The 136,303-nt window shown below is 47.5% G+C and overlaps 2 protein-coding genes across 2 annotated transcripts; both read left to right on the forward strand.

Moving 5' to 3' along the window:
• Positions 1–4,855: 4,855 nt before the first annotated feature.
• Positions 4,856–100,635, forward strand: LOC134985602 (phospholipid scramblase 1-like). Its single transcript, XM_063950418.1, has 8 exons — positions 4,856–4,953; positions 21,719–21,765; positions 22,275–22,525; positions 36,599–36,641; positions 72,649–72,869; positions 81,488–81,649; positions 94,326–94,487; positions 100,334–100,635. Exons 2-8 carry the CDS (start codon positions 21,753–21,755, stop codon positions 100,391–100,393), a joined length of 912 nt encoding a protein of 303 aa, XP_063806488.1. The 5' UTR covers positions 4,856–4,953; positions 21,719–21,752; the 3' UTR covers positions 100,394–100,635.
• LOC134985604 (uncharacterized) lies at positions 10,637–11,348 on the forward strand (the record flags this gene model as incomplete). Its single annotated transcript, XM_063950420.1, has 1 exon — positions 10,637–11,348. A coding segment is annotated over one exon (712 nt), but the record flags the coding sequence as incomplete, so codon positions are not given.
• Positions 100,636–136,303: the final 35,668 nt, after the last annotated feature.

Consider the following 136,303-nt stretch of genomic DNA (forward strand, 5'->3'; position numbering starts at 1 on the left):
CCAGCACGTCCCATGTTTTGCACATACCTTGAATTTGGTGGTGCAGAATTTTTAAAAAAACGACATGGGCGTGCAAGAGATGCTGTCGGTGGCCAGAAGAATTGCGGGACACTTTCGGCGTACAGGCACCACGTACAGAAGACTGGAGCACCACCAAAAACGCCTGAACCTGCCCTGCCATCATCTGAAGCAAGAAGTGGTAACGAGGTGGAATTCAACCCTCTATATGCTTCAGAGGTTGGAGGAGCAGCAAAAGGCCATTCAAGCCTATACAATTGAGCACGATATAGGAGGTGGAATGTACCTGTCTCAAGCGCAGTGGAGAATGATTTCAACGTTGTGCAAGGTTCTGCAACCTTTTGAACTTGCCACACGTGAAGTCAGTTCAGACACTGCCAGCCTGAGTCAGGTCATTCCCCTCATCAGGCTTTTGCAGAAGAAGCTGGAGGCATTGAAGGAGGAGCTAAAAGGGAGCGATTCCGCTAGGCATGTGGGACTTGTGGATGGAGCCCTTAATTCGCTTAACAAGGATTCACGGGTGGTCAATCTGTTGAAATCAGAGCACTACATTTTGGCCACCGTGCTCGATCCTAGATTTAAAACCTACGTTGTATCTCTCTTTCCGGCAGACACAAGTCTGCTGGGGTTCAAAGACCTGCTGGTGACAAAATTGTCAAGTCAAGCGGAACGCGACCTATCAACATCTCCTCCTTCACATTCTCCCGCAACTGGGGGTGCGAGGAAAAGGCTCAGAATTCCGAGCCCACCCGCTGGCTGTGATGCAGGGCAGTCTGGAGCGACTGCTGATGCTGACATCTGGTCCGGACTGAAGGACCTGACAACGATTACGGACATGTCGTCTACTGTCACTGCATATGATTCTCTCACCATTGAAAGAATGGTGGAGGATTATATGAGTGACCGCATCCAAGTAGGCACGTCACACAGTCCGTACTTATACTGGCAGGAAGAAGAGGCAATTTGGAGGCCCTTGCACAAACTGGCTTTATTCTACCTAAGTTGCCCTCCTACAAGTGTGTACTCCGAAAGAGTGTTTAGTGCCGCCGCTCACCTTGTCAGCAATCTGCGTACGAGGTTACTTCCAGAAAATGTGGAGAAGATGATGTTCATTAAAATGAATTATAATCTATTCCTCCGTGGAGACAATGACCAGCAGCAATTGCCTCCACAAAGTACACAGGGAGCTGAGATGGTGGATTCCAGTGGGGACGAATTGATAATCTGTGAGAAGCGGGATGTACACGGTGATATATCGGAGGATGATGATGAGGTGGACATCTTGCCTCTGTAGAGCCAGTTTGTGCAAGGAGAGATTAATTGCTTCTTTTTCGGTGGGGGTCCAAACCAACCCGTCATTTCAGTCACAGTCGTGTGGCAGACCCTGTCACTGAAATGATGGGTTGGTTAAAGTGTGCATGTCCTGTTTATACAACATAAGGGTGGGTGGGAGGGCCCAAGGACAATTCCATCTTGCACCTCTTTTTTCTTTCATTTTTATTTGCGTCATGTGCTGTTTGGGGAGTGTTTTTTGGAAGGGCCATCCTGCGTCACACTGCAGTGCCACTCCTAGATGGGCCAGGTGTTTGTGTCGGCCACTAGGGTCGCTTATCTTACTCACACAGTCAGCTACCTCATTGCGCCTCTTTTTTTCTTTGCGTCATGTGCTGTTTGGGGAGGGTTTTTTGGAAGGGACATCCTGCGTGACACTGCAGTGCCACTCCTAGATGGGCCCGGTGTTTGTGTCGGCCACTAGGGTCGCTTATCTTACTCACACAGCTACCTCATTGCGCCTCTTTTTTTCTTCTTTGCGTCATGTGCTGTTTGGGGAGTGTTTTTTGGAAGGGCCATCCTGCGTGACACTGCAGTGCCACTCCTAGATGGGCCAGGTGTTTGTGTCGGCCACTAGGGTCGCTTATCTTACTCACACAGCTACTTCATTGCGCCTCTTTTTTTCTTTGTGTCATGTGCTGTTTGGGGAGTGTTTTTTGGAAGGGCCATCCTGCGTGACACTGCAGTGCCACTCCTAGATGGGCCAGGTGTTTGTGTCGGCCACTAGGGTCGCTTATCTTACTCACACAGCTACCTCATTGCGCCTCTTTTTTTCTTCTTTGCGTCATGTGCTGTTTGGGGAGTGTTTTTTGGAAGGGCCATCCTGCGTGACACTGCAGTGCCACTCCTAGATGGGCCAGGTGTTTGTGTCGGCCACTAGGGTCGCTTAGCTTACTCACACAGCTACCTCATTGCGCCTCTTTTTTTCTTCTTTGCGTCATGTGCTGTTTGGGGAGTGTTTTTTGGAAGGGCCATCCTGCGTGACACTGCAGTGCCACTCCTAGATGGGCCAGGTGTTTGTGTCGGCCACTAGGGTCGCTTATCTTACTCACACAGCTACCTCATTGCGCCTCTTTTTTTCTTCTTTGCGTCATGTGCTGTTTGGGGAGTGTTTTTTGGAAGGGCCATCCTGCGTGACACTGCAGTGCCACTCATAGATGGGCCAGGTGTTTGTGTCGGCCACTAGGGTCGCTTAGCTTACTCACACAGCTACCTCATTGCGCCTCTTTTTTTCTTCTTTGCGTCATGTGCTGTTTGGGGAGTGTTTTTTGGAAGGGCCATCCTGCGTGACACTGCAGTGCCACTCCTAGATGGGCCAGGTGTTTGTGTCGGCCACTAGGGTCGCTTATCTTACTCACACAGCTACCTCATTGCGCCTCTTTTTTTCTTCTTTGCGTCATGTGCTGTTTGGGGAGTGTTTTTTGGAAGGGCCATCCTGCGTGACACTGCAGTGCCACTCCTAGATGGGCCAGGTGTTTGTGTCGGCCACTAGGGTCGCTTAGCTTACTCACACAGCTACCTCATTGCGCCTCTTTTTTTCTTTGCGTCATGTGCTGTTTGGGGAGTGTTTTTTGGAAGGGCCATCCTGCGTGACACTGCAGTGCCACACCTAGATGGGCCAGGTGTTTGTGTCGGCCACTAGGGTCGCTTAGCTTAGTCATTCAGCGACCTCGGTGCAAATTTTAGGACTAAAAATAATATTGTGAGGTGTGAGGTATTCAGAATAGACTGAAAATGAGTGGAAATTATGGTTTTTGAGGTTAATAATACTTTGGGATCAAAATGACCCCCACATTCTATGATTTAAGCTGTTTTTTAGGGTTTTTTAAAAAAAACACCCGAATCCAAAACACACCCGAATCCGACAAAAAAAATTCGGTGAGGTTTTGCCAAAACGCGGTCGAACCCAAAACACGGCCGCGGAACCGAACCCAAAACCAAAACCCAAAAAATTTCAAGTGCACATCCCTAGTATATACACATGACAATATAAGATAAGTACAGGGTATATACACATGACAATATAAGGTAAGTACAGGGTATATACACATGACAATATAAGATAAGTACAGGGTATATACACATGACAATATAAGATAAGTACAGGCTATATACACATGACAATATAAGATAAGTGCAGGGTATATACACATGACAATATAAGGTAAGTACAGGGTATATACACATGACAATATAAGGTAAGTACAGGGTATATACACATGACAATATAAGGTAAGTACAGGGTATATACACATGACAATATAAGGTAAGTGCAGGGTATATACACATGACAATATAAGGTAAGTACAGGGTATATACACATGACAATATAAGGTAAGTACAGGGTATATACACATGACAATATAAGGTAAGTACAGGGTATATACACATGACAATATAAGATAAGTACAGGGTATATACACATGACAGTATAAGATAAGTACAGGGTATATACACATGACAATATAAGATAAGTATAGGGTATATACACATGACAATATAAGATAAGTACAGGCTATATACACATGACAATATAAGATAAGTACAGGGTATATACACATGACAATATAAGATAAGTACAGGGTATATACACATGACAATATAAGGTAAGTACAGGTTATATACACATGACAATATAAGGTAAGTACAGGGTATATACACATAGTTACATCAGCAGATGACACTGATAGACGTACCGGGGCGGCAGAGGACTGCAGGGTTTGCTGCTGTTGAAGATTAATAAAGTAATATAAGGATAAGCACATGAGGGAAGAGGGCCCTGCTCGTGAGAGCTTACATTCTATATATGTATAGGTATAATGTTATTATACCAGTTTGTATAGAAAAGGGATTGTAGGGTGTTTCTGATTTTTCATTCCCAGGGTTCAATCTGATTGGCAGTGAAGGGTGAGATTTGTCGTTGCCGCGGCGTATCTAACTTACAGTCATTGCTATTACATGCAGCGCTTAGTTACCGGGGCACTCAGGGGTACACAACACCCACACTTTGGGGCAGATGTATTAAGCCTGGACAAGTGATAAAGCAGTGATAAATGGAAGGTGATAACGCACCAGCTAATCAGCTCCTGACTGTCATATTTCCCCGGTGTGTTATCACCTTCCAGTATCACTTCTCCAGGCTTCATACATCTGCCCCATTGTTCTTCCTCTCATTATTCATACTCATAACGAGTTCTGGTAACAGGAGGAAATGAGAGAGATGATATCAGCCACTAATATAATAAGTATCAGACACAGGAGTGCAGAATACAATGTAACAACTGATAATGGGAGATGTGGCTCTGTGACCACTGGAGGGCGCTCTGGTATTAGAAATCAGCAGCACTCACCTCCTCCTCCATGTCTCACCCTTAGTCAGCTGTCTCACCCTGTACCTAGCAGTCTCTCTCCCTCCCCTCCATGCTCACATTCCCTCTCCCCCAGGAGAGACCCCGCCCTGCACTCTCCTCCTCCCCCATCTCTCTGTCACCTCCTCCTAACAAGGGAAAAAATAGTCTCAGCACAAGAGAAACACAAGGAGAGAGAGAGAGGCTGCCAGAGGGGGGGCCCCCAACAACTACACTCTGGGGGGAGGGCAACAAGGTAGGAAACTGCCCCAGGATGCACCCCCTTATCTTTCAGCAGTCACGTCACATAGAGTGACCCCAACTTCTTCCCTGTCACCCCCTCTCTAACTTTCCTCTCACCCCTCTCTCTTTCCTTTCTCTGTACTTTACACCCCTAACTCGTTCCCATCCCCTCACTCCCTACGTGCCGCTCCCTTCTCCCATAACTCGCCCTACTTATACCCCTTTACCACCCCCTTACTCTAATGTACACTTCTACCCCACACTCTCACCCTCATGACTATATTTACCCCTCTGCGATCACCCTGTGTCACCCCTGCCCAATGCTCTAAATCTGCTTATCTCTTTCCTCCCCATACACCCCCCCCTCGCCCCCTCACCCCCCCCCTTCCTGTTCTCAACACTTCACTTTTGTCTCTACTTTTCCACTTTTCAGACTTTTCTCAGTCTCCCCATATTGTATTTTGTATCTCATCGTGTCCAAAGTATGTCTCTTTATTGCCCATAGTGAATCGGTATGTCTCTTTATTGCCCATAGTGAATCGGTATGTCTCTTTATTGCCCATAGTGAATCGGTATGTCTCTTTATTGCTCATGGTGAATTGGTATGTCTCTTTATTGTTCATAGTGTGTCTCTTTTTACTTATTGTTTAGGGTAGAATTATTCCTAGTTACTTCTCCATCTGTATTCCTCACTGATAGGTAGTATCTATTTCTCACTGTCTGCTCTCTCATTCCTCACTGTCTCTTAGTGTCTCTTTATTCCTCATTGTCTCTCAGTATGTCTCTTTATTTCTCATAGTGTCTCAGTATGTCTCTTTATTCCTCATTGTCTCTCAGTATGTCTCTTTATTCCTTGTGGTGTCAAGTATGTCTCTGTATTCCTCACTGCCTCTTAGTATATCTCTTTTGTTCTTTGTGGTGTCTCAGTAAACTACAGTATGTCTCTTTATTCCTCATTGTCTATCAGTATATCTCTTTATTCCTCGTGGTCTCTCAGTATGTCTCTTTATTCCTCATTGTCTCTCAGTATGTCTCTTTATTCCTAGTGGTGACTTGGTATGTCTCTTTATTCCACATAATCTCTTAGTAAGTCTCTTTATTTCTCTTGGTCTCTCTCTGTATGTCTCTTTATTCCTCGTGTCGCCTCAGTATGTCTCTTTTTTCCTAGTGGTGCCTCAGTATGCCTCTATTCCTCATGGACCGATAGACTGCTCATTGTCTGGCTTGGCTGAGCTGTTTCCATATCGCCTTTATTCTTCTCCTCTCCTGACCACCTCCGGCACCTCTCTCTCTCTGTACAGTATATGATGAATCAGACCTCAAATTCCTCAGATGGTTCTAAACAATAAGTTTTATGTAATATACAGACCGCACCCGATCAGCGTCTCCACCAGCCCAACCCAGCATCCTCGTCTCTACAGTCTCTCCGTCTATCCTGATATCAGCACAGCCACAAGATATTCATCCACTGGGGTAGACAGTCAGCTAGGCCCAACCTACCAACCCAGTATCTTCACCTCCACAGTCTCTCCACCTCTCCTGATATCACCCTTCATCCACTGGGGTGGTCAGTCAGCTAGGCCCAACCTACCAACCCAGTATCTTCACCTCCACAGTCTCTCCACCTCTCCTGATACCACCATTCATCCACCAGGGTGGTCAGTCAGCTAGACCCAATCTACCAACCCAGCATCCTCTCCTCTACACTCTCTCCACCTGTCCTGATATCACCCTTCATCCACTGGGGTGGTCAGTCAGCTAGGCCCAACCTGCCAACCCAGTATCTTCACCTCCACAGTCTCTCCACATGTCCTGATATCACCCTTCATCCACTGGGGTGGTCAGTCAGCTAGATCTAATCTACCAACCCAGCATCCTCGTCTCCACAGTCTCCCCTACTGTCCTGATATCACCATTCATCCATTGGAGTGGTCAGTCAACTAGACCCAACCTACCAACCCAGTATCCTCACCTCCACAGTCTCTCCACCTCTCCTGATACCACCATTCATCCATTGGGGTTGTCAGTCAGCTAGACCCAACCTACCAACCCAGCATCCTCACCTCCACAGTCTCTCCACCTCTCCTGATACCACCATTCATCCATTGGGGTTGTCAGTCAGCTAGACCCAACCTACCAACCCAGCATCCTCACCTCCACAGTCTCTCCACCTCTCCTGATACATAGTAACATAGTATCTGAGGTTGAAAAAAGACAATTGTCCATCAAGTTCAACCTATTTGTGGTCTCCCATGCACAATGATTTGTCTAAAATTATGACTGATGCTGATTTCAGCCGTTGCATTTTATCCCTTTTTATAATAACTATAGTACATGACTATGCACCATAACCCTGGATATCCTTATCCATGAGGAATTTATCTAACCCATTCTTAAAGGTGTTGACTGAGTCGGCCATTACAGCTCCCTCAGGCAGGGAATTCCAAACATGTATCGTCCTTACCGTGAAAAAGCCTTTACGCCGTATTGTGCGGAATCTCCTCTCTTCTAATCTGAGCGAGTGTCCACGAGTCCTATGTGTTGATCTGGCCAAAAACAGGTCCCGAGCTAGCTCTGTGTATTGTCCCCTTATATATTTGTAGATGTTGATCATATCCCCTCTTAGTCTCCTCTTTTCCAGTGTAAACATTCCTAGTCTTTCAAGCCTTTCATTGTATTCCAGTGTCTCCATGCCCTTAATTAGTTTGGTTGCCCTCCTCTGAACCTTTTCTAGCTCCAGGATAACCTTTTTGTAGTACGGTGCCCAGAATTGTACACAGTATTCAAGGTGTGGCCTCACTAGTGATTTATATAACGGGAGTATAATACTCTCGTCCCTTGCATCAATTCCCCGTTTTATGCATGCTAATATCTTATTAGCCTTCTTTGCTCCCATCCTACTTTGGGAACTGCTGCTTAGTTTGTTATCTATGAGAACACCTAAGTCTTTTTCCAGTACAGAATCCCCTAATTTTACCCCATTTAGTAGGTAGGTGTTATTTTTGTTCTTGCTACCACAGTGCATTACCTTACACTTGTCTGTGTTGAAGCGCATTCTCCATTTGGCTGCCCATGCTTCTAATTTAACTAAGTAATTCTGAAGAGACTCTGCATCCTCCTCTGTATTTATAGCCTTACACAATTTGGTATCATCTGCAAAAATTGACACCATGCTCTCTAGACCTTCTGTTAGGTCGTTAATGAAAATATTGAACAATAGCGGTCCTAATACCGAGCCTTGCGGCACACCACTTAGCACTTCAGTCCAAGTTGAAACAGATCCATTAACCACAACGCGCTGCTCTCTATTATCTAACCAATTCTTGACCCAAGTGCATATTGTGCTTCCTAGCCCTATTTCTTGTAGCTTGTAGATAAGTCGCATGTGTGGTACAGTATCGAAAGCTTTGGCAAAATCTAAAAAGATTACATCCACCTCTTTACCCTGATCGAGGTTTGCACTTACTGTTTCATAAAGTTGGTTTGACAGGATCTGTCCTTCACGAATCCATGCTGATTCCTTTTAATGATTTTATTGGCTTCAAGGAACTTCTGAATACTATCTCTTAGAATACCTTCCAATACTTTCCCCACTATAGATGTAAGACTAACTGGTCTATAATTACCTGGTTCAGCTTTACTTCCCTTTTTGAATATAGGCACTACTTCCGCTATACGCCAGTCTTTGGGAACCATACCTGATATTACTGAATCCTTAAAGATAGGTGAATACCATTGGGCCCTGGTGACTTATTCTTTAAATGTTTTAATCGGTCACAGACTACTTCCTCGCTTAAATAAGTACCTATCAGTGGGATATTCTCATTATTGAGATTATATGTTAGTCCCTGAATTGGGTCCTCTCTAGTGAATACTGTTGAAAAAAACTCATTTAGTGTGTCCGCTATGTCATTATCATTTTTGCATAAGACTCCCGACTTGTCTTTTAAAGGGCCTATACTCCCCTTCTTTAATCTCTTGCTATTAATGTATTTAAAGATATTTTTGGGATTCTCTTTGCTTTCCTTTGCTACTAGTTTTTCTGTTTCTACTTTAGCCGCTCTTATTTCCTTTTTGCTTATTTTGTTACAGTCCTTACAGTGCTGAAATTATTCTGCATTCCCTTCAGATTCGTATTTTTTAAATGCTCGCCTTTTCTTGCCCATAAGTTTCTTAATCTTTTTGTTAAGCCACATCGGTTTATTATTTTGAATCCTTTTTCTGCTGCTCATAGGAATACATTTTAGAGTATTTTTAGCTATGAATACCACCATTCATCCATTGGGATGGTCAGTCAGCTAGACTCAAACTAGCAACCCATCAACATTAGATCTCAATCTATCTCAATCAAATGCCTTCCTGAGTAACAGGGCAAACACGCTGCAACCCACCTACCAGACCATAAAACAACTACTAATCTTAGTCTTTCCTAGCAGTCCCAGTCTGTTCAATCTTATCCACCATTTCAGTAGTCGCCATCATCTTCATGTCAGCCAGTGACAATGCAAACAGCATGGCATGTACAGTACTTCCTCTGCCCAATCCTGCTTCGGCACCACTAATGGTCACACACTGAAAAATCTGTTGCATCTTTGCATCTTACCATTAGGGAGATGATAAATAACCATTTGCATTGTAAAACTCCAACACTAGGTCCACCATTACATAAATCATTATATAAAACTAATCTCCAATCTAACACCAACCATTGGCCGTTGTCTCTTACCCAACATCATATCCATCAGCTGCCATCACTTACCATTACTATGTCTCAGTTACCAGCAGCCACTTACTCATCATTGCTGGCCCAACCTTTTACAGATCCTTCCCAGGGGGAGGTATAAAACCGCGGAGAGAGATAAAGTACCAACCAATCAGCTTCTAACTGCCTTGTTACAGGATGCGTGAAAAATGTCAGCTAGGAGCTGATTGGTTGGCACCGTATGTCTCTCCAAGGTTTGTCACATACCCCCAGTCATTTGTTTATCCTGACCTCCTATCCAGACTCCCCAGTCTTTTACTCCGAGTCTCAACCTCCCAGTTTATTGGCCAACACACGTACTGTAACAACACACTCTGAATCAGCATGACAATGACTGGCCAAACAACGTAACTGATATTTGATCAAATCTATTTTCCCACCATGCTGATGCAGTGTGAGAGTAATGAGACAAGGGTTTATGAAATAAAGTATTTGCATACAGTACAACTTACTGTAGGTCTTAGGCACGCAAGGTATGGGCTGCAGTTGTGGCGGGAATTATAGGATGGAAAATGCAAGTGTAAGAAGAAAGGAGTAGAAGAAATGGTGGTAAGTGCAGAACACTAGGCCACCACCACCAGCTACCACCACTGACCTACCACCACCGGGCCATCACCACCACCAGCCTACCACCACCGGGTGACCACCACCAGCCCACCACCACCAGCCACCACCACTAGCCTACCACCATTGGGCCATCACCACCAGCCCACCACCACTGGGCCACCACCTTTGGCCCACCACCACTGGGCCACCACCACTGGCCCACCACCACCACCAGCCCACCACCACCAGCCACCACCACCAGCCTACCACCACTGGGCCACCACCACCAGCCCACCACCACTGGGCCACCACCACCGGCCCACCACCACCGGGCCACCACCACCATCCCACCACCACCAGCCTACCACCCCTGAGCGACCACCACCAGCCCACCACCACCAGCCTACCACCACCGAGCGACCACCACCAGCCCACCACCACCAGCCACCACCACTAGCCTACCACCACTGGGCCACCACCACCAGCCCACCACCACCGGGCCACCACCACCATCCCACCACCACTATCCCACCACCACCAGTCTACCACCACCAGCCTACCACCACCGGCCCACCACCACCGGCCCACCACCACCAGCCTACCACCACCCGCCCACCACCACCGGCCCACCACCACCGGGCCACCAACACCGGGCCACCACCACTGGCCCACCACCACCACCAGCCCACCACCACCAGCCACCACCACTAGCCTACCACCACCACCAGCCCACCACCACTGGGCCACCACCACCGGCCCACCACCACCGGGCCACCACCACCATCCCACCACCACCAGCCTACCACCACCGGGCGACCACCACCAGCCCACCACCACCAGCCACCACCACTAGCCTACCACCACTGGGCCACCACCACTGGGCCACCACCACCGGCCCACCACCACCGGGCCACCACCACCATCCCACCACTACTATCCCACCACCACCGGCCCACCACCACCAGTCTACCACCACCAGCCTACCACCACCGGCCCACCACCACCGGCCCACCACCACCAGCCTACCACCACCGGCCCACCACCACCGGCCCACCACCACCAGCCTACCACCACCGGCCCACCACCACCACTGCCTGTAGCACAATTATACCTGAAACTCACGTTATTATCAGGACAACACTTTCAGTTATTATATAAAGATCATTGCCCCTATGGTAAACATTTACTTGCACTGTTATTACTAGAGATGTGCGGCTGGCACTTTTCATGTTTTGGTTATGGTTCTAATTCCCCGTTCGAGTTTTGGTTTTGGATTGGTTTTGCCAAAACTACCCTTTCATGTTTTGGTTTTGTATCTGGATGATTTTTGAAAAAAACATAAAAACGGCTAAAATCACAGAATTTGGGGGTAATTTTGCTCCTACGTTATTATTAACCTCAATAACATTCATTTCCACTCATTTCCAGTCTATTCTGAACACCTCACACCTCACAATATTGTTTTTAGGCCAAAAGGTTGCACCGAGGTGGCTGGATGGCTAAGCTAAGCGACACAAGTGTGCGGCACAAATCCGCTCATCACTAACAAATACCCGGCCCATCTAGGAGTGGCACTGCAGTCCCACTGCACTAATGGCGGATACCGGACGCACAGCTAACACCAGCATAGTTGTTATGGCCTCAGTAATCCACTTTTCAACAGGGTATATATATATATATATATATATATATATATACTGTATATACGGCAGTATCACTGGAATTATATGGCAGTACTACTGGACATATATGGCAGGATCACTCGACTGGACTTATACACCAGTACCACTGGAATTATACGGCAGGATCACTGGACATACACAGCAGCACTGGACATATGGCAGCAGAGGACACCACCACTGAGGACGGAGACACGCCTTCTCTCAGCACACTCCAATGCCGGAGTGAAAATGGCGGCAACGCGCAGCTCCTTATATGGAATCCAAACCCTGCAAGACTCTGACAGCGGGATAATGACATTAGTATTGTAGTTATTACACACTGGAGGCACCAGATATAATACATGCGGTATCTCAGCTGCTTCCAGCTGCTTACTGAGTACAGAACAGGCGTTTACCGTGTCTCTGTATGGACAGGTATTCTAGCTGATTATTAGGCAATTATATTACTTATGTATCAACCTGTGAGTCTAAATCTCCTGTGGTCCCAAACTTCCTACTGATATTCAATGCCCTATAATCATTCAGCAGACGCCGACCACGGCTGACCGATACCACCCACATCAATGCGTAATAGTTTGGTGGGTGTGCAGGAGGCCATCCAAACTTTGCCATTTATTTAAAGGGGCAATCATGTACAAGGCATGGTTTAGCTTTGTACACGATTGCCCCTTTAAAAATAGTCACCATCCTGCATGACCGCCGAACGCGGACTTCATTACATTCCACCCAACGTGTGTGCTCTGAAATCTGCATTTATCAGGGGCACGTGGCAGCTGGGTCACCCTCTGTCAAATCTTCCTCACTGTTATGTGGTGGATGTTATCATTTCCCAAAACACCTGCCCCTGACTCAGGTTATTCATTCACTTATTTATGACTAGTTATTTATATAGCGCACACGTAAGGCCTGGCTTATGTGTGTACGCAGTGGGTGACTATCACGCAATGAGGCGATTATTATCAAACTGCGCATGTTCTGCGACCGCAGTGTGCATGTGAGAGGGTGACGTGTTCCCGCTCACATTGCGGACCTTGTCGCAGAGTGACTGACAGAAAGTGGCCGTTTGGCGGTGGTAACGGGGAGTATAACGGGAGGGGTTGGGAAAACGCCGGTGTGTCATGGCCGCTTACCGGGGCATGTATCTGCTGATGGCTGCGTGATCGTACGTGGAAACACATGCCGTCTGAGCCGCTACTGCTGTGTCCTGTCTGCATAGCCGTAGACCAACCCTTAGCACCGATGTTCTCCATAATTGTGTATAGTCCACTAATGTGTACGCAATTGCGATTGACACACCAGTATATTTTTGGATTGTGGGAGGAAACCGGAGAGCCAGATGGAAACCCACGCAAGTACAGGGAGAACATAAAACCCCCACACAGATATGGCTTGATGGGAATTGAACCCAAGACCTCAGTGCTGTGAGTCAGTAATGCTAACCATTACACCAACCGTGTCCAGTAACTGTGCATTATGTATTCTGCACCAAGAACCTAATTACTACCTAAATATATATTGTGTAATAATATTAAGGGCAGCGGCCATATTGTCTCTCTCTCTACCGATAGCCGCAATTAGCTCCTCACTGCGCCTGTATAAAGGGGGGTATTCAAGATTGTTACCAAACCAAAAAAGCACACTAATAGGTAACACCATGCTGCACTGCAGGTGGGGCAGATGTAACATGTGCAGAGTGACCTGGGTAACCCCATGCTAAACAGCAGGTGGGGCAGATGGAACATGTGCAGAGAGAGTTAGATTTGGGTGGGGTGTGAAATCTAAATTACAGTGTAAAAGTAAAGCAACCAGTATTTTACCCTGCACAGAAACAATATAACCCACCCAAATCTAACTATCTCTGCACATGTTACATCTGCCCCACCTGCAGTGCGGCCTGGTTTTACCCAATTGATAACTTTTTTGCTTTGCTGACAACTCTGAATAAGACCCAATGCACGCTCAGTCAGACACCTCCTAACCTACATAAGTCATCCCGACTGGTTTATCCGGGATTTCTAGTGACCATAACAAGCGGCTCCTCCTGTGAGAAGGTTTAAACAAATATTGTTCCTGTTCAAGTCAGAGGCGGATTCTGAGAGTGTGTCTTATTGCACCTGCAGGAGGCGTAGCGTTACCCTTATTGCACCTGCAGGAGGCGTAGTGTTACCCTTATTGCACCTGCAGTAGGTACAGCGTTACCCTTATTGCACCTGCAGGAGGCACAGCGTTACCCTTATTGCACCTGCAGGAGGTACAGCGTTACCCTTATTGCACCTGCAGGAGGCGTAGTGTTACCCATATCGCACCTGCAGGAGGCGTAGCGTTACCCTTATTGCACCTGCAGGAGGCACAGCGTTACCCTTATTGCACCTGCAGGAGGTACAGCGTTACCCTTATTGCACCTGCAGGAGGCATAATGTTACCCTTTTTGCACCTGCAGGAGGCGTAGTGTCAGGGGCTGACTGGCAACTTTTAGCCTTGGGGGCAAGTCCAGAGCACTGGCCCATAAGTAATGGCGCCATCTTAAATGGAGGTTTTTTTGTTTAAAGACATATTTATTAATAAAAAGAAATTAGGCCTGGTGTAAATTATACTTTAATATAAATGTATGAGTGCGGCCGTGGCTTCAGCAGCGATGTGTAGTGCAGGGGTGGCCAACCAGGCAGTGGCAAAGAGCCAGATAAGATCTATAGTCAAGGGTAACAGCCATATCATGCGCGCGTGCAAAAATGGGGGCGTGGCATAGTTGTCACAAAGCCACATCCCATTTTTATGCGCACACCATTCGGCTTGACGTTTGTAGGAGTATGACCTTGTGGCATAACCCCATTCTAAGTGCCACATACAACTAAAGCCCCAGTACAGTGCCACATACACACCAAACACCAAAACATGGGTGCCTACACAGTGCCAGATACATATATGCCTACACAGTGCCAGATACATATATGACCCCACAGTGCCAGATACATATATGACCCCACAGTGCCAGATACATATATGACCCCACAGTGCCAGATACATATATGACCCCACAGTGCCAGATACATATATGACCCCACAGTGCCAAATACATATATGACCCCACAGTGCCAGATACATATATGACCCCACAGTGCCAGATACATATATGCCCCACAGTGCCAGATACATATATGCCCCACAGTGCCAGATACATATATGACCCCACAGTGCCAGATACATATATGACCCCACAGTGCCAGATACATATATGACCCCACAGTGCCAGATACATATAGACCCCACAGTGCCAGATACATATATGACCCCACAGTGCCAGATACATATATGCCCCACAGTGCCAGATACATATATGACCCCACAGTGGAAGATACATATATGTCCCACAGTGCCAGATACATATATGCCTCACAGTGCCAGATACATATATGCCCCACTGTGCCAGATACATATATGCCTCACAGTGCCAGATACATATATGCCCCACTGTGCCAGATACATATATGCCTCACAGTGCCAGATACATATATGCCCCACTGTGCCAGATACATATATGTCCCACTGTGCGAGATACATATATGCCCCACAGTGCCAGATACATATATGCCCCCACAGTGCCAGATACATATATGTCCCACAGTGCCAGATACATATATGTCCCCACAGTGCCAGATACATATATGTCCCCACAGTGCCAGATACATATATGACCCCACAGTGCCAGATACATATATGCCCCACAGTGCCAGATACATATATGACCCCACAGTGCCAGATACATATATGACCCCCACAGTGCCAGATACATATATGACCCCATAGTGCCAGATACATATATGACCTCACAGTGCCAGATACATATATGCCCCACAGTGCCAGATACATATATGACCCCACAGTGCCAGATACATATATGCCCCACAGTGCCAGATACATATATGACCCCACAGTGGAAGATACATATGCCCCACAGTGCCAGATACATATATGCCCCACAGTGCCAGATACATATATGTCCCCACAGTGCCAGATACATATATTCCTCCACAGTGCCAGATACATGAATATCCCCACAGTGCCAGATACATATATGTCCCCACAGTGCCAGATACATATATGCCCCAACAGTGCCAGATACATATATGCCCCACAGTGCCAGATACATATATGTCCCAACAGTGCCAGATACATATATGTCCCCACAGTGCCAGATACATATATGTCCCCACAGTGCCAGATACATATATGCCCCACAGTGCCAGATACATATATGTCCCCACAGTGCCAGATACATATATTCCTCCACAGTGCCAGATACATGTATGTCCCCACAGTGCCAGATACATATATATCCCCACAGTGCCAAATACATATATGCCTCCACAGTGCCAAATACATATATGTCCCCACAGTGCCAGATACAAATATGTCCCCACAGTGCCAGATACATATATTTCCCCACAGTGCCAGATACATATATGTCCCCACAGTGCCAGATACATATATTCCTCCACAGCACCAGATACATATATGCCCCACAGTTCCAGATACATATATGTCCCCACAGTGCCAGATACATATATGCCTCCACAGTGCCAGATACATATATGTCCCCACAGTGCCAGACACATATATGTACCCACAGTACCAGATACATATATGTCCCCACAGTGCCAGATACATATATCTCCCCACAATACCAGATACATATATGTCCCCACAGTGCCAGATACATGTATGTCCACACAGTGCCAGATACATATATGTCCCCACAGTGCCAGATACATATATGCCCCCACAGTGTCAGACACATATATGCATCCACAGTGCCAGATACATATATGTCCACACAGTGCCAAATACATATATGCCTCCACAGTGCCAAATACATATATGTCCCCACAGTGCCAGATACATATATGCACCACAGTGCCAGATACATATATGCACCACAGTGCCAGATACATATATGTCCCCACAGTGCCAGATACATATATTCCTCCACAGTGCCAGATACATATATATCCACAAAGTGCCAGATACATATATGTCCCCACAGTGCCAAATACATATATGCCTCCACAGTGCCAAATACATATATGACCCCACAGTGCCAGATACATATATGTCCCCACAGTGCCAGATACATATATGTCCCAACAATGCCAGATACATATATGTCCACACAGTGCCAGACACATATATTCCTTCACAGTGCAAAATACATATATGCACCCACAGTGCCAGATACATATATTTCTCAACAGTGCCAGATACATATATGTCCCCACAGTGCCAGATACATATGTCCCCACAGTGCTAGATGCAAATATTCCTCCACAGTGCCAGATACATATATGTCCCCACAGTGCCTGATACATATATGTCCTTTACAGTGCCAGATACATATATGTTCCGCAGTGCCAGATACATATATTCCTCCACAGTGCCAGATACATATATGTTCCCCAGTGCCAGATACATATATGTCCCCACAGTGCCAGATACATATATGCCTCCGCAGTGCCAGATACATATATGTTTCCCAGTGCCAGATACATATATGTCCCCACAGTGCCAGATACATATATGTTCCCCAGTGCCAGATACATATATGTCCCCACAGTGCCAGATACATATATTCCTCCACAGTGCCAGATACATATATGTTCCCTAGTGACAGATACATATATTACTCCACAGTGCCAGATACATATATGTTCCCACAGTGCCAGATACATATATTCCTTCACAGTGCCAGATACATATATGTCCCCACAGTGCCAAATACATATATTCATCCACAGTGCCAGATACATATATGTTCCCCAGTGCCAGATACATATATGTCCCCACAGTGCCAGATACATATATTCCTCCGCAGTGCCAGATACATATATGTCCCCACAGTGCCAGATACATATATTCCTCCACAGTGCCAGATACATATATGTTCCCCAGTGCCAGATACATATATGTCCCCACATTGCCAGATACATATATGTTCCCCAGTGCCAGATACATATATTCCTCCACAGTGCCAGATACACATATGCCCCCACAGTGCCAGATACATATATTCCCCACAGTGCCAGATACATATATGCCCCCACAGTGCCAGATACATATATTCCTCCACAGTGCCAGATACATATATGTTCCCCAGTGACAGATACATATATTCCTCCACAGTGCCTGATACATATATGTTCCCCAGTGCCAGATACATATATGTCCCCACATTGCCAGATACATATATGTTCCCCAGTGCCAGATACATATATTCCTCCACAGTGCCAGATACACATATGCCCCCACAGTGCCAGATACATATATTCCCCACAGTGCCAGATACATATATGCCCCCACAGTGCCAGATACATATATTCCTCCACAGTGCCAGATACATATATGTTCCCCAGTGCCAGATACATATATTCCTCCACAGTGCAAGATACATATATGTTCCCCAGTGCCAGATACATATATGTCCCCACAGTGCCAGATACATATATTCCTCCACAGTGCCAGATACATATATGTTCCCCAGTGCCAGATACATATATGTCCCCACAGTGCCAGATACATATATGCCTCCGCAGTGCCAGATACATATATGTCCCCACAGTGCCAGATACATATATGTCCCCCAGTGACAGATACATATATGTCCCCCAGTGACAGATACATATATGTCCCCCAGTGACAGATACATATATGTTCCCCAGTGACAGATACATATATGTCCCCCAGCGACAGATACATATATGTCCCCCAGTGACAGATACATATATGTCCCCCAGTGACAGATACATATATGTCCCCCAGTGACAGATACATATATGTTCCCCAGTGACAGATACATATATGTCCCCCAGTGACAGATACATATATGTCCCCCAGTGACAGATACATATATGTTCCCCAGTGACAGATACATATATGTCCCCCAGTGACAGATACATATATGTCCCCCAGTGACAGATACATATATGTCCCCCAGTGACAGATACATATATGTCCCCCAGTGACAGATACATATATGTTCCCCAGTGCCAGATATGCCCCCACTGCTAGCTACACATCTCCCAAGTGCCAGATATGCCCCCAGTGCCAGATACACGTCCCCCAGTGCCAGATACACATGTGCCCCCAGTGCCAGATATGCCCCCAGTGCCAGATACACATGTCTCCACACTGCACCCCCCCAAGTGCTGCTCACCGCATCGCTGCTGCTCTGCTCAGTCTGCTGCTTGTGAGGGGAGGAGAGCGCAGCGTGCTCCTCTCCTGCTCCTCAGTCTCCACTCTCCGGCGGCGTTGATTCTCTCTAATTTGGCGCCGGTCCGTGAGCCAATCAGAGTTCGCGGACCGGCAGCTAAGACTCCTGATTGGCTGCCGAGCTCGGATTGGCTCACTAGGGCAGCGGGAGGCGCACCGGGAGATTATGAGCAGCATAGAAAGAGCCGCGGGTTGGCCATGGCTGGTGTAGTGGAAGGTAGAAGCCGGCCCGTGACCCTTGGCAGTAGCGTGGCCCGGGGGGCACATGGCACCATGACCCTTGGGCCAGCCCGCCTCTGCGTAGCGTTACCCTTATTGCACCTGCAGGAGGCGCAGCGTTATCCTTATCGCATATAACTGGCCAGAGCAATGAGGCTCCTCCTGCAGCGCTCAGAGAGTCACCTGGTGGTAGGGTGTTGTCGCTGGAGAAGATTTCCCAGCATGGGAGTTACATAGTAAAATGCTCTGATTGGTCGGTCAAACACGTCGCAAACCACAGCAACAGGCTAATCGCATATGTTTAATATATAATCACCCCAGGGAGGGGGAAGTGTGTCGGTAGAACCTTGTGCGTGTTACTGATAAATATCCCCCCGTCCTGTGTTATGTGACCTGTGTGTTCCTACTGGTGTCATGTGTATTATGTCTTAGGTTACATTTATATTGTAATACACAGTGGCACTGAATCCGTACCCTCATATCTGTCACCTGTGTGACTGACAGGGCGTACCTGTGTGACTGACAGGGCGTACCTGTGTGACTGACGGAGCGTACCTGTGTGACTGATGGAGCGTACCTGTGTGACTGACGGGCGTACGCTGTGTGACTGACGGGGTGTACCTGTGTGACTGACGGGGTGTACCTGTGTGGACGGGGCGTACCTGTGTGACTGACGGGGCGTACCTGTGTGACTGACGGGGCGTACGCTGTGTGACTGACGGGACGTACCTGTGTGACTGACCTGTGTGACTGACGGGGCGTACCTGTGTGACTGACGGGGCGTACCTGTGTGACTGATGGGGCGTACCTGTGTGACTGACGGGGCGTACGCTGTGTGACTGACGGAGCGTACCTGTGTGACTGACGGGGCGTACCTGTGTGACTGACGGGGCGTACCTGTGTGACTGACGGGGCGTACCTGTGTGACTGACGGGGCGTACCTGTGTGACTGACGGAGAGTACCTGTGTGACTGACGGAGAGTACCTGTGTGACTGACGGAGAGTACCTGTGTGACTGAGGGGGCGTACCTGTGTGACTGACGGGGTGTACCTGTGTGACTGACGGGGTGTACCTGTGTGACTGACGGGGCGTACCTGTGTGACTGACGGGGCGTACGCTGTGTGACTGATGGAGCGTACCTGTGTGACTGACGGGGCGTACCTGTGTGACTGACGGGGCGTACCTGTGTGACTGACGGGGCGTACCTGTGTGACTGACGGAGAGTACCTGTGTGACTGACGGAGAGTACCTGTGTGACTGAGGGGGCGTACCTGTGTGACTGAGGGGGCGTACCTGTGTGACTGAGGGGGCGTACCTGTGTGACTGACGGGGCGTACGCTGTGTGACTGACGGGGTGTACCTGTGTGACTGAGGGGGCGTACCTGTGTGACTGAGTTCTTATAGACACGAGTTCTCATGGGCAGATTCTGAGTTGCGAGTAGCGTTGGCCGTTGATGATTACAAGCTGTTGGCGGTCAACCATCAATGGTAGATGGTTTTTTCATCGATGTTGGAGAGCCCATGGTTCATAGGCGTTGGTCCACTCAAATCCATATTAGTGTATAGATACAGCTGCATAGCATGTGTGGGCTGCATGCAGAAGCAGACAGTATTTACCCTGCATGCAGACATAAGTAATATATGTGCCCCCCCCCCCCCCTTGTATTGCACCATGGTTTATTCCAGATAAAAAGTTACTTGCTTGATTTAATTCTTTGATAATGTGACCTCATTCACTATGATGGGTCCGATAAGGTCGCTTAATATTTAGCAAACTCCGAAAACTGCAAGTCTGAATGTCATGTGAAGATGGCGTTGGTTTTTGGAGCCCCATTCTACCTACGAGACTGAGGTCTGAGGTTGTGAAGACGGATCAGAGCATGTTGCCGCACATTGCGTCCTTTCGCTGTCACGCATGCGGACAAGCGCCTCTGTAACAGTGATTCTGAGCGCGGGAGCGTCTCTCCCCGCATCGGAGCAATAAGGAATTGCTTTGGTAATTATACATCCACTGCCACAACTCCCGGCACGGTGGATACTAAATCCTGGTGAATAGGCCCCATATGGTAAATTCCGCGCCTTAACGGGAGACAGCGGCTTTATAAATCCGCACAATAGTAGATGCCGGTGTAGTTTTATATGTAATGTTATTATATAATGACTGCGATTCACAGATCATTTGCTGAATGGTAGATGTAGAATGTGTGGCGCCTTCCAGCGGATTTCTCGCAGATCCACCCCCCAGTCACCTCTCTGCCCCCCCCCCCATCCGTAATGCCCCCTAACGTTCTCCTCTTGTGTGTTACAGGGCAGCGGATGTGTCAGACAGAAACGCACTGAACATGGCAGCTCCAGGTAACAGTGAACCGCGTCATGTACTGTATGTCCCTGGGGGGGGGGGGGCTGCGGCGCAATGGGCAGCGGTGATGGAGCGCTGGGTGTATGACTCCATCGGTAATGAATATTAGCAGCGCACCTGGAATGCTGCAGATGTGAGAGTATACAGCGACGCTTCATAACATTATATTAACTCTCTCAGCGCCGCGAGGGCCGCGACCAATCTCAGACGTACGGTTCCAGGTGAATCTTATATACACAGCGCTGCAAGGGTTAATCATTGATACTGGTTTACGACGTCCTGGCGATGGAATTAATGGAGCGATCGCCGGCTGTGAATAGTCGCCGTGTTGCGGCATGGCGCATCGCAGTAAGATGACCATGGCTACGTCTGTACAATCTGCAGAAACCCAGATGACAATTGTACAGCGCAGCGGCATATGCCGGCGCTATGTATATTATATATTGTATATAGAATAATCTCCCAGGACAGTCAGGTCGTGTTCTCTCTTCTTCTCTTCCCCCAGGTTACCCCTCACCTGCTGCCGGATACCAAAGCCCACCGTACCCTTCCCCGCCATATCCCGCCGGTCCGTCTGCTCCACCTGCGCCCCCATCTCCAGGTTTCCATGACTACCCCGGACCCGGCTGCAGCGTCCCCCCTCACCACCATTTACAGCCGGCGTTACACCCACAGCCAGAGCCGCCACCGGGGGGCGCACCGTATATGCCAGTCAGCAGCGGCACCACCCCTAGTGCACTGGAGTACCTCAGCCAGGTATGTGCCTACTTACCTCTCTGTACTCTCAGGGGCATGTGACAGGAAAACACCGCAGACGGCGAATCAGATTGGGAAGGGGGGGCGGTAAAAGTTTGTTTTATATTACGGAGTGTGCGCCCTCACTGTGCGCTCATACGGACAACGCCCGCGAGGATTCGCTTCATCTCTAAATGGGAAGCGGCAGAATTATAAATGAGCCTTACGGGGGGAAATTAACTAAATAGCAGCTTAGAGGCTGTGGGGTGTATTTACTAAGCCTTGGAGGGAGAGAGATAAACCAGCCAATCAGCTCCTACCTGTCATGTTACAGGTTGTGTTTACAAAATGACAGGAGCTGATTGGTTGGTGCCCAGGTAGATATATTATTATTCGATGAAGGATGTAAGAAGGAAACATAAGTTACAGGGTTATTCCGTGCACTGTGCCATATAAAGTATACGTGATATAAGCATTGATGTATGAAATAACGTTACGCCCATTACTTCATGGGTGTAACGTTGCGCGCTCGGCGGGCAGAGACGCTCAGGGTGCATTTGAGCCTTTCTTAAGGCTCCGGGTCTTGCATGTATTGCAGATGTATTGTTCCCGGCAGCTACCGCCATCTTTGGACTGTGGTAACCCCTTGTAGCCTGCGGTTTATACTTTGGTGGATGTAGATCTGGCAGAGTCCCCCCGGATCCCTCCGCCAGATTGACCCCGGTGCATATTGGACACGTGACCGCACATGTGCAGAGGCCCGGACACCGCACTCAGCGCATCGCAGGGACGAGCCCCGTTCAGAGCCCCTGCCTGTGCCGGGTGATAAATCCGCCGGATGGGATCGCATATTGCAGCGTGATCCCAGGTGGTACAATCACGCCCGTATTACATTCTAGATGCGATCCATGATAAATAGGCCCCCTGTACGTCTACTCCTGAGACGTCACAAGTCGGAGAGCAGGTGGCTGATCTGGTGAAGCAGTTGGTTAGGAGCGTAAAAGGGGCAAATGCAGGATTTCTGGAGGGGGGGGGGTTTCCAAATGTTTGGTTTGAGTGTGAATAATATGCATGTAACACGCTGTAGTCTGCTGCAAGCACAGTGCCATGTATGTAATACAGAACGTCAGACATACGCAGCCCAGTGATCACTGCAGATCACTTACCTGCTGCTCACCTCATACATTCATCTCTGGCACCCTACCCTATACATACCTCCCAACCTACCCCGCCAGTACAGGACAGAGCAGACCGCGGGTGACAAGGGGCCCCCAAACCTACCCCGCCACTACAGCACAGTGCAGCCTGCGGGTGACAGGGGGCCCCCAAACCTACCCCGCCACTACAGCACAGTGCAGACTGTGGGTGACAGGGGGCCTCCCAACCTACCCCACCACTACAGGACAGTGCAGCCTGCGGGTGACAAGGGGCCCCCAAACCTACCCCGCCAGTACAGGACAGTGCAGACTGTGGGTGACAGGGGGCCTCCCAACCTACCACGCCAGTACAGGACAGTGCAGACCGCGGGTGACAGGGGGCCTCCCAACCTACCCCACCACTACAGCACAGTGCAGCCTGCGGGTGACAGGGGGCCTCCCAACCTACCCCGCCAGTACAGCGCAGTGCAGACCGCGGGTGACAGGGGGCCTCCCAACCTACCCCACCACTACAGGACAGTGCAGACCGCGGGTGACAGGGGGCCTCCCAACCTACCCCACCACTACAGGACAGTGCAGACTGTGGGTGACAGGGGCCTCCCAACCTACCCCACCACTACAGGACAGTGCAGACCGCGGGTGACAGGGGGCCTCCCAACCTACCCCACCACTACAGCACAGTGCAGCCTGCGGGTTACAGAGGGCCCCCAAACCTACCCCGCCACTACAGCGCAGTGCAGACCGCGGGTGACAAGGGGCCCCCAAACCTACCCCACCACTACAGGACAGTGCAGCCTGCGGGTGACAGGGGGCCCCCAAACCTACCCCGCCAGTACAGGACAGTGCAGACTGTGGGTGACAGGGGGCCTCCCAACCTACCCCACCACTACAGCACAGTGCAGACTGTGGGTGACAGGGGGCCTCCCAACCTACCCCGCCACTACAGCACAGTGCAGCCTGCGGGTGACAGGGGGCCCCCAAACCTACCCCGCCACTACAGCACAGTGCAGACTGTGGGTGACAGGGGGCCTCCCAACCTACCCCACCACTACAGGACAGTGCAGCCTGCGGGTGACAAGGGGCCCCCAAACCTACCCCGCCAGTACAGGACAGTGCAGACTGTGGGTGACAGGGGGCCTCCCAACCTACCACGCCAGTACAGGACAGTGCAGACCGCGGGTGACAGGGGGCCTCCCAACCTACCCCACCACTACAGCACAGTGCAGACTGTGGGTGACAGGGGGCCTCCCAACCTACCCCACCACTACAGGACAGTGCAGCCTGCGGGTGACAAGGGGCCCCCAAACCTACCCCGCCAGTACAGGACAGTGCAGACTGTGGGTGACAGGGGGCCTCCCAACCTACCACGCCAGTACAGGACAGTGCAGACCGCGGGTGACAGGGGGCCTCCCAACCTACCCCACCACTACAGCACAGTGCAGCCTGCGGGTGACAGGGGCCCTCCCAACCTACCCCGCCAGTACAGCGCAGTGCAGACCGCGGGTGACAGGGGGCCTCCCAACCTACCCCACCACTACAGGACAGTGCAGACCGCGGGTGACAGGGGGCCTCCCAACCTACCCCACCACTACAGGACAGTGCAGACTGTGGGTGACAGGGGCCTCCCAACCTACCCCACCACTACAGGACAGTGCAGACCGCGGGTGACAGGGGGCCTCCCAACCTACCCCACCACTACAGCACAGTGCAGCCTGCGGGTTACAGAGGGCCCCCAAACCTACCCCGCCACTACAGCGCAGTGCAGACCGCGGGTGACAAGGGGCCCCCAAACCTACCCCACCACTACAGGACAGTGCAGCCTGCGGGTGACAGGGGGCCCCCAAACCTACCCCGCCAGTACAGGACAGTGCAGACTGTGGGTGACAGGGGGCCTCCCAACCTACCCCACCACTACAGCACAGTGCAGACTGTGGGTGACAGGGGGCCTCCCAACCTACCCCACCACTACAGTGCAGTGCAGACCGCGGGTGACAGGGGGCCCCCAACCTACCCCACCACTACAGGACAGTGCAGACCGCGGGTGACAGGGGGCCCCCAACCTACCCCACCACTACAGGACAGTGCAGCCTGCGGGTGACAGGGGGCCTTCCAACCTACCCCACCACTACAGCGCAGTGCAGACCGCGGGTGACAGGGGGCCTCCCAACCTACCCCACCACTACAGGACAGTGCAGACCGCGGGTGACAGGGGGCCTACCAACCTACCCCACCACTACAGGACAGTGCAGACCGCGGGTGACAGGGGGCCTCCCAACCTACCCCGCCACTACAGGACAGTGCAGCCTGCGGGTGACAGGGGGCCTCCCAACCTACCCCACCACTACAGGACAGTGCAGCCTGCGGGTGACAGGGGGCCTCCCAATCTACCCCACCACTATAGCACAGTGCAGCCTGCGGGTGACAGGGGGCCCCCAAACCTACCCCGCCACTACAGGACAGTGCAGACCGCGGGTGACAGGGGGCCCCCAAACCTACCCCGCAACTACAGCACAGTGCAGACTGTGGGTGACAGGGGGCCTCCCAACCTACCCCACCACTACAGGACAGTGCAGCCTGCGGGTGACAGGGGGCCTCCCAACCTACCCCACCACTACAGGACAGTGCAGCCTGCGGGTGACAGGGGGCCCCCAAACCTACCCCGCCAGTACAGTGCAGTGCAGACCGCGGGTGACAGGGGGCCTCCCAACCTACCCCACCAGTACAGGACAGTGCAGACCGCGGGTGACAGGGGGCCTCCGAACCTACCCCACCAGTACAGGACAGTGCAGACCGCGGGTGACAGGGGGCTCACAACCTACCCCGCCAGTACAGGACAGTGCAGACCGCGGGTGACAGGGGGCCTCCCAACCTACCCCACCACTACAGCACAGTGCAGACCGCGGGTGACAGGGGGCTCCCAACCAACCCCGCCAGTACAGGACAGTGCAGACCGCGGGTGACAGGGGGCCTCCCAACCTACCACGCCAGTACAAGACAGTGCAGACCGCGGGTGACAAGGGGGCCTCCCAACCTACCCCACCACTACAGCACAGTGCAGACCGCGGGTGACAGGGGGCCTCCAAACCTACCCCGCCACTACAGGACAGTGCAGACCGCGGGTGACAGGGGGCCTCCCAACCTACCCCGCCAGTACAGGACAGTGCAGACCGCGGGTGACAGGGGGCCTCCCAACCTACCCCGCCACTACAGCACAGTGCAGACCGCGGGTGACAGGGGGCCTCCAAACCTACCCCGCCAGTACAGGACAGTGCAGACCGCGGGTGACAGGGGGCCTCCCAACCTACCCCGCCACTACAGGACAGTGCAGACCGCGGGTGACAGGGGGCCTCCAAACCTACCCCGCCACTACAGCACAGTGCAGACCGCGGGTGGGACGGCTGTGTGAGGTATAGATAAAACATATTGCTGGATGTGAGTGCACAACTCTCCCTCTCTCTCTCTAATAATATATATATATATATATATATATATATACCCTGATTCTGATGTGCGAGTTTCCGGTGTAACAGGAAGCGTCCGGGCCCGTGTAATGGAAACTCCGCACATCCATCTTCTCCTATCAGTCCCTGGAGCTTTGGGTGACCTTTAGGACAATTGCGCTGTGTTGGGAAATGGGCGCTGGCTGCAAATCACTGGAGTCTGTCTCATCTCTGTCCTACAAAGCCCCCTCGTGTATTTCACTAGTGCCTAGAGTGCTGCGTGTCACAGGGCCGTCACCCCAACACTCCCAGGATTCAGAATTAAGGCCCAGATTTATCAAGCCTCGGAGAGTGATAAACAGCATGGTGATAAAGTACCGACCAACCAGCTCCTGACTGTCACGCTACAGGCTGGGTTTGTAAAATGACAGCTAGGAGCTGATTGCTTGGTACTACTGGGCCTAAATATGTTTAGTGGCGAATAAACAATACTACGCCACGGCTCATGCATGCACATATCGGCAGTGACGGGCCTGGTTGTTTAACCTTTACCCCTCCATACAGCTGGTATTATTATCTGGCGCCACAAGGGTTCAGCAGCGCCAGGTGCAGTACACAGTACAGGGGTCTGCAGACACACGAGCACAGCTTACAGATATACAGGAATAATTCCCAGAATGTACTAAGACACAACGACAGGGACACGGGCACTGCCAGGAGACCATCCCTGCGGGTGATAGACGTGACGGGATTACTATAGTGATCGCTTCTCCTCCAACAGCCGGGAGCCATTTTGTGTGTGCTGACCACACGGGCGCTAGCTGTTACTGTCAGGGAGGGACCCTGCAGATCCCTCTCCCAGTGCGGAAAGTAGCCCCTGGCCTATATCAGCTACAGTCGTGTCCTCATATATCTAGCCTCAATATGCCACGCGGCACGGGAAGCCTGGCGTGAGTGAGCCACGAGGTCTCGTACCGAGCGACACGTTATTGTCTGTCCTGCCTGAAGTGGCACCTTAGTCGCAGAGATACGCAGCAAAACGGCTTCACGAGACGGCGCTTATTCATGTGACATGTGACACTTGTATATGTGTGCGCGAGTCTCAGTCAGAGGGTAGACTGCGGGGCGGTGAGGGAGAAGACGGGTAGGCCGGGGAGGAGTAACCAGGGTGAGAGATGATAAGGGCACGGGCGAGGGGGAAAGTGGTGGATGCTGGGAATACGGAGGAGACGGGTAGGACAGGGAGGAGTATAGGTTACAGTAACCAGGGTGAGAGATGATAAGGGCACGGGCGAGGGGGAAAGTGATGTATGCTGGGAATACTGAGGAGACGGGTAGGACAGGGAGGAGTATAGGTTACAGTAACCAGGGTGAGAGATGATAAGGGCACGGCGAAGGGGAAAGTGGTGGATGCTGGGAATACGGAGGAGACGGGTAGGACAGGGAGGAGTATAGGTTACAGTAACCAGGGTGAGAGATGATAAGGGCACGGGCGAGGGGGAAAGTGATGTATGCTGGGAATACTGAGGAGACGGGTAGGACAGGGAGGAGTATAGGTTACAGTAACCAGGGTGAGAGATGATAAGGGCACGGCGAAGGGGAAAGTGGTGGATGCTGGGAATACGGAGGAGACGGGTAGGACAGGGAGGAGTATAGGTTACAGTAACCAGGGTGAGAGATGATAAGGGCACGGGCGAGGGGGAAAGTGGTGGATGCTGGGAATACGGAGGAGACGGGTAGGACAGGGAGGAGTATAGGTTACAGTAACCAGGGTGAGAGATGATAAGGGCACGGGCGAGGGGGGAAAGTGGTGGATGCTGGGAATACGGAGGAGACGGGTAGGACAGGGAGGAGTATAGGTTACAGTAACCAGGGTGAGAGATGATAAGGGCATGGGCGAGGGGGAAAGTGGTGGATGCTGGGAATACGGAGGAGACGGGAAGGACAGGGAGGAGTATAGGTTACAGTAACCAGGGTGAGAGATGATAAGGGCATGGGCGAGGGGGAAAGTGGTGGATGCTGGGAATACGGAGGAGACGGGTAGGACAGGGAGGAGTATAGGTTACAGTAACCAGGGTGAGAGATGATAAGGGCACAGGCGAGGGGGAAAGTGGTGGATGCTGGGAATACGGAGGAGACGGGTAGGACAGGGAGGAGTATAGGTTACAGTAACCAGGGTGAGAGATGATAAGGGCACGGGCGAGGGAGAAAGTGGTGGATGCTGGGAATACTGAGGAGACGGGTAGGACAGGGAGGAGTATAGGTTACAGTAACCAGGGTGAGAGATGATAAGGGCACGGGCGAGGGAGAAAGTGGTGGATGCTGGGAATACTGAGGAGACGGGTAGGACAGGGAGGAGTATAGGTTACAGTAACCAGGGTGAGAGATGATAAGGGCACGGCGAGGGGGAAAGTGGTGGATGCTGGGAATACTGAGGAGATGGGAAGGACAGGGAGGAGTATAGGTTACAGTAACCAGGGTGAGAGATGATAAGGGCACGGGCGAGGGAGAAAGTGGTGGATGCTGGGAATACGGAGGAGACGGGTAGGACAGGGAGGAGTATAGGTTACAGTAACCAGGGTGAGAGATGATAAGGGCACGGGCGAGGGGGAAAGTGGTGGATGCTGGGAATACGGAGGAGACGGGTAGGACAGGGAGGAGTATAGGTTACAGTAACCAGGGTGAGAGATGATAAGGGCACGGGCGAGGGGGAAAGTGGTGGATGCTGGGAATACTGAGGAGACGGGTAGGACAGGGAGGAGTATAGGTTACAGTAACCAGGGTGAGAGATGATAAGGGCACGGGCGAGGGGGAAAGTGGTGGATGCTGGGAATACGGAGGAGACGGGTAGGACAGGGAGGAGTATAGGTTACAGTAACCAGGGTGAGAGATGATAAGGGCACGGGCGAGGGGGAAAGTGGTGGACGCTGGGAATACGGAGGAGACGGGTAGGACAGGGAGGAGTATAGGTTACAGTAACCAGGGTGAGAGATGATAAGGGCACGGGCGAGGGGGAAAGTGGTGGATGCTGGGAATACGGAGGAGACGGGTAGGACAGGGAGGAGTATAGGTTACAGTAACCAGGGTGAGAGATGATAAGGGCACGGGCGAGGGGGAAAGTGGTGGATGCTGGGAATACTGAGGAGACGGGTAGGACAGGGAGGAGTATAGGTTACAGTAACCAGGGTGAGAGATGATAAGGGCACGGGCGAGGGGGAAAGTGGTGGATGCTGGGAATACAGAGGAGACGGGTAGGACAGGGAGGAGTATAGGTTACAGTAACCAGGGTGAGAGATGATAAGGGCACGGGCGAGGGGGAATGTGGTGGATGCTGGGAATACGGAGGAGACGGGTAGGACAGGGAGGAGTATAGGTTACAGTAACCAGGGTGAGAGATGATAAGGGCACGGGCGAGGGGGAAAGTGGTGGATGCTGGGAATACTGAGGAGACGGGTAGGACAGGGAGGAGTATAGGTTACAGTAACCAGGGTGAGAGATGATAAGGGCACAGGCGAGGGGGAAAGTGGTGGATGCTGGGAATACTGAGGAGACGGGTAGGACAGGGAGGAGTATAGGTTACAGTAACCAGGGTGAGAGATGATAAGGGCACAGGCGAGGGGGAAAGTGGTGGATGCTGGGAATACGGAGGAGACGGGTAGGACAGGGAGGAGTATAGGTTACAGTAACCAGGGTGAGAGATGATAAGGGCACGGCGAGGGGGAAAGTGGTGGATGCTGGGAATACGGAGGAGACGGGTAGGACAGGGAGGAGTATAGGTTACAGTAACCATGGTGAGAGATGATAAGGGCACGGCGAGGGGGAAAGTGGTGGATGCTGGGAATACTGAGGAGACGGGTAGGACAGGGAGGAGTATAGGTTACAGTAACCAGGGTGAGAGATGATAAGGGCACGGGCGAGGGGGAAAGTGGTGGATGCTGGGAATACGGAGGAGACGGGTAGGACAGGGAGGAGTATAGGTTACAGTAACCAGGGTGAGAGATGATAAGGGCACGGGCGAGGGGGAAAGTGGTGGATGCTGGGAATACGGAGGAGATGGGAAGGACAGGGAGGAGTATAGGTTACAGTAACCAGGGTGAGAGATGATAAGGGCACGGCGAGGGGGAAAGTGGTGGATGCTGGGAATACGGAGGAGACGGGTAGGACAGGGAGGAGTATAGGTTACAGTAACCAGGGTGAGAGATGATAAGGGCACGGGCGAGGGGGAAAGTGGTGGATGCTGGGAATACTGAGGAGACGGGTAGGACAGGGAGGAGTATAGGTTACAGTAACCAGGGTGAGAGATGATAAGGGCACGGGCGAGGGGGAAAGTGATGGATGCTGGGAATACTGAGGAGACGGGTAGGACAGGGAGGAGTATAGGTTACAGTAACCAGGGTGAGAGATGATAAGGGCACGGGCGAGGGGGAAAGTGGTGGATGCTGGGAATACGGAGGAGACGGGTAGGACAGGGAGGAGTATAGGTTACAGTAACCAGGGTGAGAGATGATAAGGGCACGGCGAGGGGGAAAGTGGTGGATGCTGGGAATACGGAGGAGACGGGTAGGACAGGGAGGAGTATAGGTTACAGTAACCAGGGTGAGAGATGATAAGGGCACGGGCGAGGGGGAAAGTGGTGGATGCTGGGAATACGGAGGAGACGGGTAGGACAGGGAGGAGTATAGGTTACAGTAACCAGGGTGAGAGATGATAAGGGCACGGGCGAGGGGGAAAGTGGTGGATGCTGGGAATACGGAGGAGACGGGTAGGACAGGGAGGAGTATAGGTTACAGTAACCAGGGTGAGAGATGATAAGGGCACGGCGAGGGGGAAAGTGGTGGATGCTGGGAATACGGAGAAGACGGGTAGGACAGGGAGAAGTATAGGTTACAGTAACCAGGGTGAGAGATGATAAGGGCACGGCGGTGGACGCTGGGAATACTGAGGAGATGGGAAGGACAGGAAGGGGAGAGGGACCGGAGGTGGCAGAGGTGACAGCCAGAGATGGCTCTTGTGGCACAGAAGGACAAATGGAGGAGATATTGGATTGTTATTGCAGAATACAGTATGCCTGTATATACTAGAGATGAGCGGGTTCGGTTTCTCTGAATCCGAACCCGCACGAACTTCATGTTTTTTTTCACGGGTCCGAGCGACTCGGATCTTCCCGCCTTGCTCGGTTAACCCGAGCGCGCCCGAACGTCATCATGACGCTGTCGGATTCTCGCGAGGCTCGGATTCTATCGCGAGACTCGGATTCTATATAAGGAGCCGCGCGTCGCCGCCATTTTCACACGTGCATTGAGATTGATAGGGAGAGGACGTGGCTGGCGTCCTCTCCGTTTAGAATTAGAATAGATTAGAGAGATACTTGATTTACTAATTTTGGGGAGCATTAGGAGTACTCAGTAGTGTACAGTGCAGAGTTTTGCTGATAGTGACCAGTGACCACCACTTTTATTTATAATCCGTTCTCTGCCTGAAAAAAGCGATACACAGCACACAGTGACTCAGTCACATACCATATCTGTGTGCACTGCTCAGGCTCAGGCCAGTGTGCTGCATCATCTATTATCTATATATAATATTATATATATCTGTCTGACTGCTCAGCTCACACAGCTTATAATTGTGGGGGAGACTGGGGAGCACTACTGCAGTGCCAGTTATAGGTTATAGCAGGAGCCAGGAGTACATAATATATTATATAGTGAGTGACCACCAGACACACAGTGCAGTTTATTTAATATATCCGTTCTCTGCCTGAAAAAAGCGATACACACAGTGACTCAGTCAGTCACATACCATATCTGTGTGCACTGCTCAGGCTCAGGCCAGTGTGCTGCATCATCTATATATATTATATATCTGTCTGACTGCTCAGCTCACACAGCTTATAATTGTGGGGGAGACTGGGGAGCACTACTGCAGTGCCAGTTATAGGTTATAGCAGGAGCCAGGAGTACATAATATATTATATAGTGAGTGACCACCAGACACACAGTGCAGTTTATTTAATATATCCGTTCTCTGCCTGAAAAAAGCGATACACACAGTGACTCAGTCACATACCATATCTGTGTGCACTGCTCAGCCCAGTGTGCTGCATCAATGTATATATATATCTGACTGTGCTCAGCTCACACAGCTTATAATTGTGGGGGAGACTGGGGAGCACTGCAGTGCCAGTTATAGGTTATAGCAGGAGCCAGGAGTACATAATATTATATTAAAATTAAACAGTGCACACTTTTGCTGCAGGAGTGCCACTGCCAGTGTGACTAGTGACCAGTGACCTGACCACCAGTATATAATATTAGTAGTATACTATCTCTTTATCAACCAGTCTATATTAGCAGCAGACACAGTACAGTGCGGTAGTTCACGGCTGTGGCTACCTCTGTGTCGGCACTCGGCAGCCCGTCCATAATTGTATATACCACCTAACCGTGGTTTTTTTTTCTTTCTTTATACATACATACTAGTTACGAGTATACTATCTCTTTATCAACCAGTCTATATATTAGCAGCAGACACAGTACAGTGCGGTAGTTCACGGCTGTGGCTACCTCTGTGTCGGCACTCGGCAGCCCGTCCATAATTGTATATACCACCTAACCGTGGTTTTTTTTTCTTTCTTTATACATACATACTAGTTACGAGTATACTATCTCTTTATCAACCAGTCTATATTAGCAGCAGACACAGTACAGTGCGGTAGTTCACGGCTGTGGCTACCTCTGTGTCGGCACTCGGCAGCCCGTCCATAATTGTATATACCACCTAACCGTGGTTTTTTTTTCTTTCTTTATACATACATACTAGTTACGAGTATACTATCTCTTTATCAACCAGTCTATATATTAGCAGCAGACACAGTACAGTGCGGTAGTTCACGGCTGTGGCTACCTCTGTGTCGGCACTCGGCAGCCCGTCCATAATTGTATACTAGTATCCAATCCATCCATCTCCATTGTTTACCTGAGGTGCCTTTTAGTTGTGCCTATTAAAATATGGAGAACAAAAATGTTGAGGTTCCAAAATTAGGGAAAGATCAAGATCCACTTCCACCTCGTGCTGAAGCTGCTGCCACTAGTCATGGCCGAGACGATGAAATGCCAGCAACGTCGTCTGCCAAGGCCGATGCCCAATGTCATAGTACAGAGCATGTCAAATCCAAAACACCAAATATCAGTAAAAAAAGGACTCCAAAACCTAAAATAAAATTGTCGGAGGAGAAGCGTCTTTTTTTGCGCCTCTTTTTTTCTTTGCGTCATGTGCTGTTTGGGGAGGGTTTTTTGGAAGGGCCATCCTGCGTGACACTGCAGTGCCACTCCTAGATGGGCCCGGTGTTTGTGTCGGCCACTAGGGTCGCTAATCTTACTCACACAGCTACCTCATTGCGCCTCTTTTTTTCTTTGCATCATGTGCTGTTTGGGGAGGGTTTTTTGGAAGGGACATCCTGCGTGACACTGCAGTGCCACTCCTAGATGGGCCCGGTGTTTGTGTCGGCCACTAGGGTCGCTTATCTTACTCACACAGCGACCTCGGTGCAAATTTTAGGACTAAAAATAATATTGTGAGGTGTGAGGTATTCAGAATAGACTGAAAATGAGTGTAAATTATGGTTTTTGAGGTTAATAATACTTTGGGATCAAAATGACCCCCAAATTCTATGATTTAAGCTGTTTTTTAGTGTTTTTGGAAAAAAACACCCGAATCCAAAACACACCCGAATCCGACAAAAAAAATTCGGTGAGGTTTTGCCAAAACGCGTTCGAACCCAAAACACGGCCGCGGAACCGAACCCAAAACCAAAACACAAAACCCGAAAAATTTCAGGCGCTCATCTCTAGTATATACCCCTGAGTGTGCACAATGGTTTGTTTCCCAGTGTGTGCGTGTGTGTCTCTTTATACTTGTATTTATGTGTGTATGTAATTATGTGTATGTATGTGTGTATGTGGTATGTTTATATGTCTCTGTATGTGGTATGTTTATATGTCTCTGTATGTGGTATGTTTATATGTCTCTGTATGTGGTATGTTTATATGTCTCTGTATGTGGTATGTTTGTGTGTCTGTTTGTCTGTGTGTGGTATGTTTATGTGTCTCTGTATGTGGTGTGTGTGTGTGTGTGTGTGAATGTGGTATGTTTATGTGTCTCTGTATGTGGTATGTGTGTGTGTGTGTGTGTGTGTGTGTGTGTGTGTGTCTGTGTCTGTGTGTGTGTGTGTGTGTGTGTGTGTGTGTGTGTGTGTGTGTGTGTGTGTGAATGTGGTATGTTTATGTGTCTCTGTATGTGGTATGTTTGTGTGTGTGTGTGTGTGTGTGTGTGTGTGTGTGTGTGTGTGTGTGTGTGTGTGTGTGTGTGTGTGTGTGTGAATGTGGTATGTTTATGTGTCTCTGTATGTGGTGTGTGTGTGTGTGTGTGTGTGTGTGTGTGTGTGTGTGTGTGTGTGAATGTGGTATGTTTATGTGTGTGTGTGTGTGTGTGTGTGTGTGTGTGTGTGTGTGTGTGGTATGTTTATGTGTCTCTGTATGTGGTATGTTTGTGTGTGTGTGTGTGTGTGTGTGTGTGTGTGTGAATGTGGTATGTTTATGTGTGTGTGTGTGTGTGTGTGTGTGTGTGTGTGTGTGTGTGGTATGTTTATGTGTCTCTGTATGTGGTATGTGTGTGTGTGTGTGTGTGTGTGTGTGTGTGTGTGTGTGTGTGTGTGTGTGTGTGTGTGAAAGTGGTATGTTTATGTGTCGCTGTATGTGGTGTGTGTGTGTGTGTGTGTGTGTGTCTCCTGTGTGTACTTGTGCTGACACTCAGTGAAGTGTTTATATCACAGCAGAGGTCTGTCCTCCCTCCTTAGTCTCAGATGTCAGGGCTGGGCTCAGATACAGTGAGGGAGGGGGAATTCCAGACACAGGAGGAGAAGTGTGTAACAAGTGAGTGGGCAGTCTAGGAAAACACATTATTCATGTCACTCACTTCTCACACTCAGCAGAAAATGGTTTCCTCCATGGAACAAGTGTGTAAGAGAGTATTGTGCTCACACTTTCATCCAGGGACCTGTCCTCAGTGTGGTAATCTGCATCAGATGGAACATGATATAAGCAGATCCAGCCCTAGCATGTGGGAGCAGGTCAGCCTCACCTTCAGCGTGGTCCCACCACCTGGGAGCTGGCTCATGTTCCATACGTGGTCCCACCACCTGGGAGCTGGCTCATGTTCCATACGTGGTCCCACCACCTGGGAGCTGGCTCATGTTCCACACAGGCCGCCAGGGGAAATCCAGCGCCCAGTACCTGCTGTGTGTGTGTGGGCGACAATACAGAGACTTTTCCTACCCATTAACTCTTTACCACTCTCTAGTTTTGTCTGTGTCTATATAGTGAAGAGCATGTACTCACTGAGCCACCCCTGCAGATTCATGTACATGAAGTAGATACGTAACTTATATCTGTACATCCTATATTTTATTCATGGTACCCATATTACCTTTTTTTCAGATAGACCAAATATTAATTCACCAGAAAACAGAACTCTTAGAAGGTAAGTGATTGTACCTACCTCCTTCACCGTGTGTCCAATATCCAATGCTCCCCATATCTTACATGTAACAATCATCTCTCAAACTTTCACCACACCCGTCATCCATCCAATGTTCCCCATATCTTACATGTAACCATCATCCCCCAGCCTTACTTATCACCTATCATCCATCCCATATCTTATATGTAACAATCATCTCTCAAACTTTCCCCACACCCGTCATTCATCAAATATTCCTCATATCTTACATGTGACCATCATTTCTCAGTCTTACCCCACACTCATCATCCATTCAATGTTCCTCATATCTTACATGTGACCATCATTTCTCAGTCTTACCCCACACTCATCATCCATTCAATGTTCCTCATATCTTACATGTGACCATCATTTCTCAGTCTTACCCCACACTCATCATCCATTCAATGTTCCTCATATCTTACATGTGACCATCATTTCTCAGTCTTACCCCACACTCATCATCCATTCAATGTTCCTCATATCTTACATGTGACCATCATCTGTCACTCTTACCCCACACCCATCATCCATCCAATGTTCCTCATATCTTACATGTAACCATCATCTGTCACACTTACCCCACACCCATCATCCATCCAATCTTCCTCATATCTTACATGTAACCATCATCTGTCACACTTACCCCACACCCATCATCCATATAATGTTCCCCATATCTTACATGTAACTATCATCTGTCACACTTACCCCACACCCATCATCCATCCAATGTTCCTCATCTCTTACATGTAACCATCATCTGTCACACTTACCCCACACCCATCATCCATCCAATGTTCCTCATATCTTACATATAACCATCATCTGTCACACTTACCCCACACCCATCATCCATCCAATGTTCCCCATATCTTACATGGGACCATCATCTGTCACACTTATCCCTCACCCATCATCCATCCAATCTTCCTCATATCATACATGTAACCGTCATCTGTCACACTTACCCCACACCCACCATCCATCTCATGTTCCTCATATCTTACATGTAACCATCATCTGTCACACTTACCCCACACCCATCATCCATCCAATATGCCCCATATCTAACATGTAACCGTCATCTGTCACACTTACTACACACCCAGCATCCATCTAATGTTCTTCATATCTTACATGTAACCATCATCTGTCACACTTACCCCACATCCATCATCCATATAATGTTTCCCGTATCTTACATGTAACCGTCAACTGTCACACTTACCCCATACCCATCATCCATATAATATTCCTCATATCATACATGTAACCGTCATCTGTCAACTTACCCCACACCCATCATCCATCCAATGTCCCTCATATCTTACATGTGACCATCATTTCTCAGTCTTACCCCACACTCATCATCCATTCAATGTTCCTCATATCTTACATGTGACCATCATCTGTCACACTTACCCCACATCCACCATCCATCCAATGTTACCCATATCTTACATGTAACCATCATTTGTCACACTTACCCCACACCCATCATCCATCCAATGTTCCTCATATTTTACTTGTAACCATCATCTGTCACACTTACCCCACACCCATCATCCATATAATGTTCCCCATATCTAACATGTAACCGTCATCTGTCACACTTACCCCACACCCATCATCCATCCAATGTTACCCATATCTTACATGTAACCATCATCTGTCACACTTACCCCACACCCATCATCCATCCAATGTTCCCCATATCTTACATGTAACCATCATCTGTCACACTTACCCCACACCCATCATCCATCCAATGTTACCCATATCTTACATGGGACCATCATCTGTCACACTTATCCCTCACCCATCATCCATCCAATCTTCCTCATATCATACATGTAACCGTCATCTGTCACACTTACCCCACACCCACCATCCATCTCATGTTCCTCATATCTTACATGTAACCATCATCTGTCACACTTACCCCACATCCATCATCCATATAATGCTCCTCATATCTTACATGTAACCGTCATCTGTCACACTTACCCCACACCCATCATCCATCTCATGTTCCTCATATCTTACATGTAACCGTCATCTGTCACACTTACCCCACATCCACCATCCATCCAATGTTCCTCATATCTTACATGTAACCGTCATCTGTCACACTTACCCCACACCCATCATCCATCAAATGTTCCTCATATCTTACATGTAACCGTCATCTGTCACACTTAGCCCACACCCATCATCCATCCAATGTTACCCATATCTTACATGTAACCGTCATCTGTCACATTTACCCCACACCCATCATCCATATAATGTTCCTCATATCTTACATGTAACCGTCATCTGTCACACTTACCCCACACCCACCATCCATGTAATGTTCCTCATATCTTACATGTAACCGTCATCTGTCACACTTACCCCTCACCCATCATCCATCCAATGTTCCTCATATCTTACATGTAACCGTCATTTGTCACACTTACCCCACACCCATCATCAATATAATGTTCCCCATATCTTACATGTAACCATCATCTGTCACACTTACCCCACACTCATCATCCATATAATGTTCCCCATATCAAAACCAGAATAGTGAGGTGTTGTTAATGCTGATAGACAGAATGTGGACATGTACTATACTTATGCTGTTTTGACATTGAAACTAGATTCCATCTCTCTGACTTATCCCACATGTGTCATCCATCCAATGTTTATCACATCTTATTTATATCCAGCATTTCCCATCCATTCAGTGTTTATTATGTCTTATTTATATCCCGCTTTTCCCATCCATTCAGTGTTTATTATGTCTTATTTACATCCTGTGTGTCTCCCACAACCAGATGATTTTTATCTCTCAGATTTATCTTGCCTCTTTTCTCAGTTTAATGTTTCTCTCTTATTCAAAGCTGCATCTCTTTCCATGTAGCCATAATCTCCCTAATGTGTCCCACATACATCACTCACCCTGTGTTCCTCATATCTTACATACATCCATCATCTCTCTAATGTATCCCACATCCATCACTCATCCTGTGTTCCTCATATCTTACATATAGACATCAACTCTCTAATGTATCCCACATCCATCACTCACCCTGTGTTCCTCATATCTTACATATAGCCATCATCTCTCTAATGTATCCCACATCCATCACTCACCCTGTGCTCCTCATATCTTACATATAGCCATCATCTCTCTAATGTGTCCCACATCCATCACTCACCCTGTGTTCCTCATATCTTACATATAGACATCATCTCTCTAATGTATCTCACATACATCACTCACCCTGTGTTCCTCATATCTTACATACATCCATCATCTCCCTAATGTATCCCACATCCATCACTCACCCTGTGTTCCTCATATCTTACATACAGCCATCATCTCCATAATGTATCCCACAACCATCACTCACCCTGTGTTCCTCATATCTTACATACAGCCATCATCTCCATAATGTATCCCACATCCATCACTCATCCTGTGTTCCTCATATCTTACATATAGCCATCATCTCTCTAATGTATCCCACATCCATCACTCATCCTGTGTTCCTCATATCTTACATATAGCCATCATCTCCATAATGTATCCCACATCCATCACTCATCCTGTGTTCTTCATATCTTACATATAGACATCAACTCTCTACTGTATCCCACATCCATCACTCACCCTGTGTTCCTCATATCTTACATATAGCCATCATCTCTCTAATGTATCCCACATCCATCACTCACCCTGTGTTCCTCATATCTTACATATAGCCATCTTCTCTCTACTGTGTCCCACATCCATCACTCACCCTGTGTTCCTCATATCTTACATACAGCCATCATCTCCCTAATGTATCCCACATCCATCACTCACCCTGTGTTCCTCATATCTTACATACATCCATCCACTCTCTAATGTATCCCACATCCATCACTCATCCTGTGCTCCTCATATCTTACATACAGCCATCATCTCCATAATGTATCCCACATCCATCACTCACCCTGTGTTCCACATATCTTACATATAGCCATCATCTCTCTAATGTATCCCACATCCATCACTCACCCTGTGTTCCTCATATCTTACATATAGCCATCATCTCCCTAATGTATCTCACATCCATCACTCACCCTGTGTTCCTCATATCTTACATACATCCATCCACTCTCTAATGTATCCCACATCCATCACTCATCCTGTGTTCCTCATATCTTACATACAGCCATCATCTCTCTACTGTGTCCCACATCCATCACTCACCCTGTGTTCCTCATATCTTACATATAGCCATCAACTCTCTAATGTATCCCACATCCATCACTCACCCTGTGTTCCTCATATCTTACATATAGCCATCATCTCTCTACTGTATCCCACATCCATCACTCACCCTGTGTTCCTCATATCTTACATACAGCCATCATCTCTCTACTGTATCCCACATCCATCACTCACCCTGTGTTCCTCATATCTTACATATAGACATCATCTCTCTAATGTATCCCACATCCATCACTCACCCTGTGTTCCTCATATCTTACATATAGCCATCATCTCTCTAATTTATCCCACATCCATCACTCACCCTGTGTTCCTCATATCTTACATATAGCCATCATCACTCTAATGTATCCCACATCCATCACTCACCCTGTGTTCCTCATATCTTACATATAGACATCATCTCTCTAATGTATCCCACAACCATCACTCATCCTGTGCTCCTCATATCTTACATACATCCATCATCTCTCTACTGTATCCCACATCCATCACTCACCCTGTGTTCCTCATATCTTACATACATCCATCATCTCTCTACTGTATCCCACATCCATCACTCATCCTGTGTTCCTCATATCTTACATACATCCATCATCTCTCTACTGTATCCCACATCCATCACTCACCCTGTGTTCCTCATATCTTACATATAGCCATCATCTCCATAATGTATCCCACATCCATCACTCACCCTGTGCTCCTCATATCTTACATATAGACATCAACTCTCTACTGTATCCCACATCCATCACTCACCCTGTGTTCCTCATATCTTACATATAGCCATCATCTCTCTAATGTATCCCACATCCATCACTCATCCTGTGTTCCTCATATCTTACATACAGCCATCATCTCTTTACTGTGTCCCACATCCATCACTCACCCTGTGTTCCTCATATCTTACATATAGCCATCAACTCTCTAATGTATCCCACATCCATCACTCACCCTGTGTTCCTCATATCTTACATATAGCCATCATCTCTCTACTGTATCCCACATCCATCACTCACCCTGTGTTCCTCATATCTTACATACAGCCATCATCTCTCTACTGTATCCCACATCCATCACTCACCCTGTGTTCCTCATATCTTACATACATCCATCATCTCTCTACTGTATCCCACATCCATCACTCACCCTGTGTTCCTCATATCTTACATACATCCATCATCTCTCTAATGTATCCCACATCCATCACTCATCCTGTGTTCCTCATATCTTACATATAGCCATCATCTCTCTACTGTATCCCACATCCATCACTCACCCTGTGTTCCTCATATCTTACATATAGACATCATCTCTCTAATGTATCCCACATCCATCACTCACCCTGTGTTCTTCATATCTTACATATAGCCATCATCTCTCTAATGTGTCCCACATACATCACTCACCCTGTGTTCCTCATATCTTACATACAGCCATCATCTCCATAATGTATCCCACATCCATCACTCACCCTGTGTTCCTCATATCTTACATACAGCCATCATCTCTCTAATGTATCCCACATCCATCACTCCTCCTGTGTTCCTTATATCTTACATACAGCCATCATCTCCATAATGTATCCCACATCCATCACTCACCCTGTGTTCCTCATATCTTACATACAGCCATCATCTCTCTAATGTATCCCACATACATCACTCATCCTGTGTTCCTCATATCTTACATACATCCATCATCTCTCTAATGTGTCCCACATCCATCACTCACCCTGTGTTCCTCAAATCTTACATATAGCCATCATCTCTCTAATGTATCCCACATCCATCACTCACCCTGTGTTCTTCATATCTTACATACAGCCATCATCACTCTAATGTATCCCACATCCATCACTCACCCTGTGTTCCTCATATCTTACATATAGCCATCATCTCTCTACTGTATCCCACATCCATCACTCACCCTGTGTTCCTCATATCTTACATACATCCATCCATCCACTCTCTAATGTATCCCACATCCATCACTCACCCTGTGCTCCTCATATCTTACATACAGCCATCATCTCTCTACTGTATCCCACATCCATCACTCACCCTGTGTTCCTCATATCTTACATATAGACATCATCTCTCTAATGTATCCCACATCCATCACTCACCCTGTGTTCCTCATATCTTACATATAGCCATCATCTCTCTAATTTATCCCACATCCATCACTCACCCTGTGTTCCTCATATCTTACATATAGCCATCATCACTCTAATGTATCCCACATCCATCACTCACCCTGTGTTCCTCATATCTTACATATAGACATCATCTCTCTAATGTATCCCACAACCATCACTCATCCTGTGCTCCTCATATCTTACATACATCCATCATCTCTCTACTGTATCCCACATCCATCACTCACCCTGTGTTCCTCATATCTTACATACATCCATCATCTCTCTACTGTATCCCACATCCATCACTCATCCTGTGTTCCTCATATCTTACATACATCCATCATCTCTCTACTGTATCCCACATCCATCACTCACCCTGTGTTCCTCATATCTTACATATAGCCATCATCTCCATAATGTATCCCACATCCATCACTCACCCTGTGCTCCTCATATCTTACATATAGACATCAACTCTCTACTGTATCCCACATCCATCACTCACCCTGTGTTCCTCATATCTTACATATAGCCATCATCTCTCTAATGTATCCCACATCCATCACTCATCCTGTGTTCCTCATATCTTACATACAGCCATCATCTCTTTACTGTGTCCCACATCCATCACTCACCCTGTGTTCCTCATATCTTACATATAGCCATCAACTCTCTAATGTATCCCACATCCATCACTCACCCTGTGTTCCTCATATCTTACATATAGCCATCATCTCTCTACTGTATCCCACATCCATCACTCACCCTGTGTTCCTCATATCTTACATACAGCCATCATCTCTCTACTGTATCCCACATCCATCACTCACCCTGTGTTCCTCATATCTTACATACATCCATCATCTCTCTACTGTATCCCACATCCATCACTCACCCTGTGTTCCTCATATCTTACATACATCCATCATCTCTCTAATGTATCCCACATCCATCACTCATCCTGTGTTCCTCATATCTTACATATAGCCATCATCTCTCTACTGTATCCCACATCCATCACTCACCCTGTGTTCCTCATATCTTACATATAGACATCATCTCTCTAATGTATCCCACATCCATCACTCACCCTGTGTTCTTCATATCTTACATATAGCCATCATCTCTCTAATGTGTCCCACATACATCACTCACCCTGTGTTCCTCATATCTTACATACAGCCATCATCTCCATAATGTATCCCACATCCATCACTCACCCTGTGTTCCTCATATCTTACATACAGCCATCATCTCTCTAATGTATCCCACATCCATCACTCCTCCTGTGTTCCTTATATCTTACATACAGCCATCATCTCCATAATGTATCCCACATCCATCACTCACCCTGTGTTCCTCATATCTTACATACAGCCATCATCTCTCTAATGTATCCCACATACATCACTCATCCTGTGTTCCTCATATCTTACATACATCCATCATCTCTCTAATGTGTCCCACATCCATCACTCACCCTGTGTTCCTCAAATCTTACATATAGCCATCATCTCTCTAATGTATCCCACATCCATCACTCACCCTGTGTTCTTCATATCTTACATACAGCCATCATCACTCTAATGTATCCCACATCCATCACTCACCCTGTGTTCCTCATATCTTACATATAGCCATCATCTCTCTACTGTATCCCACATCCATCACTCACCCTGTGTTCCTCATATCTTACATACATCCATCCATCCACTCTCTAATGTATCCCACATCCATCACTCACCCTGTGCTCCTCATATCTTACATACAGCCATCATCTCTCTACTGTATCCCACATCCATCACTCAACTTGTGTTCCTCATATCTTACATATAGCCATCATCACTCTAATGTATCTCACATACATCACTCACCCTGTATTCCTCATATCTTACATATAGTCATCATCTCTCTAATGTATCCCACATACATCACTCACCCTGTGTTCCTCATATCTTACATATAGCCATCATCTCTCTACTGTATCCCACATCCATCACTCACCCTGTGTTCCTCATATCTTACATATAGACATCATCTCTCTAATGTATCCCACATCCATCACTCACCCTGTGTTCTTCATATCTTACATATAGCCATCATCTCTCTAATGTGTCCCACATACATCACTCACCCTGTGTTCCTCATATCTTACATACAGCCATCATCTCCATAATGTATCCCACATCCATCACTCACCCTGTGTTCCTCATATCTTACATACAGCCATCATCTCTCTAATGTATCCCACATCCATCACTCCTCCTGTGTTCCTTATATCTTACATACAGCCATCATCTCCATAATGTATCCCACATCCATCACTCACCCTGTGTTCCTCATATCTTACATACAGCCATCATCTCTCTAATGTATCCCACATACATCACTCATCCTGTGTTCCTCATATCTTACATACATCCATCATCTCTCTAATGTGTCCCACATCCATCACTCACCCTGTGTTCCTCAAATCTTACATATAGCCATCATCTCTCTAATGTATCCCACATCCATCACTCACCCTGTGTTCTTCATATCTTACATACAGCCATCATCACTCTAATGTATCCCACATCCATCACTCACCCTGTGTTCCTCATATCTTACATATAGCCATCATCTCTCTACTGTATCCCACATCCATCACTCACCCTGTGTTCCTCATATCTTACATACATCCATCCATCCACTCTCTAATGTATCCCACATCCATCACTCACCCTGTGCTCCTCATATCTTACATACAGCCATCATCTCTCTACTGTATCCCACATCCATCACTCACCCTGTGTTCCTCATATCTTACATATAGACATCATCTCTCTAATGTATCCCACATCCATCACTCACCCTGTGTTCCTCATATCTTACATATAGCCATCATCTCTCTAATTTATCCCACATCCATCACTCACCCTGTGTTCCTCATATCTTACATATAGCCATCATCACTCTAATGTATCCCACATCCATCACTCACCCTGTGTTCCTCATATCTTACATATAGACATCATCTCTCTAATGTATCCCACAACCATCACTCATCCTGTGCTCCTCATATCTTACATACATCCATCATCTCTCTACTGTATCCCACATCCATCACTCACCCTGTGTTCCTCATATCTTACATACATCCATCATCTCTCTACTGTATCCCACATCCATCACTCATCCTGTGTTCCTCATATCTTACATACATCCATCATCTCTCTACTGTATCCCACATCCATCACTCACCCTGTGTTCCTCATATCTTACATATAGCCATCATCTCCATAATGTATCCCACATCCATCACTCACCCTGTGCTCCTCATATCTTACATATAGACATCAACTCTCTACTGTATCCCACATCCATCACTCACCCTGTGTTCCTCATATCTTACATATAGCCATCATCTCTCTAATGTATCCCACATCCATCACTCATCCTGTGTTCCTCATATCTTACATACAGCCATCATCTCTTTACTGTGTCCCACATCCATCACTCACCCTGTGTTCCTCATATCTTACATATAGCCATCAACTCTCTAATGTATCCCACATCCATCACTCACCCTGTGTTCCTCATATCTTACATATAGCCATCATCTCTCTACTGTATCCCACATCCATCACTCACCCTGTGTTCCTCATATCTTACATACAGCCATCATCTCTCTACTGTATCCCACATCCATCACTCACCCTGTGTTCCTCATATCTTACATACATCCATCATCTCTCTACTGTATCCCACATCCATCACTCACCCTGTGTTCCTCATATCTTACATACATCCATCATCTCTCTAATGTATCCCACATCCATCACTCATCCTGTGTTCCTCATATCTTACATATAGCCATCATCTCTCTACTGTATCCCACATCCATCACTCACCCTGTGTTCCTCATATCTTACATATAGACATCATCTCTCTAATGTATCCCACATCCATCACTCACCCTGTGTTCTTCATATCTTACATATAGCCATCATCTCTCTAATGTGTCCCACATACATCACTCACCCTGTGTTCCTCATATCTTACATACAGCCATCATCTCCATAATGTATCCCACATCCATCACTCACCCTGTGTTCCTCATATCTTACATACAGCCATCATCTCTCTAATGTATCCCACATCCATCACTCCTCCTGTGTTCCTTATATCTTACATACAGCCATCATCTCCATAATGTATCCCACATCCATCACTCACCCTGTGTTCCTCATATCTTACATACAGCCATCATCTCTCTAATGTATCCCACATACATCACTCATCCTGTGTTCCTCATATCTTACATACATCCATCATCTCTCTAATGTGTCCCACATCCATCACTCACCCTGTGTTCCTCAAATCTTACATATAGCCATCATCTCTCTAATGTATCCCACATCCATCACTCACCCTGTGTTCTTCATATCTTACATACAGCCATCATCACTCTAATGTATCCCACATCCATCACTCACCCTGTGTTCCTCATATCTTACATATAGCCATCATCTCTCTACTGTATCCCACATCCATCACTCACCCTGTGTTCCTCATATCTTACATACATCCATCCATCCACTCTCTAATGTATCCCACATCCATCACTCACCCTGTGCTCCTCATATCTTACATACAGCCATCATCTCTCTACTGTATCCCACATCCATCACTCAACTTGTGTTCCTCATATCTTACATATAGCCATCATCACTCTAATGTATCTCACATACATCACTCACCCTGTATTCCTCATATCTTACATATAGTCATCATCTCTCTAATGTATCCCACATACATCACTCACCCTGTGTTCCTCATATCTTACATAGAGCCTTCATCTCTCTAATGTGTCCCACATCCATCACTCACCCTGTGCTCCTCATATCTTACATATAGCCATCATCTCTCTACTGTATCCCACATCCATCACTCACCCTGTGTTCCTCATATCTTACATATAGACATCAACTCTCTAATGTATCCCACATACATCACTCATCCTGTGTTCCTCATATCTTACATACATCCATCATCTCTCTACTGTATCCCACATCCATCACTCACCCTGTGTTCCTCATATCTTACATACAGCCATCATCTCTCTAATGTATCCCACATCCATCACTCACCCTGAGTTCCTCATATCTTACATACAGCCATCATCTCTCTAATGTATCCCACATCCATCACTCATCCTGTGTTTTTCATATCTTACATAGAGCCATCATCTCTCTAATGTATCCCACATACATCACTCACCCTGTGTTCCTCATATCTTACATACAGCCATCATCTCTCTAATGTATCCCACATCCATCACTCATCCTGTGTTCTTCATATCTTACATAGAGCCATCGTCTCTCTAATGTATCCCACATCCATCACTCACCCTGTGTTCCTCATATCTTACATAGAGCCATCATCTCTCTAATGTATCCCACATCCATCACTCATCCTGTGTTCTTCATATCTTACATAGAGCCATCGTCTCTCTAATGTATCCCACATCCATCACTCATTCTGTGTTCCTCATATCTTACATAGAGCCTTCATCTCTCTAATGTGTCCCACATCCATCACTCACCCTGTGCTCCTCATATCTTACATATAGCCATCATCTCTCTACTGTTTCCCACATCCATCACTCACCCTGTGTTCCTCATATCTTACATATAGACATCAACTCTCTAATGTATCCCACATACATCACTCATCCTGTGTTCCTCATATCTTACATACATACATCCATCATCTCTCTACTGTATCCCACATCCATCACTCACCCTGTGTTCCTCATATCTTACATAGAGCCATCATCTCTCTAATGTATCCCACATCCATCACTCACCCTGTGTTCCTCATATCTTACATACAGCCATCATCTCTCTAATGTATCCCACATCCATCACTCATCCTGTGTTCTTCATATCTTACATAGAGCCATCATCTCTCTAATGTATCCCACCTACATCACTCACCCTGTGTTCCTCATATCTTACATATAGCCATCATCTCTCTAGTGTATCCCACATACATCACTCACCCTGTGTTCCTCATATCTTACATATAGCCATCATCTCTCTACTGTTTCCCACATCCATCACTCACCCTGTGTTCCTCATATCTTACATATAGACATCAACTCTCTAATGTATCCCACATACATCACTCATCCTGTGTTCCTCATATCTTACATACATACATCCATCATCTCTCTACTGTATCCCACATCCATCACTCACCCTGTGTTCCTCATATCTTACATACAGCCATCATCTCTCTAATGTATCCCACATCCATCACTCACCCTGTGTTCCTCATATCTTACATACAGCCATCATCTCTCTAATGTATCCCACATCCATCACTCATCCTGTGTTCTTCATATCTTACATAGAGCCATCATCTCTCTAATGTATCCCACCTACATCACTCACCCTGTGTTCCTCATATCTTACATATAGCCATCATCTCTCTAGTGTATCCCACATACATCACTCACCCTGTGTTCCTCATATCTTACATATAGCCATCATCTCTCTACTGTGTCCCACATACATCACTCACCCTGTGTTCCTCATATCTTACATATAGCCATCATCTCTCTAATGTATCCCACATACATCACTCACCCTGTGTTCCTCATATCTTACATATAGCCATCATCTCTCTACTGTATCCCACATCCATCACTCACCCTGTGTTCCTCATATCTTACATCCATCCATCATCTCTCTAATGTATCCCACATCCATCACTCACCCTGTGTTCCTCATATCTTACATACAGACATCATCTCTCTACTGTATCCCACATCCATCACTCACCCTGTGTTCCTCATATCTTACAAACATCCATCATCTCTCTAATGTATCCCACATCCATCACTCACCCTGTGTTCCTCATATCTTACATACAGACATCATCTCTCTACTGTATCCCACATCCATCACTCATCCTGTGTTCCTCATATCTTACATACAGCCATCATCTCTCTAATGTGTCCCACATCCATCACTCACCCTGTGTTCCTCATATCTTACATACAGCCATCATCTCTCTAATGTATCCCACATACATCACTCATCCTGTGTTCCTCATATCTTACATACAGCCATCCACTCTCTAATGTGTCCCACATCCATCACTCACCCTGTGTTCCTCATATCTTACATACAGCCATCATCTCTCTAATGTATCCCACATACATCACTCACCCTGTGTTCCTCATATCTTACATATAGCCATCATCACTCTAATGTATCTCACATTCATCACTCAGCCTGTATTCCTCATATCTTACATATAGTCATCATCTCTCTAATTTATCCCACATACATCACTCACCCTGTGTTCCTTATATCTTACATAGAGCCTTCATCTCTCTAATGTGTCCCACATCCATCACTCACCGTGTGCTCCTCATATCTTACATATAGCCATCATCTCTCTACTGTATCCCATATCCATCACTCACCCTGTGTTCCTCATATCTTACATATAGACATCAACTCTCTAATGTATCCCACATACATCACTCATCCTGTGTTCCTCATATCTTACATACATCCATCATCTCTCTACTGTATCCCACATCCATCACTCACCCTGTGTTCCTCATATCTTACATACAGCCATCATCTCTCTAATGTATCCCACATCCATCACTCACCCTGTGTTCCTCATATCTTACATACAGCCATCATCTCTCTACTGTATCCCACATCCATCACTCATCCTGTGTTCCTCATATCTTACATATATCCATTATCTCCCTAATGTATCTCACATCCATCACTCACCCTGTGTTCCTCATATCTTACATACAGCCATCATCTCCATAATGTATCCCACATACATCACTCATCCTGTGTTCCTCATATCTTACATATAGACATCAACTCTCTAATGTATCCCACATACATCACTCACCCTGTGTTCCTCATATCTTACATATAGACATCATCTCTCTAATGTATCCCACATCCATCACTCATTCTGTGTTCCTCATATCTTACATATAGCCATCATCTCTGTAATGTATCCCACATCCATCACTCACCCTGTGTTCCTCATATCTTACATACAGCCATCATCTCTCTAATGTATCCCACATCCATCACTCACCCTGTGTTCCTCATATCTTACATATAGCCATCATCTCTCTAATGTGTCCCACATCCATCACTCACCCTGTGTTCCTCATATCTTACATACAGCCATCGTCTCTCTAATGTATCCCACATCCATCACTCATCCTGTGTTCCTCATATCTTACATAGAGCCATCGTCTCTCTAATGTATCCCACATTCATCACTCATTCTGTGTTCCTCATATCTTACATAGAGCCATCATCTCTCTAATGTGTCCCACATCCATCACTCACCCTGTGTTCCTCATATCTTACATACAGCCATCGTCTCTCTAATGTATCCCACATCCATCACTCACCCTGTGTTCCTCATATCTTACATACAGCCATCATCTCTCTAATGTATCCCACATCCATCACTCACCCTGTGTTCCTCATATCTTACATATAGCCATCATCTCTCTAATGTGTCCCACATCCATCACTCACCCTGTGTTCCTCATATCTTACATACAGCCATCGTCTCTCTAATGTATCCCACATCCTTCACTCATCCTGTGTTCCTCATATCTTACATAGAGCCATCGTCTCTCTAATGTATCCCACATTCATCACTCATTCTGTGTTCCTCATATCTTACATAGAGCCATCATCTCTCTAATGTGTCCCACATCCATCACTCACCCTGTGTTCCTCATATCTTACATACAGCCATCGTCTCTCTAATGTATCCCACATCCATCACTCACCCTGTGTTCCTCATATCTTACATACAGCCATCATCTCTCTAATGTATCCCACATCCATCACTCACCCTGTGTTCCTCATATCTTACATATAGCCATCATCTCTCTAATGTGTCCCACATCCATCACTCACCCTGTGTTCCTCATATCTTACATACAGCCATCGTCTCTCTAATGTATCCCACATCCATCACTCACCTTGTGCTCCTCATATCTCACATACATCCATCATCTCTCTACTGTATCCCACATCCATCACTCACCCTGTGTTCTTCATATCTTACATAGAGCCATCATCTATCTACTGTATCCCACATCCATCACTCACCCTGTGTTCCTCATATCTTACATATAGCCATCATCTCTCTACTCTATCCCACATCAATCACTCATCCTGTGCTCCTCATATCTTACATATAGCCATCATCTCTCTACTGTATCCCACATCCATCACTCATCCTGTGTTCCTCATATCTTACATACATCCATCATCTCTCTACTGTATCCCACATCCATCACTCACCCTGTGTTCCTCATATCTTACATATAGCCATCATCTCTCTACTGTATCCCACATCCATCACTCATCCTGTGCTCCTCATATCTTACATATAGCCATCATCTCTCTACTGTATCCCACATCCATCACTCATCCTGTGTTCTTCATATCTTACATAGAGCCATCATCTCTCTAATGTATCCCACATCCATCACTCACCCTGTGTTCCTCATATCTTACATACAGCCATCATCTCTCTAATGTATCCCACATCCATCACTCATCCTGTGTTCTTCATATCTTACATAGAGCCATCGTCTCTCTAATGTATCCCACATTCATCACTCATTCTGTGTTCCTCATATCTTACATAGAGCCTTCATCTCTCTAATGTGTCCCACATCCATCACTCACCCTGTGCTCCTCATATCTTACATATAGCCATCATCTCTCTACTGTATCCCACATCCATCACTCACCCTGTGTTCCTCATATCTTACATATAGACATCAACTCTCTAATGTATCCCACATACATCACTCATCCTGTGTTCCTCATATCTTACATACATCCATCATCTCTCTACTGTATCCCACATCCATCACTCACCCTGTGTTCCTCATATCTTACATACAGCCATCGTCTCTCTAATGTATCCCACATCCATCACTCACCCTGTGCTCCTCATATCTTACATACATCCATCATCTCTCTACTGTATCCCACATCCATCACTCACCCTGTGTTCTTCATATCTTACATAGAGCCATCATCTATCTACTGTATCCCACATCCATCACTCACCCTGTGTTCCTCATATCTTACATATAGCCATCATCTCTCTACTGTATCCCACATCCATCACTCATCCTGTGCTCCTCATATCTTACATATAGCCATCATCTCTCTACTGTATCCCACATCCATCACTCATCCTGTGTTCCTCATATCTTACATACATCCATCATCTCTCTACTGTATCCCACATCCATCACTCACCCTGTGTTCCTCATATCTTACATATAGCCATCATCTCTCTACTGTATCCCACATCCATCACTCATCCTGTGCTCCTCATATCTTACATATAGCCATCGTCTCTCTACTGTATCCCACATCCATCACTCATCCTGTGTTCTTCATATCTTACATAGAGCCATCGTCTCTCTAATGTATCCCACATCCATCACTCACCCTGTGTTCCTCATATCTTACATACAGCCATCATCTCTCTAATGTATCCCACATCCATCACTCATCCTGTGTTCTTCATATCTTACATAGAGCCATCGTCTCTCTAATGTATCCCACATTCATCACTCATTCTGTGTTCCTCATATCTTACATAGAGCCTTCATCTCTCTAATGTGTCCCACATCCATCACTCACCCTGTGCTCCTCATATCTTACATATAGCCATCATCTCTCTACTGTATCCCACATCCATCACTCACCCTGTGTTCCTCATATCTTACATATAGACATCAACTCTCTAATGTATCCCACATACATCACTCATCCTGTGTTCCTCATATCTTACATACATCCATCATCTCTCTACTGTATCCCACATCCATCACTCACCCTGTGTTCCTCATATCTTACATACAGCCATCATCTCTCTAATGAATCCCACATCCATCACTCACCCTGTGTTCCTCATATCTTACATACAGCCATCATCTCTCTAATGTATCCCACATCCATCACTCATCCTGTGTTCTTCATATCTTACATAGAGCCATCATCTCTCTAATGTATCCCACCTACATCACTCACCCTGTGTTCCTCATATCTTACATATAGCCAACCATCTCTCTACTGTATCCCACATACATCACTCACCCTGTGTTCCTCATATCTTACATATAGCCATCATCTCTCTACTGTGTCCCACATACATCACTCACCCTGTGTTCCTCATATCTTACATATAGCCATCATCGCTCTAATGTGTCCCACAACCATCACTCACCCTGTGTTCCTCATATCTTACATATAGCCATCATCTCTCTAATGTATCCCACATACATCACTCACCCTGTGTTCCTCATATCTTACATATAGCCATCATCTCTCTACTGTATCCCACATCCATCACTCACCCTGTGTTCCTCATATCTTACATCCATCCATCATCTCTCTAATGTATCCCACATCCATCACTCACCCTGTGTTCCTCATATCTAACATACAGACATCATCTCTCTACTGTATCCCACATCCATCACTCACCCTGTGTTCCTCATATCTTACATATAGCCATCATCTCTCTAATGTATCCCACATCCATCACTCACCCTGTGTTCCCATTATCTTACATACATCCATCATCTCTCTACTGTATCCCACATCCATCACTCACCCTGTGTTCCTCATATCTTACATATAGCCATCATCTCTCTAATGTATCCCACATCCATCACTCACCCTGTGTTCCTCATATCTTACATATAGCAATCATCTCTCTACTGTATCCCACATACATCACTTATCCTGTGTTCCTCATATCTTACATACAGCCATCATCTCTCTACTGTATCCCACATCCATCACTCATCCTGTGTTCCTCATATCTTACATACAGCCATCATCTCTCTAATGTATCCCACATACATCACTCACCCTGTGTTCCTCATATCTTACATACAGCCATCATCTCTCTACTGTATCCCACATCCATCACTCACCCTGTGTTCCTCATATCTTACATCCATCCATCATCTCTCTAATGTATCCCACATCCATCACTCACCCTGTGTTCCTCATATCTTACATACAGACATCATCTCTCTACTGTATCCCACATCCATCACTCACCCTGTGTTCCTCATATCTTACATACATCCATCATCTCTCTAATGTGTCCCACATCCATCACTCACCCTGTGCTCCTCATATCTTACATATAGCCATCATCTCTCTAATGTATCCCACATCCATCACTCATTCTGTGTTCCTCATATCTTACATATAGCCATCATCTCTGTAATGTATCCCACATCCATCACTCACCCTGTGTTCCTCATATCTTACATACAGCCATCATCTCTCTAATGTATCCCACATCCATCACTCACCCTGTGTTCCTCATATCTTACATATAGCCATCATCTCTCTAATGTGTCCCACATCCATCACTCACCCTGTGTTCCTCATATCTTACATACAGCCATCGTCTCTCTAATGTATCCCACATACATCACTCACCCTGTGTTCCTCATATCTTACATACAGCCATCATCTCTCTACTGTATCCCACATACATCACTCACCCTGTGTTCCTCATATCTTACATATAGACATCATCTCCCTAATGTATCCCACATCCATCACTCACCCTGTGTTCCTCATATCTTACATATAGCCATAATCTCCCTAATGTATCCCACATCCATCACTCACCCTGTGTTCCTCATATCTTACATATAGCCATCATCTCTCTAATGTATCCCACATCCATCACTCACCCTGTGTTCCCCATATCTTACATACATCCATCATCTCTCTACTGTATCCCACATCCATCACTCACCCTGTGTTCCTCATATCTTACATATAGCCATCATCTCTCTAATGTATCCCACATCCATCACTCACCCTGTGTTCCTCATATCTTACATATAGCAATCATCTCTCTACTGTATCCCACATACATCACTTATCCTGTGTTCCTCATATCTTACATACAGCCATCATCTCTCTACTGTATCCCACATCCATCACTCATCCTGTGTTCCTCATATCTTACATACAGCCATCATCTCTCTAATGTATCCCACATACATCACTCACCCTGTGTTCCTCATATCTTACATACAGCCATCATCTCTCTACTGTATCCCACATACATCACTCACCCTGTGTTCCTCATATCTTACATATAGACATCATCTCCCTAATGTATCCCACATCCATCACTCACCCTGTGTTCCTCATATCTTACATATAGCCATAATCTCCCTAATGTATCCCACATCCATCACTCACCCTGTGTTCCTCATATCTTACATATAGCCATCATCTCTCTAATGTATCCCACATCCATCACTCACCCTGTGTTCCCCATATCTTACATACATCCATCATCTCTCTACTGTATCCCACATCCATCACTCACCCTGTGTTCCTCATATCTTACATATAGCCATCATCTCTCTAATGTATCCCACATCCATCACTCACCCTGTGTTCCTCATATCTTACATATAGCAATCATCTCTCTACTGTATCCCACATACATCACTCATCCTGTGTTCCTCATATCTTACATACAGCCATCATCTCTCTACTGTATCCCACATCCATCACTCATCCTGTGTTCCTCATATCTTACATATATCCATCATCTCCCTAATGTATCTCACATCCATCACTCACCCTGTGTTCCTCATATCTTACATACAGCCATCATCTCCATAATGTATCCCACATACATCACTCATCCTGTGTTCCTCATATCTTACATATAGACATCAACTCTCTAATGTATCCCACATACATCACTCACCCTGTGTTCCTCATATCTTACATATAGACATCATCTCTCTAATGTATCCCACATCCATCACTCATTCTGTGTTCCTCATATCTTACATATAGCCATCATCTCTGTAATGTATCCCACATCCATCACTCACCCTGTGTTCCTCATATCTTACATACAGCCATCATCTCTCTAATGTATCCCACATCCATCACTCACCCTGTGTTCCTCATATCTTACATATAGCCATCATCTCTCTAATGTGTCCCACATCCATCACTCACCCTGTGTTCCTCATATCTTACATACAGCCATCGTCTCTCTAATGTATCCCACATCCATCACTCACCCTGTGTTCCTCATATCTTACATACAGCCATCATCTCTCTAATGTATCCCACATCCATCACTCACCCTGTGTTCCTCATATCTTACATATAGCCATCATCTCTCTAATGTGTCCCACATCCATCACTCACCCTGTGTTCCTCATATCTTACATACAGCCATCGTCTCTCTAATGTATCCCACATCCATCACTCACCCTGTGCTCCTCATATCTTACATACATCCATCATCTCTCTACTGTATCCCACATCCATCACTCACCCTGTGTTCTTCATATCTTACATAGAGCCATCATCTATCTACTGTATCCCACATCCATCACTCACCCTGTGTTCCTCATATCTTACATATAGCCATCATCTCTCTACTGTATCCCACATCCATCACTCATCCTGTGCTCCTCATATCTTACATATAGCCATCATCTCTCTACTGTATCCCACATCCATCACTCATCCTGTGTTCCTCATATCTTACATACATCCATCATCTCTCTACTGTATCCCACATCCATCACTCATCCTGTGTTCCTCATATCTTACATACAGCCATCATCTCTCTACTGTATCCCACATCCATCACTCACCCTGTGTTCCTCATATCTTACATATAGCCATCATCTCTCTACTGTATCCCACATCCATCACTCATCCTGTGCTCCTCATATCTTACATATAGCCATCATCTCTCTACTGTATCCCACATCCATCACTCATCCTGTGTTCCTCATATCTTACATACACCCATTATCTCTCTACTGTATCCCACATCCATCACTCACCCTGTGTTCCTCATATCTTACATACAGACATCATCTCTCTACTGTATCCCACATCCATCACTCACCCTGTGTTCCTCATATCTTACATATAGCCATCATCTCTCTACTGTATCCACATCCATCACTCATCCTGTGTTCCTCATATCTTACATACATCCATCATCTCTCTACTGTATCCCACATCCATCACTCACCCTGTGTTCCTCATATCTTACATACATCCATCATCTCTCTACTGTATCTCACATCCATCACTCATCCTGTGCTCCTCATATCTTACATACAGCCATCATCTCTCTACTGTCTCCCACATCCATCACTCACCCTGTGTTCCTCATATCTTACATATAGCCATCATCTCTCTAATGTGTCCCACATACATCACTCACCCTGTGTTCCTCATATCTTACATATAGCCATCATCTCTCTACCGTGTCCCACAACCATCACTCACCCTGTGTTCCTCATATCTTACATACAGCCATCATCCCCCTAATGTATCCCACATCCATCACTCACCCTGTGTTCCTCATATCTTACATACATCCATCATCTCTCTACTGTATCCCACATACATCACTCACCCTGTGTTCTTCATATCTTACATACAGCCATCATCTCTCTAATGTATCCCACATCCATCACTCACCCTGTGTTCCTCATATCTTACATACATCCATCATCTCTCTAATGTATCCCACATCCATCACTCACCCTGTGTTCCTCATATCTTACATACAGACATCATCTCTCTACTGTATCCCACATCCATCACTCATCCTGTGTTCCTCATATCTTACATACAGCCATCATCTCTCTAATGTGTCCCACATCCATCACTCACCCTGTGTTCCTCATATCTTACATACAGCCATCATCTCTCTAATGTATCCCACATACATCACTCATCCTGTGTTCCTCATATCTTACATACAGCCATCATCTCTCTACTGTATCCCACATACATCACTCACCCTGTGTTACTCATATCTTACATATAGACATCAACTCTCTAATGTATCCCACATACATCACTCATCCTGTGTTCCTCATATCTTACATATAGCCATAATCTCCCTAATGTGTCCCACATCCATCACTCATCCTGTGTTCCTCATATCTTACATATAGCCATCATCACTCTACTATATCCCACATCCATCACTCACCCTGTTTTCCTCATATCTTACATACATCCATCATCTCCCTAATGTATCCCACATCCATCACTCACCCTGTGTTCCTCATATCTTACATATAGCCATCATCTCCATAATGTATCCCACATCCATCACTCATCCTGTGTTCCTCATATCTTACATACACCCATCATCTCCCTAATGTATCTCACAACCATCACTCACCCTGTGTTCCTCATATCTTACATACACCCATCATCTCCCTAATGTATCTCACATCCATCACTCACCCTGTGTTCCTCATATCTTACATATAGCCATCATCTCTCTAATGTATCCCACATCCATCACTCATCCTGTGTTCCTCATATCTTACATATAGACATCATCTCCCTAATGTATCCCACATCCATCACTCACCCTGTGTTCCTCGTATCTTACATACATCCATCATCTCTCTAATGTTTCCCACATCCATCACTCACCCTGTGTTCTTCATATCTTACATATAGCCATCATCTCTCTAATGTATCCCACATCCATCACTCATTCTGTGTTCCTCATATCTTACATATAGACATCATCTATCTAATGTATCCCACATCCATCACTCACCCTGTGTTCCTCATATCTTACATATAGCCATCATCTCTCTAATGTATCCCACATCCATCACTCATCCTGTGTTCCTCATATCTTACATATAGCCATCATCTCTCTAATGTATCCCACATCCATCACTCACCCTGTGTTCCTCATATCTTACATATAGCCATCATCTCTCTAATGTATCCCACATCCATCACTCACCCTGTGTTCTTCATATCTTACATACAGCCATCGTCTCTCTAATGTATCCCACATCCATCACTCACCCTGTGCTCCTCATATCTTACATAGAGCCATCATCACTCTAATGTATCCCACATCCATCACTCACCCTGTGCTCCTCATATCTTACATAGAGCCATCATCACTCTAATGTATCCCACATCCATCACTCACCCTGTGCTCCTCATATCTTACATAGAGCCATCATCACTCTAATGTATCCCACATCCATCACTCACCCTGTGCTCCTCATATCTTACATAGAGCCATCATCACTCTAATGTATCCCACATCCATCACTCACCCTGTGTTCTTCATATCTTACATATAGCCATCATCACTCTAGTGTATTTCACATACATCACTCATCCTGTGTTCTTCATATCTTACATATAGCTCATAGTAATACATGGACCATTCATTGTGTTCCTTATCTCTACAATTTATTGGCCAGGTGTACTCACGTACACTAGGAATGTTTTGCAGTACAGTGCATCGCCAAGCAGCAACATGAAGGGGGAACACATAGCATAAGAAGAGGGAAAAACGTAGCATTCATTACAAACATTACACGTATGAGTTCATACTACACATTGCAACTGTACGATAGACTCGACATATTAGACATATGATACATGGTCTTCCATCCACCCTCTGTTCCTCATCTCTATGATCCTCATCTCTCACATTATTAAATGATATCCCATCCACCCTCTGTTCGTCATCTCTATAACAGTAATACATGGTCTTCTATACGTCCTATGTTCCTCATCTCTATAACAGTAATACACGGTCTCCCATCCACCCTATGATCCTCATCTCTCACAGTAATACATGGTCTCCCATCCACCCTATGTTCCTCATCTCTCACAGTGATACATGGTCTCCCATCCACCCTATGTTCCTCATCTCTCACAGTAATACATGGTCTCCCATCCACTCTATATTCCGCATCTCTAACAGTAATACACGGTCTCCCATCCACCCTATGATCCTCATCTCTCACAGTAATACATGGACTCCCATCCATGCTATGTTCCTCATCTCTCACAGTAATACATGGTCTCCCATCCACCCTATGTTCCTCATCTCTATAACAGTAATACATGGTCTTCTATACGTCCTATGTTCCTCATCTCTATAACAGTAATACATGGTCTCCCATCCACCCTATGATCCTCATCTCCCACAGTAATACATGGTCTCCCATCCATGCTATGTTCCTCATCTCTCACAGTAATACATGGTCTCCCATCCACCCTATGTTCCTCATCTCTCACAGTAATACATGGTCTCCCATCCACCCTATGATCCTCATCTCTCACAGTAATACATGGACTCCCATCCATGCTATGTTCCTCATCTCTCACAGGAATACATGGTCTCCCATCCACCCTATGATCCTCATCTCTTACAGTAATACATGGACTCCCATCCATCCTATGTTCCTCATCTCTCACAGTAATACATGGTTTCCCGTCCCCCCTATGTTCCTCATCTCTCACAGTAACACATGTTCTCCCATCCACCCTATGTTCCTCATCTCTCACAGTAACACATGATCTCCCATCCACCCTATGTTCGTCATCTCTCACAGTGATACATGGTCTCCCATCCACTCTATATTCCGCATCTCTAACATTAATACATGGTCTCCCATTCATCCTATGTGCCTCATCTCTAACATTAATACGTCATTTTTCATCCACCCTATGTTCCTCATCTCTAACAGTAATTCATGGTCTTCCATCCACCCTATGTTCATGATCTCTCACAGTAATACATCTTCTTCCATCCACTCTATGTTCCTCATCTCTCACAGTAATACATCTTCTTCCATCCACCCTATGTTCCTCATCTCTCACAGTAACACATGTTCTCCCATCCACCCTATGTTCCTCATCTCTCACATTAATACATGGTCTCCCATCCATGCTATGTTCCTCATCTCTCACAGTAATACATGTTCTCCCATCCACCCTATGTTCCTCATCTCTCACAGTAATACATGGTCTCCCATCCACTCTATGGTCCTCATCTCTCACAGTAATACATGGTCTCCCATCCATGCTATGTTCCTCATCTCTCACAGTAACACATGTTCTCCCATCCACTCTATGTTCCTCATCTCTCACAGTAATACATGGTCTCCCATCCACCCCATGTTCCTCATCTCTCACAGTAATACATGGTCTCCCATCCCCCCTATGTTCCTCATCTCTCACAGTAACACATGTTCTCCCATCCACCCTATGTTCCTCATCTCTCACAGTAATACATGGTCTCCCATCCACCCTATGTTCCTCATCTCTCACAGTAATACATGGTCTCCCATCCACTTTATGTTCCTCATCTCTCACAGTAATACATGGTCTCCCATCCACCCTGTGTTCCTCATCCCTCACAGTAATACATGGTCTCCCATCCCCCCTATGTTCCTCATCTCTCACAGTAATACATGGTCTTCCATCCACCCTATGTTCCTAATCTCTCACAGTAATACATGGTCTCCCATCCACCCTATGTTTCTCATCTCTCACAGTAATACATGGTCTCCCATCCTCCCTATGTTCCTCATCTCTCACACTAATACATGGTCTCCCATCCATCCTATGTTCCTCATCTCTCACATTAATACATGGTCTCCCATCCACCCTATGTTCCTCATCTCTCACATTAATACACGGTCTCCCATCCACCCTATGTTCCTTATCTCTCACAGTAATACATGGTCTCCCATCCTCCCTATGTTCCTCATATCTCACAGTAATACATGGTCTCCCATTCCCCCTATGTTCCTCATCTCTCACAGTAATACATGGTCTCCCATCCATCCTATGTTCCTCATCTCTCACAGTAATACATGGTCTCCCATCCCCCATATGTTCCTCATCTCTCACAGTAACACATGGTCTCCCATCCACCCTATGTTCCTCATCTCTCACAGTAATACATGGTCTCCCATCCATCCTATGTTCCTCATCTCTCACAGTAATACATGGTCTCCCATCCCCCCTATGATCCTCATCTCTCACAGTAATACATGGTCTCCCATCCATCCTATGTTCCTCATCTCTCACAGTAATACATGGTCTCCCATCCCCCCTATGTTCCTCATCTCTCACAGTAACACATGGTCTCCCATCCACCCTATGTTCCTCATCTCTCACAGTAATACATGGTCTCCCATCCATCCTATGTTCCTCATCTCTCACAGTAATACATGGTCTCCCATCCCCCCTATGTTCCTCATCTCTCACAGTAATACATGGTCTCCCATCCCCCCTATGTTCCTCATCTCTCACAGTAACACATGGTCTCCCATCCACCCTATGTTCCTCATCTCTCACAGTAATACATGGTCTCCCATCCATCCTATGTTCCTCATCTCTCACAGTAATACATGGTCTCCCATCCCCCCTATGTTCCTCATCTCTCACAGTAACACATGGTCTCCCATCCACCCTATGTTCCTCATCTCTCACAGTAATTCATGGTCTTCTATACGTCCTATGTTCCTCATCTCTATAACATTAATACATGGTCTCCCATCCCCCCTATGTTCCTCATCTCTCACAGTAATACATGGTCTCCCATCCACCCTGTGTTCCTCATCTCTCACAGTATTACATGGTCTCCCATCCCCCCTATGTTCCTCAGCTGTCACAGTAATACATGGTCTCCCATCCACCCTATGTTCCTCATCTCTCACAGTAATACATTGTCTTCCATCTACCCTATGGTCCTCATCTCTCACAGTAATACATGGTCTCCCATCCACTGTATGTTCCTCATCTCTCACAGTAATACATGGTCTCCCATCCACTCTATGTTCCTCATCTCTATAACAGTAACACCTGGTCTCCCATCCACCCTATGATCCTCATCTCTCATAGTAATACATGGTCTCCCATCCACTCTATGTTCCTCATCTCTCACAGTAATACATGGTTTCCCATCCATCCTATGTTCCTCATCTCTCACAGTAATACATGGTCTCCAATCCACCCTATGTTCCTCATCTCTTACAGTAATACATGGTCTTCCATCCACGCTATGTTCCTCATCTCTCACAGTAATACATGGTCTCCCATCCCCCCTATGTTCCTCATCTCTCACAGTAACACATGGTCTCCCATCCCCCCTATGTTCCTCATCTCTCACAGTAATACATTGTCTCCCATCCACCCTATGTTCCTCATCTCTCACATTAATACATGGTCTCCCATCCACCCTATGTTCCTCATCTCTCTCAGTAATACATGGTTTCCCATCCTCTCAATGTTTCTCATCTCTCACAGTAATACATGTTCTCCCATCCCCCCTATCTTCCTCATCTCTCACAGTAATACATGGTCTCCTTTCCACTCTATGTTCCTCATCTCTCACAGTAATACATGGTCTCCCATCCATCCTATGTTCCTCATCTCTCACAGTAATTCATGGTCTCCCATTCACCCTATGTTTCTCATCTCTCACATTAATACATTGTCTTCCATCTACCCTATTGTCCTCATCTCTCACAGTAATACATGGTCTCCCATTCACCCTATGTTCCTCATCTCTAACATTAATACGTCATCTTCCATCCACCCCATGTTCCTCATCTCTCACAGTAATACATGGTCTCCCATCCATCCTATGTTCCTCATCTCTCACAGTAATACATGGTCTCCCATCCACCCTATGTTCCTCATCTCTCACAGTAATACATGGTTTCCCATCCATCCTATGTTCATCATCTCTAACATTAATACATGGTCTTCCATCCACTGTATGTTCCTCATCTCTCACAGTAATACATGGTTTCCCATCCTCTCAATGTTTCTCATCTCTCACAGTAATTCATGGTCTCCCATTCACCCTATGTTCCTCATCTCTAACATTAATACATGGTTTCCCATCCACCCTATGTTCCTCATCTCTCACAGTAATACATGGTTTCCCATTCACCCTATGTTCCTCATCTCTAACATTAATACATGGTTTCCCATCCACCCTATGTTCCTCATCTCTCACAGTAATACATGGTTTCCCATCCACCCTATGTTCCTCATCTCTCACAGTAATACATTGTCTCCCATCCACCATATGTTCCTCATCTCTCTCAGTAACACATGATCTCCCATCCACCCTATGTTCCTCATCTCTCACAGTAATACATGGTTTCCCATCCACCCTATGATCCTCATCTCTCACAGTAATACATGATCTCCCATCCACCCTATGTTCCTCATCTCTCACAGTAATACATGGTTTCCCATCCACCCTATGTTCCTCATCTCTCACAGTAATACATGGTTTCCCATCCACCCTATGTTCCTCATCTCTCACAGTAATACATGGTCTCCCATCCACCCTATGTTCCTCATCTCTCACAGTAATACATGGTTTCCCATCCTCTCTATGTTCCTCATCTCTCACAGTAATACATGGTCTCCCATCCTCCCAATGTTCCTCATCTCTCTCAGTAATACATGGTTTCCCATCCTCCCAATGTTTCTCATCTCTCACAGTAATACATGGTCTCCCATCCACCCTATGGTCCTCATCTCTCACAGTAATACATGGTCTCCCATCCTACCTAAGTTTCTAATCTCTCACAGAAATACATGATCTCCCATCCATCCTATGTTCCTCATCTCTCTCAGTAATACATGGTTTCCCATCCTCCCAATGTTTCTCATCTCTCACAGTAATACATGGTCTCCCATCCATCCTATGTTCCTCATCTCTCACAGTAATACATGGTCTCCCATCCACCCTATGTTCCTCATCTCTCACAGTAATACATGGTCTCCCATCCCCCCTATGTTTCTCATCTCTCACAGTAATACATGGTCTCCCATCCACCCTATGTTCCTCATCTCTCTCAGTAATACATGGTTTCCCATCCTCCCAATGTTTCTCATCTCTCACAGTAATACATTGTCTCCCTTCCACTCTTTGTTCCTCATCTCTCACAGTAATACATGGTCTCCCATCCACATTATGTTCCTCATCTCTCACAGTAATACATGGTCTCCCATCCACCCTATGTTCCTCATCTCTCACAGTAATACATGGTCTCCCATTCACCCTATGTTTCTCATCTCTCACATTAATACATTGGCCCTCATTCCGAGTTGATCGCTCGCAGGGCGATTTTAGCAGAGTTACACACGCTAAGCCTACGCCTACTGGGAGTGTATCTTAGCTTCTTAAATTTGCGACCGATGTATTCGCAATATTGCGATTACAAACTACTTAGCAGTTTCAGAGTAGCTCCACACTTACTCTGCCTGTGCGATCAGTTCAGTGCTTGTCGTTCCTGGTTTGACGTCACAAACACACCCAGCGTTCGCCCAGACACTCCCCCGTTTCTCCGGCCACTCCTGCGTTTTTTCCGGAAACGGTAGCGTTTTCATCCACACGCCCATAAAACGCTGTGTTTCCGCCCAGTAACACCCATTTCCTGTCAATCACACTACGATCGCCGGAGCGATGAAAAAGCCGTGAGTAAAAATACTATCTCCATTGTTAAATTACTTGGCGCAGTCGCAGTGCGAATATTGCGCATGCGTACTAAGCGAATTTTCATTGCGATGCGATGAAAAAGAACGAGCGAACGACTCGGAATGAGGGCCATTGTCTTCCATCTACCCTATGGTCCTCATCTCTCACAGTAATACATGGTCTCCCATCCACCCTATGTTCCTCATCTCTAACATTAATACGTCATCTTCCATCCACCTTATGTTCCTCATCTCTCACAGTAACACATGTTCTCCCATTCACCCTATGTTCATCATCTCTAACATTAATACATGGTCTCCCATCCACCCTATGTTCCTCATCTCTCACAGTAATACATGCTCTCCCATCCACCCTATGTTCCTCATCTCTCACAGTAATACATGGTCTCCCATTCACCCTATGTTTCTCATCTCTCACATTAATACATTGTCTTCCATCTACCCTATGTTCCTCATCTCTCACAGTAATACATGGTCTCCCATTCACCCTATGTTCCTCATCTCTAACATTAATACGTCATCTTCCATCCACCTTATGTTCCTCATCTCTCACAGTAATACATGGTCTCCCATTCACCCTATGTTCATCATATCTAACATTAATACATGGTCTCCCATCCACCCTATGTTCCTCATCTCTCACAGTAATACATGCTCTCCCATCCACCCTATGTTCCTCATCTCTCACAGTAATACATGGTCTCCCATTCCCCCTATGTTCCTCATCTCTCACAGTAATACATGGTCTCCCATTCACCCTATGTTCATCATATCTAACATTAATACATGGTCTCCCATCCACCCTATGTTCCTCATCTCTCATAGTAATACATAGTCTCCCATCCATCCTATGTTCCTCATCTCTCACAGTAATACATGGTCTCCCATCCACCCTATGTTCCTCATCTCTCACAGTAATACATGCTCTCCCATCCACCCTATGTTCCTCATCTCTCACATTAATACATGGTCTCCCATCCACCCTGTGTTCCTCATCCCTCACAGTAATACATGGTCTCCCATCCACCCTATGCTCATCATCTCTAACATTAATACATGGTCTTCCATCCACCCTATGTTCCTCATCTCTCACAGTAATACATGGTCTCCCATTCACCCTATGTTTCTCATCTCTCACATTAATACATTGTCTTCCATCTACCCTATGGTCCTCATCTCTCACAGTAATACATGGTCTCCCATTTACCCTATGTTCCTCATCTCTAACATTAATACGTCATCTTCCATCCACCTTATGTTCCTCATCTCTCACAGTAATACATGGTCTCCCATTCACCCTATGTTCATCATCTCTAACATTAATACATGTTCTCCCATCCACCCTATGTTCCTCATCTCTCACAGTAATACATGGTCTCCCATTCACCCTATGTTCATCATCTCTAACATTAATACATGGTCTCCCATCCACCCTATGTTCCTCATCTCTCACATTAATACATGGTCTCCCATCCACCCTATGTTCCTCATCTCTCACATTAATACATGGTCTCCCATCCACCCTATGTTCCTCATCTCTCACAGTAATACATGGTCTCCCATACCCCCTATGTTCCTCATCTCTCACAGTAATACATGGTCTCCCATCCCCCCTATGTTCCTCATCTCTCACAGTAATACATGGTCTCCCATCCCCCCTATGTTCCTCATCTCTCACAGTAATACATGGTCTCCCATCCCCCTATGTTCCTCATTTCTCACAGTATTACATGGTCTCCCATCCACCCTATGTTCCTCATCTCTCACAGTAATACATGGTCTCCCATACCCCCTATGTTCCTCATCTCTCACAGTAATACATGGTCTCCCATCCCCCCTATGTTCCTCATCTCTCACAGTAATACATGGTCTCCCATCCCCCCTATGTTCCTCATCTCTCACAGTAATACATGGTCTCCCATCCCCCCTATGTTCCTCATCTCTCACAGTAATACATGGTCTCCCATCCCCCCTATGTTCCTCATCTCTCACAGTAATACATGGTCTCCCATCCCCCTATGTTCCTCATTTCTCACAGTATTACATGGTCTCCCATCCACCCTATGTTCCTCATCTCTCACATTAATACATGGTCTCCCATCCACATTATGTTCCTCATCTCTCACAGTAATACATGGTCTCCCATCCCCCTATGTTCCTCATTTCTCACAGTATTACATGGTCTCCCATCCCCCCTATGTTCCTCATCTCTCACAGTAATACATGGTCTCCCATCCCCACTATGTTCCTCATCTCTCACAGTAATACATGGTCTCCCATCCACCCTATGTTCCTCATCTCTCACAGTAATTCATGGTCTCCCATCCTCCATATGTTCCTCATCTCTCACAGTAATACATGGTCTCCCATCCACCGTATGTTCCTCATCTCTCACAGTAATACATGGTCTCCCATCCACCCTATGTTTCTCATCTCTCACATTAATACATTGTCTTCCATCTACCCTATGGTCCTCATCTCTCACAGTAATACATGGTCTCCCATCCATCTTATGTTCCTCATCTCTAACGTTAATACGTCATCTTCCATCCACCCCATGTTCCTCATCTCTCACAGTAATACATGGTCTCCCATCCTTCCTATGTTCCTCATCTCTCACATTAACACATGGTCTTCCATCCACTGTATGTTCCTCATCTCTCACAGTAATACATGGTCTCCCATCCATCCTATGTTCCTCATCTTTCACAGTAATACATGGTCTCCCATCCACCCTATGTTCCTCATCTTTCACAGTAATACATGGTCTCCCATCCTCCCTATGTTCCTCATCTCTCACAGAAATACACGGTCTTCCATCCACCCTATGTTTCTCATCTCTCACATTAATACATTGTCTTCCATCTACCCTATGGTCCTCATCTCTCACAGTAATACATGGTCTCCCATCCTTCCTATGTTCCTCATCTCTCACATTAACACATGGTCTTCCATCCACTGTATGTTCCTCATCTCTCACAGTAATACATGGTCTCCCATCCATCCTATGTTCCTCATTTCTCACAGTAATACATGGTCTCCCATCCACCCTATGTTCCTCATCTCCTACAGTAACACATGGTCTCCCATCCCCCCTATGTTCCTCATCTCTCACAGTAATACATGGTCTCCCATCCCCCCTATGTTCCTCATCTCTATAACAGTAATACATGGTTTCCCATCCACCCTATGTACCTCATCTTTCACAGTAATACATGGTCTCCCATCCTCCCTATGTTCCTCATCTCTCACAGAAATACACGGTCTTCCATCCACCCTATGTTTCTCATCTCTCACATTAATACATTGTCTTCCATCTACCCTATGGTCCTCATCTCTCACAGTAATACATGGTCTCCCATCCTTCCTATGTTCCTCATCTCTCACATTAACACATGGTCTCCCATCCACTCTATGTTCCTCATCTCTCACAGTAATACATGGTCTCCCATCCTTCCTATGTTCCTCATCTCTCACAGTAATACATGGTCTCCCATCCTTCCTATGTTCCTCATCTCTCACATTAACACATGGTCTTCCATCCACTGTATGTTCCTCATCTCTCACAGTAATACATGGTCTCCCATCCATCCTATGTTCCTCATTTCTCACAGTAATACATGGTCTCCCATCCACCCTATGTTCCTCATCTCCTACAGTAACACATGGTCTCCCATCCCCCCTATGTTCCTCATCTCTCACAGTAATACATGGTCTCCCATCCCCCCTATGTTCCTCATCTCTCACAGTAATACATGGTCTCCCATCCACCCAATGTTCCTCATCTCTATAACAGTAATACATGGTCTCCCATCCACCCTATGTTCCTCATCTCCTACAGTAACACATGGTCTCCCATCCCCCCTATGTTCCTCATCTCTCACAGTAATACATGGTCTCCCATCCCCCCTATGTTCCTCATCTCTATAACAGTAATACATGGTTTCCCATCCACCCTATGTTCCTCATCTTTCACAGTAATACATGGTCTCCCATCCTCCCTATGTTCCTCATCTCTCACAGAAATACATGGTCTCCCATCCCCCCTATGTTCTTCATCTCTCACAGTAATACATGGTCTCCCATCCCCCCTATGTTCCTCATCTCTCACAGTAATACATGGTCTCCCATCCACCCAATGTTCCTCATCTCTATAACAGTAATACATGGTCTCCCATCCACCCTATGTACCTCATCTCTCACAGTAATACATGGTCTCCCATCCCCCCTATGTTCCTCATCTCTCACAGTAATACATGGTCTCCCATCCCCCCTATGTTCCTCATCTCTCACAGTAATACATGGTCTCCCATCCACCCAATGTTCCTCATCTCTATAACAGTAATACATGGTCTCCCATCCACCCTATGTTCCTCATCTCCTACAGTAACACATGGTCTCCCATCCCCCCTATGTTCCTCATCTCTCACAGTAATACATGGTCTCCCATCCCCCCTATGTTCCTCATCTCTATAACAGTAATACATGGTTTCCCATCCACCCTATGTTCCTCATCTTTCACAGTAATACATGGTCTCCCATCCACCCTATGTTCCTCATCTCTCACAGTAATACATGGTCTTCCATCCACCCTATGTTTCTCATCTCTCACATTAATACATTGTCTTCCATCTACCCTATGGTCCTCATCTCTCACAGTAATACATGGTCTCCCATCCTTCCTATGTTCCTCATCTCTCACATTAACACATGGTCTCCCATCCACCCTATGTTCCTCATCTCTCACAGTAATACATGGTCTCCCATCCTTCCTATGTTCCTCATCTCTCACAGTAATACATGGTCTCCCATCCTTCCTATGTTCCTCATCTCTCACATTAACACATGGTCTTCCATCCACTGTATGTTCCTCATCTCTCACAGTAATACATGGTCTTCCATCCACCCTATGTTCCTCATCTCTCACAGTAATACATGATCTCCCATCCACCCTATGTTCCTCATCTCTATAACAGTAATACATGGTCTCCCATCCACTCTATGTTCCTCATCTCTATAACAGTAATACATGGTCTCCCATCCCCCCTATGGTCCTCATCTCTCACAGTAATACATGGTCTCCCATCCTTCCTATGTTCCTCATCTCTCACATTAACACATGGTCTTCCATCCACTTTATGTTCCTCATCTCTATAACAGTAATACATGGTCTCCCATCCACCCTATGTTCCTCATCTCTATAACAGTAACACATGGTCTCCCATCCATCCTATGTTCCTCATCTCTCACAGTAATACATGGTCTCCCATCCATCCTATGTTCCTCATCTCTCACAGTAATACATGGACTCCCATCCTCTCTATGTTCCTCATCTCTCACAGTAATACATGGTCTCCCATCCACCCTATGTTCCTCATCTCTTACAGTAACACATGGTCTCCCATCCATCCTATGTTCCTCATCTCTCACAGTAATACATGGTCTTCCATCCACCCTATGTTCCTCATCTCTCACAGTAAAACATGGTCCCCCATCCACCCTATGTTCCTCATCTCTCACAGTAATACATGGTCTCCCATCCCCCCTATGGTCCTCATCTCTCACAGTAATACATGGTCTCCCATCCACCCTATGTTCCTCATCTCTCACAGTAATACATGGTCTCCCATCCACCCTATGTTCCTCATCTCTCACAGTAATACATGGTTTCCCATCCTCCCAATGTTCCTCATCTCTCACAGTAATACATGGTCTCCCATCCACCCTATGGTCCTCATCTCTCACAGTAATACATGGTCTCCCATCCACCCTATGTTCCTCATCTCTCACAGTAATACATGGTTTCCCATCCTCCCAATGTTCCTCATCTCTCACAGTAATACATGGTCTCCCATCCACCCTATGGTCCTCATCTCTCACAGTAATACATGGTCTCCCATCCTTCCTATGTTCCTCATCTCTCACATTAACACATGGTCTCCCATCCACCCTATGTTCCTCATCTCTCACAGTAATACATGGTCTCCCATCCACCCTATGTTCCTCATCTTTCTGATTTATCCTCTGCCTAATGTTCTTCCAGTGGACTTTCCCATCTACTAATATTTATGTTTGTTGGAACTATCACACAAGACTAGCCATGCTCTTCTCTGCAATCTTTTCCCATTCCAGCTGTCACAGGCTTTGAGACATGCAATCAGTATGAGTTACGGAATATGATGGGTCAGCGGATATTCACAGTGCAGGAGAGGAGTACGGTGTGCGCACGTTGTTGCTGTGGTTCTCTCCGTCCTCTTACCCTCCATGTATGCGATTACTCTGGGAGGGAGGTCATCCATTTTATCCGGCCCCTCAAGTGCAACAGCTGCTGCTTCCCATGCTGCCTACAGGAGGTGAGATCCCATATGTCTGGTAAGAAAGATGTTCTGGGATGCAGAGCTCATACCCGGATACTCTGCTATTCCTGTACTGATCGCATATACCTAGATACTCTGCTATTCCTGTACTGACCGCATATACCTAGATACTCTGCTATTCCTGTACTGATCGCATATACCTAGATACTCTGCTATTCCTGTACTGACCGCATATACCTAGATACTCTGCTATTCCTGTACTGACCGCACATACCCAGATACTCTGCTATTCTTGTACTGACTGCACATACCCAGATATCCTGCTATTCCTGTACTGATCGCATATACCTAGATACTGTGCTATTCCTGTACTGACCGCACATACCCAGATACTCTGCTATTCTTGTACTGACTGCACATACCCAGATATCCTGCTATTCCTGTACTGATCGCATATACCTAGATACTCTGCTATTCCTGTACTGATTGCATATACCTAGATACTCTGCTATTCCTGTACTGACCGCATATACCTAGATACTCTGCTATTCCTGTACTGATCGCATATACCTAGATACCCTGCTATTCCTGTACTGACCGCATATACCTAGATACTCTGCTATTCCTGTACTGACCGCATATACCTAGATACTCTGCTATTCCTGTACTGACCGCACATACCCAGATACTCTGCTATTCTTGTACTGATCGCATATACCTAGATACTCTGCTATTCCTGTACTGACCGCACATACCCAGATACTCTGCTATTCCTGTACTGACCGCACATACCCAGATATCCTGCTATTCATGTGCTGACCACACATACCCACATACTCTGCTATTCCTGTACTGACCCTGCACATACCCAGATATCCTGCTATTCCTGTACTGATCGCATATACCTAGATACTCTGCTATTCCTGTACTGACCGCACATACCCAGATACTCTGCTATTCCTGTACTGACTGCACATACCCGGATACTCTGCTATTCCTGTACTGACCGCACATACCCAGATACTCTACTATTCCTGTACTGATCGCACATACCCAGATACTCTGCTATTCCTGTACTGACCGCACATACCCAGATTTCCTGCTATTCCTGTACTGACCGCACATACCCAGATACTCTGCTATTCCTGTACTGACCGCACATACCCAGATACTCTGCTATTCCTGTACTGATCGCACATACCCAGATACTCTGCTATTCCTGTACTGACCGCACATACCCAGATATCCTGCTATTCCTGTACTGACCGCACATACCCAGATACTCTGCTATTCCTGTACTGACCGCACATACCCAGATACTCTGCTATTCCTGTACTGACCGCACATACCCAGATATCCTGCTATTCCTGTACTGACCGCACATACCCACATACTCTGCTATTCCTGTACTGACCGCACATACCCACATACTCTGCTATTCCTGTACTGACTGAACATACCCAGATATCCTGCTATTCCTGTGCTGACAGCACATACCCAGATACTCTGCTATTCCTGTACTGACCGCACATACCCAGATATCCTGCTATTCCTGTACTGACCGCACATACCCACATACTCTGCTATTCCTGTACTGACTGCACATACCCAGATACTCTGCTATTCCTGTACTGACCGCACATACCCAGATACTCTGCTATTCCTGTACTGACTGCACATACCCAGATACTCTGCTATTCCTGTACTGACCGCACATACCCAGATATTCTGCTATTCCTGTACTGACCGCACATACCCACATACTCTGCTATTCCTGTACTGACCGCACATACCCACATACTCTGCTATTCCTGTACTGACCGCACAAACCCGGATACTCTGCTATTCCTGTACTAACCACACATACCCAGATACTCTGCTATTCCTGTGCTGACCGCACATACCCAGATATTCTGCTATTCCTGTACTGACCGCACATACCCAGATATTCTGCTATTCCTGTACTGACCGCACATACCCAGATATTCTGCTATTCCTGTACTGACTGCACATACCCAGATACTCTGCTATTCCTGTACTAACCGCACATACCAAGATACTCTGCTATTCCTGTACTGACCGCACATACCCAGATACTCTGCTATTCCTGTACTGACCGCACATACCCAGATATTCTGCTATTCCTGTACTGACCGCACATACCCAGATACTCTGCTATTCCTGTACTGATCGCATATACCTAGATACTCTGCTATTCCTGTACTGACCGCACATACCCACATACTCTGCTATTCCTGTACTGACTGCACATACCCAGATACTCTGCTATTCCTGTACTGACCGCACATACCCAGATATTCTGCTATTCCTGTACTGACCGCACATACCCAGATATTCTGCTATTCCTGTACTGACCGCACATACCCACATACTCTGCTATTCCTGTACTGACCGCACATACCCACATACTCTGCTATTCCTGTACTGACCGCACAAACCCGGATACTCTGCTATTCCTGTACTAACCGCACATACCCAGATACTCTACTATTCCTGTACTGACCGCACATACCCAGATACTCTGCTATTCCTGTACTGACCGCACATACCCAGATATTCTGCTATTCCTGTACTGACCGCACATACCCAGATACTCTGCTATTCCTGTACTGACCGCACATACCCAGATATTCTGCTATTCCTGTACTGACCGCACATACCCAGATACTCTGCTATTCCTGTACTGACAGCACATACCCAGATATTTTGCTATTCCTGTACTGACCGCACATACCCAGATATTCTGCTATTCCTGTACTGACCGCACATACCCAGATATTCTGCTATTCCTGTACTGACCGCACATACCCAGATACTCTACTATTCCTGTACTGACCGCACATACCCAGATATTCTGCTATTCCTGTACTGACCGCACATACCCAGATACTCTGCTATTCCTGTACTGACCGCACATACCCAGATACTCTGCTATTCCTGTACTGACCGCACATACCCAGATACTCTGCTATTCCTGTACTGACCGCACATACCCATATACTCTGCTATTCCTGTACTGACCGCACATACCCAGATACTCTACTATTCCTGTACTGGCCGCACATACCCAGATATCCTGCTATTCCTGTACTGACCGCACATACCCAGATATCCTGCTATTCCTGTACTGACCGCACATACCCAGATACTCTGCTATTCCTGTACTGACCGCACATACCCAGATACTCTACTATTCCTGTACTGACCGCACATACCCAGATACTCTGCTATTCCTGTACTGACCACACATACCCATATATCCTGCTATTCCTGTACTGACCGCACATACCCACATACTCTGCTATTCCTGTACTGACCCCGCACATACCCAGATACCCTGCTATTCCTATACTGACCGCACATACCCACATACTCTGCTATTCCTGTACTGACCGCACATACCCAGATACTCTGCTATTCCTGTACTGACCGCACATACCCAGATACTCTACTATTCCTGTACTGACCGCACATACCCAGATACTCTGCTATTCCTGTACTGACAGCACATACCCAGATATTTTGCTATTCCTGTACTGACCGCACATACCCAGATACTCTGCTATTCCTGTACTAACCGCACATACCCAGATATTCTGCTATTCCCGTACTGACCGCATATTCCCAGATACTCTGCTATTCCTGTACTGACCGCATATACCCAGTTACTCTGCTATTCCTGTACTGACCGCACATACCCAGATACTCTGCTATTCCTGTACTGACCGCACATACCCAGATACTCTGCTATTCCTGTACTTACTACACATACCCAGATACTCTGATATTCCTGTACTTACTACACATACCCAGATACCCTGCTATTCCTATACTGACCGCACATACCCACATACTCTGCTATTCCTGTACTGACCGCACATACCCAGATACTCTGCTATTCCTGTACTGACCGCACATACCCAGATACTCTACTATTCCTGTACTGACCGCACATACCCAGATACTCTGCTATTCCTGTACTGACCGCACATACCCAGATACTCTACTATTCCTGTACTGACCGCACATACCCAGATATTCTGTTATTCCTATACTGACCGCACATACCCAGATACTCTGCTATTCCCGTACTGACCGCATATTCCCAGATATTCTGCTATTCCCGTACTGACCGCATATTCCCAGATACTCTGCTATTCCTGTACTGACCGCATATACCCAGTTACTCTGCTATTCCTGTACTGACCGCACATACCCAGATACTCTGCTATTCCTGTACTGACCGCACATACCCAGATACTCTGCTATTCCTGTACTTACTACACATACCCAGATACTCTGATATTCCTGTACTGACCGCACATACCCAGATACTCTGCTATTCCTGTACTGACCGCACATACCCAGATACTCTGCTATTCCTGTACTGACCGCACATACCCAGATACTCTGATATTCCTGTACTGACCGCACATAACCAGATACTCTGCTATTCCTGTACTGACCGCACATACCCAGATACTCTGCTATTCCTGTACTGACCACGTGTGTGTGAGACAATGGAACAGAGGAGGAGATAAGGAGATGTACTGAGAGTGAGAGGAGTACTCCTCTATAGTGACCCTCATACAGTGGTGTAATGGACATTAGATGTGTGAGGTGATGAAACAGAGGAGGAGATAAGGAGATGTACTGAGAGTGAGAGGAGTACTCCTCTATAGTGACCCTCATACAGTGGTGTAATGGACATTAGATGTGTGAGGTGATGAAACAGAGGAGGAGGTAAGGAGATGTACAGAGGGAGAGAAGAATAAAAGGAGGACACTTCTAGTGACGATTATACAGTGGTGTATGGACAGTAGTAGTGTGAGGTGATGCAATAGAGGGGGAGGTAGGGAGATGTACTGAGAGAGAGGAGAGTGAGAGGAGGACACCTCTATAGTGACACTCATACAGTTGGGATAATGGACAATAGAAGTGTGAGATGATGGAATAGAGGGGGAGGTAGGGAGATGTACTGAGAGAGAGGAGAACAAGAGGAGGACACCTCTATAGTGAAACTCAGACATTGGGTTAATGGACAATAGAAGTGTGAGATGATGGAATAGAGGGGGAGGTAGGGAGATGTACTGAGAGTGAGGAGAGTGAAAGGAGGACACCTCTATAGTGATACTCATACTGTGGGGTAATGGACAGTAGAAGTGTGAGATGATGGAATAGAGGGGGAGGTAGGGAGATGTACTGAGAGTGAGGAGAGTGAAAGGAGGACACCTCTATAGTGATACTCATACTGTGGGGTAATGGACAATAGAAGTGTGAGATGATGGAATAGAGGGGGAGGTAGGGAGATGTACTGAGAGAGAGGAGAACAAGAGGAGGACACCTCTATAGTGAAACTCAGACATTGGGATAATGGACAATAGAAGTGTGAGATGATGGAATAGAGGGGGAGGTAGGGAGATGTACTGAGAGTGAGGAGAGTGAAAGGAGGACACCTCTATAGTGATACTCATACTGTGGGGTAATGGACAGTAGAAGTGTGAGATGATGGAATAGAGGGGGAGGTAGGGAGATGTACTGAGAGTGAGGAGAGTGAAAGGAGGACACCTCTATAGTGATACTCATACTGTGGGGTAATGGACAATAGAAGTGTGAGATGATGGAATAGAGGGGGAGGTAGGGAGATGTACTGAGAGTGAGGAGAGTGAAAGGAGGACACCTCTATAGTGATACTCATACTGTGGGGTAATGGACAGTAGAAGTGTGAGATGATGGAATAGAGGGGGAGGTAGGGAGATGTACTGAGAGTGAGGAGAGTGAAAGGAGGACACCTCTAGGTGATACTCATACTGTGGGGTAATGGACAATAGAAGTGTGAGATGATGGAATAGAGGGGGAGGTAGGGAGATGTACAGAGAGAGAGGAGAGTGAGAGGAAGACACCTCTAGTGATACTCATACAGTGGGGTAATGGACAATAGAAGTGTGAGATGATGGAATAGAGGGGGAGGTAGGGAGATGTACAGAAAGAAGAGGAGAGTGAGAGGAGGACACCTCTAGTGATACTCATACTGTGGGGTAATGGACAATAGAAGTGTGAGATGATGGAATAGAGGGGGAGGTAGGGAGGTGTGCGGAGAGAGAGGAGAGTGAGAGGAGGACACCTCTGTAGTGACACTCATACAGTGGGGTAATGGACATGAGAAGTGTGAGATGATGGAATAGAGGGGGAGGTAGGGAGGTGTGCGGAGAGAGAGGAGAGTGAGAGGAGGACACCTTTAGTGACACTTATAGAGTGGGGGACAATAGAAATGTTAGGTGAAGGAATAGAGTAAGAGGTAGGGAGATGTACTGAGAGAGAGGAGAACAAGAGGAGGACACTGTTAAAATGAACATGGAGTGTGCTGCCTTCTCATACACTAGGGCCAATAGTTACTAAAAATCTGAGTTTGTCCGATTTGTGTTTTTTTTCTAAGTCCCAACATGGGAATTCACTAAGCACAAATCTCGGCAGTGTTTGGACTATTCGTATTGGTTTGATTGGCAAAGTTCAGAAATATGAATAAATAGACCATCGGTCAAACGCGGCTGTTATTTCATACAACACGGGTATTCACTATTCATTCGTATTTGGGTGTTAGTCTCTGAGTGCTCAAGTGCAGGTGTATTTTTTTGCGAATCGTTAAAAAAAGCAGCAAGAAAATAGACCTGCTTTTTCCAGTCGAGTTTGGATAACCATGCACGGATCAGTGAGATCTGTGCATAGTTATCTATGGGAAAGGGTCTGTTTACTATAAAAACTGGGGGGAAAATGTGCGTGGGGTCCCCCCTCCTAAGCCAAACCAGCCTCGGGCTCTTTGAGCCGGTCCTGGTTGAAAAAATATGGGGGAAAAAATGACAGGGGTTCCCCCATATTTGATCAACCAGCACCGGGCTCTGCGCCTGGTCCTGGTGCCAAAAATACGGGGGACAAAAAGCGTAGGGGTCCCCCGTATTTTTGGAACCAGCACCGGGCTCCACTAGTCAGAGAGATAATGCCACAGCCGGGGGACACTTTTATCTTGAAGCCCGAGGCTGTCCCCCCCCATCCAAGGGCGGCGGATGGGGGGCTGATAGCCTTGTGAAAAAAATAGAATATTGTTTTTTGTAGCAGTACTACAAGTCCCAGCAAGCCTCCCCCGCAAGCTGGTACTTGGAGAACCACAAGTACCAGCATGCGGGGGGGGGGGGGGGACGGGTTCGCTGGTACCTGTAGTTCGCTGGTACCTGTAGTACTAATACAAAAAAAATACCCAACAAAAAACAGGATCAAATATGGGGGAACCCCTGTCATTTCCCCCCCCCCATATTTTTTCAACCAGGACCGTCTCAAAGAGCCCGAGGCTGGTTATGCTTAGGAGGGGGGACCCCACACAATTTTTTTCAGATTTTAAAACAATTTAAACACCTTTTTAAGGTACACAATGAAGCCCCGTACGGATCTCACAGATCCGGCCGGGATTCCTGGGGTTTTGTCAGGCAGTTAAAAGATTAGAATAATTACCGCGCCTTATGGATTATGTTAGCAGCTCAATAAAGTATAAATGAATCAAAAATATATATAAATTGGAGCACTTAATGATGAACGCACATACCTGTAAAAAAAGAGGTCAATGTTAATGTAACAGCTCTTTTGTGAAATGGTGAAGGAGATGGTAAGGATATTTGTCCAATCCGGGTAGGAAAGCAGTGTTTCAATTGCGGGTATCTATCCCTGCTGTCCCTACCTTATTACATGCGGCTTGATGTCGGTTCAGCCTAAACGGCTGCCGCTGCTTTATCAGGTCCCGTGCTGACGTCGCTCCAGCCCGATCTCCTTTTTTTGCGGCTTACGGCTTCAAGGCGTACCAGCGATAGCACACGCTGGCGTCTCTCCTCCGATGCTTGTAAAAGTCTTTCCTGCTTTCTTACCCGGATTGGACAAATATCCTTACCATCTCCTTCACCATTCCACAAAAGTGCTGTTACATTAACATTAACCTCTTTTTTTACAGGTATGTGCGTTCATCATTAAGCGCTCCAATTTATATATATTTTTATCAGGCAGTGTTTTACTCATCACTCCCGTAAAACACTGCCTGACATAACAAATCACATCGACATCGGAAAATACGAATTTGGGAAAGTCGGCAGCTTAGTGAATGACCGTATCAGGATTCAAAAAGTTGCAGTAAAATGCACCCGATATTATTCGAGATCAAACACCCTTAAAAACAGCAAAAACACGAATCTTTGTAAACATACCCCTAGGTCTTGGTTTAGCACAAGAGGTGGCCTCTGTCACGGTAGTTATTAGTATCTACGTAACCCTTAATGGTTTATTATGAGGTGTGCTTCTGATTGTGTTTATGCCCAAAATCTAAAAGGGCAATGCTTTACTAGCTGTGTGTTGCTAGTAAAATCGTTGCCCTTTTAAATGTCCTCCAGAAGCATGATCAGAAACGCAGAGTTTTACACCATGATGCTTAGTAAATGAACCCCTTAGTTTGTAAGCTCATGTGGTCAGGACCATCTTAAAACTTCATCATCATGAAGTAATAGGTCAGCACTTTATAAAGCATAAGAATAACCCTTTCCTTTGGAGTATCTTCATGTGTAACTGATTACCTTTCCTGTCTTCACTATTTCTTGCAGCTGGAGGTGCAGAGTCCCCCAGGACACACCATTGGGTATGTGGTACAGACGTGGCATCCATTTGTTCCTAAATACTCTCTTTTGACGGAGAGCCGGGAGCCTGTGTTGAAGGTCGTTGGACCATGTCTAATGTCCAGCTGCTGTGGAGATGTGAACTTCCAGGTGAGGACATTGTCCACCTGTTTCTCTCCTTTTCCTCTTTCCTCTCAGTGGTTGTGCTTCGTTCTCTCTCACTTCACTTGTAACATCAACTCTCCCCGACCACCTCGTGAGTGCTCACTATCAGAGTATCCTCCTCTCTCACTACACTTGTAACATCAACTCTCCCCGACCACCCCGTGAGTGCTCACTATCAGAGTATCCTGCTCTCTCACTTCACTTGTAAAATCAACTCTCCCCGACCACCCCGTGAGTGCTCACTATCAGAGTATCCTCCTCTCTCACTTCACTTGTAACATCAACTCTCCCCGACCACCCCGTGAGTGCTCACTATCAGAGTATCCTGCTCTCTCACTTCACTTGTAACATCAACTCTCCCCGACCACCCCGTGAGTGCTCACTATCAGAGTATCCTCCTCTCTCACTACACTTGTAACATCAACTCTCCCCGACCACCCCGTGAGTGCTCACTATCAGAGTATCCTCCTCTCTCACTTCACTTGTAACATCAACTCTCCCCGACCACCCCGTGAGTGCTCACTATCAGAGTATCCTGCTCTCTCACTTCACTTGTAACATCAACTCTCCCCGACCACCCCGTGAGTGCTCACTATCAGAGTATCCTGCTCTCTCACTTCACTTGTAAAATCAACTCTCCCCGACCACCCCGTGAGTGCTCACTATCAGAGTATCCTCCTCTCTCACTACACTTGTAATGTCCCCTCTCCCCAGCCACCCCGTGAGTGCTCACTATCAGAGTATCCTCCTCTCTCACTAAACTTGTAACATCAACTCTCCCCAACCACCCCGTGAGTGCCCACTATCAGAGTATCCTCCTCTCTCACTACACTTGTAACATCAACTCTCCCCGACCACCCCATGAGTGCTCACTATCAGAGAATCCTCCTCTCTCACTAAACTTGTAATGTCCCCTCTCCCCAACCACCCCGTGAGTGCTCACTATCAGAGTATCCTCCTCTCTCACTACACTTGTAACATCAACTCTCCCCGACCACCCCATGAGTGCTCACTATCAGAGTATCCTCCTCTCTCACTAAACTTATAATGTCCCCTCTCCCCAACCACCCCGTGAGTGCTCACTATCAGAGTATCCTCCTCTCTCACTAAACTTGTAACATCAACTCTCCCCAACCACCCCGTGAGTGCTCACTATCAGAGTATCCTCCTCTCTCACTACACTTGTAACATCCTCTCTCCCCAACCACCCCGTGAGTGCTCACTATCAGAGTATCCTCCTCTCTCACTACACTTGTAACATCAACTCTCCCCAACCACCCCGTGAGTGCTCACTATCAGAGTATCCTCCTCTCTCACTACACTTGTAACATCCTCTCTCCCCAACCACCCCGTGAGTGCTCACTATCAGAGTATCCTCCTCTCTCACTAAACTTGTAACATCAACTCTCCCCAACCACCCCGTGAGTGCTCACTATCAGAGTATCCTCCTCTCTCACTACACTTGTAATGTCCCCTCTCCCCAGCCACCCCGTGAGTGCTCACTATCAGAGTATCCTCCTCTCTCACTACACTTGTAACATCAACTCTCCCCAACCACCCCGTGAGTGCTCACTATCAGAGTATCCTCCTCTCTCACTACACTTGTAATGTCCCCTCTCCCCCTCCACCCCGTGAGTGCTCACTATCAGTGTATCCTCCTCTCTCACTACACTTGTAATGTCCCCTCTCCCCAACCACCCCGTGAGTGCTCACTATCAGTGTATCCTCCTCTCTCACTAAACTTGTAACATCAACTCTCCCCAACCACCCCGTGAGTGCTCACTATCAGAGTATCCTCCTCTCTCACTACACTTGTAATGTCCCCTCTCCCCAACCACCCCGTGAGTGCTCACTATCAGTGTATCCTCCTCTCTCACTAAACTTGTAACATCAACTCTCCCCAACCACCCCGTGAGTGCTCACTATCAGAGTATCCTCCTCTCTCACTACACTTGTAATGTCCCCTCTCCCCCTCCACCCCGTGAGTGCTCACTATCAGTGTATCCTCCTCTCTCACTACACTTGTAACATCAACTCTCCCCAACCACCCCGTGAGTGCTCACTATCAGAGTATCCTCCTCTCTCACTACACTTGTAATGTCCCCTCTCCCCCTCCAACCCGTGAGTGCTCACTATCAGAGTATCCTCCTCTCTCACTACACTTGTAATGTCCCCTCTCCCCATCCACCCCGTGAGTGCTCACTATCAGTGTATCCTCCTCTCTCACTACACTTGTAATGTCCCCTCTCCCCGACCACCCTGTGAGTGACCACTATCAGAGTATCCTCCTCTCTCACTACACTTGTACTGTCCCCTCTCCCCAGCTACCCCGTGAGTGCTCACTATCAGAGTATCCTCCTCTCTCACTACACTTGTAATGTCCCCTCTCCCTCTCCACCCCGTGAGTGCTCACTATCAGAGTATCCTCCTCTCTCACTACACTTGTAATGTCCCCTCTCCCCCTCCACCCTGTGAGTGCTCACTATCAGAGTATCCTCCTCTCTCACTACACTTGTAATGTCCCCTCTCCCCAACCAACCTGTGAGTGCTCACTATCAGAGTATCCTCCTCTCTCACTACACTTGTAATGTCCCCTCTCCCCGACCACCCTGTGAGTGACCACTATCAGAGTATCCTCCTCTCTCACTTCACTTGTAACATCCCCTCTCCCCGACCACCCCGTGAGTGCTCACTATCAGAGTATCCTCCTCTCTCACTACACTTGTACTGTCCCCTCTCCCCAGCCACCCCGTGAGTGCTCACTATCAGAGTATCCTCCTCTCTCACTACACTTGTAATGTCCCCTCTCCCCCTCCACCCTGTGAGTGCTCACTATCAGAGTATCCTCCTCTCTCACTACACTTGCAATGTCCCCTCTCCCCCTCCACCCTGTGAGTGCTCACTATCAGAGTATCCTCCTCTCTCACTACACTTGTAACGTCCCCTCTCCACGACCACCCCGTGAGTGCTCACTATCAGTGTATCCTCCTCTCTCACTACACTTGTAACGTCCCCTCTCCCCCTCCACCCTGTGAGTGCTCACTATCAGTGTATCCTCCTCTCTCACTACACTTGTAATGTCCCCTCTCCCCGACCACCCCGTGAGTGCTCACTATCAGAGTATCCTCCTCTCTCACTACACTTGTAACGTTCCCCTCTCCCCCTCCACCCTATGAGTGCTCACTATCAGAGTATCCTCCTCTCTCACTACACTTGTAACATCCCCTCTCCCCCTCCACCCTGTGAGTGCTCACTATCAGAGTATCCTCCTCTCTCACTACACTTGTAATGTCCCCTCTCCCCGACCACCCTGTGAGTGCTCACTATCAGAGTATCCTCCTCTCTCACTACACTTGTAACGTTCCCCTCTCCCCCTCCACCCTATGAGTGCTCACTATCAGAGTATCATCCTCTCTCACTACACTTGTAACGTTCCCTCTCCCCGACCACCCTGTGAGTGCTCACTATCAGAGTATCCTCCTCTCTCACTTCACTTGTAACATCCCCTCTCCCCCTCCACCCTGTGAGTGCTCACTATCAGAGTATCCTCCTCTCTCACTACACTTGTAACGTTCCCCTCTCCCCCTCCACCCTGTGAGTGCTCACTATCAGAGTATCCTCCTCTCTCACTACACTTGTAACGTTCCCCTCTCCCCGACCACCCCGTGAGTGCTCACTATCAGAGTATCCTCCTCTCTCACTTCACTTGTAACATCCCCTCTCCCCCTCCACCCTGTGAGTGCTCACTATCAGAGTATCCTCCTCTCTCACTACACTTGTAACGTTCCCCTCTCCCCCTCCACCCTGTGAGTGCTCACTATCAGAGTATCCTCCTCTCTCACTACACTTGTAATGTCCCCTCTCCCCCTCCACCCTGTGAGTGCTCACTATCAGAGTATCCTCCTCTCTCACTACACTTGTAACGTTCCCCTCTCCCCCTCCACCCTGTGAGTGCTCACTATCAGAGTATCCTCCTCTCTCACTACACTTGTAATGTCCCCTCTCCCCCTCCACCCTGTGAGTGCTCACTATCAGTGTATCCTCCTCTCTCACTACACTTGTAATGTCCCCTCTACCCAGCCACCCCGTGAGTGCTCACTATCAGAGTATCCTCCTCTCTCACTACACTTGTAACATCCCCTCTCCCCCTCCACCCCGTGAGTGCTCACTATCAGAGTATCCTCCTCTCTCACTACACTTGTAATGTCCCCTCTCCCCCTCCACCCTGTGAGTGCTCACTATCAGAGTATCCTCCTCTCTCACTACACTTGTAATGTCCCCTCTCCCCCTCCACCCTGTGAGTGCTCACTATCAGAGTATCCTCCTCTCTCACTACACTTGTAATGTCCCCTCTCCCCCTCCACCCCGTGAGTGCTCACTATCAGAGTATCCTCCTCTCTCACTACACTTGTAATGTCCCCTCTCCCCCTCCACCCTGTGAGTGCTCACTATCAGTGTATCCTCCTCTCTCACTACACTTGTAATGTCCCCTCTCCCCGACCACCCCGTGAGTTCTCACTATCAGTGTATCCTCCTCTCTCACTTCACTTGTAACGTTCCCTCTCCCCCTCCACCCTGTGAGTGCTCACTATCAGAGTATCCTCCTCTCTCACTACACTTGTAACGTCCCCTCTCCCCCTCCACCCTGTGAGTGCTCACTATCAGAGTATCCTCCTCTCTCACTACACTTGTACTGTCCCCTCTCCCCAGCCACCCCGTGAGTGCTCACTATCAGAGTATCCTCCTCTCTCACTACACTTGTAATGTCCCCTCTCCCCCTCCACCCTGTGAGTGCTCACTATCAGTGTATCCTCCTCTCTCACTACACTTGTAATGTCCCCTCTCCCCCTCCACCCTAAGTGACCACTATCAGTGTATCCTCCTCTCTCACTACACTTGTAATGTCCCCTCTCCCCGACCACCCCGTGAGTGCTCACTATCAGTGTATCCTCCTCTCTCACTTCACTTGTAACATCCCCTCTCCCCCTCCACCCTGTGAGTGCTCACTATCAGAGTATCCTCCTCTCTCACTACACTTGTAACATCCCCTCTCCCCCTCCACCCCGTGAGTGCTCACTATCAGAGTATCCTCCTCTCTCACTACACTTGTAATGTCCCCTCTCCCCGACCACCCTGTGAGTGCTCACTATCAGAGTATCCTCCTCTCTCACTACACTTGTAATGTCCCCTCTCCCCGACTACCCTGTGAGTGCTCACTATCAGAGTATCCTCCTCTCTCACTACACTTGTAATGTCCCCTCTCCCCCTCCACCCTGTGAGTGCTCACTATCAGAGTATCCTCCTCTCTCACTACACTTGTAATGTCCCCTCTCCCCCTCCACCCTGTGAGTGCTCACTATCAGAGTATCCTCCTCTCTCACTACACTTGTAACGTCTCCTCTCCCCCTCCACCCTGTGAGTGCTCACTATCAGAGTATCCTCCTCTCTCACTACACTTGTAATGTCCCCTCTCCCCCTCCACCCTGAGTGACCACTATCAGTGTATCCTCCTCTCTCACTACACTTGTAATGTCCCCTCTCCCCGACCACCCCGTGAGTGCTCACTATCAGAGTATCCTCCTCTCTCACTACACTTGTAACATCCCCTCTCCCCCTCCACCCCGTGAGTGCTCACTATCAGAGTATCCTCCTCTCTCACTACACTTGTAATGTCCCCTCTCCCCCTCCACCCTGAGTGACCACTATCAGTGTATCCTCCTCTCTCACTACACTTGTAATGTCCCCTCTCCCCGACCACCCTGTGAGTGCTCACTATCAGAGTATCCTCCTCTCTCACTACACTTGTAATGTCCCCTCTCCCCCTCCACCCTGAGTGACCACTATCAGTGTATCCTCCTCTCTCACTACACTTGTAATGTCCCCTCTCCCCGACCACCCTGTGAGTGCTCACTATCAGAGTATCCTCCTCTCTCACTACACTTGTAATGTCCCCTCTCCCCCTCCACCCTGAGTGACCACTATCAGTGTATCCTCCTCTCTCACTACACTTGTAATGTCCCCTCTCCCCGACCACCCTGTGAGTGCTCACTATCAGAGTATCCTCCTCTCTCACTACACTTGTAATGTCCCCTCTCCCCGACCACCCTGTGAGTGCTCACTATCAGAGTATCCTCCTCTCTCACTACACTTGTAATGTCCCCTCTCCCCGACCACCCTATGAGTGCTCACTATCAGAGTATCCTCCTCTCTCACTACACTTGTAACGTTCCCCTCTCCCCGACCACCCCGTGAGTGCTCACTATCAGAGTATCCTCCTCTCTCACTTCACTTGTAACATCCCCTCTCCCCCTCCACCCTGTGAGTGCTCACTATCAGAGTATCCTCCTCTCTCACTACACTTGTAACGTTCCCCTCTCCCCCTCCACCCTGTGAGTGCTCACTATCAGAGTATCCTCCTCTCTCACTACACTTGTAATGTCCCCTCTCCCCCTCCACCCTGTGAGTGCTCACTATCAGAGTATCCTCCTCTCTCATTACACTTGTAACGTCCCCTCTCCCCCTCCACCCTGTGAGTGCTCACTATCAGTGTATCCTCCTCTCTCACTACACTTGTAACGCCCCCTCTCCCCGACCACCCTGTGAGTGCTCACTATCAGAGTATCCTCCTCTCTCACTACACTTGTAATGTCCCCTCTCCCCCTCCACCCTGTGAGTGCTCACTATCAGAGTATCCTCCTCTCTCACTACACTTGTAACGTCCCCTCTCCCCCACCACCCTGTGAGTGCTCACTATCAGAGTATCCTCCTCTCTCACTACACTTGTAATGTCCCCTCTCCCCCTCCACCCTGTGAGTGCTCACTATCAGTGTATCCTCCTCTCTCACTACACTTGTAATGTCCCCTCTCCCCGACCACCCAGTGAGTGCTCACTATCAGTGTATCCTCCTCTCTCACTACACTTGTAGCATCCCCTCTCCCCCTCCACCCCGTGAGTGCTCACTATCAGAGTATCCTCCTCTCTCACTACACTTGTAATGTCCCCTCTCCCCCTCCACCCCGTGAGTGCTCACTATCAGAGTATCCTCCTCTCTCACTACACTTGTAATGTCCCCTCTCCCCCTCCACCCTGTGAGTGCTCACTATCAGTGTATCCTCCTCTCTCACTACACTTGTAATGTCCCCTCTCCCCGACCACCCCGTGAGTTCTCACTATCAGTGTATCCTCCTCTCTCACTACACTTGTAATGTCCCCTCTCCCCGACCACCCCGTGAGTGCTCACTATCAGTGTATCCTCCTCTCTCACTACACTTGTAATGTCCCCTCTCCCCGACCACCCCGTGAGTGCTCACTATCAGAGTATCCTCCTCTCTCACTACACTTGTAATGTCCCCTCTCCCCCTCCACCCTGTGAGTGCTCACTATCAGAGTATCCTCCTCTCTCACTACACTTGTAACATTCCCTCTCCCTCTCCACCCTGTGAGTGCTCACTATCAGTGTATCCTCCTCTCTCACTACACTTGTAATGTCCCCTCTCCCCCTCCACCCTATGAGTGCTCACTATCAGAGTATCCTCCTCTCTCACTACACTTGTAACATTCCCTCTCCCTCTCCACCCTGTGAGTGCTCACTATCAGAGTATCCTCCTCTCTCACTACACTTGTAATGTCCCCTCTCCCTCTCCACCCTATGAGTGCTCACTATCAGAGTATCCTCCTCTCTCACTACACTTGTAACATTCCCTCTCCCTCTCCACCCCGTGAGTGCTCACTATCAGTGTATCCTCCTCTCTCACTACACTTGTAACGTCCCCTCTCCCCCTCCACCCCGTGAGTGCTCACTATCAGAGTATCCTCCTCTCTCACTACACTTGTAACATTCCCTCTCCCTCTCCACCCTGTGAGTGCTCACTATCAGAGTATCCTCCTCTCTCACTACACTTGTAATGTCCCCTCTCCCTCTCCACCCTGTGAGTGCTCACTATCAGAGTATCCTCCTCTCTCACTACACTTGTAATGTTCCCTCTCCCCCTCCACCCTGTGAGTTCTCACTATCAGTGTATCCTCCTCTCTCACTACACTTGTAATGTCCCCTCTCCCCGACCACCCCGTGAGTGCTCACTATCAGAGCATCCTCCTCTCTCACTACACTTGTAACGACCCCTCTCCCCGACCACCCCGTGAGTGCTCACTATCAGTGTATCCTCCTCTCTCACTTCACTTGTAACGTCCCCTCTCCCCCTCCACCCTGTGAGTGCTCACTATCAGTGTATCCTCCTCTCTCACTTCACTTGTAACGTTCCCTCTCCCCCTCCACCCTGTGAGTGCTCACTATCAGAGTATCCTCCTCTCTCACTACACTTGTAACGTTCCCTCTCCCCCTCCACCCTGTGAGTGCTCACTATCAGTGTATCCTCCTCTCTCACTACACTTGTAATGTCCCCTCTCCCCGACCACCCTGTGAGTGCTCACTATTAGAGTATCCTCCTCTCTCACTACACTTGTAACGTCCCCTCTCCCCCTCCACCCTGTGAGTGCTCACTATCAGAGTATCCTCCTCTCTCACTACACTTGTAACGTTCCCCTCTCCCCCTCCACCCTGAGTGACCACTATCAGAGTATCCTCCTCTCTCACTACACTTGTAACATCCCCCCTCCACCCTGTGAGTGCTCACTATCAGAGTATCCTCCACTCTCACTACACTTGTAACGTCCCCTCTCCCTCTCCACCCTGTGAGTGCTCACTATCAGAGTATCCTCCTCTCTCACTACACTTGTAACGTCCCCTCTCCCCCTCCACCCTGTGAGTGCTCACTATCAGAGTATCCTCCTCTCTCACTACACTTGTAACGTCCCCTCTCCCCCTCCACCCTGTGAGTGCTCACTATCAGAGTATCCTCCTCTCTCACTACACTTGTAACGTTCCCCTCTCCCCCTCCACCCTGAGTGACCACTATCAGAGTATCCTCCTCTCTCACTACACTTGTAACATCCCCCCTCCACCCTGTGAGTGCTCACTATCAGAGTATCCTCCACTCTCACTACACTTGTAACGTCCCCTCTCCCCCTCCACCCTGTGAGTGCTCACTATCAGTGTATCCTCCTCTCTCACTACACTTGTAACGTCCCCTCTCCCCCTCCACCCTGTGAGTGCTCACTATCAGAATATCCTCCTCTCTCACTACACTTGTCACTGGTTATTATGACACAGAGTAAGTATGAAGCACAACCAGCAATTCACTTCTGCCTGGGCTGGTTTTGGGAACATTGGGAGGTAAAAGAGCATGTGGCCCCCACAATTTATCAGCATTAGATGTTACCAGCCGGGGGGCTGGTGGCGCTATAGCAGGGATGTGACGCAGTGTGGGTCCCGCCACCAATGTGCCCATCAGTCTTAGGGCCAGTCACCAAAGGGCTGAAACCCCCCTCCTAGGAATAACCATCCTTGTGCTGATGGGTGATGAGGGTGAACTTATAAAGCAATCCCCCAGAACCCTTGTTCATGAATTTATGACTCACTTAAGTTCTTTTGGGAGGATCCGATTCAGTCCAAATAATGAAAGGTGACTTATCACGGCCAGGCCTTGCTGATTGTTTCCTATTTATCCTGGCACGGTTATTGGTCTATGTCACATCCCGCGCCGTTACATCTGGTGACTCGTATGTTTCACATAAATAACATTCAGGTCAGTGCTTTGTTCTGAGACGGATCAGGAGAGCGTCACCCTTTCTGTTACATACAGTACAGTGACTTCAACATGTTGGTAAATTGCAGTAATGGCCCCAGTATACATGACGTGTGCTGGCTTAGTGTAACGTGTGGTCATGAGATCTGGAATCTCACCTGTCATACTCCAGTATACTACTACTGACTATAACAACGATCCATAAATATCATCTTTGTGTTATTCTAATCATTTTTATAGTCAAACCTCACCAAATATGCAACTCTTTGCTGGAAATACAGGGAGGGTGAAGGGAGAGAGAGCAAAGGTGAGGCAGCCGTGAGCTGGGAATACAGGGAGTGTCAGGGAGAGAGCGGAGGTGAGGCGGCTGTGAGCTGGGAATACAGGGAGGGTGAAGGGAGAGAGAGCAGAGGTGAGGCAGCCGTGAGCTGGGGATACAGGGAGTGTCAGGGAGAGAGCGGAGGTGAGGCAGCTGTGAGCTGGGGATACATGGAGGGTAAGGGAGAGAGCAGAGGTGAGGCAGCCGTGAGCTGGGGATATAGGGAGTGTCAGGGAGAGAGCAGAGGTGAGGCAGCCGTGAGCTGGGGATACAGGAAGTGTCAGGGAGAGAGCAGAGGTGACGCAGCCGTGAGCTGGGGATACAGGGAGTGTCAGGGAGAGAGCAGAGGTGAGGCAGCCGTGAGCTGGGGATACAGGGAGTGTCAGGGAGAGAGCAGAGGTGAGGCAGCCGTGTGCTGGGGATACAGGGAGTGTCAGGGAGAGAGCAGAGGTGAGGCGGCCGTGTGCTGGGGATACAGGGAGTGTCAGGGAGAGAGAGGAGAGGCGAGGCAGCCATGAGCTGGGGATTCATGGAGGGTGAAGGGAGAGAGACAGAGGCGAGATAGCCGTGAGCTGGGGATACAGGGAGTGTCAGGGAGAGAGCGGAGGTGAGGCAGCCGTGAGATGGGGATACAGGGAGTGTCAGGGAGAGAGCAGAGGTGAGGCAGCTGTGAGCTGGGGAGGGATACAGGGAGGGTAAAGGGAGAGAGAGGAGAGGCGAGGCAGCCGTGAGCTGGGGATACAGGGAGGGTGAAGGGAGAGAGCAGAGGTGAGGCAGCTGTGAGCTGGGGATACAGGGAGTGTCAGGGAGAGAGCAGAGGTGAGGCAGCTGTGAGCTGGGGATACAGGGAGTGTCAGGGAGAGAGCAGAGGTGAGGCAGCCGTGAGCTGGGGATACAGGGAGGGTGAAGGCAGAGAGAGCAGAGGTGAGGCAGCTGTGAGCTGTAGATACAGGGAGTGTCAGGGAGAGAGCAGAGGCGAGGCAGCTGTGAGCTGGGGATACAGGGAGTGTCAGGGAGAGAGAAGAGGTGAGGCAGCCGTGAGCTGGGGATACAGGGAGTGTCAGGGAGAGAGCAGAGGTGAGGCAGCCGTGAGCTGGGGATACAGGGAGGGTGAAGGGAGAGAGAGCAGAGGCGAGGCAGCCGTGAGCTGGGGATACAGGGAGTGTCAGGGAGAGAGAAGAGGTGAGGCAGCCGTGAGCTGGGGATACAGGGAGGGTGAAGGGAGAGAGAGCAGAGGCGAGGCAGCCGTGAGCTGGGGATACAGGGAGGGTGAAGGGAGAGAGAGCAGAGGTGAGGCAGCCGTGAGCTGGGGATACAGGGAGGGTGAAGTGAGAGAGAGCAGAGGCGAGGCAGCCGTGAGCTGGGGATACAGGGAGGGTGAAGGGAGAGAGAGCAGAGGCGAGGCAGCCATGAGCTGGGGATACAGGGAGGGTGAAGGGAGAGAGAGCAGAGGTGAGGCAGCCGTGAGCTGGGGATACAGGGAGGGTGAAGGGAGAGAGAGCAGAGGTGAGGCAACCGTGAGGTGGGGATACAGGGAGGGTGAAGGGAGAGAGAGCAGAGGCGAGGCAGCCGTGAGCTGGGGATACAGGGAGGGTGAAGGGAGAGAGAGCAGAGGCGAGGCAGCCATGAGCTGGGGATACAGGGAGGGTGAAGGGAGAGAGAGCAGAGGTGACGCAGCCGTGTGCTGGGGATACAGGGAGTGTCAGGGAGAGAGCAGAGGTGAGGCAGCTGTGATATGTGGATACAGGGAGTGTCAGGGAGAGAGCAGAGGCGAGGCGGCTGTGAGCTGGAGATACAGGGAGGGTGAAGGGAGAGAGAGGAGAGGCGAGGCAGCCATGAGCTGGGGATACAGGGAGGGTGAAGGGAGAGAGAGCAGAGGTGAGGCAGCCATGAGCTGGGGATACAGGGAGGGTCAATAGAGAGAGCATAGAGGTGAGGCAGCCGTGAGCTGGGGTTACAGGGAGGGTGAAGGGAGAAAGAGCAGAGGCGAGGCAGCCGTGAGCTGGGGATACAGGGAGGGTGAAGGGAGAGAGAGCAGAGGCGAGGCAGCCGTGAGCTGGGGATACAGGGAGGGTGAAGGGAGACAGAGCAGAGGTGACGCAGCCGTGTGCTGGGGATACAGGGAGTGTCAGGGAGAGAGCAGAGGTGAGGCAGCTGTGATATGTGGATACAGGGAGTGTCAGGGAGAGAGCAGAGGCGAGGCAGCTGTGAGCTGGAGATACAGGGAGGGTGAAGGGAGAGAGAGGAGAGGCGAGGCAGCCATGAGCTGTTGATACAGGGAGGGTGAAGGGAGAGAGAGCAGAGGTGAGGCAGCCATGAGCTGGGGATACAGGGAGGGTCAATAGAGAGAGCATAGAGGTGAGGCAGCCGTGAGCTGGGGTTACAGGGAGGGTGAAGGGAGAAAGAGCAGAGGCGAGGTAGCCGTGAGCTGGGGTTACAGGGAGGGTGAAGGGAGAAAGAGCAGAGGTGAGGCAGCCGTGAGCTGGGGATACAGGAAGGGTCAATAGAGAGAGCGTAGAGGCGAGACAGCCATGAGCTGGGTATATAGGGAGGTTCAAGAGAGAGAGAGCAGATTATGTCTCCCTGCCCCCCATACTAGTAATATCCCCCTCTCCTCACAACCCCCTCTCTCATCGTGCCTCCCTACTTCCCTCTTTCCGTCTCCCTCATCACCTCTCCCGTGCCTCTGTGTTCCAGGTAAAACCCATGTGTGAGTCCCGCAGCGTGGGACGGATCAGCAAGCAGTGGGGCGGACTGCCAAAGGAAATATTCACTGACGCCGATAACTTCGGGATTCAGTTTCCAAAAGATCTGGATGTAAAGATGAAAGCAGTGTTACTCGGGGCGTGCTTCATCCTGGTGAGTACATGCTGCTGGGATGTGTGTGTACAGGGTGAGGATGGAACAGAGTCTCTGTATACGCTGCTGGGAATGTGTGTGTACGGGGTGAGAATGTAACGGAGTCTCTGTACGCGCTGCTGAGAATGTGTGTGTACAGGGTGAGGATGGAACAGAGTCTCTGTACACGCTGCCGGGAATGTGTGTATACAGGGTGTGGATGTCACGGAGTCTCTGTACGCGCTACTGGGAATGTGTGTGTACAGGGTGAGGATGTAACGGAGTCTCTGTACACACTGCTGGGAATGTGTGTGTACAGGGTGAGGATGTAACAGAGTCTCTGTACACGCTGCTGGGAATGTGTGTGTAGAGGGTGAGGATGTAACGGAGTCTCTGTACACGCTGCCGGGAATGTGTGTGTACAGGGTGAGGATGTAACGGAGTCTCTGTACGCACTGCTGGGAATGTGTGTGTACAGGGTGAGGATGGAACGGAGTCTCTGTATACGCTGCTGGGAATGTGTGTGTACAGGGTGAGGATGTAACGGAGTCTCTGTACACACTGCTGGGAATGTGTGTGTACAGGCTGAGGATGTAACGGAGTCTCTGTACACACTGCTGGGAATGTGTGTGTAGAGGGTGAGGATGTAACGGAGTCTCTGTATACGCTGCTGAGAATGTGTGTGTACAGGGTGAGGATGTAACGGAGTCTCTGTACACGCTGCTGGGAATGTGTGTGTAGAGGGTGAGGATGTAACGGAGTCTCTGTACACGCTGCCGGGAATGTGTGTGTACAGGGTGAGGATGGAACAGAGTCTCTGTACACGCTGCCGGGAATGTGTGTATACAGGGTGTGGATGTCACGGAGTCTCTGTACGCGCTACTGGGAATGTGTGTGTACAGGGTGAGGATGTAACGGAGTCTCTGTACACACTGCTGGGAATGTGTGTGTACAGGGTGAGGATGTAACAGAGTCTCTGTACACGCTGCTGGGAATGTGTGTGTAGAGGGTGAGGATGTAACGGAGTCTCTGTACACGCTGCCGGGAATGTGTGTGTACAGGGTGAGGATGTAACGGAGTCTCTGTACGCACTGCTGGGAATGTGTGTGTACAGGGTGAGGATGGAACGGAGTCTCTGTATACGCTGCTGGGAATGTGTGTGTACAGGGTGAGGATGTAACGGAGTCTCTGTACACACTGCTGGGAATGTGTGTGTACAGGCTGAGGATGTAACGGAGTCTCTGTACACACTGCTGGGAATGTGTGTGTAGAGGGTGAGGATGTAACGGAGTCTCTGTATACGCTGCTGAGAATGTGTGTGTACAGGGTGAGGATGTAACGGAGTCTCTGTACACGCTGCTGGGAATGTGTGTGTAGAGGGTGAGGATGTAACGGAGTCTCTGTACACGCTGCCGGGAATGTGTGTGTACAGGGTGAGGATGTAACGGAGTCTCTGTACGCACTGCTGGGAATGTGTGTGTACAGGGTGAGGATGGAACGGAGTCTCTGTGTACGCTGCTGGGAATGTGTGTGTACAGGGTGAGGATGTAACGGAGTCTCTGTACACACTGCTGGGAATGTGTGTGTACAGGCTGAGGATGTAACGGAGTCTCTGTACACACTGCTGGGAATGTGTGTGTACAGGGTGAGGATGGAACGGAGTCTCTGTATACGCTGCTGGGAATGTGTGTGTACAGTGTGTGGATGTAACGGAGTCTCTGTACACACTGCTGGGAATGTGTGTGTACAGGCTGAGGATGTAACGGAGTCTCTGTACACACTGCTGGGAATGTGTGTGTACAGGGTGTGGATGTAACGGAGTCTCTGTACACGCTGCTGAGAATGTGTGTGTACAGGGTGTGGATGTAACGGAGTCTCTGTACACACTGCTGGGAATGTGTGTGTACAGGGTGAGGATGGAACGGAGTCTCTGTATACGCTGCTGGGAATGTGTGTGTACAGGGTGTGGATGTAACGGAGTCTCTGTACACACTGCTGGGAATGTGTGTGTACAGGGTGAGGATGTAACGGAGTCTCTGTACACGCTGCTGGGAATGTGTGTGTACAGGGTGTGGATGTAACGGAGTCTCTGTACACGCTGCTGAGAATGTGTGTGTACAGGGTGTGGATGTAACGGAGTCTCTGTACACACTGCTGGGAATGTGTGTGTACAGGGTGTGGATGTAACGGAGTCTCTGTACACGCTGCTGAGAATGTGTGTGTACAGGGTGTGGATGTAACGGAGTCTCTGTACACACTGCTGGGAATGTGTGTGTACAGGGTGTGGATGTAACGGAGTCTCTGTACACGCTGCTGGGAATGTGTGTGTACAGGGTGTGGATGTAACGGAGTCTCTGTACACACTGCTGGGAATGTGTGATTACAGGGTGAGGATGTAACGGAGTCTCTGTACACGCTGCTGGGAATGTGAGTGTACAGGCTGAGGATGTAACGGAGTCTCTGTACACGCTGCCGGGAATGTGTGTGTACAGGGTGAGGATGTAATGGAGTCTCTGTACACGCTGCTGAGAATGTGTGTGTACAGGGTGAGGATGGAACGGAGTCTCTGTATACGCTGCTGGGAATGTGTGTGTACAGGGTGAGGATGTAACGGAGTCTCTGTACACACTGCTGGGAATGTGTGTGTACAGGGTGAGGATGGAACGGAGTCTCTGTATACGCTGCTGGGAATGTGTGTGTACAGGGTGAGGATGTAACGGAGTCTCTGTATACGCTGCTGGGAATGTGTGTGTACAGGGTGTGGATGTAACGGAGTCTCTGTACGCGCTGCTGAGAATGTGTGTGTACAGGGTGAGGATGTAACGGAGTCTCTGTATACGCTGCTGAGAATGTGTGTGTACAGGGTGAGGATGTAACGGAGTCTCTGTACGCACTGCTGGGAATGTGTGTGTACAGGGTGTGGATGTAACGGAGTCTCTGTACACACTGCTGGGAATGTGAGTGTACAGGGTGAGGATGGAACGGAGTCTCTGTATACGCTGCTGGGAATGTGTGTGTACAGGGTGTGGATGGAACGGAGTCTCTGTACACACTGCTGGGAATGTGTGTGTACAGGGTGAGGATGTAACGGAGTCTCTGTACGCACTGCTGGGAATGTGAGTGTACAGGGTGAGGATGGAACGGAGTCTCTGTATACGCTGCTGGGAATGTGTGTGTACAGGGTGTGGATGGAACGGAGTCTCTGTACACACTGCTGGGAATGTGTGTGTACAGGGTGAGGATGTAACGGAGTCTCTGTACACGCTGCCGGGAATGTGTGTGTACAGGGTGAGGATGTAACGGAGTCTCTGTACACGCTGCCGGGAATGTGTGTGTACAGGGTGAGGATGGAACGGAGTCTCTGTATATGCTGCTGGGAATGTGTGTGTACAGGGTGTGGATGTAACGGAGTCTCTGTATACGCTGCTGAGAATGTGTGTGTACAGGGTGAGGATGTAACGGAGTCTCTGTACGCACTGCTGGGAATGTGTGTGTACAGGGTGTGGATGTAACGGAGTCTCTGTACACACTGCTGGGAATGTGAGTGTACAGGGTGAGGATGGAACGGAGTCTCTGTATACGCTGCTGGGAATGTGTGTGTACAGGGTGTGGATGGAACGGAGTCTCTGTACACACTGCTGGGAATGTGTGTGTACAGGGTGAGGATGTAACGGAGTCTCTGTACGCACTGCTGGGAATGTGAGTGTACAGGGTGAGGATGGAACGGAGTCTCTGTATACGCTGCTGGGAATGTGTGTGTACAGGGTGTGGATGGAACGGAGTCTCTGTACACACTGCTGGGAATGTGTGTGTACAGGGTGAGGATGTAACGGAGTCTCTGTACACGCTGCCGGGAATGTGTGTGTACAGGGTGAGGATGGAACGGAGTCTCTGTATATGCTGCCGGGAATGTGTGTGTACAGGGTGAGGATGTAACGGAGTCTCTGTACACGCTGCCGGGAATGTGTGTGTACAGGGTGAGGATGGAACGGAGTCTCTGTATATGCTGCTGGGAATGTGTGTGTACAGGGTGAGGATGTAACGGAGTCTCTGTACGCACTGCTGGGAATGTGTGTGTACAGGGTGAGGATGGAACGGAGTCTCTGTATATGCTGCTGGGAATGTGTGTGTACAGGGTGTGGATGTAACGGAGTCTCTGTACACGCTGCCGGGAATGTGTGTGTACAGGGTGAGGATGTAACAGAGTCTCTGTACACGCTGCTGGGAATGTGAGTGTACAGGCTGAGGATGTAACGGAGTCTCTGTACACGCTGCCGGGAATGTGTGTGTACAGGGTGAAGATGTAACAGAATCTCTGTACACGCTGCTGGGAATGTGAGTGTACAGGGTGAAGATGTAACGGAGTCTCTGTACATGCTGCTGGGAATGTGTGTGTACAGGGTGAGGATGTAATGGAGTCTCAGTACACGCTGCTGGGAATGTGTGTGTACAGGGTGTGGATGTAACAGAGTCTCTGTACACACTGCTGGGAATGTGTGTGTACAGGGTGAGGATGGAACAGAGTCTCTGTATACGCTGCTGGGAATGTGTGTGTACAGGGTGAGGATGGAACGGAGTCTCTGTATGCACTGCTGGGAATGTGTGTGTACAGGGTGAGGATGGAACGGAGTCTCTGTATACGCTGCTGGGAATGTGTGTGTACAGGGTGAGGATGGAACGGAGTCTCTGTATACGCTGCTGGGAATGTGTGTGTACAGGGTGAGGATGGAACAGAGTCTCTGTATACGCTGCTGGGAATGTGTGTGTACAGGGTGAGGATGGAACGGAGTCTCTGTATGCACTGCTGGGAATGTGTGTGTACAGGGTGAGGATGGAACGGAGTCTCTGTATACGCTGCTGGGAATGTGTGTGTACAGGGTGAGGATGTAACGGAGTCTCTGTACGCGCTGCTGAGAATGTGTGTGTACAGGGTGAGGATGTAACGGAGTCTCTGTACACGCTGCCGGGAATGTGTGTGTACAGGGTGAGGATGTAACGGAGTCTCTGTATACGCTGCTGGGAATGTGTGTGTACAGGGTGTGGATGTAACGGAGTCTCTGTACACGCTGCCGGGAATGTGTGTGTACAGGGTGTGGATGTAACGGAGTCTCTGTACACACTGCTGGGAATGTGTGTGTACAGGGTGAGGATGTAACAGAGTCTCTGTACACGCTGCTGGGAATGTGAGTGTACAGGCTGAGGATGTAACGGAGTCTCTGTATACGCTGCTGGGAATGTGTGTGTACAGGGTGAGGATGTAACAGAGTCTCTGTACACGCTGCTGGGAATGTGAGTGTACAGGCTGAGGATGTAACGGAGTCTCTGTACACGCTGTAGGGAATGTGTGTGTACAGGGTGAGGATGTAACGGAGTCTCTGTACACACTGCTGCGAATGTGTGTGTACAGGCTGAGGATGTAACGGAGTCTCTGTACACGCTGCCGGGAATGTGTGTATACAGGGTGTGGATGTCACGGAGTCTCTGTACGCGCTACTGGGAATGTGTGTGTACAGGGTGAGGATGTAACGGAGTCTCTGTACACACTGCTGGGAATGTGTGTGTACAGGGTGAGGATGTAACAGAGTCTCTGTACACAGCAGTGGAGGTCTCACACCTACTTAGCTCAGGTATTTAGCCAGTGGGGGGTTTCATTGATGATAAAGAAGGTACAGCCGTACTCACTGTTACACACGCTGGTAGATAGAGCGAAGCTTGACAGACAGTTGTTGGTTAGATATCTAACAGGTAACTGCAGGGAATAAATACATCTAAATGAGTGTACTGTGCCCGGCACCAATGGAATGGGAAGTTCCGAGGGGTCATTAAGCACAATCCCGTCATTTATGTTTTTTTTTATTTATTTTTAGGATTATGCCTTTTTTGAGAGATCGAGAAGTAAGAGCGAGCGACACACAGTGATTGGCTAGTGGTCCGGACCCCTCGTCTAGACAATCAGCACCATCTATCCCCTCACCGTATGCTCTGGTTTACACCCAATCTATAACCCGCTCCTCAACGCCCCCCGGATCTCTCCCTGTACCTGGAAGTTTACAAGCGTCTGTATAAACTGTAAACAGATGTATCTATATATTAACGTGTGTATGTATTTGACTTTAAATATTGCTCTGTACAAATGTCTTCTTATCTATCATTATATTTAGTATCTTTCTATGTCTTCCGGATGACTCATTTACTCACGCTCCAATTTATTATTATATTATTATTATTATTATGTGGCGCCACCATGTGTCCATATATATGTTAACAGGCAGATATTACAAAGGGGAACTCTAACAGAGAGATATGGATACACCATGGGGTAAATGTAATGTAGGTGTAGATGTAATGTAGGTGTAGGTGTAATGTAGGTGTAGATGTAATGTAGGTGTAGGTGTAATGTAGGTGTAGATGTAATGTAGGTGTAATGTAGGTGTAGATGTAATGTAGGTGTAGATGTAATGTAGGTGTAATGTAGGAGTAGATGTAATGTAGGTGTAGGTGTAATGTAGGTGTAGATGTAATGTAGGTGTAGGTGTAATGTAGGTGTAGGTGTAATGTAGGTGTAGATGTAATGTAGATGTAATGTAGGTGTAATGTAGGTGTAGGTGTAATGTAGGTGTAGATGTAATGTAGGTGTAGGTGTAATGTAGGTGTAGATGTAATGTAGGTGTAGATGTAATGTAGGTGTAGGTGTAGATGTAATGTAGGTATAGGTGTAATGTAGGTGTAGATGTAATGTAGGTGTAGATGTAATGTAGGTGTAATGTAGGAGTAGATGTAATGTAGGTGTAGATGTAATGTAGGTGTAATGTAGGTGTAGGTGTAATGTAGGTGTAGATGTAATGTAGATGTAATGTAGGTGCAATGTAGGTGTAGGTGTAATGTAGGTGTAGATGTAATGTAGGTGTAGGTGTAATGTAGGTGTAGGTGTAATGTAGGTGTAATGTAGGTGTAGATGTAATGTAGGTGTAGATGTAATGTAGGTGTAATGTAGGTGTAGATGTAATGTAGGTGTAGGTGTAATGTAGGTGTAGATGTAATGTAGGTGTAGGTGTAGATGTAATGTAGGTGTAATGTAGGTGTAGATGTAATGTAGGTGTAGGTGTAATGTAGGTATAGATGTAATGTAGGTGTAATGTAGGTGTAGATGTAATGTAGGTGTAGGTGTAATGTAGGTGTAGGTGTAGCTGTAATGTAGGTGTAATGTAGGTGTAGGTGTAATGTAGGTGTAGATGTAATGTAGATGTAATGTAGGTGTAATGTAGGTGTAGGTGTAGATGTAATGTAGGTGTAATGTAGGTGTAGATGTAATGTAGGTGTAGATGTAATGTAGGTGTAATGTAGGTGTAATGTAGGTGTAGGTGTAATGTAGGTGTAGATGTAATGTAGGTGTAATGTAGGTGTAGATGTAATGTAGGTGTAATGTAGGTGTAGATGTAATGTAGGTGTAGGTGTAATGTAGGTGTAATGTAGGGGTAGGTGTAATGTAGGTGTAGATGTAATGTAGGTGTAGGTGTAATGTAGGTGTAGATGTAATGTAGGTGTAGGTGTAATGTAGGTGTAATGTAGGTGTAGATGTAATGTAGGTGTGATGTAGGTGTAGATGTAATGTAGGTGTAGGTGTAATGTAGGTGTAGATGTAATGTAGGTGTAGATGTAATGTAGGTGTAATGTAGGTGTAGATGTAATGTAGGTGTAGGTGTAATGTAGGTGTAGATGTAATGTAGGTGTAATGTAGGTGTAGATGTAATGTAGGTGTAGGTGTAATGTAGGTGTAGATGTAATGTAGGTGTAGGTGTAATGTAGGTGTAGATGTAATGTAGGTGTAATGTAGGTGTAGATGTAATGTAGGTGTGATGTAGGTGTAGATGTAATGTAGGTGTAGGTGTAATGTAGGTGTAATGTAGGGGTAGGTGTAATGTAGGTGTAGATGTAATGTAGGTGTAGGTGTAATGTAGGTGTAGATGTAATGTAGGTGTAATGTAGGTGTAGATGTAATGTAGGTGTAGATGTAATGTAGGTGTAGATGTAAAGTAGGTGTAGATGTAATGTAGATGTAATGTAGGTGTAGGTGTAATGTAGGTGTAGATCTAAAGTAGGTGTAGATGTAATGTAGGTGTAATGTAGGTGTAGATGTAATGTAGGTGTAGGTGTAATGTAGGTGTAGATGTAATGTAGGTGTAGATGTAATCTAGGTGTAATGTAGGTGTAGATGTAATGTAGGTGTAGATGTAATGTAGGTGTAGGTGTAATGTAGGTGTAGGTGTAATGTAGGTGTAGATGTAATGTAGGTGTAGGTGTAATGTAGGTGTAGATGTAATGTAGGTGTAATGTAGGTGTAGATGTAATGTAGGTGTAGGTGTAATGTAGGTGTAGATGTAATGTAGGTGTAGGTGTAATGTAGGTGTAGATGTAATGTAGGTGTAGATGTAATGTAGGTGTAGGTGTAATGTAGGTGTAGATGTAATGTAGGTGTAGGTGTAATGTAGATGAAGGTGTAATGTAGGTGTAGATGTAATGTAGATGTAGGTGTAATGTAGGTGTAGATGTAATGTAGGTGTAGGTGTAATGTAGGTGTAGGTGTAATGTAGGTGTAGGTGTAATGTAGATGTAATGTAGGTGTAGGTGTAATGTAGGTGTAGATGTAATGTAGGTGTAGGTGTAATGTAGGTGTAGGTGTAATGTAGGTGTAGGTGTAATGTAGGTGTAGATGTAATGTAGGTGTAATGTAGGTGTAGATGTAATGTAGGTGTAGATGTAATGTAGGTGTAGGTGTAATGTAGGTGTAGATGTAATGTAGGTGTAGGTGTAATGTAGGTGTAGGTGTAATGTAGGTGTAGATGTAATGTAGGTGTAATGTAGGTGTAGGTGTAATGTAGGTGTAATGTAGGTGTAGGTGTAATGTAGGTGTAGATGTAATGTAGGTGTAGGTGTAATGTAGGTGTAGATGTAATGTAGGTGAAATGTAGGTGTAGATGTAATGTAGGTGTAATGTAGGTGTAGATGTAATGTAGGTGTAGGTGTAATGTAGGTATAGATGTAATGTAGGTGTAGGTGTAATGTAGGTGTAGATGTAATGTAGGTGTAGGTGTAATGTAGGTGTAGGTGTAATGTAGGTGCTGTACATAGCATTTATCTGGCACGGTCTAGAAAAAGACATCTAAAAATTGATTGGTTGTAAAGCGGCACTTTAGTAAATGTACCCCCAATTGAGTGGCAGGTAATAGCGGTAGCAGTGCCCCGGGCAGGCGGATAGAAAGGGTCAGAGGCACTGACTGTGAGTGAGGGCGCTCCGCAGACAGGGAGAGTGCAGGGTGAGAATCAGGAGGGAGGAGGGCCCTGCCCGTCAGAGCTTGCAGTTACATTCCTGAAACTGAGGTTACGCACATTCCAGGTGTTATGTAATACACATATTGTTGTCACTTAGGCTGACATAAACGGTGTTTTATAAAGTTAATCCCACCCAGATGATACGGTGAATGCAAAGCTGGGAGTAGCCTGTGTGCCAGGGAGTCTGCTTGTATTGGGACCACACAGTAACATGTATCTCCCACTTACTGGGTCCTTACTTGCGTCACGCTGAGGGGTAATGAGGGGGTCATTCCGAGTTGATCGCTCGCTAGTTGTTTTTAGCAGCCGTGCATATGCGGGGCCCCCACGGGGGAGTGTATTTTTGCTTTGCAAGTGTGCAATCGCCTGTGCATCGGAGCTCTGAAAAAACATTTTGTGCAGTTTCTGAGTAGCGTTGGACTTACTCAGCCGCTGCGTTCACTTCAGCCTGTCCGGTCACGGAATTTACGTCACACACCCGCCATCCAAATGCCCAGACATGCCTGTGTTTTCCCTACCACTCCCTGAAAACGGTCAGTTGACACCCATAAACGCCCTCTTTCTGTCAATCTTCTTGCGAGCGGCTGTGCAAATGGATTCTCCGTTAAATCCATCACTCAGCAACATTCTGCTTTGTACCTGTACGACGCGCCTGCGCATTGCGGAGCATATGCATGCGCAGTAGAAACCTGATCGCAGCGCATTGATAATCATTAGCGTACAATCAACTCGGAATGACCCCCAATCTGCGGTCACTGGAACTCTGGCAACAGCACCCCCTACTGCCCCTAAAATGCACCAATTTTGCCCCTAAATCACACGTTTCCATTTGTATTATTAAAATGCACAGGTTGCTACCACATGTGTCGGTACTGCATGGCACCGACACGTCAGCCGCACTGGATGGAGCCTGGGGGTGGGAGATGCATGCCCTGTGCTGACAGGTGGGATGCAGCGAATATACGCAGCGCCATCGCCTAGCCTACATTACACTGTGGGCTCCGACTGCTGTGGTAGGACGCCCGGTTCCCGCAGGACAGGAGATTGGGTGACAGACCCATGTACTGATCTCCTACAATGAAGCAATAGATCCCCTCCTTCCAGACTGCCCCTGGGGTGAGCACCGATATGTAGCTACATCACTGGAGACCATCTGAGAACGGGGCAGGCCGGACTGAAGCCATGGGGTGTACAGACAGGGGCGGGATGTTGGCAGGAGTACGGGCAGTCAGGGGTGAATGGGTGAGACGCAGTGTTAAAGCTACCACCAAAGCAGGCGGTGATGGGCGGAGCCAGTGATGCCAGGCCATACGCTATACCGGTAAGTATCTAGTGCAGGACAGTATGGGCCTTTAGGACCAGAACAGAGACCCTGATTGGAGATTTGTGTCCGGCTCATACGTAGAGGAGCACAGTGGGAGATGATCACTAGCCCCCATATCAAATGTTGCTCTAGGGCAGGGATGGCCAATCAGTCAGCGACAAAGAGCCAAGAAAAATCTTTGGGCATGCCAAAGAGCCGACACCATGTGCACGCCAAAGGCACGTGTGCAAAAATGGGGTGTGGTCTTGTGCCCGCTAGGCCACGCCCATTATAAAATACATTGGAAAAGCCAGATCCAAAATAAAATACATAGAAAGGGACAAATCCACACAAAATACATTTTAAAAGCCAGAGCCAAATAAAATACATTTAAAAGCAAGATTAACATAATACACTTCAGTTCCTCCATGTGTCACTCCAGCCCCCCCATGCCACTGTAGTAGCCCTTCATGTGTCCAGTAGCCCCTGCTCCAAACCCGAGGTGGTCCATGCTGAGGTAGCTGTAGTTCCCCTTTGCTTGCCAGTGGGTTCTCACCTAGTGTCCGGCTCCCTCAGTCCATCCATGGTCTATACCTCTGTAGAACCTTCAGCCCGCTTACCATTAGTGAGTCTCTCCACCTATGACACTGCTTCCTCTGCTGCTCTGTCTTATGGGTGTCTTCCCTGCTGCCCTTCCCAACAGCCAACAAGTTGGTGGCATGTGCCCTATACTTAATTCTTGGGTTATATTCTGGGGTCTTGAAAGCCTCCATCCTCTACTCCTGTGATGTCCATAACATGCATTTCTTCCTTCCGCTCCTCCGCCAAGTTGCTGTCACCTCCCCCCAAACCCAGTCTTTGATTCCACCCCCCAGGGTCTCTTGTTGAAGGCCCACAGAACACTCTTAGCATGCGCAGTGTCAGATTACCCTGGAGGAGTATTATGAAAATGTGAAAGACTCCAATGCAGCCGGGATCTAATTCAGAGGGACTGCGTTTATTGCTACCAGATTCAGGTGTGATTACGCCACATGGTCTGGTATCAAATGTGACAGATTTGTCAATTTACATCTAATATCCTGTCCAGCGAAGGTATGCCATACAGTGTCTCTGAGGCCTCCAAGGACTCCTGTCCATACAGTGTATCTGAGGCCTCCAAGGGCTTCTGTCCATATGATGTCTCTGAGGCCTCCAAGAGCTCCTGTCCATACAATATCTCTGAGGCCTCCAAGGGCTCCAACCATAGTGTCTCTGAGGCCTCCAAGGGCTCCTGCCCATACAGTGTCTCTGAGGCCTCCAAGGGCCCCTGTCCATACAATGTCTCTGAGGCCTCCAAGGGCTCCTGCCCATACAGTATCTCTGAGGTCTCCAAGGACTCCTGCCCATACGATGTCTCTGAGGCCTCCAAGGGCTCCTTCCCATACAGTATCTCTGAGGCCCCCAAGGGCTCCTGTCCATACAGTGTATCTGAGGCCTCCAAGGGCTCCTGTCCATACAGTGTTTCTGAGGCCTCCAATGGCTCCTGTCCATACAATGTCTCCGAGGCTTCAAAGGGCTCCTGTCCATACAATGTCACAGAGGCCTCCAATGGCTGCTGTCCATACAGTTGCTATTAGGTCTCCAAGGGCTCCTGTCCATACAGTGTCTCTGAAGCCTTCAAGGGCTCCTGTCCATATAGTGTCTCTGAGGCCTCCAAGGGCTCCTGTCCATAGAGTGTTTCTGAGGACTCCAAGGGCTCCTGTCCACAAAATGTCTCTGAGGCCTCCAATGGTTCCTGCCCATACAGTTTCTATGAGGTCTCCAAGGGCTCCTGTCCATACAGTGTCTCTGAGGCCTCCAATGGCTCCTGCCCATACAGTGGCTCTGAGGCCTCCATGGGCTCATGTCCATGTGGTGTCTCTGAGGACTCCAGTGGCTCCAGCCCATACAGTTTCTATGAGGTCTGAAAGGGCTCCTGTCCATACAGTGTCTGAAGTCTCCAAGGGCTCCTGTCCATACAGTGTTTTTGAGGCCTCCAAGGGCTCCTGTCCATACAATGTCTCTGAGGCCTCCAATGGCTCCAGTCCATACAGTTTCTAGGAGGTCTCCAAGGGCTCCTGTCCATACAGTGTCTCTGAGGCCTCCAAGGACCCCTGTCCCTACAGTGTCTATGTGGACTCCAAGAGCTCCTGTCCATACAGTGTCTCTGAGGCCTCCAAGGGCTCCTGTCCATACAGTGTCTCTGAGGCCTCCAAGGGATCCCTTCCATACAGTGTTTCTGAGGCCGCCAAGGGCTCCTGTCCATACAATGTCTCTGAGGCCTCCAATGGCTCCAGTCCATACAGTTTCTATGAGGTCTCCAAGGGCTCCTGTTTATACAGTGTCGTTGAGGCCTCCAAGGGCTCCAGTCCATACACTGTCTCTGAGGCCTCCAAGGGCTCCTGTCCGTACAGTGTCTCTGGTGCCGCCAAGGGCTCCTGTCCATACAGTGTCTTTGAGGCTCCTGTCCATACCGTTTCTATGAGGTCTCCAAGGGCTTCTCTCCATACGGTATCTCTGAGGCCTCTTTTCCATACAGTGTCTCTGAGGTCTCCAAGGGTTCCTGTCCATTCAGTGTCTCTGGGGCCTCCAAGGGCTGTTGTCCATACAGTGTCTCTGATGCCTCCAAGGGCTCCTGTCCATACAGTGTCTATGAGGCCTCCAAGGACTCCTGTCCATACAGTGGGGCAGATGTAATAACCTGGAGAAGGCATAAGGAAGTGATAAAGCAGTGATAAGTACAAGGTGATAAACACACCAGCCAATCAGCTCCTAACTGTTAATTTACATATTGGAGCTGATTGGCTGGTGCGATTATCACCTTGCATTTATCACTGGTTTATCACTTCCTTATGCCTTCTCCAGGTTAATTCATCTGCCCCAGAGTCTCTGAGGCCTCCAAGGGCTCCTGTCCATACAATGTCTCTGAGGCCTCCAAGGGCTCCTGTCCATACAATGTCTCTGAGGCCTCCAATGGCTCCTGCCCATACAGTGGCTCTGAGGCCTCCACGGGCTCCTGCCCATGTGGTGTCTCTGAGGACTCCAGTGGCTCCAGCCCATACAGTTTCTATGAGGTCTGAAAGGGCTCCTGTCCATATAGTGTTTTTGAGGCCTCCAAGGGCTCCTGTCCATACAATGTCTCTGAGGCCTCCAATGGCTCCAGTCCATACAGTTTCTATGAGGTCTCCAAAGGCTCCTGTCCATACAGTGTCTCTGAGGCCTCCAAGGACCCCTGTCTATACAGTGTCTCTGAGGCCTCCAAGGACTCCTGTCCATACAGTGGGGCAGATGTAATAACCTGGAGAAGGCATAAGGAAGTGATAAAGCAGTGATAAGTATAAGGTGATAAACACCAGCCAATCAGCTCCTAACTGTTAATTTACATATTGGAGCTGATTGGCTGGTGCGATTATCACCTTGCATTTATCACTGGTTTATCACTTCCTTATGCCTTCTCCAGGTTAATTCATCTGCCCCAGAGTCTCTGAGGCCTCCCCTCCAAGGGCTCCTGTCCACACAATGTCTCTGAGGCCTCCAAGGGCTCCTGTCCATACTATGTCTCTGAGGCCTCCAATGGCTCCTTGCCATACAGTGGCTCTGAGGCCTCCACGGGCTCCTATCCATACAATGTCTCTGAGGTCACCAAGAGCTCCTGTAATACAAACATGACTAATAATGAGTATATTTATTTACTATTTATTACCAGTTATTTATATAGCACACAGATATTCCACAGCACTGAATAGGCCATTGATATCAGTCCCTATCCCACACACTGGTTAATTTTGCCAGGAGACAATTAACCTACCAGTATATATTTGGATTGTGGGAGGAACCCGGAGTACCCTGAGGAAACCCACGCAAGTACGGGGAGAATATACAAACTCCACACAGTTAGGACCATGGCGGAATTGAACCCAAGACCTCAGTGCTGTAAGGCAGTAATGCTAACCACTACACGAGTGGTTCCCAAACTCAGTCCTCTAGGACCCCCCAACTGTTCACGTTTTCCAGGTCTCTTCATAGAACCGCAAGTGAAATAATTAGCTCCACCTGTGGATCTTTTAAAATATGTCAATGAGTACTGAATACACCTGTGCACCTGCTGGGTGACCTGGAAAACATGAACTGTTGGGGGTCTTTGAGGACTGAGTTTGGGCACCACTGCAATACACCATTCGGTCTGCCCCATCTGTAATGCTACCCATTACACCAGGCTTTCTGCCTCCTGTACAGTATGTCAGGGACCTCAGTATATATTCCTGACGCTGTCATTTATATAGCTAGACGTACCCCAATACCTCACACTGCCACCACTGATGGTAATTACTCATTGGGGCCACTGGTCCCCTAATACTATATATAACAATTGTGCAACAACACAATGACCACTCAGTTAATTGGTTGCCCCGCGCTACTAGCAGTGAATACAGTTTATAGCATACACTCTAGTGGTCTAATCTAAAAAACTGTGGGTTCTGGAGCATATCAGAAAGACTGACGCTGGGTACACACTATACAATGATCTGCCAGATCTGGCTGGTTGGAATGAATATCTGGTAATGGATGAGAGCAAATAACAATCGACCATTTGAATCCTGATAAAACAGAGGTGCTTATGAGAAGACTGCAGCATAGCCAACCAACAGGACTTACACTTGGGGGATTCAGCATAGGCAGACGCAGGCCGAGGGGGGGGGCTTCTTCTGCCAACTTACCCGTGTGTGTGTCTGAGTCCTCAATCAGTGCACTGGACCAGAGAGCAGCTGCCAGGAAGAAGAGCCTTAGTAGCCTTAGCATGAGGTGGGAGAATGTGTGCTTAGAAAGTGCAGTATTGGTTCTATTATGTTTGTGTATTTACTTATTATGGGATGTTTAACCTTTTCCTGACCACTTATTTATATTATTTAAATTATTTAAACAGTACCCAGTGTACAAAAATACCAATGTGTACCTTAATGTCCAGGCTCGGTACTAGGTTCTGCTAAGGGCAATTAGTGTAGACCACTAGATTACAAAAAAAAGAAGCTCAGTGTGTGGCGCACTCTTTTGTCATTTTTCGGTACCAGGTTCTTCTACCGCTCCCCCCCAGACTCCCACACTTGCTTCAATGTTCCGAGTGGGGGATTGTGGATGGCTTTTGGACCCCCCTCTAGAAATCCTGCGTTTGTCACTGTTCAGTGTTACAAAACACTGATGGTGTGCGGAATCCTGGTGTTGTCCTGGATGGTGACATCTGACACTTATACATCAGACATCAACCACAATCACATCCTCATTCCTTCATCTGAGGAACGTAGCCAGAATCAGCAAATGTAGAGCTCTTTCCGTCCTACTGGGAGGGGGATGCTATATAAATACCAGTATTATTATTATTATTATTATTACTGAGGAGTGCATTTATTAACAAAGTGTGTTCAATAGAAATCTGATTTTAAAAAAAAATGTAACGTTATTCCATATTACTTTATTTTTGTTATTATTATTATTAGCAGTTTCTTATATAGCGCAGCATATTCCGTTGCGCTTTACAATTAGAACAACAGTTATAGAACACAACTGGGCAAAGACAGACAGAGGTAGGAAGGCCCTGCTCGCAAGCCTACAATCTATAGGGAAGTAGGCATTGATACACAAGGATAGATGCTACCTGTTTCTTTACATCATATCCATATAATTGTAGCCCCCACATATTACTTAGCGGAGACGTTTGTATCAGCTCATTATACCCACACGGATCTGATCTGTATAGCGGGGGCTGTATCCAGTAATGAGGATCAGTACAGTGTAATTATCCATTCTCCGGGGCAGAGGCTCCTCTTAGACAAGTAATAAGTGAGAGACGGAATCTGCTGAGTCTCTCCCTCTCGTCAGGATAAGTAGTATTTAAAACATGACTAATTAATTATCCATTAGGAGCTTCCGTTACTGCTGTTACTGACATCTCCTCGCCCTGAGGCAGCGTATTTAGGATCTGACATCTGTAATACACTGAGATTTATACCCCTCCCCCCCCCACATCGCTTTCCCTATGGAGACAGACATTCCGGCTGCTGGATGGAAGGCGTTTCTTTCTATCCCTGTGTAATAAACCTGACACATGATAACATAATAACCTGACAGGTAATAACGTATCATTATATTATATCATATACAAAACGGGTACATATTATATTATATCATATATATTAAAATGGGTACTGGAAATAAGACTCTGGCAGGTTTTTAGCAAAATGCATTGTCTTTACTGGCATCAGACACTATGTATAGCATACACAGGCTTATACACAGGCTTGGGCCTGGTCACACAGGTACATAACTCAACGTCATACAGCTGCAATGACCTGCAGTCACCGTCCACCATGCTCTCCTGGCACAGCCAACGTCCCCGGTCCTTGGCACTACAAGACTCTGGCCTACTAACTGGCCTCTAGCAGGCATCAGTGCCCCGTGCAGTGGGTGTATGGGGGTTTTAAACCCCTGTCCTGCTTCTGACTTCCTGCTGGCTCTGGGTGAGCTGGAAAACCTGGAATTCTATTTGTCCACTTGGAGCTTTGCAGCCCATAAAACCCGGAGTTCCAGATTACTACTGCAGGTGCAGAATGTGCAGGTCTTGTTTTCCTCTCCCTTGGAGGGAGCTGTTCCCGAAGAAATGAGGGCAATTGAGGTGAGACACAAGCCCTCTCAGAACATTATATATTGTGTGTGTAGATAGATAGATAGATAGATAGATAGATAGATAGATAGATAGATAGATAGATAATACAGAGTTACTTATCATTTTGTTATGCATACCACAACTACTGTAAGTCACTTATTTAGATCTGCACATTCCATACATCATACTGCGCCCAGCAGATATTCACCTAGAGCTGTGTGGGATCCCTGCCAGCAATAATACATCAGCATTTCCCAGCAGTCTAATGCATTCTGTAACCCAGCCTGTGCCGCATACAGAGAACCAGTCTGCCCAGTGGGAGCACTGACGTACTATATGTGGAATACAGGTGCTCACATTACCTGCGCTCACCTGGTCCTGTCACCTGCCTGCGCTGCAGGTGAGGGCGGGTCACGTCTACACACCCAACCATACATCGCTGTATCGCTGAGCCTTCTCTCTCTTCTCCAATGTTTAACTCTTCATGGCCAGAGGAGGCTTACAGCTCAAGGACCAACAAATCACAGGTTCCCAGGGGAATAACATTGTAATCACATCATATAACGTGTGTCAAGCTGGGTACACACTAGACCAGGCATGTCCAAACTGCGGCCCTCCAGCTGTTGTGCAACTACATATCCCAGCATGCCCTGCTCAGTTTTAGCTTGCCTTAATAGCAAAACCGTGGCAGGGCATGCTGGGATATGCAGTTCCAAAGCAGTTGGAGGGCCGCAGGTTGAAGACCCATGCACTAGACAATAGTGCACACACTGCACATATATACATATATATTCTGCACAAATCTGTTTATTAGCATTACTGATATAGCGCCAGTGTTTTCTGTTGCGCTTTAGTAGGTACATTCAGAATCAGGTAATTAAATGAGTCCGCAGCTCCTCTCCTCAGCCCAGCACACTCTGCTGTACATGACCACACCTCTTGTGATTAGGCCACACCCCTTGAAAAGTACCCGAGAACAGCCAGGCTCTCGACTGCCCTGGGTGTCCATGCAGGGCCGGCTCCAGGCCTACTAGCACCCTGAGCGAAAACGTGTAAAAGTGTGTGTCCCCCCCCTCTCTTGGAAAGTGGGCGTGGCCTCATAACTTCATATTATTAGACTATAAATAAATATGTTTTCACACCCCCTCTACGCACACAGGCCCTCATTCCGAGTTGTTCGCTCGCAAGGCGAATGTAGCAGAGTTACACACGCTAAGCCGCCGCCTACTGGGAGTGAATCTTAGCTTCTTAAAATTGCGACCGACGTACGCGCAATATTGCGATTACAAACGAGTTAGCAGTTTCTGAGTAGCTTCAGACTTACTCTGCCTGTGCGATCAGTTCAGTGCTTTTCGTTCCTGGCTGACGTCATAAACACACCCAGCGTTCGCCCAGGCACTCCCACCGTTTCTCCGGCCACTCCTGCGTTTTTTCCGGAAACGGTAGCGTTTCCAGCCACACGCCCCTAAAACGCCGTGCATCCGCCCAGTAACACCCATTTCCTGTCAATCACAATGCGAACGTCGGAGCGATGAAAATGCCGTGAGTAAACTTACTTTCATCATAGTAAAGTTACTTGGCGCAGTCGCAGTGCGAACATTGCGCATGCGCACTAAGAGAATTCTCACTGCGATGCGATGAAAATCTCCGAGCGAACAACTCGGAATGAGGGCCACAATTAGCAGCATTACACATAACAGCAACAGTAGTGTTCCTTACACACAATGTCTTCAGTATAGTGTCAGATACACATAATGTCTCCAGTATAGTGCCAGATACACAGAATGTCTACAGTATAGTGCCAGATACACACAATGTCTCCAGTATAGTGCCAGATACACATAATGTCTCAATAGTATATACACATAATGGCAATGGCTCCAGTATAGTGCCAGATACACATAATGGCTCCAGTATAGTGTCAGATACACATAATGTCTGCAGTAAGTGCCAGATATACATAATGTCTCCAGCATAGTGACAGATACACATAATGTCTCCAGTATAGTGCCAGATACACATAATGTCTCCAGTATAGTGACAGATACACATAATGTCTCCAGTATAGTGCCAGATACACATAATGTCTCCAGTATAGTGCCAGATACACACAATGTCTCCAGTATAGTGCCAGATACACATAATGTCTCCAGTATAGTGCCAGATACACATAATGTCTCCAGTATAGTGTCAGATTACACATAATGTCTCCAGTATAGTGCCAGATACACATAATGTCTCCAGTATAGTGTCAGATACACACAATGTCTCCAGTATAGTGCCAGATACACATAATGTCTCCAGTATAGTGTCAGATACACACAGTGTCTCCAGTGACTCCTGAGAAGCTGATAGCTAACATCAGCGAAACGCGTAGAGACGATATTGCTGGACAGATTTCACTACTTATCCCCTGCTAATTGGAGAAATTTCTACCTTTGATTGACCCGGACGGCACGAATTGGTCTCTCCACTTTGGACCCAACCTGCTATGGTGAGATTGAGAAATAAATCCCTACCTGCATGAAAAAAGCTTGCACATTGTGCTTAAAAGAGGGACTTTCAAAAGCTGTCACTCACCAAACATCTATACTGTGGACCATAATTTGGAGAGAATCCTAGCCTGGGGTACTATTTAATTCTCCTAGGGGATAAGTGATTGTCGTTGACCCATGAACTGAACGTTTTAAGCTGATGACTTATGAATTGAGTCTATTTTAGTCAAATACAGATGTCACAAATTCTATGTTTTTAATAAATATTTAATAAATATTTTAATAAATTGTTATATTAATTCAATATAAAACCTACCGTCCTTTTTGATTTGTATCTAATTATGTTATCTTGATTTTATGAGAGATTAGAGGGAATAACCCATTGGTACAACATAGCGCAGGTGTTTTTTCTTTTCTGTTTTGTGACTTTATTGGGGATTACCACCCCCTACACCAGCTGCTACTGACAGCGCACCCCATCCATATTTCTCCTTACTTGTCTCCAGTATAGTGCCAGATACACATAATGTCTCCAGTATAGTGCCAGATACTGTTATGCACACCAGTGCCTGCAGGAAAGTACTGGTGTCAGAACTGTTATGCACTCCAGTGCCTGCAGGAATGTACTGGTGTTTGAACTGTTATGCAAAACAAATGGACTCACAGACAGACTGGGGAATATGACATAACGTGATAGGGTAACAAAATACACACAAAGTGAACAGAGAAGCCCAGAGGCTAAGGAACTGGGTATCTCCCTTGTATTAGAAATGCTCAGATGGGAAAAAGCAAGATGTTGTGTTTTAATACGTAGAGGTTTTTTCATAATCAAAAACTCTGCGACCAAGAAGAAGTGAACCCACCGAGAGTTCAAGAAGAAACAAACACACCAAAGGAAATTTTTAAGAAGAGTCCACCTTCTACCCGAAATATTTAAAAGGAAGTTTAGTGGACAGCTTTCACAAATCAGTTCTAGAAGACTTGGAGAAATTAGACAAAGTAAAAACAAAGAGGTGGAATCTATCAAGAAAGGAACGTACAGCCCTAAAGACCCTACAGAAAGATGAAAGCATAGTCATAAAACCATGTGATAAGGGAGGAGGGGTGGCAATACTGAACAAGGAGGACTATGTAAAGGAGATCCACCGTCAACTAAATGATGGGAACACATACGCAAAGTTAAGAAGTGACCCCATCAACAGAATAAAAAATGGCCTGAATCAACTCTGAAGACATACTTAAATAATAAAACAATTTCTGAGAAAGAATTTGAATACATAAATGTCACAGATCCAGCTATACCGACCATATACGTGCTACCCAAAGTGCATAAGAACCCTGAAAAACCTCCGGGTAGACCGATCATCGCGGGAATAGGAAGTTTAACAGCAAATCTGTCGGAATTCATCGATGCTCACCTGCAACCCTTAGTATCCAAAACAGATTTTCATCTTAAAGATACGACTGATGTATTACAGAAGATCAACGTACACGAATGGCTTCCGAATACCTGGATGGCAACAGCTGACGTAGAAGCACTATATACCAACATACCACATGAAAAAGGACTGGAAGCTGTGAAATATTACCTTGACAAAACGGAATATCCAGAAAATAAAAAAGAATTTCTATTGGAAGGGATTAACTTCATACTCAAAACAACTACTTCTATTTCGATGGAACATATTACAATCAATCAGTCGGGACCGCGATGGGTACGAAATTCGCACCAAGTTTTGCAAACTTGTCATGTCGTATTGGGAAGAAAAAACATAAAGTCAAGCCATGAATTCGGAAGGAACTCACCTTTTGGTATCGCTATATCGATGATATAATTTTCTTCTGGAAAGGCAACAAAAATACCTTGATAGTTTCTCGGAACATCTAAACCAAAATGATCTGAACATTAAATTGAGTATCACAACCAGCCAAACAGAAATTAACTTTCTAGATTTAACATTATACACGGAAGAAGGAAGATTGGAAACAAAATGTTTCAAAAAAACCGACAGATGCAAACAACTATATCGATATGACAAGCCAACACCATGTCAACTGGCTGACCAGTGTCCCAAAAAGCCAATTCTTGAGACTAAGGCGGAATTGTAGCGACAAGAAAGTATGTGAGGAACAAATTGAGAACATGAAGAAAGGTTTTCTGGACAAAGGATATGAAGAAAAAAACTTATAAAAATTAAAGAATGAAGTTCTCCAAAAAGACCGCAAAGATCTTCTAGTAAATTCTAAGAAAGAAAGAAAAGAAAAATAGAAGATAATCAAACCCAGTTTGCATTCATCACCCAGTATAATCACCACACAAAAAATGGAAACCATTGTACGAAGACACTGGCATCTTTTATTGAAAGATCCGGTCCTCAAAGAAGCTCTACCACAAGCACCCAAATTCATCTATAGGAAAGCACCAAACCTCAAGATAAACTCACCAGAAGTGCCTTACCATACCACGACAACCACCCTATAAGAAACAAAGGTTTCTTCAGATGCGGGGCATGTCAAGCATGTCGAGAGATTAAATCAGAGCAATCCAAATTTTAAGATTTTACAGTAAAGAACAACAAATACAAGTTACAACAATTCATGACGTTGTCATACTACCAATTGTAGTATATATGATTGAATGTAGCTGCAATCTTATTTACATTGGCAGGACCAGCAGAGCCTTAAAAACCAGACTTGGTGAGCATCTCCGGAACATTAAAAAAGGACTAACTACACACTCATTATCAAATCACTTTAAAGAAAAACACAACTGTTCAAACCAAAAACATCATCCGTTTCCTAGCAATTGAAAATGTAAAAAATAACTGGAGATACAGAGATGAAGCAACCCGGCTGGCCAAAAGCGAAAATGAAATGGATACACAAAACCAAAAGCCTTATTCCACATGGACTCAATGCAGATTTGAAATAAAATGGTTCCTCCAGTAATATTCCTCTCTTTTTCAATTTTCAATTTTCATCACCCTCACCTCTGTCCATGTATAGGCACTATCCATTTATATATATATACAATGCGTGCACATCACATCTATTTTCGTCACTTTATAATAATAAGAAATTATCTAAATATTATACATATATTGGGTATGACACCCATTTTGATAAATATTTGTCTTGATTCTAATTTGATTTTATTCTAAATTAACAATTGGGACATTGTGGCCCACCATCTAAACGAAACTATCAACGAATGAATGAGTCATTGGAAATATTGTCACGTTTAAGAACGCAATTTGAACTTACATCCAATATAGATCCAAATGACTTTCCATATACAAAGTATTATGATTTCAACAGGATGCTATGGCAGTCTGACGATTAAAAACTGTACATATAACCCTTTGAAACTGCCATATTTTATTTTTCAATTTTATTTTTCAATTTCATGTTTATTACGGTCCTGCCCACAACGTCCGAAGAAGATTGGTGCATTATTTACTGGGATACAGGCATGACCTCTGAACTGGAAATATGTACCACCCACTAGCATCAATAACAGGGACGCTGTGCTCCATTACGTGCTTATTACGGAAGTGCGTCACCGGAAGTATCGATGCGGTTCAACATGCGTTCCACCGCACGGAAGCTAATACGGAACCCTCCATAGAAAGAGAGTAGAAGTCTAAGTTGACTGACAAGTAAAGGAGGACTTAGTGTTACCCTCTAACACTGATTTAAAACCAAGTAGAAAAACTAATAGATGTATTAACCTCACGACCGCAACCGGAAGTCTCGGAAACGTCACTTCCGGTGATCAGGACACGGCTTCTATTATATATAACCAGATGAAATTTAAAGTTTTGAACAAGCTATACAAGAGAGAATTAAGTTATATGTCAAGTAGATGAGACCTGTTTAGTGAAAATAAGCATTTATGATACATGCTCAGATATGACCCCTGACCCGGAAGTAAATGTAATTAATGGTATAAATAGGATACCTGCACACTCCACACTCACTGCCTGATGAAGGGTTGATCCCGAAACGCGTAGCAGCAGGAGCCTGGAGATTTGGATGAACTACAGAAAAGGGGAAAGGCTGACCAGACGTATGTGACGTGGACGAGGGAACCAGGTTCCGGAGCCAGTTACCCTAAGGTTACATCTAAAACGCCCACTATACACTTCCTTCTGGTAATCCTCCATCCTTATAACTCCCACTTGGGAATCATTTTTAGAAAAGGATCACCAATTTTTTAAGTGTATGTTACTAATTTTTATGTTATATTTTTAATTGGATGTTATTATAATAAATCTTCCTTATTCAAATATACTACACTATATGCTCATTTATCTGCTCTTTTCTATATGGAATTCCTCTGAGGATCCCAATTTACATATATGAAGTATTAAGGGAAGTATGTTTTTTATTCTCACGTTATAAGCATTCTATTTGCCACGTCTTAGATCTCTGAAAGCGCACCCTATTGCACTAATTCCATAAATACTCACATTGATACCTTGGTAATAGGGATTACCTTTTGGTGCAAAGGGGGTAGCTGCTTTACACTGAAGTTGGCGCCATATTAGCTCTCTTTACCTTCTATACAACATATAAATAAATATGTTTTCACACCCCCTCTACGCACACAATTAGCAGCATTACACATAACAGCAACAGTAGTGTTCCTTACACACAATGTCTTCAGTATAGTGTCAGATACACATAATGTCTCCAGTATAGTGCCAGATACACAGAATGTCTACAGTATAGTGCCAGATACACATGTCTCCAGTATAGTGCCAGATACACAGAATGTCTACAGTATAGTGCCAGATACACACAATGTCTCCAGTATAGTGCCAGATACACATAATGTCTCCAGTATAGTGCCAGATACACATAATGTCTCCAGTATAGTGTCAGATACACATAATGTCTCCAGTATAGTGCCAGATACACATAATGTCTCCAGTATAGTGTCAGATACACACAATGTCTCCAGTATAGTGCCAGATACACATAATGTCTCCAGTATAGTGCCAGATACACATAATCTCTCCAGCATAGTGCCAGATACACATAATGTCTCCAGTATAGTGCCAGATACACATAATGTCTCCAGTATAGTGTCAGATACACACAATGTCTCCAGTATAGTGTCAGATACACATAATGTCTCCAGTATAGTGTCAGATATACACAGTGTCTCCAGTATAGTGCCAGATACACATAATGTCTCCAGTATAGTGCCAGATACTGTTATGCACACCAGTGCCTGCAGGAAAGTACTGGTGTCAGAACTGTTATGCACTCCAGTGCCTGCAGGAATGTACTGGTGTTTGAACTGTTATGCAAAACAAATGGACTCACAGACAGACTGGGGAATATGACATAACGTACACAGAAGGTGATAGGGTAACAAAATACACACAAAGTGAACAGAGAAGCCCAGAGGCTAAGGAACTGGGTATCTCCCTTGTATTAGAAATGCTCAGATGGGAAAAGCAAGATTTTGTGTTTTAATACGTAGAGAACCCGAAATGCTGTTGCTAAGGGCAACAGCAAAACCCTAAAGGGTTACCAACGGGTGTGGCAGTAAACTCCTTGGTCAGAGATGGAATGATAGACACAAGGAGAGTCTCCACAATCCTGATTCTCACTTGCAGTGCACAGGTTTTAGCTTACTGCCACTAAACTGACCCCTGACACCTAGCACAGTGAGACAGGATTAGACAGGCAAGTCTTAGAATACAGCCGCAAACTTGCTAAGTTCACAGAGTAGTAACAGAACCCCAGCAAGCTAAACGACTGACTCCAGTCTTACTGCTAGGTCTGGATTGGCAGAGTGTAATACCAAATCCCCAGGCCTATTTGCAGTAAGCAACAAACAAATACAAAGCTACACAGTACTGGCTAACTTTCAGGAACTGACTAACCAACAAAGATTCAGCAGCATCTGCTTACCCTGAGAAGAGGCCTTATAAAGCAGGTGCTGTCCACGCCCCACTCAGACCTCACAGACTGTGAGCACAAAAACCAGCACCGGATCCCCTGCCGTGCACAGAGCCTATAACCACTGCACAGCAAAAGATCCGAACCGGAGTATCATCTGCGCTCAGGTTACTCCGCTAGCACTTGTCTCCCGGTTGCCATGACGACGTGGCAGCACAGGGCAGGAGACCCTAACAGATACACATAATGTCTCCAGTATAGTGCCAGATACACATGTCTCCAGTATAGTGTCAGATACACACAATGTCTCCAGTATAGTGCCAGATACACATAATGTCTCCAGTATAGTGCCAGATACACATGTCTCCAGTATAGTGTCAGATACACACAATGGGGTATATTTACTAAGCTCCCGATTTTGACCGAGATTGCGTTTTTTCTTCAAAGTGTCATCTCGGTCAATCTCGGTCATTTACTAAACACTAATCACGGCAGTGATGAGGGCATTCGTAATTTTTTGCTAGTTCAGGTAAAAAATTACGAATGAATACACCATCGGTCAAATTACGCCTGTTTAGATACGAATCTCGGTCATTTACTAAGCAAAAAAACACAAAACACTGCCGTGAAAAATTACAATTCGCAAAAAAGTCCTAAAAAAAAACAGACCTGCTTTTTTTATTCGTGATTTGAGATGCATGCAGGGATCCATGAGATCCGTGCATGTATATCAATGGGAAGGGGTGGGAAAGTGTTTTTTGTTGTTAAAAAAAATTGCGTGGGGTCCCCCCTCCTAAGCATAACCAGCCTCGGGCTCTTTGAGCCGATCCTGGTTGCAGAAATATGGGGAAAAAAATGACAGGGGTTCCCCCATATTTAAGCAACCAGCATCGGGCTCTGCGCCTGGTCCTGGTCCCAAAAATACGGGGGACAAAAAGAGTAGGGGTCCCCCGTATTTTTAAAACCAGCACCGGGCTCCACTAGCTGGACAGATAATGCCACAGCCGGGGGTCACTTTTATATAGCGCCCTGCGGCCGTGGCATCAAAAATCCAACTAGTCACCCCTGGCCGGGGTACCCTGGGGGAGTGGGGACCCCTTCAATCAAGGGGTCCCCCCCCCCAGCCACCCAAGGGCCAGGGGTGAAGCCCGAGGCTGTCCCCCCCCATCCAATGGGCTGCGGATGGGAGGGCTGATAGCCTTTGTTGTAAAATAAAAGATATTGTTTTTAGTAGCAGTACTACAAGTCCCAGCAAGCCTCCCCCGCATGCTGGTACTTGGAGAACCACAAGTACCAGCATGCGGCGGTAAAACGGGCCCGCTGGTACCTGTAGTACTACCACTAAAAAAATACCCAAAAAAACACAAGACACACACACCGTGAAAGTATAATTTTATTACATACATACACACATACATACATACTTACCTTATGTTCCCACGCAGGTCGGTCCTCTTCTCCAGTAGAATCCAAGGGGTACCTGTTGAAGAAATTCTACTCACCAGATCCAGTGGTCCAGGCTCCTCGGGAAATCCAGGGATAATCCACGTACTTGAATAAAACAAAAAAACGGTTGCCCGACCACGAACTGAAAGGTGACCCATGTTTGCAAATGGGTCACCTTTCCACGAATGCCAGAAACCCACTTTGCCTTTTGGCTAAGTGGGTTTCTTCAGCCAATCAGGGAGTGCCACGTTGTAGCACTCTCCTGATCAGCTGTGTGCTCTTGTCCTCACTGACAGGCAGCACACGGCAGTGTTACAATGTAGCGCCTATGCGCTCCATTGTAACCAATGGTGGGAACTTTCTGCCCTGCGGTTGACCTAAAGTGACGTCACCGCTGAGCAGAAAGTTCCCATCATTGGTTACAATGTAGCGCATAGGCGCTACATTGTAACACTGCCGTGTGCTGCCTGTCAGTGAGGACAAGAGCACACAGCTGATCAGGAGAGTGCTACAACGTGGCACTCCCTGATTGGCTGAAGAAACCCACTTAGCCAAAAGGCAAAGTGGGTTTCTGGCATTCGTGGAAAGGTGACCCATGTGCAAACATGGGTCACCTTTCAGTTCGTGGTCGGGCAACCGTTTTTTTGTTTTATTCAAGTACGTGGATTATCCCTGGAATTGCCGAGGAGCCTGGACCACTGGATCTGGTGAGTAGAATTTCTTCAACAGGTACCCCTTGGATTCTACTGGAGAAGAGGACCGACCTGCGTGGGAACATAAGGTAAGTATGTATGTATGTGTGTATGTATGTAATAAAATTATACTTTCACGGTGTGTGTGTCTTGTGTTTTTTTGGGTATTTTTTTAGTGGTAGTACTACAGGTACCAGCGGGCCCGTTTTTCCGCCGCATGCTGGTACTTGTGGTTCTCCAAGTACAAGCATGCGGGGGAGGCTTGCTGGGACTTGTAGTACTGCTACTAAAAACAATATCTTTTATTTTACAACAAAGGCTATCAGCCCTCCCATCCGCAGCCCATTGGATGGGGGGGGACAGCCTCGGGCTTCACCCCTGGCCCTTGGGTGGCTGGGGGGGGGACCCCTTGATTGAAGGGGTCCCCACTCCCCCAGGGTACCCCGGCCAGGGGTGACTAGTTGGATTTTTGATGCCACGGCCGCAGGGCGCTATATAAAAGTGACCCCCGGCTGTGGCATTATCTGTCCAGCTAGTGGAGCCCGGTGCTGGTTTTAAAAATACGGGGGACCCCTACTCTTTTTGTCCCCCGTATTTTTGGGACCAGGACCAGGCGCAGAGCCCGATGCTGGTTGCTTAAATATGGGGGAACCCCTGTCATTTTTTTCCCCATATTTCTGCAACCAGGATCGGCTCAAAGAGCCCGAGGCTGGTTATGCTTAGGAGGGGGGACCCCACGCAATTTTTTTAAGGATTTTACTTTGTTTAATTAAAAAAAAAAAAAAAATACGAACCCCAGCACGGATCACACAGATCCGGCCGAGATTGATTGTAAAAAAAAACGGCAGTGTTTTGCTAATCACTGCCGTCAAATTAGGTAAAAAAACACGAATGACATCGACATCGGAAGCAAAGAAAAAATAAGAATTTACTTACCGATAATTCTATTTCTCGGAGTCCGTAGTGGATGCTGGGGTTCCTGAAAGGACCATGGGGAATAGCGGCTCCGCAGGAGACAGGGCACAAAAAAGTAAAGCTTTACTAGGTCAGGTGGTGTGCACTGGCTCCTCCCCCTATGACCCTCCTCCAGACTCCAGTTAGGTACTGTGCCCGGACGAGCATACACAATAAGGGAGGCATTTTGAATCCCGGGTAAGACTCATACCAGCCACACCAATCACACCGTACAACTTGTGATCTAAACCCAGTTAACAGTATGACAACAGAAAGGGCCTCTTAAGATGGCTCCTTAACAATAACCCGAATTAGTTAACAATAACTATGTACAAGTATTGCAGATAATCCGCACTTGGGATGGGCGCCCAGCATCCACTACGGACTCCGAGAAATAGAATTATCGGTAAGTAAATTCTTATTTTCTCTATCGTCCTAAGTGGATGCTGGGGTTCCTGAAAGGACCATGGGGATTATACCAAAGCTCCCAAACGGGCGGGAGAGTGCGGATGACTCTGCAGCACCGAATGAGAGAACTCCAGGTCCTCCTTTGCCAGGGTATCAAATTTGTAAAATTTTACAAACGTGTTCTCCCCCGACCACGTAGCTGCTCGGCAGAGTTGTAATGCCGAGACCCCTCGGGCAGCCGCCCAAGATGAGCCCACCTTCCTTGTGGAGTGGGCTTTTACAGTTTTAGGCTGTGGCAGGTCTGCCACAGAATGTGCAAGTTGAATTGTGTTACAAATCCAACGAGCAATCGACTGCTTAGAAGCAGGTGCGCCCAACTTGTTGGGTGCATACAATATAAACAGCGAGTCAGATTTTCTGACTCCAGCCGTCCTTGCAATGTATATTTTTAAGGCTCTGACAACGTCCAACAACTTGGAGTCCTCCAAGTCGCTAGTGGCCGCAGGCACCACAATAGGTTGGTTCAGATGAAATGCTGATACCACTTTAGGGAGAAAATGCGGACGAGTCCGCAGTTCTGCCCTATCCGAATGGAAGATTAGATAAGGACTTTTATAAGATAAAGCCGCCAATTCAGATACTCTCCTGGCAGAGGCCAGGGCTAGTAACATAGTCACTTTCAATGTGAGATATTTCAAATCCACCTTTTTCAATGGTTCAAACCAATGGGATTTGAGGAAATCTAAAACTACATTTAGATCCCACGGTGCCACCGGAGACACCACAGGAGGCTGTATATGCAGTACTCCCTTGACAAAAGTCTGGACCTCAGGGACAGAGGCCAATTCTTTTTGGAAGAATATTGACAGGGCCGAAATTTGAACCTTAATGGATCCCAATTTGAGACCCATAGATAATCCTGATTGCAGGAAATGTAGGAAACGACCCAGTTGGAATTCCTCCGTCGGAACCCTCCGATCCTCGCACCACGCTACATATTTTCGCCAAATGCGGTGATAATGTTTCACGGTGACTTCCTTCCGTGCCTTAATCAAGGTAGGAATGACTTCTTCTGGAATGCCTTTCCCTTTTAGGATCTGGCGTTCAACCGCCATGCCGTCAAACGCAGCCGCGGTAAGTCTTGAAAAAGACAGGGCCCCTGCTGTAGCAGGTCCCTTCTCAGAGGTAGAGGCCACGGTTCGTCCGTGAGCATCTCTTGAAGTTCCGGATACCAAGTCCTTCTCGGCCAATCCGGAACCACTAGTATTGTTCTTACTCTTCTTTGCCGTATGATCTTCAATACCTTTGGTATGAGCGGCAGAGGAGGAAACACATACACTGACTGGTACACCCAAGGAGTTACCAGTGCGTCCACAGCTATTGCCTGTGGATCTCTTGACCTGGCGCAATATTTGTCCAGTTTCTTGTTGAGGCGAGACGCCATCATGTCTACAATTGGTCTTTCCCAACGGTCTATTAACATGTTGAAGACTTCTGGATGTAGACCCCACTCTCCCGGATGAAGATCGTGTCTGCTGAGGAAGTCTGCTTCCCAGTTGTCCACGCCCGGGATGAACACTGCTGACAGTGCTATCACGTGATTCTCCGCCCAGCGAAGAATCTTGGCAGCTTCTGCCATTGCACTCCTGCTTCTTGTGCCGCCCTGCCTGTTTACATGGGCGACCGCCGTGATGTTGTCCGACTGAATCAACACCGGCTTTCCTTGCAGGAGAAGTTCCGCCTGGCTTAGAGCATTGTAGATTGCTCTTAGTTCCAGAATGTTTATGTGAAGAGACTTTTCCAGACTCGTCCATACTCCCTGGAAGTTTCTTCCTTGTGTGACTGCTCCCCAGCCTCTCAGGCTGGCGTCCGTGGTCACCAGGATCCAATCCTGAATGCCGAATCTGCGGCCTTCTAATAGGTGAGCCTTCTGCAACCACCACAGAAGTGACACCCTTGTCTTTGGTGACAGGGTTATTCGCAGGTGCATCTGCAGATGCGACCCTGACCATTTGTCCAACAGATCCCTTTGGAATATTCTTGCATGGAATCTGCCGAATGGAATTGCTTCGTAAGAAGCCACCATTTTTCCCAGGACTCTTGTGCATTGATGTACTGACACTTTTCCTGGTTTTAGGAGGTTCCTGACCAGATCGGATAACTCCTTGGCTTTTTCCTCTGGAAGGAAAACCTTTTTCTGAACCGTGTCCAGAATCATTCCTAGGAACAGCAGACGAGTTGTCGGGATTAAATGGGATTTTGGAATATTCAGAATCCACCCGTGTTGTCTTAGCACCTCTTGAGATAGTGCTAAAGCTGTCTCCAGCTGTTCTCTGGACCTTGCCCTTATTAGGAGATCGTCCAAGTATGGGATAACTAATACGCCTTTTCTTCGAAGAAGAATCATCATCTCGGCCATTACCTTGGTAAAGACCCGAGGCGCCGTGGACAATCCGAACGGCAGCGTCTGAAACTGATAGTGACAGTTTTGAACAATGAACCTGAGGTACCCCTGGTGTGCGGGGTAAATCGGAACGTGTAGATACGCATCCTTGATGTCCAAGGATACCATAAAGTCCCCTTCTTCCAGGTTCGCTATCACTGCTCTGAGTGACTCCATCTTGAACTTGAACTTTTTTATGTAGAGGTTCAAGGACTTCAGATTTAGAATAGGCCTTACCGAGCCATCCGGCTTCGGTACCACAAATAGAGTGGAATAATACCCCTTTCCTTGTTGTAATAGGGGTACTTTGACTATCACCTGCTGAGCGTACAGCTTGTGAATGGCTTCCAACACCCTCTCCCTTTCGGAAGAGACGGTTGGTAAGGCAGACTTCAGGAAACGATGAGGAGGATCCGTCTCTAATTCCAACCTGTACCCCTGAGATATTATCTGCAGGATCCAGGGGTCTACCTGCGAGTGAGCCCACTGCGCGCTGTAATTTTTGAGACGGCCCCCCACTGTCCCCGAGTCCGCTTGAGAGGCCCCAGCGTCATGCTGAGGTTTTTGCAGGAGCCGGGGAGGGCTTCTGTTCCTGGGAAGGAGCTGCCTGTTGGTGTCTCTTCCCTCTTCCTCTGCCTCGTGGCAGGTACGACAAGCCCTTTGCTCTCTTATTTTTGTAGGAGCGAAAAGGCTGCGGTTGAAAGGTCGGTGCCTTTCTCTGTTGGGGAGTGACTTGAGGTAAAAAAGTGGATTTCCCGGCAGTAGCCGTGGCCACCAAGTCTGATAGACCAACTCCAAATAACTCCTCCCCTTTATACGGCAAAACCTCCATGTGACGTTTTGAATCCGCATCGCCTGTCCACTGTCGTGTCCATAAGGCTCTTCTGGCTGAAATGGACATAGCACTCACCCGAGATGCCAGTGTGCAAATATCCCTCTGTGCATCACGCATATAGATAAATGCATCCTTTATTTGTTCTAACGACAGTAAAACATTGTCCCTATCTAGGGTATCAATATTTTCAATCAGGGATTCTGACCAAACTACTCCAGCACTGCACATCCAGGCAGTTGCTATAGCTGGTCGTAGTATAACACCTGCATGTGTGTATATATTCTTTTGAATAACTTCCATCTTTCTATCTGATGGATCCTTAAGTGCGGCCGTCTCAGGAGAGGGTAACGCCACTTGTTTGGATAAGCGTGTGAGCGCCTTGTCCACCTTAGGGGGTGTTTCCCAGCGCGCCCTAACCTCTGGCGGGAAAGGGTATAATGCCAATAACTTTTTTGAAATTATCAACTTTTTATCAGGAGCAACCCACGCTTCATCACACACGTCATTTAATTCTTCTGATTCAGGAAAAACTGTTTGTAGTTTTTTCACACCATACATAATACCCTGTTTTACGGTATCTGTAGTATCAGCTAAATGTAACGTCTCCTTCATTGCCAAAATCATATAACGTGTGGCCCTACTGGAAAATACGTTTGAATTTCTACCGTCGTCACTGGAATCAGTGCCCGTGTCTGGGTCTGTGTCGACCGACTGAGGCAAAGGGCGTTTTACAGCCCCTGACGGTGTTTGAGGCGCCTGGACAGGCATTAATTGATTGTCCGGCCGCCTCATGTCCTCAACTGACTGTTTAAGGGAAGATAAACCATCATGTAATTCCACAAATAAAGGCATCCATTCTGGTGTCGACCCCCTGGGGGGTGACATCTGCATATTTGGCAATTGCTCCGCCTCCACACCAATATCGTCCTCATACATGTCGACACCACGTACCGACACACACCGCAAACTCACAGGGAATGCTCTAATGAAGACAGGACCCACTAGCCCTTTTGGGGAGACAGAGGGAGAGTCTGCCAGCACACACCACAAAGCGCTATATATACAAGGGATATCCTTATATTAAGTGCTCCCTTATAGCTGCTTTAATATATATATATATAGCCATTAATGTGCCCCCCCTCTCTGTTTTACCCTGTTTCTGTAGTGCAGTGCAGGGGAGAGACCTGGGAGCCGTTCTGACCAGCGGAGCTGTGACAGAAAATGGCGCCGTGTGCTGAGGAGATAGGCCCCGCCCCTTTTTCGGCGGGTTCTTCTCCCGCTATTTTTCCAGTCAGGCAGGGGTTAAATATCTCCATATAGCCCCTATGGGCTATATGTGAGGTATTTTTAGCCTTGTATAAGGTTTATATTTGCCTCTCAGAGCGCCCCCCCCCAGCGCTCTGCACCCTCAGTGACTGCCCAGTGAAGTGTGCTGAGAGGAAAATGGCGCACAGCTGCAGTGCTGTGCGCTACCTTATGAAGACTGAGGAGTCTTCAGCCGCCGGTTTCCGGACCTCTTCACGCTTCAGCATCTGCAAGGGGGTCGGCGGCGCGGCTCCGGGACCGGACTCCACGGCTGGGCCTGTGTTCGATCCCTCTGGAGCTAATGGTGTCCAGTAGCCAAGCAGCAAATCCACTCTGCATGCAGGTGAGTTTACTACTTTCCCCCTAAGTCCCTCGTTGCAGTGATCCTGTTGCCAGCAGGACTCACTGTAAAGAAAAAAACCTAAACTAAACTTTCTCTAAGCAGCTCTTTAGGAGAGCCACCTAGATTGCACCCTTCTCGTTCGGGCACAAAATCTAACTGGAGTCTGGAGGAGGGTCATAGGGGGAGGAGCCAGTGCACACCACCTGACCTAGTAAAGCTTTACTTTTTTGTGCCCTGTCTCCTGCGGAGCCGCTATTCCCCATGGTCCTTTCAGGAACCCCAGCATCCACTTAGGACGATAGAGAAATACGAATACGACAGCTTAGTAAATTAGTCGTAATCAATTCAAAAAGTTGCAGTTTTACACTGTCGATGTCATTCGTGATTGAACTTTGACCTATTTTCGGAAATTACGAATCTTAGTAAATAAACCCCAATGTCTCCAGTATAGTGTCAGATACACATAATGTCTCCAGTATAGTGTCAGATACACATAATGTCTCCAGTATAGTGTCAGATACACACAATGTCTCAAGTATAGTGCCAGATACACAATGTGCAGTGCCAGATAGACATGATATGCCCCCCAGCAGTGCCAGTTACACACAATATGCCCCCAAGCAGTGCCAGCTACACATGATAGTGTTCACTTTTTAGGGCAGTGAGGGCACATTTTTAAGTTAAGAGGGTAAAATGATGTACATACTGTAATGCTTGGTGCTCATCTACCTACACGGTAAAGCAGGGGCAGTGCGCGGCAAAGGCGCGCAGCAAAAATTTAGGGGCGTTGCTTTGTGGGGAAGGTGCGTGGCCACATAATAGTGGCAATTCGCATTACACCCCTCAGTAGTGCAGCTAATACACACTGCACCAGGTAGAACCTCCTAGACACTTTGCGCCAGGCAGAGCATGTTAGACACTTTGCGCCAGGCAGAGCGCGTTAGACACTTTGCGCTAGGCAGAGCACGTTAGACATTTTGCGTCAGGCAGAGCACGTTAGACACTTTGCTCTAGGCAGAGCACGTTAGACATTTTGCGTCAGGCAGAGCACGTTAGACACTTTGCGCCAGGCAGAGCACGTTAGACACTTTGTGCCAGGCAGAGCACGTTAGACACTTTGCGCCAGGCATAGCACGTTAGACACTTTGTGTCAGGCATAGCACGTTAGACACTTTGCGCTAGGCAGAGCGCGTTAGACACTTTGCGCCAGGCAGAGCGCGTTAGGCAGAGCACGTTAGACACTTTGCGCCAGGCAGAGCGTGTTAGACACTTTGTGCCAGGCAGGGCACGTTAGACACTTTGTGCCAGGCAGAGCACATTAGACACTTTGTGCCAGGCATAGCACGTTAGACACTTTGCGCTAGGCAGAGCACGTTAGACATTTTGCGTCAGGCAGAGCACGTTAGACACTTTGCGCTAGGCAGAGCACGTTAGACATTTTGCGTCAGGCAGAGCACGTTAGACACTTTGCGCCAGGCAGAGCACGTTAGACACTTTGTGCCAGGCAGAGCACGTTAGACACTTTGTGCCAGGCAGAGCACGTTAGACACTTTGTGTCAGGCAGAGCACGTTAGACACTTTGTGCCAGGCATAGCACGTTAGACACTTTGCGCTAGGCAGAGCACGTTAGACATTTTGCGTCAGGCAGAGCACGTTAGACACTTTGCGCTAGGCAGAGCACGTTAGACATTTTGCGTCAGGCAGAGCACGTTAGACACTTTGCGCCAGGCAGAGCACGTTAGACACTTTGTGCCAGGCAGAGCACGTTAGACACTTTGTGCCAGGCAGAGCACGTTAGACACTTTGTGTCAGGCAGAGCACGTTAGACACTTTGTGCCAGGCAGAGCACGTTAGACATTTTGCATCAGGCAGAGCACGTTAGACACTTTGCGCTAGGCAGAGCACGTTAGACACTTTGTGCCAGGCAGAGCACGTTAGACACTTTGTGCCAGGCAGAGCACGTTAGACACTTTGCGCCAGGCAGAGCACGTTAGACACTTTGTGCCAGGCATAGCACGTTAGACACTTTGCGCTAGGCAGAGCACGTTAGACATTTTGCGTCAGGCAGAGCACGTTAGACACTTTGCGCTAGGCAGAGCACGTTAGACAGTTTGCGTCAGGCAGAGCACGTTAGACACTTTGCGCCAGGCAGAGCACGTTAGACACTTTGTGCCAGGCAGAGCACGTTAGACACTTTGCGCCAGGCAGAGTGCGTTAGGCAGAGCACGTTAGACACTTTGCGCCAGACAGAGCGCGTTAGGCAGAGCACGTTAGACACTTTGCGCCAGGCAGAGCACGTTAGACACTTTGCGCTAGGCAGAGCACGTTAGACACTTTGTGCCAGGCATAGCACGTTAGACACTTTGCGCCAGGCAGAGAACGTTAGACATTTTGCGTCAGGCAGAGCACGTTAGACACTTTGCGCTAGGCAGAGCACGTTAGACATTTTGCGTCAGGCAGAGCACGTTAGACACTTTGCGCCAGGCAGAGCACGTTAGACACTTTGTGCCAGGCAGAGCACGTTAGACACTTTGCGCCAGGCAGAGCGCGTTAGGCAGAGCACGTTAGACACTTTGCGCCAGGCAGGGCGCGTTAGGCAGAGCACGTTAGACACTTTGCGCCAGGCAGAGCACATTAGACACTTTGCGCTAGGCAGAGCACGTTAGACACTTTGTGCCAGGCAGAGCACGTTAGACACTTTGCGCCAGGCAGAGCACGTTAGACACTTTGTGCCAGGCAGAGCACGTTAGACACTTTGCGCTAGGCAGAGCACGTTATACACTTTGCGCCGGGCAGAGCATGTTATACACTTTGCGCCAGGCAGAGCACGTTAGACACTTTGTGCCAGGCAGAGCACGTTAGACACTTTGCGCCAGGCAGAGCACGTTAGACACTTTGTGCCAGGCAGAGCACGTTAGACACTTTGCGCCAGGCAGAGCGCGTTAGGCAGAGCACGTTAGACACTTTGCGCCAGGCAGAGCGTGTAAGACACTTTGTGCCAGGCAGGGCACGTTAGACACTTTGTGCCAGGCAGAGCACGTTAGACACTTTGTGCCAGGAATAGCACGTTAGACACTTTGCGCCAGGCAGAGCGCGTTAGGCAGAGCACGTTAGACACTTTGCGCCAGGCATAGCACGTTAGACACTTTGCGCCAGGCAGAGCACGTTAGACACTTTGTGCCAGGCAGAGCACGTTAGACACTTTGCGCCAGGCAGAGCGCGTTAGGCAGAGCACGTTAGACACTTTGCGCCAGACAGAGCGCGTTAGGCAGAGCACGTTAGACACTTTGCGCCAGGCAGAGCACGTTAGACACTTTGCGCTAGGCAGAGCACGTTAGACACTTTGTGCCAGGCATAGCACGTTAGACACTTTGCGCCAGGCAGAGAACGTTAGACATTTTGCGTCAGGCAGAGCACGTTAGACACTTTGCGCTAGGCAGAGCACGTTAGACATTTTGCGTCAGGCAGAGCACGTTAGACACTTTGCGCCAGGCAGAGCACGTTAGACACTTTGTGCCAGGCAGAGCACGTTAGACACTTTGCGCCAGGCAGAGCGCGTTAGGCAGAGCACGTTAGACACTTTGCGCCAGGCAGGGCGCGTTAGGCAGAGCACGTTAGACACTTTGCGCCAGGCAGAGCACATTAGACACTTTGCGCTAGGCAGAGCACGTTAGACACTTTGTGCCAGGCAGAGCACGTTAGACACTTTGCGCCAGGCAGAGCACGTTAGACACTTTGTGCCAGGCAGAGCACGTTAGACACTTTGCGCTAGGCAGAGCACGTTATACACTTTGCGCCGGGCAGAGCATGTTATACACTTTGCGCCAGGCAGAGCACGTTAGACACTTTGTGCCAGGCAGAGCACGTTAGACACTTTGCGCCAGGCAGAGCACGTTAGACACTTTGTGCCAGGCATAGCACGTTAGACACTTTGCGCCAGGCAGAGCGCGTTAGGCAGAGCACGTTAGACACTTTGCGCCAGGCAGAGCGTGTAAGACACTTTGTGCCAGGCAGGGCACGTTAGACACTTTGTGCCAGGCAGAGCACGTTAGACACTTTGTGCCAGGAATAGCACGTTAGACACTTTGCGCCAGGCAGAGCGCGTTAGGCAGAGCACGTTAGACACTTTGCGCCAGGCATAGCACGTTAGACACTTTGCGCCAGGCAGAGCACGTTAGACACTTTGTGCCAGGCAGAGCACGTTAGACACTTTGCGCCAGGCAGAGCGCGTTAGGCAGAGCACGTTAGACACTTTGCGCCAGACAGAGCGCGTTAGGCAGAGCACGTTAGACACTTTGCGCCAGGCAGAGCACGTTAGACACTTTGCGCTAGGCAGAGCACGTTAGACACTTTGTGCCAGGCATAGCACGTTAGACACTTTGCGCTAGGCAGAGCACGTTAGACATTTTGCGTCAGGCAGAGCACGTTAGACACTTTGCGCTAGGCAGAGCACGTTAGACATTTTGCGTCAGGCAGAGCACGTTAGACACTTTGCGCCAGGCAGAGCATGTTAGACACTTTGTGCCAGGCAGAGCACGTTAGACACTTTGCGCCAGGCAGAGCGCGTTAGGCAGAGCACGTTAGACACTTTGCGCCAGGCAGAGCGCGTTAGGCAGAGCACGTTAGACACTTTGCGCCAGGCAGAGCACATTAGACACTTTGCGCTAGGCAGAGCACGTTAGACACTTTGTGCCAGGCAGAGCACGTTAGACACTTTGTGCCAGGCAGAGCACGTTAGACACTTTGCGCCAGGCAGAGCACGTTAGACACTTTGTGCCAGGCATAGCACGTTAGACACTTTGCGCTAGGCAGAGCACGTTAGACATTTTGCGTCAGGCAGAGCACGTTAGACACTTTGCGCTAGGCAGAGCACGTTAGACAGTTTGCGTCAGGCAGAGCACGTTAGACACTTTGCGCCAGGCAGAGCACGTTAGACACTTTGTGCCAGGCAGAGCACGTTAGACACTTTGCGCCAGGCAGAGTGCGTTAGGCAGAGCACGTTAGACACTTTGCGCCAGACAGAGCGCGTTAGGCAGAGCACGTTAGACACTTTGCGCCAGGCAGAGCACGTTAGACACTTTGCGCTAGGCAGAGCACGTTAGACACTTTGTGCCAGGCATAGCACGTTAGACACTTTGCGCCAGGCAGAGAACGTTAGACATTTTGCGTCAGGCAGAGCACGTTAGACACTTTGCGCTAGGCAGAGCACGTTAGACATTTTGCGTCAGGCAGAGCACGTTAGACACTTTGCGCCAGGCAGAGCACGTTAGACACTTTGTGCCAGGCAGAGCACGTTAGACACTTTGCGCCAGGCAGAGCGCGTTAGGCAGAGCACGTTAGACACTTTGCGCCAGGCAGGGCGCGTTAGGCAGAGCACGTTAGACACTTTGCGCCAGGCAGAGCACATTAGACACTTTGCGCTAGGCAGAGCACGTTAGACACTTTGTGCCAGGCAGAGCACGTTAGACACTTTGCGCCAGGCAGAGCACGTTAGACACTTTGTGCCAGGCAGAGCACGTTAGACACTTTGCGCTAGGCAGAGCACGTTATACACTTTGCGCCGGGCAGAGCATGTTATACACTTTGCGCCAGGCAGAGCACGTTAGACACTTTGTGCCAGGCAGAGCACGTTAGACACTTTGCGCCAGGCAGAGCACGTTAGACACTTTGTGCCAGGCATAGCACGTTAGACACTTTGCGCCAGGCAGAGCGCGTTAGGCAGAGCACGTTAGACACTTTGCGCCAGGCAGAGCGTGTAAGACACTTTGTGCCAGGCAGGGCACGTTAGACACTTTGTGCCAGGCAGAGCACGTTAGACACTTTGTGCCAGGAATAGCACGTTAGACACTTTGCGCCAGGCAGAGCGCGTTAGGCAGAGCACGTTAGACACTTTGCGCCAGGCATAGCACGTTAGACACTTTGCGCCAGGCAGAGCACGTTAGACACTTTGTGCCAGGCAGAGCACGTTAGACACTTTGCGCCAGGCAGAGCGCGTTAGGCAGAGCACGTTAGACACTTTGCGCCAGACAGAGCGCGTTAGGCAGAGCACGTTAGACACTTTGCGCCAGGCAGAGCACGTTAGACACTTTGCGCTAGGCAGAGCACGTTAGACACTTTGTGCCAGGCATAGCACGTTAGACACTTTGCGCTAGGCAGAGCACGTTAGACATTTTGCGTCAGGCAGAGCACGTTAGACACTTTGCGCTAGGCAGAGCACGTTAGACATTTTGCGTCAGGCAGAGCACGTTAGACACTTTGCGCCAGGCAGAGCATGTTAGACACTTTGTGCCAGGCAGAGCACGTTAGACACTTTGCGCCAGGCAGAGCGCGTTAGGCAGAGCACGTTAGACATTTTGCGCCAGGCAGAGCGCGTTAGGCAGAGCACGTTAGACACTTTGCGCCAGGCAGAGCACATTAGACACTTTGCGCTAGGCAGAGCACGTTAGACACTTTGTGCCAGGCAGAGCACGTTAGACACTTTGCGCCAGGCAGAGCACGTTAGACACTTTGTGCCAGGCAGAGCACGTTAGACACTTTGCGCTAGGCAGAGCACGTTATACACTTTGCGCCGGGCAGAGCATGTTATACACTTTGCGCCAGGCAGAGCACGTTAGACACTTTGTGCCAGGCAGAGCACGTTAGACACTTTGCGCCAGGCAGAGCACGTTAGACACTTTGTGCCAGGCATAGCACGTTAGACACTTTGCGCCAGGCAGAGCGCGTTAGGCAGAGCACGTTAGACACTTTGCGCCAGGCAGAGCGTGTAAGACACTTTGTGCCAGGCAGGGCACGTTAGACACTTTGTGCCAGGCAGAGCACGTTAGACACTTTGTGCCAGGCATAGCACGTTAGACACTTTGCGCCAGGCAGAGCGCGTTAGGCAGAGCACGTTAGACACTTTGCGCCAGGCATAGCACGTTAGACACTTTGCGCCAGGCAGAGCGTGTTAGGCAGAGCACGTTAGACACTTTGCGCCAGCCAGAGCGCGTCAGGCAGAGCACGTTAGACACTTTGCGCCAGGCAGAGCGTGTTAGACACTTTGTGCCAGGCAGGGCACGTTAGACACTTTGTGCCAGGCAGAGCACGTTAGACACTTTGCGCCAGGCATAGCACGTTAGACACTTTGCGCCAGGCAGAGCGCGTTAGGCAGAGCACGTTAGACACTTTGCGCCAGGCATAGCACGTTAGACACTTTGCGCCAGGCAGAGCGCGTTAGGCAGAGCACGTTAGACACTTTGCGCCAGGCAGAGCGCGTCAGGCAGAGCACGTTAGACACTTTGCGCCAGGCAGAGCATGTTAGACACTTTGTGCCAGGCAGGGCACGTTAGACACTTTGTGCCAGGCAGAGCACGTTAGACACTTTGTGCCAGGCAAAGCATGTTAGACACTTTGCGCCAGGCAGAGCACGTTAGACACTTTGCGCCAGGCAGAGCACGTTAGACACTTTGCGCCAGGCAGAGCGTGTTAGACACTTTGTGCCAGGCATAGCACGTTAGACACTTTGCGCCAGGCAGAACGCGTTAGACACTTTGCGCCAGGCAGAGCGCGTTAGGCAGAGCACGTTAGACACTTTGCGCCAGGCAGAGCGCGTCAGGCAGAGCACGTTAGACACTTTGCGCCAGGCAGAGCGTGTTAGACACTTTGTGCCAGGCAGGGCACGTTAGACACTTTGTGCCAGGCAGAGCACGTTA

This window comes from Pseudophryne corroboree (assembly GCF_028390025.1).
Source record: "Pseudophryne corroboree isolate aPseCor3 chromosome 6 unlocalized genomic scaffold, aPseCor3.hap2 SUPER_6_unloc_1, whole genome shotgun sequence".
Taxonomy (NCBI): domain Eukaryota; kingdom Metazoa; phylum Chordata; class Amphibia; order Anura; family Myobatrachidae; genus Pseudophryne; species Pseudophryne corroboree.

Excerpts from the sequence above, each read along its gene's own strand:
- LOC134985602 (XM_063950418.1), top strand. Across the intron at positions 81,650-94,325 it reads GTGGAGATGTGAACTTCCAG|GTAAAACCCATGTGTGAGTC; the intron begins GTGAGGACATTG and ends TCTGTGTTCCAG. Across the intron at positions 94,488-100,333 it reads TCGGGGCGTGCTTCATCCTG|GATTATGCCTTTTTTGAGAG; the intron begins GTGAGTACATGC and ends ATTTATTTTTAG.